Raw genomic sequence first — 116,777 nt, 5'->3', positions numbered from 1 at the left:
GCTCTGTGCTTTTGCTCGCATTATGCACTCTGCTTGGAATGCCCTGCCATTTCTTCCCTGCTGATCCTTAAAGCCCGGCTCAAAAGCTACCTCCTCGGTGAAGCCTTCCCAGACTCCCAAAGGAGACACACACTCCCGCTATTACTTCCCGCAGGCCCCCCTCCCGCGTTGCAAGTATGTTATGGAACTGATTCAACTTAACTCAATTTACTAAATTTCACTATTCTTTCCTGCTATCACTTCTCTTTGCTCGATTCTCTAGACAAGTGGTTCCAGATGTTGTATGCACAAAATATTTAGAGGAAAACCCAACATTGCCAATTTCTTATTTTGTCAAATGAAGACACTTTTAAAAACAACCCACTACTATTTATAAAAGGAAGCTTTCCTCCCCTCCTCCCCCACTCCTCTTCTCCTTTGGCACAAGAGACTGAATCCAGAGGTGCTTTACCATTGAGCTACATCTCCAATCCTTTTTTTTTTTTTGAGACAGAGTATCCCTAAGTTTCTGAGGGTCTCACTATATTGCAGAAGCTAGCCTCAAACTTGTGGTCCTCCTGACTCAGTTCTCTAGTTGTTGGGATGAAGGTGTGCTCCCAGCTAGCATTTATTTCCATATAAAATTATAAGACATAATATTATAAGGCATGTAATATAATAATAAAAATAATTAGTTACATTAAATATATTAGCTTTATGGAAAAATTCATTACATTGATCCTAGAGGGAAGTAAGGAACTAAAGTAGAAGGGGAAAGATGAAGGAACACAAGAGCAAGAAAAGAAAGAGGACAACATAAGGGAAAAACTGTCACACAAATAGGCACACTCTGTGCCTTGTCCTACCAATATAATATAATGAAAACAACTCCCCCAAACACTTCTAAAAATTTATATGTAGTCGTCCCTGGGTATCTGCAGAGTATTGATCCAGGACCCCCAAAGACAGGAAAATCCATGGATGCTCAAGTCCCTTGTATAAAATGGCAGAATATTGCCAGGAACACCTGTAATCCCAGAGGCTTGGGAGGCTGAGGCAGGAGGATTGCTAGTTCAAAGCCAGCCTCAGCAAAAGTGAGTTCCTAAGCAACTCGGTGAGATCCTGTTTTTTAATAAAATACAAAATAGGGCTGGGGATGTGGCTCAGTGATCCCTGAATGTAATTCCCACTACCAAAAATAAAATAAAATGGCAGAGGGGCTGGGGTTGCGGTTCAGTAGTAGAGCATTTTCCTGGAATGTGTGAGACACTGGATTCAATTCTCAGCACCACATCTAAATAAATAAATAAGGTCCATCAATGACTAAAAATAAAATAAAATGGCATAATATTTACATATAATTTGTGCACATCATCCTATATACTTTAAACAATCTCCAGATTACTTATCATAGTTGTTATACTGTATTATTTGGGGAATAATGATGAGAAAAACCTGTGTATGTTTGTACAGATACATTTTTGTTTTCAAATATCTTCTACTCACAGTGGTTGAATCCCAGGGTGAAGAACCAGCAGATATACTGTCTTGCTTCAGTTATTTGGTTACCTAACTGTGGAGCATGACCATTTTCTTTCATCTAGATTGCAGGTATGTTGTATTGGGAATGTGAATTTCAAAATCAATCATTCATTAACACCTCAGGATGCCAACCAATTTAAAACTTGTGGAAGTGAGGATGGTTAGGGTTTAACCTATGATTCTCAGTGTACCAATCCCCAGGGGTCTGGGGCTAGTGAAGCCAAATGGGTCATGGCTTATTCCCCAAAAACAAAGATATTCGATTGTCCAAATGGAACAAGAGTCAAGTGCTTCAGGATAACATTAGGTACTCAGGTAAGATGTTTGTACTGGGGATTGAACCTGGGGGCTCTACTACTAAGCTACATCCCCAGACTTTTTTATTTTTTTAATTTTTGAGACAAGGTCTTGCCAAGTTGCTCTGACTGGCTGGAAATTGCAATCCTTCTGCCTTAGCCTCCTGAGTCGCTGGGATTATGGGAGTGCACCACCATGCCCAGCAAATTATGTGTATTTTTTATACATACTCTGAGAGGTGGGTGCATCTCAGGCTGGAATCTAATGATAGTCTGCATATTTTCTACAAGCATGTTTTACTTCTGCATTTAATTTTAAGCATATTCAGGAGTATCTGGATGAGCACATGATAATTGCTACCACATAATTAGGATGTATTTGAGTCTGTTTTCACAATCAAATTCACACAAGGTAATACTACTTTGATTGCCATGAGCTAGTGAGAAAATAAATGAAGTGAACCTTATACTTCATGGATTGCTACATGAATGAATGTTTGCAGTAGTGTGAAAAAAGGAAAGGGAAAGTGGAATCCTCACAAAATCTCCTTACAAGCATGCTGAAGCCCAAGATCAACACTGGCCAGTCACTAGTATGTTAACACGACCCCCCATCGTGAGTGTGTGTGTGTGTGTGTGTGTGTGTGTGTAATACTGGGGATTGAACCCAGGGGTGCTTTACCACTTAACTACAACCACAATCCCTTTTATTCTTTATTTTGGGACAAGTTCTCACTAAGTTGCTGAGGCTGGCCTCAAACTTGTGATGCTCCTGCTTCAGCCTCCTGAGTAGCCAGGATTAAGGCATGCACCACCATGCTCACATTTCTAAGGGCAGTTTTGTTTCATAAAATATCGTATATCACAAAAAGGTGTATTAAGAATTGTAATGCAAATGATAATAATAATAACAACAACAACAACAATAATAATTAGAGCTCATGTAAAAAATAAATAAATAAAAATTTAAAAAACAATATTATCTTTTCTAAATAAGTTGTGTACACAATTTTTAAATTTACTTTGATATTAAATTTGTATAAGAGGCTAAGTGTAAAGCTACACAGTTTGGTTTTTAGTCCCTTCTGTGGTTATTCTTCAGCCTAAGGTGAGGGAGAGTCTGTTACTATATGAAGGTGTGATCATCCTTGTTTGAGGTGTCAAAATGGTATGTCAAGTTCCCATCTATAGTTGTTTCAACTTCTAGGTTTAAAATAATTTAAGATTAGTTTAAGTCTAATTATTATTGTCAGGTTTTCCTTCTCTTTCTACTGTATGATCATTTGCTGGGTACCTGACAGTTTAATGGCTGTAATGGGAGAGCACACATCTAGAATTGCAAAACAGACAGAAACTAAACAAACAAACAACCAAACAAAAACTGCACTATGGTCAGAATTTGAAATCCACTTCTCAGCCATGAGCCAAAATTACCCCTATTAAACCAAGGGAATAGATCTCATCCCCAATCTGAGGTCTATAGAACCAGCTATGAGGTCATTCTCCAAATCACCCAAGGTAAGGTGAGGTCTTCAGGAATGGAAGTACTACATTCTTCTATAAAACATCACACGTTCTCCCTTAGGAAGCTAATCTCCTATTCCTCAAGTAGCTCTATTCTGAACCACACCTTGTTCAATTTCATGAGCTTCTGGGGCAGAAGGTTCTATGGTCTTAGTGGCTGTATTAGTTTTCTGAGGTTACAATAAATACTTACCACAACTTGGTCATTTAAGACCATTGAAATTTATTCTTGCACAGTTCTGGAGGCTGAAAGTCTGAAATATGGACAGGCTGCCTGTTTTTCTAGGGGAGAAGTAATTCCTTGTCTCTTTCAGCTTCTAAGGGCTGCCTTGGCATTCTTGAACTTGTGACCTCATCATTTTACTCTGTGCCTTCATCATCCCTTCATCTTCTTCCTTTCGTACCTGTCAAATCTCCTTCTGCCTCATTTCTATAAGGACACTTGCCATTGGATTTAAGGCTCTGCCAAATAATTAAGGATAAAGTCCTCTTTTCCAAAATCTTTATCTAATATTTTTCTATCTACAATAATATTTGCAGATTCTAGGGACTGGACTGTAGAAATATCATTTGAGAGAGCCACCATTCAGCTCACTACAGAGACATTGTCAAAATTTTTGCTAGTCTCTGAACCACAGAACATAGGATTTGTTTTACTTTCTAGGCCCCTTGTAAAGCATGGAATTAAGAGGACTGAGGAAAGAAAAGATAAATCAAGAATTCTTCTAAAGTAATTAGGATTTCAATTCTCAAATCCTTCTTTTTTTTCTGTTTTGAGTTAAAATACCTACCAATTATTTTCCAAGAGGACAAGCCAATGGGCCAAAATATGTAATGTCAGAGAATTCCAATAATAAAGCCAATTCACAATGTCTTTGACAAAATATCTGTAAGGATAATAATTGAGCTCATTTCCAATGAAGACAATAAATGTTACATTTCATTTACAAACATGAATGGACACAATTTGTGAATGAAAACACTTAAGATATATCATATTAACAGAGACGCAATGTACACATTATGCCATGAATTACCAGACATACAGGGAAAACATATATTGAAAGAATATCATAAATACCAATTAAAGAAATTCGCAAATCTGGAGCAGTTCCAAAAAGTTTGTAGTTTAATGAAACTTCGCAGGTGAATCTGATGTTCATTCTTAACTTGAAAATTACTGTCCTAAAATATGCTTAGATTCAGCCTGTCATGGGGGTACACACCTGTAATCCCAGGGACTCTGAAGGCTGAGGCAGGGGAATGGCAACTTTGAGGCCAACAACAATTTAGCGAGATCCTGGCCTCAAAATAAAATATAAAAGAGCTGGGGATGCAGCACAGTGGTAAAGTTTCCCTGGGTTCAATCCCCAGCACCAAAAAGAAAAAAAAGGTGCTAGATTCAAATGAATAGGATGTTTGTGGCCAAGTAAACACTAATGGAAATGAGGACAGATAACATTCTGCTGCCTTTTCCTAATATCCTCAGGCAAAGCACCACCAGGACTCAGATAAATAGAAATATCATGGAGAACAAGGACAATGAGAAATCTCAGCTTACCTCCCACACATCATACAATTTCTGAAATGTTTATATTAATAGAATTTTCCCATACAAATTTGACCTGGGCAGAGCTGACCATCTCTTCTGACTTAACAACTTTTCCCGTGCAGTCATCAATGGCAACATCAAATAAACAATTGTTTCCAGCACCTCTCTTTTGATAAAGAAAAATAATAAATCTTTGATTTCCAAGGGCCTCTGAAAATCTCCAAGATAGTTTTAGTTGCAAAAAGTTATCTTGAAATTTATTTTGTTTCATTTTACATTTAGGATTCAATTTTAGGAAGAAAACGCTTGTGAGAAGATTTGAACATTGAAAGAGGATAGTTGGTGATGAGAAACAATAGTTGGGTACTCATTTGAAAGTACATAAGACATTTAAAAAATAAATACAGGTCACATTATTATCAAGAACCATAGCTCTTTTGTGAGAAAACTGTTTTCTTAAGTAATCAAGGACATAATAAAGTCAACATACATTACAGAAAATTATAGTGTAAAACACAGTCTCATTTCTATCCAGATTACATGGAATAGCTCCTCACAATATAAGTGAAGGAAATAAAAAATAAACAACTATGTGTCTAATACTATGCTAAATTTTGGAGATATATAGTAAATGTGACATAAGCTAAACCTCCCAGGATGTTACAATCTAGTTAGGGAAATAAGGTGGGAAAATGTGTTAGCGAGTGTGAATTATCTATTATATACCTTTTCTCCCTGTCCTAAATTACAAAATTCTCATTTTGTGGCATTGGCTAGGTACCCAGAATGAAAAATAAGCCTTAATTTTCAGGCTTCTTTTCACATAAGGGTGCACATTTTGACTAGATATAGACCAATGATATGTGGGTAGAACTTGTTAGGTGAGGCTTCTTAGAAGGTATCATATTAAATGTGTATGTGGATATGTGTGTGTGCTTGTGCATGCATGCTGAAGGAGGCTTGAGTGGTGGTGTTTAAGAGGCTGTTTAGCTGAAAGGACATTTCACATTCCTTCTTATCCATTCTTGCCTAGGGCTGGATCTACAGGAACCACATTGTTACATTGAGGAAAACTTGAAATGAGAAAGCAGGGTTTGAACTTGGAAAACATAACAGAAAAATGAAAGGCACAGCCACAACAATATTAAACTACCTTCCTTTGGATTTCTTTTATGTGCTAGAAACACATGGGTTTTGTCATGACAGTCAAATAGTTGCTGATACAAAATAGAATTACAATGCAGTGAGATATAAGGTCCAAAAAAGATGTACAAAGACATAGTGCACCTTTAAAGAAAAAATTAGTTCAGTTTGGGAGAAAGGATATTAGTGAGGGTTTTATGGGGAAAGACATTTGGTCTGGGCTTTTAGAATAGTAGCTGTTAAGTAGGCCAGGAAAGATGGGCATTTTAGATGAAACAATGTCACATTGAAATTCTACATCATTTCTGTGATGAAACTGGTGGACTCTGAGAGATTATGAACTTAGAAAATGTCATTGACAGGAAATGGACAATGTGATATTAACCATACACAATCACGGAAACCCTTAAGGGTTGATGGCAAACAGAATTTTGAGAAATACCAACCAATAAGACTGTTATAATAATATTTATATATTTGTCCTCATATAATTTTCATCTTATTTTTGAAAAGGAAATAAGATATATTGCCCTCTATAATTCTATCCATTCTAGTGCTTAAGTACATTAAAAATTTTAATGAATTGATTAATTCATCATTCTTTAATTGCTCTTACCAAACCTTCTTTGTTACAAATAAGTTAGGAAAGGCCAGGCATGGTAGCACAAACCTATAATCCCAGCGACTCTGGGGGCCAAGGCAGAAGGATCACAAGTTAAATGCCAGCCTCAGCAACTTAGCAAAAACCTCAGCAACTTGGTGAGACACTATCTCAAAATAAAAAAATAAAAAGGTCTGAGGCTGGGGGCTGGGGTGGTGGCTCAGTGATAGAGCACTTGTCTAACATGTGTGAGGCACTGGGTTCAATTCTCAGCCCCGCACATAAATAAATAAAAACAAAGTTCTATCAATAACAAACATAATAAATTTTAATTTAAAAAAGGGGGACAGGGGATGTAGTTCAATGGTAGAGTAACCTTGGGTTCAATCCCTAGTACCAAAAAAAAAAAAAAAAATTGGAAAGTCATATCTCCTCTTCAGTACACATGTGTGTTAAGCAATTAAGTACAGCATTTTTTTTCTTATGCCATAATGAAAATCTTGTATGAAATGGAAACACTGCACAATACTTATACACATGATATTTATTTTATTTAGAAAGGGCTTTTGAGAAACACCAACATTTCTTAATTGGTAGGGACTTTTAATGATATTTTATTCTTATGAAAATGTTTATTTCAGTTACCCAAATAAAAAATAATCAATACAAAGATTCTCCATAATCTGATTTTTGATCAATACATTTTGCTAGATAACAAGTTAAAAGGAATTAAAATATAATATATAAATAAATATACATAAGTAAAACTAATAAGAAGGAATTAATTATAAGAGATCATACCAAAAAGAATGTTTCCAAATATACCTAGAAATAGGTTTTACACTCGACCACTGAGCCACATCCCCAGCCCTATTTTGTATTTTATTTAGAGACAGAGTCTCACTGAGTCACTTAGCACCTCACTTTTACTGAGGCTGGCTTTGAAATTGCAATCCTCCTGCCTCAGCCTCCCAAGCCCCTGGGATTACAGGTGTTTTCGGATATGGCAGGATCCTTATTTAGGTGAAATTTATTTGATAGGATACTCACAATGAAAATTATCATTTTGGAAGACATGAATTGGAGTGAACATACTTTATACAAACCTATGAAAAACTGTGCTCTGTATGTGTAATAAAAATTATAATACATTCCGCTGTCATGTCTTTAAAAAAATCAATAAAAAAAAGAAAATTATTGTCTTGGCTTTTTTATTGTAAGCCAGAAAAATATGTTTAATTAACTGAAATTAATGTGGGTGGATATACAAGGGCCTATGTGATAGGATATATATGTTGGGGGGATAAATTGAATAAAATGACATATGTTATGAAATTTTTATCCTTGCAAATGTATATTTTAAAAATCTGGCTGTTTTCAACCTGCACTTTTTTTCAATCTGAACATTTCTCTTAACCACTATCTGTACACTTCTACAATATTTGGACTGATGTTTATAATGATGATCTGCTATAGTTCCTATATTATAGCACAATCTTTACATTACATTTTTATTATTTGAAAGCCGGTAATATGGTCTGTTTTTTAACACTTCTAGAATAACTAGAGCATTCTTATCAAGTAACCCACCTCAGGCACATTCTTTGACTATCTTCAATAATAGAGTTTACAGTTAACAAAAATAAAACATCCAACAGTTGATAAATAATTTTGAGGTTCATATTATTACAGCTAGAATGTGTATCACAAATAATCTTAATCTAACCAAATTTTTAACAAATGCTACATAGCTCTTTGTGTTAATTGTAAGAATTGCTACAAAGAATCATGAATACATATAACTTCATTTCTCATTTGATAGAATGTGATATGTTGGTATCAGCAAGACAGGAGATGTTAGGAATAGACTGAGACTCATTTATTTTTATGTATTTTAAAATTGTTTTTGTACCAGGTATTGGACCCAGTGGTGGGTCCAACTGAGCCACATCCCCAGCTCTTTTTATTTATTTTTTTTTTTATTTTTATTTTGAGACAGGGTCTCATTAAGTTTCTTAGGGCCTCACTAAATTGCTAAGGCTGACTTTGAACTTGCAATACTTCTGCCTCAACCTCCCCAGCCACTGAGATTACAGGTATGTGCCACTGTACCCAACAGAACCGAACCTCATCTTAATTTGAGTTAGTACTTATTGTAACAGTGGTCCACTTCACCTTTTGAATACAGCCCTCACTACACAATGGCTTATTTTAAAATGGACATGTTTTTCTTTTCCTCTTCTCTTTCTCTCCCTTCCTAACGTAGGGGCAGGGAACAGGATTACCTTTATATCCCATTCTAGGCCTAGTTATCTGTATTTGAGCACATACCCACCATAGGAACCAAGTAATTCAGACTGGTGGGGGGGTGCTGGCAGAGAATCTAAGGAATGGCTATCTCCAAAATTAACAAGCAATTCATAATCCCTCTGACAGGAACACCTGTTAGGGAGTCTTTGAATAGCTTCTTTAAAAGCCCCCGTTCCTCAGGATGGACAGAATCACGGTTTCTAGACAACAGTCCCCTGTGCTTCTCCTTTCCTAGCAAAGCAATAAACATTCTTTTTCCTTTTCCTCAAAACTGTGTCCTCCTTATTAAATTGGCATTGGGGACAAGGACAGAGCTTTTGGTAACATTATGTTCAACTTTGATTTGAGAAGCCCTGTCCAGTTGTACTTTAACTCATTCCTGACTTCCCCAGAGATGGGTACAGCCTGCTGCAGTTACACAAGGGGGACCCACAAAGGATCCTCTTTACATAGTCCTCTAACAAACATGAGATAAGCGTGAGTCTTAGACAGGGTTCCCTAGAAGCAGAGTCTGAAGGGGGCATGTTCTTAGGCAAGTAACTTATTGAGGGAGTGTTCCCAGGGTGTAGGGGAGTGAGAAAAGCAGGATAGAGAAGGGGAGAAAAACTAAGCCAGTTGGAAATCAGCTTTAGCATGATACCAAGGGGTGCTCTGGAATAGGATTTGCACCATAAAATTTATGAATCTTGAGGCATGGTGCCCTTGTACCCCAATCATCAGTCAATTACTGGCTGCAGGTTGCAGAATTGTACATGGAGTAGGGGATTATGTTGCAATCTTGCAGGCATGAAAGCTCTTTTATGGAGTGCCATTTTCCTCAGAAGGAACCAGCTGAAATTCACAGTTAACACCTGTAGCTTCTGGAGAATGGGCCTATTTGCCTTGGAAAAGGGGCTTGAACTGGTCACCAGTAGAGCAGTGTATGTACACTATAAAAATTGTGTCATAGATATTAGGATTCTAGATCAGCCTGTAAGAAATAAATAATTGAAACATATTGTAGAAATCACTGCAAACTCCTGAGACTTAAACCACATATGACAATGATTCTAAAGAGATGTTATGAGTACAAATAGAGATGCTAAGGACGCATCTTTTGTAACATTGGGTTTATCAACATCCTGTCTCCTCACCTATCCCTTATGCTAAGCTGGTGATGGATTCTGTGATGAGGCAAAATGTGCAGTGGTGAAATAATTGGGTTGGTTAGGGTAAAAGAAGCTGTAAGGGCACAATTTCTTGTTTGTGTCCAAGACCCACTCACAGATCTCACTACTGGCCCAGAGACCTCCTTGTCTGCTTGTCATTTCTCTGCTAACATTTTTCTTTTGCACTAGGATTTTTATTTTCTTGGCTTCTGGAACAAGATTTCTTCCCAAGCTGACATTTTTCAATAGTCGGACAGTTGGAAATAATGGAGAAAATTAAGCAAAAATCTTTCCATGATATCTCTGTCCTTTTCCTTTCTAAACTTAGCCACTTTTAAGTAGAAGGCAAGCTCAGACATGTGAGCTATTGTTGGATTCTGGGGGAAGAAAGACAAGATTATTCACCTGCAATTTAAAACTAGAGGCTTTCATGAAGTGCAGACAATAGGCTCTGAAATGCCAAGAGGCAGTGAAGAAGATCAGCAAGCTAGAAAAGTAGTACAAATATGCGAATGAGGCAGTGTGCTTCATTTATCTCAGCCAACTTGGAAGTTTATGTTTTTCCTCCCCAGTTCCATGACCATCACCAGTCCTTCCCTGAAAAAGTATAAGAACCACCATGGACTGCCTTAGGATAAATTGGGAAGTGAGAGTGGGTGGGTATAAACCAAGAATAACAAGGTCCTGGGTACTATAGACTCTGGGAGAATGAGGGAATTCCTGTTTTGTTTTGATCTGAGAAAGAAGGGATTTCCCTGTTCTCTCATGGCTCAGGCAGTAATATCTGACTCTAGAGACTAATATGGAAATTACTACTATTTGGCTGGAGTCCAAAGAGTATATTAAAGAGTCTCTTGGTACTCTCCTCAAATAACCAAAATCTTTTACAATACCCAAGCTTTACAGAATGGTGGGGTGAAGTGAGGATCTTATACTTTCATCCCCAGTGGCCTCAGTTAGAATAGGCAATATTGGGGCCTGTGTGGCACAATGAAAGCAGTAAGTGAGCTGGACATGACCACTGGGTTTGAGTCATCTCCTTTGCTGCCAGACATCAAGGAAGAGATAGTTCTGAAAAGACACAGTCTTCCTGACCTGAAAAGATTTTGAAGCAACTTGCAGGAGAAAAAAAAAATCACTTGAAAAGTATTTCTATCCTTTTTCTCAGTGATATTTGTCTTGGTGTTGTATGTTACTAGCTCTGTGACCACAGGCAAGTTATTATCTGCTACCACCTTATTGAGTTTTCTTATGTACTTAAAAAAAAAAAGCAAGAGGAGAGGAAAAGATAATAATTTAACTACCACCAAAGGGTTTATGAGGGTTAAACAACAACAAAATGGGGTGGCACTTAAAGTTCCTGATCCAATAGGTCCTCTAACTAGCTATTGTTATCATTTCTTATTTATTAGTCAGAAGGTCATAGGTGAAAAAATATTTCCACCAAACTCAATAATTATGATTTCTATTTCAATATACTGCTTAACTCTGTGCCAGGCAATGTTCTAGGTGCTTCTCACATGTGAACTTTTCATATTCTTACTACCATCCTAAGGATAGATACTGTTATACTAATCTTACAGATAAGGAAGCCAAGGAATAAGCATGCTTGAGTTATCTGCCGTAGATCCCATGGTTACAAAGTCTGTGCTTTTTATCTATGCAGAGTCAGGAATTAACCTAAAGGAGATGGGGAATAAGGGTAGAAAGTGTTACAGGCTCAAGGTGAACAGGTCAGAAACTACAAATTGAGAGTTTGGCTTGGTCCAGCAGTTTAAAGGTATTATCACAAACTGTTCACCTAACAAATAAATTAACTTGTATTTTAGAATGACTGATAAGCTTCTAAGTCCACCTATAAGCAAAATAGGACAATGTTCAATAGATGAATAAGAGGACAGGACTGGTCTTTTACCAGTTAAGTCACCTGGATCTCCCAACCAAGCAGTAGGTGTGCAAGGAGGAGTCCAACCACCAGCAAACCGGAGCGCGAAAGGGTTAATACCACGGCTGGGCGTGGGGAGGGCGGAGGCGAAGAGGATTGTGGGGACTCTGTTGTGTGTCACCAGCGGGCGCTTGAACAATACGGTGCATTTCTTTATAATGGCCGACCCTAAATGAGTGGTTGAGCGGCCGAACTGCCACTGCCATAGCTCCCTGAAGCCAGCCGAAGTTCAGGGGCCGTCAGCCAGGGAAAGCAGATAAGGCAGAGGTTTGTAGTACTTCTTACAGTCTGAGGGCTGGGCATGTCCTGCTTACCAGCTACGCAGACAGAGGGGAACGGAAGTGAAAGGACGTGAGGAGTGGGGGGAACTAACCCACAGACGGACTCTGCCGCGAGAATTGATGGCATAGTTGTAGGGTTAAGGGGACGTGTAACTGTGTGTGTTGACCTTGGGATGTTTAATGCTCTGGTTATTTTCAGTTGGGGACTGGCGGTATCCTTGGGGGAGGTGGCAAACTGTTGAAAGTGATAAATCTGGGCGAAAATGTATTATTGGCTTGGCATCAACACACCTGGGTCGAACTTCTAAAAGATGATTTTATTGGAGTGATCTAAACCTGTAGTTTCAGATGGTTACTAGTAGAATGATAGCTTTCTTTTCCAAATTACTGAATACAGTATCTGTTCTGTTCTGAGTACTGCACTAGAGTGTCTGGAGAAGGAATTAGGCTTTGTTCTCCACTTTTACATCTAAGCAGTTGCTAATTGCATTTGAACATAGGAAATTAAAATACAAGGGGACAGGTTTTACCTGCGGAGCCCACCAGACTCCCTTGGGCATGGCTTCTGCCTCACATGTGCTAGGCAATTGCTCTACCACTCCAACCCTTAATATACATATTTTAAGATAAAATAAGGGCAAAACTGTGTGCAGTTTTCTTCCAGGTACATTTCCTCCCTTTTTAGCACAGATGCAGCCACTTGGAGAGCTAAGAAGTACCTCAGCTCAAAAAGTTTATTCCTCCCGAGAGCACTTGCACATCACAATCCCAGCACCTTCCTGGGAAAATCGATACTACTTGAGAACAGGGTCTCTCTTTGCATGTGGAGCCTACTAGCTCTATGTAGGACTGCAGTAAAGGATTTACAGGCTTGCTGGCTTTAAAACACTTTTGTGCCACTTCTTTGTTTTCTAGCAAACTCAATTCATAGCAGAGAATTGTGCACCCACTAGAAACCCTAAGCAATCTTTTAATGCTTCTGAACCATCAAACCTGCTGCTTTGTTAACCAGAGAAACAGCTGTATAGCAGACAGTCCAGGTCAGTGGGTTCTCAAATGTTCCTGTGCATCAGAATCAGTTGGAGGGCTTATTAAAACAGAATTGCTGGGTTTCATGCAGAGTTGCTTTTTCAGTTGGTCTGGGGTGGGCCCCCAAATTAACATTTCTAGCAAGTCCCTGGAGATGCTAATACTATTGGCCTTGTGGCCACTGCTGGTCTAAACACAGCAGATCTAAGTAAATCTGAAAGGGCATTTTTATGTAGAGAAGGCCAGGCACACCCCCAGTTACATATATGAACTAAATCATAATGGATATGAAAATAGATTTTGTTTAGACACTGCACAGAAAATGTTTAATTTATTTACATTTGTATTTTAGTGTATGTTGACAAAACATCATTATATATATACATGGGATACAAAGTCTCTCTCTCCCCCCCACACACACAATGTGGAATGATTAAATTAAGCTAAGAAACATACCCATCACCTGAAATAACTTAATTTTTTGTGGTGTAAATATTTGAAACTTAGCAATTTTGAAATGCACAACATACCTTTTTTTTGGGGGGGGGTTACTGGGAATTGAAACCAGGGACACTTTACCACTGAGCTTTACCACTATCAGCCCCAGATAGGGTCTCACTAAGTTCTGAGGCTGGCCTCCAACTTGAAATCCTCCTGCCTCAGCCTCCTGAGTTCCTGGGAATACAGGCATGCACCACTACACCCAGCAAGAGAACTTAATTTTCTATTTCTATTATTAATTATAGTCGTCGTGCTATATAGTAGATCTCAAAAAACATTCCTCCTATCTATGTAAATTTATATACACCTTGATCAACATCTCCCCATTCTCTTCAGCCTCCAGCCTCTGATATCCACCACTGTACTCTCTACTATGAGTGTAATTGTTTTAAATTCCACACATATATGAGAATATGCAGTATTTGTCATTTTGTGCTTGGCTTATTTCACTTTATCCAGGTTTGTCCATGCTATTACAAATGATAGACTTTTCTTCTTTTTTAAGGTTGAAGAGTATTCTGTGAATATATATCACATTTTCTTTTACCATTCACCCTTTAATGGACAATTTTGTTGATTCCATAACTTAGCTATTGTGAATAATGCTGTAATTAATTTGAGAATGCAGGTCTCTCTTCAACATATTGATTCAAATCCTTTGCATATATACCCCAAAGTGGTATTGCTGGTAATTCTAAGTTTTTGAGGAACTGCCATACAATTTTCCATAATGCCTTACTAATTTACATTTCCACCAACAATGTACATGAGTCTTCTTTTCTCTACACTTGCTGGGGAATCAAACCCAGGACCCTGTGCTTGCTAGGCAAGTAGTCTAACACTGAGCTACATCTCCAGCCCCTCATCCTTTAAAAAAAATAGTTGTCAATGGACCTTTATTTTATTTATTTATATGCAGTGCTGAGAATCAAACCTAGTGTTTCACATGTGCTAGGCAAGCACTCTACCACTGAGGCACAACCCCAGCCCCACCCTCATCTTTTTTATGATAGCTATTTCAGCAGGTATGAGGTGATATATTATTGGGGCTTTATTGCATTTTTTAGTGATTAGTGGTGTTGAGCATTTTTTCATATGTTTGTTGGCCATTTGTAAGTCTTCCTTTCAAGGAATATTATTCAAGTTCTTTGTTTGTTTTTTTGGTACCAGGGATTGAACTTAGGGGCACTCGACCACTTAGCCATATCCCCAGCCCTATTTTGTATTTTAGAGACAGGGTCTTACTGAGTCGCTTAGTGCCTCACTTTTACTGAGGCTGGCTTTGAACTCACGATCCTCCTGCCTCAGTCTCCAGAGTTGCTGGAATTATAGGCATATACCACTGTGCCTGTCTCTTTGCTCATTTTTAAATTGTGTTATTTTCTTCTTATTGAGTTGAGTTTCTTATATATTTTGGATATTAACCCCTTATCAGATGTATGGCTTACAGATATATATTTCCTCCCATGCTGTAGGTTGTTTAAAATTTTTTGTAGTGATAGATGGACAGAATGCCTCCATTTTATTTGTTTTATTTTTATGTGGTTCAAAGAATTGAACCCAGTACCTCACATGTGCTAGACAAGTGCTCTGCCACTGAGCTACAGTCTCATCCCCTGTAGGTTGTTTCTTTACTGTTGAATGTTTTCTTTGCTGTGCAGAAGTATTTTAGTTTGATATAATCCCATTTGTCTATTTTTATTTTGGTACTGGGGATTAACCCAGGGACACTTTACCACTGAGCTGCATTCCCAGTCTGTTCTTTCTATCCATCTATCTATTTATTTATTTATTTTGGTATTGCAGATACTGGGACTGGTCAGATAGTGAATTTGAATGGCAGGTAGGTGTTTTGTCCCCATCCCCCCCTCCCTCTGTCCCCCTCCCCCTCCGCCCCCCCTTCATCCCCCCCTTCCCTCCATCCCCTCCCTTACTGAGGATTGAACCCAGGGACGGGCACTCAACCACTGAACCACATCCCCAGCCTTTTTTTTTTTTACTTTTTGAGACAGAGTCTTCCTAAGTTGCTCAGGGCCTTACTAAGTTGCTGAGACTGGCTTTGCTGGGATTGCAGGTGTGGGCCACTATACCCCTTCTGTGTTTGAGACAGGGTCTCCCTAAGTTGCTTAGAGCTGGCCTTGAACTTGGAGAATCCTCCTATTTCAGTGTCCTTAGTTACCTGGCTCATTTGTCTTATTGTTTTAATATTTATTTTTTAGTTATAGGTGGATACAATCTCTTTATTTTTTATTTATTGATTTTTTTGTGTGGTGCTGAGGATCAAACCCAGTGCTTCACACATGCCAGGTGAGCTCTCTACCTCTAAGCCACAACCCCAGCCCCCATTTGTCTATTTTTTTAAAAAGTTTTTTTTAGTTATACATGGACACAATATCTTTATTTATTTATTTATTTATTTTTATGTGGTGCTGAGGATCAAACCGAGGTCTCACACATGACAAGCGAGCGCTCTACTGCTGAGCCACAACCCCAGCCCCCGTTTGTCTATTTTTGTTTTTGTTGCCTGAACTTTTGAGATCAAATCCAAATAATCATTGCCCATATCAATGTCATGTAGTTTTTCTCCTGTCTTAGTTTGTCTACAAGTTTTACATTTTAGGTCTTATGTTTGTCTTTAATAGAATGGGTTTGTTTTGGTTGTTCATTTGTATATTTTGAATGGTCAAGCAAAGATTAACCAAACAAAACTGTTTTTCTTCAATTTTAGGTGTCATAGTGCTTTGTACCATGAAAATTAAAAAAAACACTAAGAAGATATTTTCTTTTAAAATTCTTTGCTGAGTTATATTCAGGTAAGTAGTTATTTATAGTGGAATTCACACCCCTATTTGTGTCAACAACAACAAAATATGGGTTGTTCCTAATTTCTGGTAATAAATTATGTTGAAGTTAAAAAATGCTGTGATGATCTAATTGTCAGAGAAAAATTAGCATAATGAGTCAGAATTGAGAAGGTATGGTAGGTAGTTTTTTTCTAACCCTCAATAAAATCTCTCCCTTCTCTGAAGAAGTAATCATTTTGTTTAATCTAGAGCTCAGAACCAGAAATCCTGTTGTGCTGGAGCTTAATTTGAAACTTTCTTTTAAAGGTTGACCCTAAACAGTCTCCTGGAGGGGTACAGTTCACAGTTACACGTGCCCTCCAAATCCTCCCAGGAGTCTGAAAATGACCAGGACACACTTTCAGAAGTTTCACTATTCATTCTAGACTCTAGTCAATGTTGCATCCCAGATCTCTCCCCAGACCAGTTATAAAACAACCTCAAACCAAACAACCAGGCACACATAAAATAACAACAGAAAAAGTCCAAACAAACCGGCCTAGTTCTATTCAGAGTCTTTGCAGAGGGCCAGCAAGTAGCTGGGCTGGCCAGTGCTCTGAATGTTTCAGAAATATCTTATCTGCTGTACGCACATCCTGAGGGAGTCAGCCGGACACAAACACACACAAAAAGCAACCAAACTTAAAAATTATCAAATTCATTCATGATTGCCAAACCTTATCCTTTTTGTTGTTTCACTGATTTCTCCCCTCCACATTAGTCCTCATATCTAATCTGCACATTGTCCTCCAGAGAGTACAATTCTCTTTTTTGTGTGTGTTTTTAAAATTTTTTATTCTGTTTAGTTATACATGACAGTAGAATGTATTTTAACATATACACTTGAAGTATAACTTCTTATTCTTGTGGTTGTACATATGGAGTTTTACTATATATATTCATATATAACATAGGAAAGTTATGTCCAATTCATTCTACTGAGAGAGTATAATTTTCGGTGAAATGTGAGAAGTTAAACCTATGTGAGGTTGAGCTCTTTAGCTTGATGTCCTAGATGATTCCTAGGTAGCAATGCTTTAATTTTTTATTTTTATTTTTTTAGTTGTAGATGGACACAATACCTTTATTTTGTTTTTTATTTTATGTGGTGCTGAGGATCAAACCCAGTGTTTCACACATTGCTAGGCAAGTGCTCTACCACTTAGCCACAACCCCAGCCCAACAATGCTTTAATTTTTTTGCATTAACATTCATATTTCTACTGCTGTCACCTCCTCCTCCTCCTAATGAGTTCTTGGTTTCTCTCATAGTCATTTTGCAAGGGAAAAACTCCCAGGGTTCCTGGGAATAGACAGGCTAAGGAGAATTTGGAGCCATGCATGTCAAAATAACTCTAGAACTGAAATTCAGATGAGTTTGTTTCCAATCCAAATTACCTAACTGCTATAGCTCGTTCTTTAAACACCTTTAAATTAACTGTATATGTTCACCCCTAAGGTAAGCTGAGGTTTCTGATCTGTCACTTAACTACCATGCTGTGGAAGACAGTGTTTTTTGAAAAATTTTTTTTTCATTTTTGTAGTGTTGGAGATTGGACCCAGGCTATTGCGCATACTAGGCAAGTACTCTAACACTGAGCCCATACCCCTTAGGCCACATGGTTTTTCTTTCTTTTTTAAAATATTTAGTTGTCAGTAGACCTTTATTTATTTGTACACGGTGCTGAGAATTGAACCTAGTGCCTCACACATGCTAGACAAGTGATCTACCACTGGACAACCACCCCAGCCCTACACATGGTTTTTCTGAGTATACAAGTCTTTGTATCAAGGGAGTGAGAACTGAAAAGGATAAGGGGAAAAGGGTGGGTAATTATAAGTAATGTCATATTTTGGGGTTAGGGATATAGCTTAGTTGGTAGAGTGCTTGCCTCGCATATACAAGGCCCTGGCTTCAATCCCCAGCACCACAAAAAAAGTCACATTTTTCCTTTGCAAAATGACTATGAGAGAAATCAAGAACTCATTAGGAGGAGGAGGAGATGACAGCAGTAGAAATATGTTCTGGACTCTGGTACCCACAGCTGATGAGCCAGTTGTCCTATTATACTTATTTCTTTTCCCATATCAGAGACTTAAATGTCCTCAATAGTCTGAAGCCAGGTTGCCCTTGGACTCTGTAGCCATGCTGGGGATAGGACAGCTATTGCCAATGTTATGAGGATAATCTTTCTGCACTTTATAAGGTGATAAGAAGGAAATCTGGGGTCCAGATTTTATATATATATATAATATACCTATATATACATACATACATATGCAAATGTGTGTGTGTATTCCTCTACCCCCCACCCGCCCCCAAGTTGAACCCAGGGGCACTTAACCACTGAGCTACAGTATCCTCAGACATTTTCAGTTTTTATTTTGAGACAGGGTCTTGCTAAGTTACTGAGGCTAGGCTAGAACTTGTGATCCTCCTGCCTCAGCCTCTTGAACCACTGGGATTTACATGTGCACCACCATGCATAAATATATTTTAACTATAGTTAAATGAATTTAACTGTAAGGGCATTTAAAAAGTTTCTGGTGGTCTAAGGAATTTATATAATTGTCTTCCAAAACCATAGTGAAAAAGAGTAAAATCCAATGTCTCACTGACTGTATGTTAGAGTTCAGAAGATCAGAAATAACCTTGGCCATAAACGTATTCTGTAAACTCCAGGGTCTTTAGAGAAGTTGTCAGTGAGTTCTAACCAAAGACCACTAAGACATGGTGGTTGAACAAATGGAGTTGATCACTGGATGTGTTGCATTGAAGCAGAATGCACACAATGGGGAACTGTAAGGCATCTGTTGGGGAGTCAAAAAGGATTTATAAGATTTGAACCTGTTAGGTGATTTGGGGGAGGATTTAAAGAAGTGAGGCTTTGCTCTAGGTTGGATTCAGTTAAGAAGGAATTTTGTGGATATCGTAATGAGTATTATCTAGGAGGATAGACTAGAAGTAGACTGGTGAGTAGCCATGGGCACTGTTTTAACCAGGACAGTAAGATGTTTGTTCATTTTTGTGATTTGGTAAAAGTTTGTGTTTTGTCTTGTCAGATATGATTATGCAGTGGTTTTCCTTTTTTTTTTTTTTTTGGTTATCCTGATCACATAGTAACCTTGTATAACACTGGAGGTCCAAGAAATTGTTTATGTTCATTAGGAGCCTTAGTTGTGAGGGTGCAGCCAGCTCATGTCAGTGGCTGCTTTTCTCCTTAGAATGATTACTGCTGTGTCCAGCAGCCTATAAGCGACCAAATCCTTCTCTCCTGAGAGCCACTGAGAGTGGAGAAATGGTCAGATGTGCTAAACGGGAAAGCTGAATATGGATAAAAGCCTCTGGGGCTGGGATTGTGGCTCAGCGGTAGAGTGCTTGCCTTGCATGTGTGAGGCCCTGGGTTCGATCCTCAGCACCACATAAAAATAAATAAATAAAAGTATTGTGTCCAACTACAACTAAAAAATAAATATTTTTTTTAAAAAGCATTTGGTTACCCTCGAATAGAGTTTAGGAACCTCATTTATAATAAGTCTCCTGAGTGGTTTCTCCTTGGGGAAAAAAAATGAGATCAGCATATACTTAAGCAAGAGAAGTACTTGGGAGGATGTGATAGGGTGTTATTTTTCAAAGATGTCCATACCACTTACTTCCCATCCCACTCTCCTCTGTAATGGGACCTTGCCACCCTTCCGTTGAGAAGCAGGGTCAAGTAACCCCTCAGCTTTGAATCCTGTCACACTTTGATTGTGTTAATCAATAGAATGGTGTGTGTGGGAGGGGGGCAGCAGACATGGTGGCACATGTCTATAATCCCAGTGTCTAGGGAGGCTGACGCAGGATAATGGCAAGTTCAGTGCCAGTTTCAGAAACTTAGTAATTTATGTCTGTGAATAAGACTGTATTATTATTGTAATTGTTTCTTTATTGGTTGTTCAAAACATTACAAAGCTCCTGACATATCATATTTCATACATTAGATTCAAGTGGGTTATGAACTCCCATTTTTACCCCAAATACAGATTGCAGAATCACATCGGTTACACATCCACATTTTTACATAATGCCCTATTAGTAACTGTTGTATTCTGCTACCTTTCTTATCCTATTATTGTAATTGTTTAGTCAGTACTCAAAGATATTGATGATAAATATATATATAAATATAACCTCATGGTTATAGGCCAGAGTAAAAAATATCTTATTCTTTCACTGTAAAAAAATTCATGTGAATTTCTATGGTTATGAAGTTTACATCTGTTTTTTCTTCTAAGAGTTTAATTTTTTATCTCTTACATTAATGCATTTGTTCCATTTTGAGGTAATAATTTTGGCTTATGATGTAAAGTAGGGGTCCAGTTTTTGTTTTTTTCAAGTGGATATCTAATTATCCTAGTAGCAGTTTTCACAACCCACTGTGATTGCAAGGCTTCTGATTTTCCATCCCAAAACATATTTTCCTTAAAATATATCCCCATGCTTATAGCTTTCTTATATTTCTTCCTTCCTACTTGCTGATTCTTTTTTCCCCTTCCTTATATTTATAATTTAAAACAACCTTTATGAAATTTTTGACTTTTGACAAATTACTCTTTTTTATCCAATAAGATGAAATACCTTTTTCTTTTAAAACAGATTTCCCCCAATAAAGAACAGCTTAAATTTTTTGTAATTTTTACTTATAGAAGTACATCAGTTAGAATTTTAACTTTTGTTAACCTTTTAGTGAAGACTCAGAAATAAAGCAATCATAAACTGTTTTTTCCATATACCAACAAAATTACAAAAATACATTCATTGAAAGACCCTAATATATAAACAAGTCTATGTGTATATGTATATATGTGTGCATGTTTTGTGAATTTAAGAATAGAATTTAAGAAGTTAAGAGTACTTGAATTTATGTTTAGCAGTAGGTGTTTTAGTATTCTAACTGAATAATGAATTGGATGTTAGACTGGGGATATGGCTTAGTGGTAGAGCACCTTTCTGGGCATGCCTGAGGCCCTGGGTTTGACCCCTAGTACCCCCCACACACAAAAAAATCAGATGTTTTCTCTAATAAATGTATTTATAAATATTTATCCCATTTATGTAAAATCTAATTTAACCCCGTCCCCCCCTCCTTTTGGTACTTGGGATTGAACTCAGGGGCACTCAACCACTGAGCCACATCCCCAGCCCTTTTTTTTTTTACTTTATTTAGAGACAGGGTCTCACTGAGTTGCTTAGGGCCTCACTAAGTTGCTGAGGCTGGCTTTGAACACACAATCCTCTTGCCTCAGCCTTCTGAGCTGCTGGGATTACAGGCTTGTGCCACTGCACCTGGCAAATTTACCCATTTTTAACAGCTCTTTTTAGATTACCTACGAAAACCAAGATATCAGACAATCATATTTAATATTTTTATGGGGCAATTATTTAATGATACAAGAAAACAGTATGTTATGAAATAAGCTGGTTATAAGTAGTGAGTAGAGGATGACTTCATGTTTTTGTTGCTGTTATTAGTTTTTATTTCCAAATATTTTGAAATTATTGTTTTTTGTTATTTTTAGATATACATGACAGTAGAGTGAATTTGATATATCATACATACATATAGTATAAATTCCATTTCCTGTGGTTGTACATGATGTGCAGTTACACTGGTTATGTATGCATATTTGGACATAGGAAAGTTGTCTGATTCATTCTGTTGTCTTTCCCATTCCCATCCCCCCTCCCTTCCCTTTTCTTATGCCTATGAAATTCTGTTCTCCTTACCCCTTATTGTATATTAGCATCCACATATTAGAGAGAACATTTGACCTTTGTTTTTTTGAGACTGGTTCATTTTGCTTAGCATGATATTTTCCAGTTCGATCCATTTACTGGCAAATGCCACTATTTCATTCTTCTTTATAGCTGAGTAATATTCCATTGTATGTGAGTATGTGTGTGTGTGTGTGTGTATGTGTATCACATTTTCTTTATCCATTCTTCTGTTGAAGGGCACCTAGGTTAGTTTCGTAGCTTAGCTATTGTGAATTGAGCTGCTATAAGCATTGATGTGGCTGTGTCACTATAGTATGCTGATTTTTAAGTTCTTTTGAGTTATTTATATATCCTGGAAATTAATGCTCTGAGGTGGCAAAGATTTTCTCCAATTCTGTAGGCTCTTTCTGCACATTCTTGATTGTTTTCTTTGCTGTGAAGAAGCTTTTTATTTTGATACCATCCCATTTATTGATTCTTGATTCTACTTCTTGCCCTTTTGGAATCTTGTTGAGGAATTCAGTTCCTAAGCTGACATGATGGTAGAGTTGGGCCTACATTTTCTTCTGGTAGGTGTAGGGATTTTGGTCTAATTGTTGAACCCACGATTGGAGACCACTGACTCCAATTTTAAACCAAATTAAAGCTTGCTGTACAAAAGAGATATTGTGTACAAAAGAGATCTAGCTGGCCAGCAGCTGTCTCACCCAAAGCCGGGCTAGAGAACAGCAGCCCAACTCTCCAGGAAAAAGTTTTTATAGTATAAAAAGTTACAAAGAGGGAACTTACAGCTAACGGGATTCTGGCAAGCATAATACAAAGACAGATAGCAGGTTAATTATCTACATGGCTTAACATTTCAAGGTAGGGAGTAAATTGAGATTCCAACATCAGAATTTCTGAGGGGCTGCTAAGGTTTTAGAGAGGGTTGTTATCTGGTCAAAGAGAGCCAAGCATGGGTGAGTTTAGAGCACAGGCAGGAATTCTAAACAAGATTAGTCCTCAGAGTATAGTCAGGCCAAATAGATATCTTAGTAAAACAGAAATGAACTTTTTATAACTTTGTGATGAGATGGCTCCCAATCTTAGGATAAAATTAGGTTGGGTTCAGCGCTAATGCCTAGATCCATTATGCACTTTTTGAGTTGAGTTTTGTGCAGAGTGAGAGATAGGGGTTTGATTTCATTTTACTACATATGGATTTCCAGTTTACCCAGCACCATTTGTTGAAGAGACTATCTTTTCTGTAATGTATGTTTATGATACCTTTGGGATGACTTCATAAATAAGATTATAAAAACCTAGAATGTTATATGCCAAAATTTCAGTATAATTACTTGTGTCCAGTGACTGACTAGTCTTCCCTTTGCTTTTGTATATTTTTGAAACACAATCATTTCTGAAACAAACAAACAAGTGATACCGAGGAGAGTAACAGTTATTAAATGTCAGGAGTTAGGAAACCAAGAAGCCAAGTCAGGTATCCCATAGTCAAGGTCTGAAACCCAGTAGGTTCAGTCAGGATGACAGTAGCCAAGCTTAGAAGTAAAACATTGTTCTTTCCTATTGGAATGGCATTTATCCAACTGTTTCCTTTACATTTTATATTTTCTGTGTAATTATATTTAATGAGACTCTTCAAATATTAAGTGGCATAACAGCAAAATGATGCTAGTGAAAACAGATATTTTGCTATTATAATCATGGTGGGGGGCTGGGGATGTGGCTCAAGCGGTAGCGCACTCGGCTGGCATGCGTGCGGCCGGGGTTCGATCCTCAGCACCACATACAAAGATGTTGTGTCCACCGAAAACTAAGAAATAAATATTAAAAAATTCTCTCTCTCTCTCTCTCTCTAAAAAAAAAAAAAAAATCATGGTGGGCAGGGCTGTTTGTGTTACAGATCTTTTAGCTCCACAGCAGGTAACACCTGCTGTTGTCATATGGTGGTGTTATCATTCAGCAGCAGACCTCTAGTGAGTTCTTCTAGGGTTCTTGTCTCGTGAACTTTGAAGAATGAAATCCATGAAAATTAAGATTTATTTGAGTGAGTAGAAAAGAAACAACTCAAGCTGTTCATGGTGGCCCGTGCCTGTAATCCTAGTGGCTAGGGAAGCTGAGGCAGGAGGATCTCGAGTTCAATGCCAGCCTCAGCAACTAATCAAGGCCCTGAGGTCCTAAGCAACTTAGTGAGACCCTGTTTCTAAATAAAACATAAAAAGGGCTGTGGATGTATCTTGGTGGTTAAGTGCCCTGGGTATATCCCTGGTACAAAAAAAAAAAAAAAAAAAAGATAAAACACAGATCTTACAGAGTGAGAAGGGTTCAGATAGAGGCTTGCTGCTCAAGTGCACTAATTTAGGGACTTATAGCTACTTGGTAGGGGTGTTGCTCAGTGTTTATGCTAATCAGATATAGAAAGAATGCTGGACTGAGGTTGTAGCTCAGTGGTAGGACACTTACCTAGCACTTGTGAGGCACTGAGTTCCATCCTCAGCACCACATATAAATAAATAAATAAATAAATAAATAAATAAATAAATAAAATTAAATAAAGGTATTGTGTCCCTCTACAAATAAATAAATTTTAAAAAAGAATGCTAAGGCTATTGGTCTTAACTGGTATGGTGATTAGGTATCTGGAAGGTGACTTGTTTGTTGGTGGGACCAATAACATTCTGATTGGTTCTGTCCTTTTTGCTGTTGAGTTTGAAATTCTCTGTAGTTTCTACTCAGGTCTGTGTGCCTTCTCTTTTCCTGCCCCTCTGGATCAAAGGGTTTTGTTGGTTGGCTGTTTGGAATGTTTTTACAGAGCAGTCCATTACTATACATCTACTTAGAGAAGCCTTTTAGGGACCCATTGTCTTAACTGCCTTCCTAGATCTTACTGTCTAATATTCTACCTATTCACTAGCAATATTGATTTTGAATAAATATAGTTAATATTTTTAGCCATTTTTCCCTTCAAAAAAACCTTAAAAGACACTGTACTTTAAACATCTTAGCAGAGACAAATACAATCCAAATTATCTACTAAGGCAAAAATGTGTTAATAATTTAAAAAAATACCTTTACTTTTGTCCTACTAACAAATTAAAATTGGCTAACTTCTCAAATATTTAAAGTCATGTGAACTGAGACCTTTGTATTTATGTCCTTTAAAAGTTTATGAGCAGCTGGGTATGGTGGTGCACATCTGTAATCCCAGGAGGCTGAAGCAGGAGGATCGCAATTTCAAAGCCAGCCTATGCAATTTAGCAAGGCCCTAAACAGCTTAGTGAGAATTTGTCTGTAAATAAAATATAAAAAAGTGCTCAGGATGTAGCTCAGTGGTTGAATGCTCCTGTGTTCAATTCCTAATACTTAAAAAAAAAATAAAAATTTATGAATATTTATTTATTAGCTAATTTGGTACCATGAGCATACAACACAATATACACATATATGCAAACATACATAAAAATGGAAAACAAAGATTTCATAGTTTTCATTTAGATTCATTATTTGCCAGTTTCTTAAAACTAATCTTTTGATATAATTACTATAATCCTAAGAAATCCTTAGTCTAAATCTGTAATTCCAGATTTAGATTTAACTTAGTTGAAACAAAGCAGAAAATATAAATCTCAGAGACACAAAACAGTCTAAACATCACTGAAAGGGGTAGAGGCAAAGGTCTGTTAAAAGAAAAAGGTTTAAAAATGAGGCATGCTATTCAGGCTTAAGTTAATAACCTCTACCAATATTTTAAGAGCTAAGCAGTAGCGGGAGAAACCTTTACAAATGGAAATTTCTTTTGTAAAGGGTTGGAAAAATCATATTTTAGTTGATAAGTCATTCTGTCATAGGAGAGTGGGGAGTGGGGAACTGAAGCTATAAACATTGGTTCTTGTGTTCTGACAAAAGAAAATTTAAAGTCAGATACTAAACGTCATGCAAGAGAATTTTATTATAAGTAAAGGTAAAGTGGAAGCAAAGTTAGAGTAGGGTGAAAGCAGATTAAGGCTTAAGCAGAGAGCACTCTTGAGAGAATGGGCCATTTCTGTTCAGAGAGCAATAAAGGAAACAGTGTTGTCTCCATATTTATTACTGTCTGGTGTTTACCAGGAGAACCAAGGTCCTCCTTCATGTCCGGTGGTGGAGTTTTGGGCCATAATTTGTTCTCTCCAGAACTATCATGGTGGCCATCCCATTGGGGGGGGGGGCTTCATCTACAAGTCAATCCTATGTTAATGTGGGGACTGGACTCAGTGGCCAAACAGATGTTACCTTAGAGGTCCTGAGTTAATAAAGAAACGTCACTTCTAGGATATATGGAGGCACCTATGGCCACAACTCCTAGCTTTACCCTGACCTCAGTGGACCCTGTAAAAGAGTTAGTTCCATTAATCCTTTCTTCTTGATGCATTTCCCCAATTAGCTTCTTTTGTTTCTATTTGCTTATTGTCAAGGTCTTTTGTACCAATGTTTTGCTACAGGTTATCTGCTACAAGTTTTCACTCAACTGTCTTGGCAGTAACTTAAAACTTTAAAAAATAACTTTTGGCCTTGCTATATACTAAAATGCTCATTACTTACTTACCACTACCTAACAATTCTGGTCTGACTTGGTTTTCAGTCAGAGTTAGCCCTTCAAAGAGTAGGGCATAAGGCACTTTCTATGCCCACCCACACTGGTAAAGCCTCTTTTGAGTTTCCAAAACTTTTTCTTCCTGCTTTAGTTTATCACAGGATTTAGTCATTTTAGAAAGAGCTTGCTTTAAAATTTAAAACATTTCCCATTGTATCAGAATTTAAAAAAGCTGGTCAGAAATTTATGTATGTTTTTTCCATTTGTCTTACCTGAGGACTCCAGATCAGCACACAAGAAAACCTATTTGGAAATATTAAATAGTCCACATCTATTAAGCAAGTGGAGACACCATAATCATCAAACATAAAACTAGTTGGAGTGCTAGATGGGAGATGGGGTTTTTCTCTAAACACTATCTCCTCCCTTGAATAGTGGCCGTGCCTCTTCTTATATTTTGGACTAAAAGGGACAAGGTTGCAATGATCAGAAGAAAGAAGCAAAAAAGCAAAAAGGCAGATTTACACAATGGGATTGCAGAAGAAAAGACCAAATGCTAGCAAATAGTGTTCTAACAAAGATTCTGAAATAAAGGATATCCAAATTAACCAGCTCAAAATAAAGACGAACCATCAACCAAACAATAAAATTCTAGTAGGGATTGTCAATACCAGCTATCAGATTTTTTTTTTTTTTTTTTGCTTTAATTCAGTCACCATGAATACAGACTAATAGCAGACTAACAAAAGAACACATGACACAATTATATTGAACTAGAATCCACCTTCAGGTACATATATATCATTTTTTTTCTTAGTTATAAGTTCATAGCTATAAATAGACAAAGCCAAAATTGTTCCTAGGGAGCACCTATACAAAATTAGTGCTTTCCATTCTTATGCAAATAACAAAATAGATTTCCTCAAACCACCCAGTTTTCTCTGTGTATCTTATGACCCTTCTTTGCTAATTGGCAGCACAAAGTTACAGAATCTGAACTTCCTTGTCACAAAAATGGGCAGAAGCCCAAATTGGTTCAAAAGAATCCAACTTGGCTCAAAAGAGCCCCAAACAACAAGGAAAAGGAAGGGCAAGGCCTGACATGCACTGCCAGGGAGAACTTGCCATAGGTCAGACTTTGGGGTCCATAGAGTCCCAAAAGTTCCATTTCTCTGTTTCACTAAATGATGGTAAAAAGCAGCTGATGCTGTCCCAAGGTGAAAATAAAGGGAGAGACCCTGAAAGGAATTTAATTTTGGCAGCTGCATGGCCCCCCTCTTTTTCTGCTCTCTTCATTTCAGGATTGGCCAGCTGTGAATGGCAAAGGCCCAAACAGTGATACCACCGTTACCATGACGTCCTTGCTTCCCTGAATGCTGAAGTGTAACGCCCTGAATGCTGAAGAATAACATCAGAGGCAAGTGTAGAGTGGAAACTAAAAGGCTTTATTAAAGGATACCAGAGGAAGAAGGGGACCTAAAAGGCCAAATCTGTGCAAAGGGGCTTCTCCCTTTTATATCTAAGATCTTCTTTTGTTCTTCTACATTCCTGTCCTTTATTTTTTGCTTATCTCCCTCTACCCTGCATGTGGTGGGGGATGCAGGTGGGAACCAAATGGTGAAAGACTGGTGGGTGATGGGGTGGGGGAGGGGGAGGAGTGATCTGGGCAGGAAGGGCCTAGGGTGATTTGATTAGCATCTCCCTGTCTTGCTGGGAGCTGTTTCATTTACAGTTCTTTGGGATTTGGGGGGGGGGGGGGGGGCTTGGAAACATTAACATTTTAGTCTCCCAGGTGCTGTTCTTGTTTCCCCCAGCTCAGCTCTACTCCATTTTCTTTGTTAGATATGATATTAGATCAGATTTACCTAACTACACTAACTACCTATCTTTAAATCTGGCTTCAACAGCATGTTTTCTCCTAGCACAGGTGGCCAAAGCTGTTAGTGGAGTCCTAGGACACAGGCCTGATTTCAGGGATCCAACAAATTGGGTCTGCTCACTTGCCCTAAAAGCCAAATAGGGAAGGGATAGGTGAAAACCTGAAAGAAAATTTAATCTGCGTAGCTACCCACAGGATTTTCACCATTACCCTTTCTGTTTGGTTTTTGTGGTGAGTGGCTGGACCTGATTTGTTGAATCCCTAGAGTCAGGCCTCGGGCCTTAGACTCATGTAACATTTTTATGACCTCCCAGCTGTCTGTTTTTGGTGAAATTTGACAAGTGACTCTGCTATTTTCGTAGGAGTGTTTTCCATTTTCTTTTATCTGAGTTGTTCCACATTGGATGGGATATGACGGGATAGTTTGAGTCAACATTAAGAAAACCTCTTTTTGAGCCTGTAATCCCAACAATTTAGGAGGCTGAGGCAGAAAGACCACAAGTTCAAGGTTAGCCTCAGCAACTTAGACCCTATGCAACCTAGTGAGACCTTATCTCAAAATAAAATAAGTCAAAAGATCTGGGGGTGCAGTTTAGTGGTTAAGTGCCCCTGGGTTCAATCCCCAATACAAAAAAAAAATCCTCTTTTGAGCCAATTTTAAGCAGCAGGTTTTTTGTAAAGATTAGCTCTTAGGCCAGAAAAGTACAAATTACTAATAAGAGCAAAGCGGTCCAGCCTATATAATAGATTTGAACTAATAAAGACAGTCTCTTTCATTCTGTCATCTTAAAGAAAAGCAACTTGTCTGTAAAAAGTAATCCTGTCAGATCTGCACTAGAGCACTGAGATAGGAATGAGGGGATAAAGGCAGAGATGAGGAATCTCAAAGGAAGCACCCATGAAACACTGAAATGCAGGAAGTGTCCATAAACAGGAAGTGTCCATAAACAGTGTCCATAATTAGTTCTAAGTGTACTTGGCTCATACCTTTGATGCATGCCCTTATCTGCAAAAAGTAACAGGGCAATGTACAAGTAGGGGAAACTGCTTAGCCCTACCCTGACTATACTTCTAGTCCAGCCCCTAACAATTATCCTTTTATAAATGTTAACACCCCACAACAACAGGTTGCTATTTCTCCCTCTGGAGATGACCCACATTCTCCCTTGAATGTCACCATTACCTTTTCTATTCGGTTTTTGTGGTGAGTGGCTGGACCTGATTTGTTGAATCCCCAGAGTCAGGCCTCAGGCCTTAGGCTCTGGTAACATTTTTATGACCTCCCAGCTATCTATGTTTTTGGTGGGATTTGACAAATAACTGTTATTTTTTCTCTCTGCTTTGCTTTTTACTCTCAAAATAGCCCACATTCTCCTTGAATGTGCCTCTGCTTTCCTAAATAAACCTCAGTTTATGTTCCTTTTTATTTTTTTTTTAGTTGTAGTAGGACACAATACCTTTTTTTTTTTAAATTTTTTATTGTGGGTTGTTCAAAACATTACAAATTTCTTGACATATCATATTCCACACTTTGATTCAAGTGGGTTATGAACTCCCACCTTCACCCCATACACAGATTGCAGAATCACATCAGTTACACATCCATTGATTTACATATTGCCATACTAGTGTCTGTTGTGCTCCACTGCCTTTCCCATCCTCCCCCTCCCCCCTCCCCACCTCTCCCCTCCCCTCCCCTCCTCTCTCTCTACCCCCTCCACTGTATAACCCTGAGGGTCTCCTTCCATTACCATGCAATTTCCCTTCTCTCTCCCTTTCCCTCCCACCTCTCATCCCTGTTAAATGTTAATCTTCTTCTCCTGCTCTTCCTCCCTACTCTGATCTTAGTTACTCTCCTTATATCAAAGAAGACATTTGGCATTTGTTTTTTAGGGATTGGCTAGCTTCACTTAGCATAATCTGCTCTAATGCCATCCATTTCCCTGTAAATTCTATGATTTTGTCATTTCTTAATGCAGAGTAATACTCCATTGTGTATAAATGCCACATATTTTTATCCATTCATCTATTGAAGGGCATCTAGGTTGGTTCCACAGTCTTGCTATTGTGAACTGTGCTGCTATGAACATCGATGTAGCAGTGTCCCTGTAGCATGCTCTTTTTAGGTCTTTAGGGAATAGACCAAGAAGGGGAATAGCTGGGTCAAATGGTGGCTCCATTCCCAGCTTTCCAAGAAATCTCCATACTGCTTTCCAAATTGGCTGCACCAATCTGCAGTCCCACCAGCAATGTACAAGTGTACCCTTTTCCCCACATCCTCGCCAGCACTTGTTGTTGTTTGACTTCATAATGGCTGCCAATCTTACTGGAGTGAGATGGTATCTTAGGGTGGTTTTGATTTGCATTTCTCTGACAGCTAGAGATGGTGAGCATTTTTTCATGTACTTGTTGATTGACTGTATGTCCTCCTCTGAGAAGTGTCTGTTCAGATCCTTGGCCCATTTGTTGATTGGGTTGTTTGTTCTCTTATTGTCTAATTTTTTGAGTTCTTTGTATACTCTGGATATTAGGGCTCTATCTGAAGTGTGAGGAGTAAAGATTTGTTCCCAGGGTGTAGGCTCCCTACTTACCTCTCTTATTGTTTCTTTTGCTGAGAAAAAACTTTTTAGTTTGAGTAAGTCCCATTTATTTATTCTAGTTATTAACTTTTGTGCTATGGGTGTCCTATTGAGGAATTTGGAGCCCGACCCCACAGTATGTAGATCGTAGCCAACTTTTTCTTCTATCAGACGGCGTGTCTCTGATTTGATATCAAGCTCCTTGATCCATTTTGAATTCACTTTTGTGCATGGCGAGAGAAAGGGATTCAGTTTCATTTTGTTGCATATGGATTTCCAGTTTTCCCAGCACCATTTGTTGAAGATGCTATCCTTCCTCCATTGCATGCTTTTAGCCCCTTTATCAAATATAAGATAGTTGTAGTTTTGTGGATTGGTTTCTGTGTCCTCTATTCTGTACCATTGGTCCACCCGCCTGTTTTGGTACCAGTACCATGCTGTTTTTGTTACTATTGCTCTGTAGTATAGTTTGAAGTCTGGTATCGCTATACCGCCTGATTCACACTTCCTGCTTAGCATTGTTTTTGCTATTCTGGGTCTTTTATTTTTCCATATGAATTTCATGATTGCTTTCTCTATTTCTACAAGAAATGCCGTTGGGATTTTGATTGGCATTGCATTAAACCTATAGAGAACTTTTGGTAATATCGCCATTTTGATGATGTTAGTTCTGCCTATCCATGAACAGGGTATATTTTTCCATCTTCTAAGATCTTCTTCTATTTCTCTCTTTAGGGTTCTGTAGTTTTCATTGTATAAGTCTTTCACCTCTTTTGTTAGTTTGATTCCCAAGTATTTTATTTTTTTTGAAGATATTGTGAATGGAGTGGTTGTCCTCATTTCCATTTCAGAGGATTTGTCGCTGATATGCAGGAATGCCTTTGATTTATGCGTGTTGATTTTATATCCTGCCACTTTGCTGAATTCATTTATTAGCTCTAAGAGTTTCTTTGTAGAGCCTTTTGGGTCTGCTAGGTATAGAATCATATCATCTGCAAATACTGATAATTTAAGTTCTTCTTTTCCTATTTTTATGCCTTTAATTTCTTTCGTCTAATTGCTCTGGCCAGTGTTTCGAGAACTATGTTGAACAGAAGTGGAGAGAGAGGGCATCCCTGTCTTGTTCCAGATTTTAGAGGGAATGCCTTCAGTTTTTCTCCATTCAGAATGATGCTAGCCTGAGGCTTAGCATAGATTGCTTTTACAATATTGAGGTATGTTCCTGTTATCCCTAGTTTTTCTAGAGTTTTGAACATAAAGGGATGCTGTACTTTGTTGAATGCTTTTTCCGCATCTATCGAGATGATCATATGGTTCTTATTTTTAAGTCTATTGATGTGGTGAATAACATTTATTGATTTCCGTATATTGAACCAGCCTTGCATCCCAGGGATGAATCCTACTTGATCATGGTGTACAATTTATTTGATATGTTTTTGTATCCGATTCGCCAGAATTTTATTGAGGATTTTTGCATCTAGGTTCATTAGAGATATTGGTCTGTAGTTTTCTTTCTTTGAAGTGTCTTTGTCTGGTTTAGGTATCAGGGTGATGTTGGCCTCATAGAATGAATTTGGAAGTTCTCCCTCCTTTTCTATTTCCTGAAGTAGCTTGAGAAGTATTGGTATTAGTTCTTCTTTAAAGGTTTTGTAAAATTCTGCTGTATACCCATCCGGTCCTGGGCTTTTCTTAGTTGGTAGTCTTTTTATGGTTTCTTCTATTTCCTCAATTGATATTGGTCTGTTTAGGTTTTCTATATCCTCCTGACTCAATCTGGGCAGATCATATGACTTAAGAAATTTATCTATGCCTTCACTATCTTCTAATTTATTGGAGTATAAGGATTCAAAATAGTTTTTGATTATCTTCTGTATTTCTGAAGTGTCTGTTGTGATATTGCCTTTTTCATCCCGTATGCTAGTAATTTGAGTTCTCTCTCTTCTTCTCTTCACTAGCATCGCTAAGGGTCTGTCGATTTTGTTTATTTTTTCAAAGAACCAACTTTTAGTTTTGTCAATTTTTTCAATTGTTTCTTTTGTTTCGATTTCATTAATTTCAGCTCTGATTTTAATTATTTCTTGCCTTCTACTTCTTTTGCTGTTGTTTTGCTCTTCTTTTTCAAGGATTTTGAGATGAAGTATGAGATCATTTATTTGTTGGTTTTTTCTTTTTTTAAGGAATGAACTCCAAGCAATGAATTTTCCTCTTAGAACTGCTTTCAATGTGTCCCATAGATTCCGATATGTTCTGTCTGTATTTTCATTTATCTCTAAGAATTTTTTAATTTCCTCCTTGATGTCTTCTATAACCCATTGATCATTCAGTAACCTATTGTTCATTCTCCAAGTGATGTATGCTTTTTCCTTCCTTCTTTTATCGTTGATTTTCAGTTTCATTCCATTATGACCAGATAAGATGCATGGTATTATCTCTACTCCTTTATATTGTCTAAGAGTTGCCCTGTGACATAATATATGATCTATTTTTGAGAAGGATCCATGTGCTGCTGAGAAAAAAGTGTAACTGCTTGATGTTGGGTGGTATACTCTATATATGTCAATTAGGTCTAGGTTATTAATAGTGTTATTGAGTTCTATAGTTTCCTTATTCAACTTTTGTTTGGAAGATCTGTCCAGTGGCGAGAGAGGTGTGTTGAAGTCTCCCATGATTATGGTATGGTGGTCTATTAGACTCTTGAACTTGAGAAGAGTTTGTTTGACGAACATAGCTGCACCATTGTTTGGGGCATAAATATTTATGATTGTTATGTCTTGTTGGTGTATGGTTCCCTTAAGCAGTATGTAGTGTCCCTCTTTATCCCTTTTGATTAACTTTGGCTTGAAATCTATTTTATTTGCTATGAGTATGGACACTCCTGCTTGTTTCCGAAGTCCATATGAGTGATATGATTTTTCCCAACCTTTCTCCTTCAGCCTATGTATGTCTTTTCCTATCAAATGCGTCTCCTGTAGGCAGCATATTGTTGGGTCTTGTTTTGTGATCCATTCTACTAGCCTGTGTCTCTTAATTGGTGAGTTTAAGCCATTAACATTTAGGGTTATTATTGAGATATGGGTTGTTCTTCCAGCCATATTTGTTTATTTCTGTTACTAAACATGGTTTGTTTTCCTCTTTGATTATTTCCCCCCCCCTTTACTGTCCTACTTCCCACTGTTGGTTTTCATTGTTATTTTCCATTTCCTCTTCCTGTAATGCTTTGGCGAGGATGTTTTGAAGAGATGGTTTTCTAGCTGTGAATTCTTTAAACTTTTGTTTATCGTGGAAGGTTTTAATTTCATCTTCCATCCTGAAGCTTAATTTCGCTGGATACACAATTCTTGGTTGGAACCCATTTTCTTTCAGTGTTTGAAATATGTTATTCCAGGATCTTCTAGCTTTCAGAGTCTGTGTTGAAAGATCAGCTGTTATCCTGATTGGCTTACCCCTAAATGTAATCTGCTTCCTTTCTCTTGTAGCTTTTAAAATTCTCTCCTTATTCTGTATGTTGGGCATCTTCATTATAATGTGTCTAGGTGTGGATCTCTTATGATTTTGCACATTCGGCGTCCTGTAGGCTTCTAGGATTTGGGATTCTGTCTCATTCTTCAAGTCTGGGAAGTTTTCTCGTATTATTTCATTGAATAGACTGCTCATTCCTTTGGTTTGGAGCTCTGTACCTTCCTGTATCCCAATGACTCTTAAGTTTGGTCTCTTAATGTTATCCCATATTTCTTGGATGTTCTGCTCATGATTTCTTAACAGTCTTGCTGAGCTGTCTATGTTCTTTTCCAGTTGAAATACTTTGTCTTCAGTGTCTGATGTTCTATCTTCTAAGTGTTCTACTCTGCTGGTAGTATTCTCCATTGAGTTTTTAAGTTGGTTTATTGCTTCCTGCATTTCTAGGATTTCTGTTTGTTTGTTTTTTATAACCTCTATCTCCCTGTATAGTTGATCCTTTGCTTCCTGGATTTGTTTGTGTAATTCATTGTCGAAGTGATCTTTCATTGTCTGATTTTGCTGTTTAATGTCTTCCTTGATACTCCAGATCATCTGAAGCATGTATATCCTGAATTCTTTATCTGACATTCCATCTGCTGCAGCTGTTACCTCTTCTAAAGTTGAGTTGACCTGCATTGCTTGTGGTCCTTTCTTTCCTTGTCTTTTCATACTGCTTGCGTATCTTTCCTGCAGGCGCGGGCGGCGGCTCTGCTCTCTCCTTATTCCAATTGGGGTGTCGTGGCTACCACGCCGGCAGGTCACTGGGCCTGTTCTGGGCGCTGGCGGCGGCTCTGTTCTGCCCCTACTCCAATTGGGGTGACGAGTGTACCACGCCGGCAGGCCACCGGGCCTGATCCGCCGGTCGGTTGCAGGTTTGCCTACCCTGCAGGCGCGGGCGGCGGCTCTACTCTGCCCCTACTCCAAATGGGGTGATGTGTCTGTCGTACCGGCAGGCCACTGGGCCTGTCCCGCTGGTCGGTCGCAGATCTGCCCACCTTTCGGGCACGGGTTGAGGCTCTGCTCTGCCCCTACTCCAATTGGGGTGTCGTGACTACCCCGCCTGCAGGACGCTGGGCCTGTTCCTGGCACGGGCGGCGACTCTGCTCTGCCCCTACTCCAATTAGGGTGGTGTGTGTACCACGCCGGCAGGCTCCTGGGCCTGATCCGCTGGTCTGTTGCAGGTCTGCCTACCTTGGAGGCGCGGGCGGCGGATCTGCCCTGCCCCTCCTACCACGCCTGCGGACCCCTGGGCCTGATCTGCAGGTTGGTCACAGGTCTGCTCACCCTGCGGGCATGGGTGGCGGTTCCGCTCCGCCCCCACTCCAATTGGGGTCACGTGACCACCACACCGGCAGGGCCTGATCCGGGCGTGGGAGAAGGATCTGCTCTGCCCCTACTCCAGTTGGGGTGACGTGTGTACCACACTGGCAGGCCACTGGGCCTGACCCGCCAGGCTGTCACAGGTCTGTTTACCTTGCAAGCGCGAACGGCGGCTCTGCCCTGCCCCTCCTACCACGCCCATGTACCACTGGGTCGCGGGTCTGCCCACCTTGCGGGTGCGGGTGGCGGCTCCGCTCCGCACCCCTCCAATTGGGGTCACGCGGTCACCACGCTGGCGAGCCGCTGGGCCTGCTCCGGGCGCTGGCGGCGGCCCGGCTCCTCCCCTCTGGCTCGACGACTAATTGAGGAGACTCGGGTGTCTGTGCCTCACCCCCCCTACCAGGAGACCAACTGTTTCTGTCACCGCTGGTATTGATGAAGTTCTCTCCTCCGCCGCTTTCTGATGACAGCAGATCTCTGCCATGTTTGTATCCTATGCTAATGGCAGCATTACGTTCCCCTTGCCGGGCAACCAAAGCAACGGGTGAGTCCTGACCGGCCCTCAGCAGGACCCGGACCGAGAAGCAGTTTCCGCGGGCTCCTAGCCCCGGGCCAGGGAAGTTCCGGGAGCCGGAACTCGGCCGCTCCGTGCTCGGTGTAAGCTCCTATAAGTGTAGGCTCCAAGAAGCAGTCCCCGCGGGCTCAGTTCCGGGAGCCGGAATTCGGCCGCTTAGTGCTTGGTGTATGTTCTGATAGGAGCAGGATCCAAGAAGTAGCCTCCGCAGGCTCCGCGGCCCTGGGCCAGGGCGGTTCCGGGATGGTACCGGGAGCCGGAACTCGGCCGCCCCGCGCTCGGTGTTCGCTCCGATAAGATCAGGTTCTAAGAAGCACCCAGGCACTGAACCCTAGCAATCTGTCTGCAAGCCGCAGGCGAATGGCAGCCTGAAATTACCTGTTCTATGGCTGAATGAGCTGCGGTCAGTCGAAAACAGGTATGATGACGTCAGCTTTCCAACATGGTGGCTGCTGGCCTCCTCTGTGGTCTGACCGGTGTGGAGAACCGAGATGGACCGCTTCCTTCCCCCGTCTCGAACCCAGAATTCAGCCCTGAGTACGGTGCTTGCACGGCTGGCAGAAACTGCAGCGCTGTATCCCTGCGTCGCTATCTCCTCGTTTCCCAGCGCGCGCTGCAGACTCTAGCCGCGGGGCGATTTGCTGAATAAGCAGTGTTACCCTCCGTGCGACAAACCTCTCGCGTTTGAGTCCCCATAGCCGATCCTCGTGCGATGGAAATCCTTCCTCCAGGTTCCGGAGCACCCCACTATTGCTGGAAATTCCTAACAAGATATCCTTTAGCCGTCCTGACTTGTCATATTCCCACACAGTGAAGCAGCACACGGGGGCAATGCACTCCCCTCGCCGCCATCTTCCCGGGTCGTTCAATATACTATTCACAATACCTTTATTTATTTATTTTTATGTGGTGCTGAGGATAGAACCCAGGGCCTCACACATGCTAGGCGAGCACTCTACCGCTGAGCCACAATCCCAGTCCCCTCAGTCTATGTTTCTGACTGGCACATGCTGAAATTTTTTTCCATCACATATGCCAAGAGGCTTGCTGGTCCTGAATCCAGTTCCTCCTCTGTGTGAATTCCTAGTGTTAGGGAACAGACAGATGTGAATGGTGGGAACACAAGGTTAAGAGAATAACTCTATAAAGTGGGCCCACTGTGCAGATACCTACATACTTTCTTTGCCAAAAAGCAATTTGCCTGCAGCCCTGCCTGCCCTAACTGGACAGGATATGTCACATTCTTACCAAACTACCTGTTATTTGCAAGGAAATGCAAGCAGGAAATAACATTGATAAGAGGGACCCAAGTTACTTTGAAGGGAGACACTTTTGTGACCCTTTTCACAGACCAGATCCTGGAACATAGGGATAATTTCTCCTGACCATAAAACCTATAAAATGATTAACAATTCAGTTAGAACCACTTAGCCAGGCCAAGGGTAACTTCAGTTTTCATAGCAATAGATACTGATGTCACCTGCTGTCAGCCAAGAGATGGACCTGGGTGGGACTCTCTGGAAACTTCTTTGGGGTCCCCAATAAAACTTGAATACAGGGACTGGGATTGTGGCTCAGTGGTAGAGCGCTTGCCTAGCACGGGCGGGACCCGGGTTCAATCCTCAGCACCACATAAAAATAAAGGCATTGTGTTGTGTCCATCTACACCTAAAAAATAAATATTAAAAAAAAATTCTCTCTCTCTCTCTCTCTCTCTTCTCTCTCTGTTAAAAAAAAAAATCTTGAATACAGGAGAGGCACATTGTCCCTCTCCTCTCTGAGAGGACCCACTGTCTCCCTTGAGAGTGTGCCCTTTCCCTTTTCCTGTCCTTTCAATAAACTCATTCCTGTTACTCAGAGTGACATGTCTGAAATCTTTATGACATGATCACAAGAATCAGGGTTTAAAGGGTGAGTTTTCACGCTGTCTCAGTTTCTTGAAAGTCCTCAATTCTGTAACAGTAAGACAACAACATGATCAACAGCATTTTATTTATTTATTCATTAATTAGCTCTAATTAGTTATACATGACAGTAGGAAGCTCTTCGATTCATTGTATACAAATGGAGCAGAATTTTGCACTTCTCTGGTTGTATATGAAGTAGAGTCACACCATTTGTACAGTCATACATGTACCTTGGAAAATGATGTGCGTCTCATTCCAGCATCTTTCCTACCCCCTTGTCCCCTCCCCCCTCCTCTTTGCCCCATCCAAAGTTCCTGCACTCATCCCATGCCCTTCCCCATTAAGGATTAGCATCCACTTATCCAAAAAAGCATTTGGCCCCTGGTTTTTTGGGATTGGTTTATTTCGCTTAGCATGATATTCTCCAACTTCATCCATTTACCTGCAAATGCCATAATTTTATTCTCTTTTAATGCTAAGTAATATTCCATTATGTATATGTACCACAGTTTCTTTATCTATTCATCTATTGAAGGGCATCTAGGTTGGTTCCACAGTTTAGCTATTGTGAATTGTGTTGCTATAAATATTGATGTCACTGTAGTATGCTGATTTTAAGTCCTTTGGGTACAAACCTAGGAGTGGGATAGCTCAGTAAAAATGGTGGTTCCATTCCAAGTTTTCTAGGAATCTCCATACTACTTTCAGATTGGTTGCACCAATTTGCAGTCCCACCAGCAATGTGTGCCTTTTCTCCTATATTCTCACCAACATTTATTGTTGCTTGTATTCTTGATAACAATAGCATTATATTTAACTGGCAGATTTTAAAGCTTTAGAGTTACAGACTAAAAGCAATTTTAGAACAAATGAAGATTTGAATAAATCTTAACTCTTGTAGGACTTAATCAGTAGAAAACAAATTCTCTCTCTGTTTTTTTTCTTTCTTTCTTTTTTTTTTTTTTTGGTAATAGAGATTGAACCCAGGGGCCCTTAACCACTAAGCCACATCCCCAGCCCTTTTTATATTTTATTTAGAGACAGGGTCTTGATGAGTTACTTAGGGCCTCACCGAGTTGCTGAGGCTGGCTTTGAACTTGCAGTCCTCCTGCCTCTTGAGCCACTGAGATTACAGGCGTGCATCACTGTGCCCCGCTTCCAAATTCTCTTGATAAGACAAACTGTTTTTTAAAAACATTTTTTTAGTTGTGGACAGGCACAATATCTTTATTTTATTTATTTATTTTTATATGGTGCTGAGGATTGAACCCAGGGCCTCAAACATGCCAGGCAAGCACTCTGCCACTAAGCCACTACTACAGTCCCCCCATTTAGCATTTTTTAAGAACACAGTGAAGCACCTTGCTTATTACAGAACAATAAAACCTACGCAGGGGCTGTGGTTGTGGCTCAGTGGTAGAACGCTCACCTAGCACATGTGAGGTACTGGGTTGGATCCTCAGCACCTCATAAAAATAAATAAATAAAGTTATTGTGTCCAACTACAACCAAAAAAATGTTTAAAAAAACCAGCCAGTTTGTGCAGAAAACATGAAACTATAAATGAAAATTACTGGAGTTGTTTTATAAGCAACATTGAATAGATAAAGTAGATAGTAAAAGAGAGGCAGGCAGGCAGGGCATTAAGCCCCATAACAGATTCTCTAAACGTGTAGGCTAATCCATGAAATTAACCTGTAGGAACACTGCAAGCATTCCAGTTGACCCATTTGTCCCAGAGTAGTGTAAAAAGACAAGTGGGATGGACCAGAATGAAGGTTACAGACTCAAGGCCTAAAAGGGCACAACTAATTAAAGGGTCATAAGCTGAACCAATAGGCATGGCACCTTTCCAATACCTGACAAGTATAGCTGCTGACCAGTAGCCTTGGCATTTTTCTAATAACCCCTGGACTAGTACACTTAAGTGGCAACCTGCTTTCTAGTCCCCTCTTGCCCAGCAAGAGCTCTGTTTCTTTTCTTCTTACTTGAACAAACGCAACTCTTTCACTTTCTCTTGTCCCTGGGTTTCATTCTTCAAATTCTCAGGACAAGAACCTGGAAAGAAGTCACTAGTGGGTGGATAAGGTCTGCTGCAGCACTAAGTGGGCATTTGCCTGCTATGGAGATATACAACACAGGTCCCACTCACTTCCAAAGAATCCAGTCCTGGTGACTGAGACCAGCTGCTAATGCTGGAGGGCATGCCCAGTTGTGAGGAGCTGCTGCTGCTGCGGAGGGCTGTAACTTCACCAGCAACTACAGAAGCAGAGGTGGAGAACCCAGTTTCAACATCATATCCTGTATATCATGTATTTTTTTTAACAAGGTAGTTGTGAAAATAAATTTAAAACAGACACACAAGTTTTTAACAAGTTTAGATTACTGAATGAATGTGTGAACAGACTAATAGTTAATTTCTGAAAGTACTTTTAGGAGTTATGAAATTAAAAACAAAATCTCCCTAATTTTAGCTCATTATAAAATGATATTTCAGAAGTAGAAACTGTATATAGCTTATTAGCATTTTAAATCATCTGTTATTTTCTTTGACTTATCTCTGGTTTGGAGCAAGGAAAGTATAGACTCACTGATGAATTTCTAATTTTTTTCTGTATTGAGGATTAAACCGAGAGACACTTCACCACTAAGCTACATTTGCCATCCCTTTTAACTTTTTTATTTTGATACAGGGTCTCACTTAGTTGCTTAGGGTCTTGTTAAGTTGCTGAGGCTGGCCTTGAATTTGAGATCCTCCTGCCTCAGACTCCCTAGTCACTGGGATTATAGGTGTGTACCACCATGTCTGGCAGGTCACTTGTGAATTTTTAAATCTATTGAACAATTCATATTTTAAACAAACCTTGAATATCATATATAAATATAAACATCATACACTAATTAAAAGAAAATGGAGGGCTGGGGTTGTGGCTCAGTGGTAGAGTACTTGCCTAGCATGTGTGAGGCACTGGGTTTGATTCTCAGCACCTCATATAAGTAAAATAAAGGTTCATCAACAACTAAAAATTTTTTAAATAAAAAAAGTAGATGGAATATTTTTCAGGTATGAAAAGCCTAAGAGTTTTCATCTCTGGATTGAGGTTTCCTTGTAAAAACAAAATAATTTGAAATGTCACCTTTTAGAAAATTTAAATTTATTTATTTATTTTTTTGGTACTGGGGATGAGCCCAGTGTGCTTAACCACTGAGCCACATCTCATCCCTTTTATATTTAGTTAGAGATAGGGTCTCCCTGAGTTGCATGGGGCCTTGCTAAGTTGCTGAGGTCAGCTTTGAATCCTTCTGCCTTCCAGCCACTGGGATTACAGGTGTGTGCTACACTCCCAGCTTAATTTATTCATTTTAATAGTTAGCTTTACTTACAGAAATCAAGCATAGTTAACGTTTAAATTATTCTTTGCCAAAAATGTCCTCAAAGGTTGCTATATAGAGAAAACAATGGACATTATATCTCAGTATCTAGAGACCAATATATTAATTGGTTAGCAGGCCAGAAAAATTAGTTACTAGATTTTAAAGACATTTTTATTATGAACAAATTTAAATAGTGTATTATAGATTTAAAGTCATGTGAATCAAAAGGCAATTGGACTAATTTTTTTATAAGTCAATTTAGTACCATGTAAGCAGACTATATATAAGCTATATATATATATATAAACATAGGTGTATACAAGAAAAAAATTAAAACCTAGAATTAACGTTTGCTAGTTTTATAAGCCAGACATTCCATGCTAGTTTTATAAGCCAGAAATTTGCATTTCCAAAGTTGAAACTAGGAAGAAATTTGCATCTTAAAGAATGAGGTTAGCAAACTTGAACGGGGAATTTGTTTGCCAAAGATAGAAATATTTCAGAGAAAATTAAAGGCCCTAATCAGACAAAACAAAATATATATAATTTAGCCAGATGCAATGGTGCATGACTGTAATTCTAGTGACAAGGTTGAGGCAGGAGGATCACAAGTTCAAGGCCAGTTTGGGCAACTTAGTGATATACTGTCTCAAAGTAAAAGACAAAGAGGGATGAACTGTGGATGTAGCTCAGTGGTAGAACACCCTGAGTTTAACCTCCAGTATTCCCCCTCCAAAATATATAGGCAAATAGGTTTTATATTCAAATATATCTTTGAAGAAAAATGGAAGAAACTTCATTCCATCTTTAAAATCCCTGACAATTAGCAAAATTTTTAAAGGAGAGGAGGCAAGGGAATTAGTGACAAAAGGACTGGAATTATACATATGTAGATGCAGGTAGGCCTGAATGGGTAATCTTTCCATCTTTGGGCTTGTCAGTTTGGGGGGTAGTGGTCACAGTCCCTCCAACCTCCCCTCTTAGCATGAGGAATGTGTTCCCAGTTTGGGTGAGGAGTGGCATCCAAATTTTATCTATTGCAATAATTAGAGCTGAAGGTGTAGCTCAGTGGTATCGTGCCATGCATAGCATGCATGGGGCCTTGGGCTCAATCCCCAGTATCAATAAATTTAAAAACTATTTTATAATGGGTGGAAAGGGGGATGTTTTAATTCTGTTTGCATGCTTAATTTTTTGTTTCTGTCCTCAATTCATTTTGTTTACCATTGTGTCTCCTGTCCCACAGTGTCTATCCTAAGTGTGGCATTTAGAGAATAAATTTGTTGGGTGAGTAAATGAATGAATCCTCACAGGTAAACAATTCTAACAGAGAGGGGCTATAATGGAGTTTGAGCATAAGGAACTTTGTAGGACATGAGGATTAACTTTGAGCAGTTCATAGAACATTTCACTGAGTGAAGCTGTTTCCTTTCAGAATTTTCTCTTTTTTTAAATATTTTATATTATTAGTTTTAGGTGGACACAATATCTTTATTTTTATTTTTATATGGTGCTGAGAATCGATTCCAGTGCCTCATGCATGCCAGGCGAGCGCGTATTCAATTGAGCCACATCCCCAGCCCCAGTTCCAGAACTTTCTAAGTGTATTCAAAGCCATCAGAGGGCACTGCATCTGGGAACGAAATAAAGTGATGCTAGATAGCCACCAGATGGCGATATTGCAGAGAGATTTGAGCAGCAGAGGAAATGGCCAGCCCTATTCCAGCTAAGAGCCCATATTTACTTCTAAATGAGTTTTTGTGTCCTGTCCACAAAAGTTAAAGCTGTGATTTCTTTTCTTTTGTTTTGCTAGTTTTGAAACACTTCAATTCCTGCCCAAGGCTGCTCTGGGAGACATCTGGTGTTCTAGTTGGTCAGTCATTACCAGCCAGAGAAGAGAAATGATGCCAAGTATTTTTCCAGTCCTTCAGATGCTGGAATTCTAATTCCCACTCCACTGATCTGCTGTCTCCCATGTAATGCCCTTATGTGGATGGATTTAAAGAGGTGAGGAGAGAAGCAAACTTGTAAACACACATGCGCGTGCATGTGTGTGTGTGTGTATACTAATGATTGTACCCGGAGCGCTCTCTATCACTAAGTTACATTCCCCAACCCTTTTTATTATTTTATTTTGATACGGGGTCTTGCTAAATTACTGAGGCTGGCCTTGAACTTGAAATCTTCCTGCCTCAGCCTCCTGAGTTGTTGGGGTTTCAGGTATGTGCCACTGTACCCAGATAAAACTGTTATTTTTTGAGACATCAGGTACTATAGTCAGACATTTTATATAATTATTTAATTGCCATGAAACCCTGAGAGATTAATTTTATCTTTCATTTTATACCTCAGCCTGCTTCAGCAATTAATAACAGGCATTATCAGTCCTCTTTCAGTTATACCCTCATCTGACAACACATATTATTTTCAGACAGCTCCCAGACAATCTCATCATATTATTTCATTTTGAAGTACTTTTTTGCTGGGCACAGTGGCACACACCAGTAATCCCAGCAGCACAGTCTGAGGCAGGAGGGTCACAAGTTTGAAGCCAGTCTCATTAACTTAGTGAGGTCCTAAGAAACTTGGTGAGACCCTGTCTCAAATAAAAAAATAAAAAGGGCTAGAGATGTAGCTCAGTGATGAAGCATCTCTGGGTTCAATCCCCAGTACACAACAAACAAAAAAACCTCCCAAAACTCAATAGCTCTAAAAGATAAACACTCTTTAACACAAGGCAATAACATTTTAACACTAAAAAACCCTACAGTAATTCCTTAACATCATCAAATATCTAGCCCTGTTAAATTTACCTGGTTTCTCATCTTTTAAAATTGCATGTATTTTATTCAAATCAGGATTCAGACAGGTTTATAAATTGCATTTATTTAATAGATGAGTTATGAGTCTTTTTATATAGAAGGAGACTGAAGATAAGAGAAGAGTATCTATTCAGAATTCAGATAAAATTCTCTTCTGAATTAAACCTAGTACTAGATGTTGGGGGTCACAAAGATTAGGAAGATATAGTCCCTAAGGAACTCAGTTGTGTGCTCCTATTAATGTTCTGTGAGTATATTTATCACAGGACTTATCACTTATGATTAGTATGCATTTATGTGTCTATCATTCCAGGTGGTAAGTCCACTAAGAGGTAGGGATGATTTCATGTTCAACATTGCAGTTTTTATACTTAGCATAGATCTTGGCATACAACAGGGGATGGAGTAATTTTGTCTAACTGGGAATCAATAAAGAGTTTCCAGCCAGGCACAGTGGCACACACCTGTTATCTCAGTGGCTTGGGAGGCTGAGGAAGGAGGATCATGAATTCAAAGCCAGCCTCAGCAATAGCGAGGTACTCAGCCACTCAGTGAGACTCTAAGTAAAATAAAAAATAGGGCTGGGGATGTGGCTCAGTGGTTCAGTGCCTCTAAGTTCAATCCTCAGTACTAAAAGAACAAACAAACAAACAAAAAAATAAAACCAAAAACAAAAAAACAGTTTCTAGCAGGGCAGTGACAATGTAAAGTTTTCACTAGTGGTAGATAAAAGGTTGTCAGTTGATTTCAAAGCATAATGACTGGAGACAGACTATTGCAGAGTCCGGGCTAGAAAGGATGAGAGTGAGTATGGAGAGAAGATGGATTGGAGAGTTACTGAGTATGTAAATGGTCAGGATTGGGTAATTTCTTACATGCAGAGAATGAAGAGTTTCAGGCTTGGGTGATGGTGGTGTCACCAACAAATTCAGAATGAAGAGGAAAAGCAGGTTTAAGATGCGGAAGATAAGTTCAGTTTGGGACATGCTGAGGTTAAGGTGACTGTTCAGGAGATGTCATCTATAGAGATGTTTGCAACCATCTGGGTGTGGTGGTATACACCTGTAATTCTAGCGGTTTAGGAGGCTGAGGTAGGAGAATCCCAAGTTCAAAGCCAACCTCCGCAACTTAGTGAGTCCCTAAGCAACTCAGTGAGACCCTGTCTCAAAATAAAAATATAAAAAAAGGTTATTTTAAGCCAAAACTCATGAGAGAGGTCAGGAGTAAAGAACTAGGAGTCATGAGCATATAGATAGAGCTTAAAAATGGATGCCATCACTCAGGGACGGGACATGCAGCAAAACAGGAAGTGGGTTTAGGATGGAACTCTGTGGAACCTTACAAGGAAATTGAAGAATGAGAAAGAAAAGGAATAGCAAGGGGAATTGGAAGAAGACCAAGAAAGTATGGTACCACGGCAGCCAAAGGAGTTCAGGAGGTGGGCAATGGGAGTAGTTAACACTTGAGAGGCAGTTAGGGAGGTGATGGCAGAGAATAGTTGAGTATGGCTGGGGTGTGGGGCATTGTAGAAGAGTGGCAGGAGGTTAGTTCAGAAAGGTCAGTTAAGCCTTTATCCAAAAGGGCCTTGGCCACTAGGTGAAGGGGTTAAGGCTTCCTTTTGTAGGTAAATGGGAGTCACTGAGGAGATTCAAGTAGGAGTGACCTCGTTAGATCGAGGTATTTTAGAAAAGTCAGGTTGAGGCAGCATTTAGAGGAATGGGACTGGGGGCAGGCCTCATTAAGGCAAAGTAGGAATAGGTTGTGGAGGAAGGGAGAGTTTCCCAAAATCTTTAGTAGATAAAATTTGCAGCCTCCCCAACCCAAAAAATAGCTAATGCTCACTGAGCCATGTTCTAGGTAGTATTCTAAGTACATACATCGATTATCTTGCTAAATCCTTACAACCAACCTGTGAGATAGATAAGTGTCATTAATGTCATTTTATGCACAATGAAACAGGAACATAGAGATAAAGAAATTTGGTGAACAGAGCTAGTAAGTGGCAGAGCATAAATTCAAACTCAAGTGGCTTGACTTTTTATTTTTTATTTTTTTGGTACTGGGGATTGAACTCAGGGGCACTCAATCACTAAGCCACATCTCCAGCCCTATTTTGTATTTTATTTAGAGGCAGGGTCTCACTGAATTGCTTAGCTCCTCACTTTTGCTGAGGCTGGCTTTGAACTTGCAATCCTCTTGCCTCAGCCTCTTGAGCCACTGGGATTACAGGCATGTGCTGCTGCACCCAGCTAAGTGGCTTGACTCTTAACCCATACTGTTTTTTTTTTAAATAATTTTTTTTAGTTATAGATGGACACAATATCTTTATTTATTTATTTTTATGTGGTGCTGAGGATCGGACCTAGGGCTTCCCACATGCTAGGCAAGTGCTCTACCACTGAGCTACAACCCCAGCTCTTAACCCTCACTCTTAACGTCCTTGTTGTGCCATGATTGGATGTGGGAAGTGTGGGGTTGTTAGTTCGGATTAGGTTGAGCTGTACGTTATCAGATAGCCAAAATAACGATGGGTTATGTATAATTGTAATGTACCAATAAAAATATGGAAATAAATATCTCAATGTAAAAGAAAATAAAAGAAAGAGTATAGGGGCTGGGGATGTGGCTCAAGCAGTAGTGTTCTTGCCTGGCATGTGTGTGGCCCGGGTTCAGCACCACATACAAACAAAGATGTTGTGTCTGCTGAAAACTAAAAAAATAAATAAAGATTTTTTTAAAAAAAGATTACAGATCAGGGCTGAGAATATAGCTTAGTCAGTAGAGTGCTTGTTTTTTTTTTTTTTTTTAAAAAGAAAGAGTATAGTATAATGCATTAAAAAACAACAACAACAACAACAAAATAGCCACTGGCTAAACTGGATAGAAATTCATTTCTCTTTCAAAGGGTTTAGTGTCCAATCTTCAGGGTATAAGATACAACTCCAATGAGCACATTCATGTTCCAAGCAGCAAAATGCTATGTTGCAGGGGTAAGGAGAGAACAGATATTAGGTGAAAGCTAGCAGTCTTTTCTATAAGGGAGATTCCAGGACTCTGACATTTGCATAGAGGATTGCATGTAGGATGGTATCATCCCCAATTTAAGTGGAGAATGCAGGGAACCTATTAGACCTTTATGTTTGTTTTCCTAGGGCCTTTGGCTTCACCTAGAAGCAAAAGCCTGTTTATTTGTATTATTTTGGTTTTTGGTGTACTGTCCCTTTCCTATCTAACCATGCAGTTCTAGTGAGATCTTCCAATCAGTACTCTGTCTCTCTGGCAAACAATTTGATTGATTGAGGTATGGCCATGTGATCCAGGCCAGGACAATCAGAATACTTCACTTTAATTACTTTTTTTGACTTAATTGAGGAAAAAATTGTGACATGACTGGAAAATGTGTGGCCAGAAACTGCTGATGGCCCCCCTTTTTTTTAATTACTTTTTTTTTTTTAGTTGTCGATGGACCTTTATTTAATTAATTAATTTATATGTGGTGCTGAGCTCAGAACCCAGTGCCTCACACATGCTAGGTGGGTGCTCTACCACTGAGCTATAACGCCAGCCCACAGCTGATGGCCCTTTTATGGTCAAAGGGAGAAAATCTGTCTAAAATAATGCCAAAGGCTGAATGTTTTTTTCTGATAAGTGGATGCTGTTCCATAATGGGGGGGGAGGGAAGAATGGAGGACCTTTGGATTGGGAAGAGGGGAGTGAGGGGAGGGGAGGAGATATGAAGGTAGGAAAGATGGTGGAATGAGACGGACTTTATTACCCTATATACATGCATGATTATAAGATTCGTGTTCAAGTTCCTAGTCTTACTTGTCTTTGATGCCCATATGCCCCTATGATTATGTGAGGCTTCTAATAGATTCCCTCTTTTGCCCAAGTTTAAGTAGCATTTCTGTTACTTGATATCATTGAAGTCTTGATAAAAACTGTTGTAAAAGGTAATTCTAAAATCAATGTAGATGTGTTTAGGATCCGTGTGTGTATTGGTGGGAGGTGAGATTATAGTAAATAGTAACCAGGAGCAGGGAGATAGTTTATGAGACTGTTTCAGTAATCTACCTGAAGGTAATAACAATCTGAGCTAAGGCACATCAGGGGGCCAGGCTTGCCATGACCCGTTTCTTATAAGCCTTGAGCCAGCTGCCCATATCTATGGGCTGGTCATCTTTATATGGTTGCAGTGTAACTAGTCACTATTTATTATGGGCATTTTCCCTATGTCCTTAGGCATAGTTATAATAGCTGCTTAAAATTCTTGTTTGTTAATTCTGAAAATGTTGGTCATCTTGGGGTCACTTTTTATTGATTGCCTTTCTTCTTCAGTATGGGTAATATATTCCTGTTTCCTATATATCCATTCATTTTGACTTGTCTCCTGAACATTGTAGAGGATGCAAATCTGTAATTCATTTTTTCCCTATGAAAAGTATTGATTTTTGTTTTTGTTTTAGCAGACAGTTAATATAACTCAAACTCCATACTCAGTCTCTCTTATGGTAGGCACCAACTGAAATACCTATTCAGTTCTTTGAAATTTACATGGACTGTTTGAAGATGGCCCCACACACTTATAATTCAGAGGTTTGTCAGACTTTGAGGCATTTTATATGCAGAATTTAGGGCTCTACCTATCAGGCTTGGTCCATTCTAGGATTTTACCCCCACTCTTTCCAGCTTCTGTAGAAACCCTGAGCTCTGTCCTCTGATTTTCAAGTTAGTAAGATTCAATTTCAGCCAGCCACCAGAGCACTGACTGGGGCCTACTCTGTGGCTAAAAGTCTTAAAAATGGGAAGCTCATCTAGATCTGATCCCATCTTTGAAGTGTTGATTTTCTTCCAGTTTCTGCCTACTTGTCAATATTTGCAGGCAGTTATTTTTTTTTAATATTTTGTCCAGGGTATATACTTGCTATATTTGAAGGAAGATGAACTTGATGAAAGCTACTTGGTCTTTTATTGGAAGCCAAAACCTGTCAAGTCACTACTATTATTTAACCTGTGGCATATATGGCAGGAGCACTCTAGTGCAGTAAGAATTTGTATGTAGGCTTTGGATGTTTGATCCAGAAGATATGACTTGATAAAGGAAGTCTTTACAATTAAGTAAGCTAAAGGTGATGACATTTTAGGATGACACGTTTGGAGGTATGAGGGGCTTGGTAATCTCCCACTTGGTCTACTGTGAACTTAAATAATGTCACCCTACACAGGTGGAATCCTACTGTCACCAACCTGAGTGCCTCTCCCATAAGGAGTTTCATTCATCAAACACCTCCTATCCTAGTATCTCTGGATCACCTCTGCTTTTTTTTTTTTTAAAAAAAAGCAATATTTGAACTTAATGTAGTAAACTATACTTTCTTTGCAGTTTATAGACCAGAACAACAGGCCAAGACCACTACCCAGTCCTCTGCCAGACCTACTGTGTGGGATGCACAGGGTAGATAAATTGACAAGTGTTTTACTGGGTTGGATGGTCAGGGATTAGTGACAAAGTATAGGCAGGGAAATAAAAGAGAGGAGTTAAGGACTAGCTTCAAATTTCTGCTTTTAGCATCTAGATGGGTGGTAAATAGAGGATAGAAAAGAAAGCAAGTTTAAGGGAGAAGGTGAATTCAGCTTTGGCCATGTTTGAAGTATCTGTGAGACAGTTAAGCAGAATATATATGAATCTGGAAGGCTGAAGAGACGTCTGAGAGGGTGATATATATTGAAGAATGACTGGCAGATAAGCATAGATGAAGCTACCTGTGTAAGTGATATAACTGGATAACATATACAGAATGGGAACTGATAACAAAGCCCAGTGGTAAAGCAGGGGATACTATAAGAAATTAGTCACTTTGAGAGACTGAGAAGCAGTCAGAAAAGGAAAGTCAAAACAGGAAATGTGGTATACAGAAGCCAGGGGAGATGAGTTTCAAGAAGGAGTTAGTGGCCAATAGAGTTCAATTCAGAGAAAAGCAAGGAAAGCAAGCACTAAAAAGCATCCATTGGATTTAGCATCTAAAAGATCTTCACCTCAGAGTTCACATTTGCAGTGGAGTGGCAGGGAGTGTGACCACATTGTAGTGGTTTGAGGAGTACATGGGGGTGGTAGATAACAGCATGTGGCTCTTATTAATCATCCTTTCCAGAAACCATTCCCCTGTGTAGTCCCCTACTCTTAAATCTGGTGTGCTCTGTGAAAATGTAAGGAAGTGATGCTGCTTAAATTCCAAGGGTAGGTTGTAAGAAGCCTTGAAACTTTTGCCTTGGCCTTTTGGAGCTCTGAACAACCACATAAGAAATCTGAGCACCTTGCTAAGGAGACCAAGTAAAGAAGCCCTGAGACAGCAACACAGCTAAGCCCAATTTCCAGATATCTCCACCAGGTGGCAGGCATAGGAATGAAGGAAGCCATCTGGGGCCCTCCAGACCAACCTGCCAATCAGCTGGATACCACTGACCCCATTAGATACCTCATAGGGTAGACTTGCCCACATTCCTCACACAGTCATGAATATAATTAAATAATTATTATTTAAGCCCTAAGTTTTGGGGCGATTTTTTTACACATGATGTAAAACCCGAAGATTGGGTGTTGAAGTAGTGAGACTGTTAGTGCATGTTATACCTTCAATAAGCTTGGAAAGAGAATGATCTAATGGCAGCTGGAAGGTCACAAGACTGAGGGAAGATTTTGATAAAAATGTTAGAGACTTGGGAATGTGCACAGGCTGATGGGGAAGAGCTATGAGAAAGAGAAAATTGAAAATGTAGAAGAGGGAGGAGGCAGCTGATGCATGAAGTTCTCAGAAGGGAAAGGATGTGATCCACACTCTGGTAGAGGGTCTGATCTTAGAAACCAGGATAGTAGGATACTTTAGCTTCTAAATTAGAAAGTATCTTCCCTCCTCTGGATATTTAAAAATGCCAACCTTTCAAACATATATAATTATATAAATGTTACATGTGTATGTATGTGTGTATGTGTTTATATATGTTTTACATGTATGTATAGGCTATATATATATAAAATATATGAAAATTTGTTGGAAAATGTTGTATTTACCAAGGATTTACTGACTTAACCCAGGCTAGAAAGTGACTGAATCTACACTCTTGAACTAAAATCTAAGTTATCTTTACTAAGGTCACATTAAGAACCATACTTCCACAGAGTGAGCTGGTCTGGGCTCAGTGGGCTCTCAAAATATTATAGGATTTAAATTCCATTGCCTCTTAGATAATTACCTAGAAATTCTTTCCAAGAAAAAGAGCTGTTGACCTCATACCTCTGCCTGTTGTTGTCCCACTTTCAGCAGGGACTATGTATTGGATTCATACCCCCAAGGAGGACTTGTGGTAGTTTGAGCTGGTGGTGGTTGACCCTCTGTACCATAAAGTCACTTTGGCTTCACCTTTCACAGTAGCAGACTTCCCTAAGGAAAAGCCCGATCAAGGCAAAGTGGAATAGTAATCCAATGGAAAAATAAACCACTTTTAAAAAACTTTCTCATTTTGGAAAAAATGCAAACATATACAAAATTAGACTAGAATAATGAACCCCCATATTCTAGCACCAATAATTAATGATTTCTGTTCATCCATAAAATGTCATACACACGCATGCGCGCGCGCACACACACGCGCGCGCACGTGTGGGTATGTGCAGTTGTAAGTTGTTTAAAGTAGTTGGTCCTTTTTATTCACAGATTTCATATTTGCAAGTTTACCTACTTGCTTAAACTTATCTTTAACCCCACAATCAGTACCTGAAGTACTTTCATGGTCATTCGTGGACCTGCACAGATTGGCCAAGCACTCAATGTTCTCAGTTGAGTTTAGATAAAATGACACACTGTCTTCTTGTTTTAGCTCTTATGCCATATCTTTTTCATAGTGTATCTAATGCCACATTTTATGCCTTTTGTTGATGATTTCACTGTTTAAAATGGCCCCTAATCATTACACTGATATGTTGTCTAGTGTTCCTAATTGCCAGAAGTGATGTGCCTTATGGAGAAAATATATGTATTAGATAAGCTTCATTTAGGCATGAGTTATAATACTTTTGGTTGTGAGTTCAATGTTAATGAATCAACAATATGGTACATCCAGAAAAAGGAAGAAGAAATTTGCCAGTTAATATGTGCGGCTTGGGGCCGGAGTTGTGGCTCACTGGTAGAGCACTTGGCTAGCATGTGTAAGGCAATGGATTCAATCCCCGGCATCACGTAAAAAATAAAGTAAATTAAAAATAAAATAAAATAAAGATATTGTGTTCATTTACAACTAAAATAAAATATGTGAGCCTTCTCTGGGAAGAGATAAGATACCATCTTTAGTGTGAGATGAAGCTGTGAAATAGATGGAAAAGCACCTAAATTAATGGGTTTATGAGATGACTGATTTTAAAAAGCAGAGTGGAGAGCACTGTTGTGTGGCTGAAAACTAAAGTCATTTATGGTCATGCTACCTGAGAGCAGGAAGAATTTAAACCCTTCTCGCCTCATGTTTTGTTGTAAAGAAATATCATATATAATTAATTCTTTTTAAATTTTCTTTCTTTCTTTATTTTTGCATTACAATTCTTAATACACCATTATATCATAATTTATTATATCTCTGATTATATATAAGGTATGTTGACACCAAATTCAATTCTTTAAAAATATAGATAATAAATAAGATATCTTTAAACAGAAACATATATAAAACTAATTCATGTATTGATCATTTGAAAGGAATGAGACCAGAGGTTCACAGGAAATGAACCTTGGAGTTCTACTGTGAATAGTAGTTCACTATTTGCTAATTAATTGTATAAGTTGACTTTATATAGCCTCACTACCACAAATAATAAGAATCATTTGTGTACACCCTGACATAGGTTGTATGTGTGTTTGGGAAGAGTTTAATCCAAACTGAAGATATGCTAACGTTTTATTTGTAAATATTTTAATGTCTCTCTAACCACAGTGGTTCTCCAAAGTGTGGTCTGAGTAACCCTGGAGACACCTGGGACCTTTTCAGGGTGTTTAGGAATTCGTCCTTTTTCTAACTGTATCTCCATGAATTTGGATTTTTTTCGTAAAATTCAACCAAAACAACATATTAGAACCTTAAATGCAGAAGCAAATATGAGAATCTAGCTGTCTTGTATTAATGCAGATATTAAAGTTATTTGCAAAAAATGTAAAGTGGTTCTTTTAATAAAATTTTATTTACACAAATTTGTAGTGGGTTCATTGTTATTTTTTCTATTTTTCTATTTTTTTCTTTTTGGTTCTGGGATCAAATGCAAGACCACACAAGTGCTCTACCACTGAGCAACACCCCAGTCACTATTGTTATTTTAAAGGGTTAGTAAACATTTTTACAATTTCAGTTTTTATTTCTAAAACATTATATTTCTATCTCCTACATGAACAAAAGCTATTTAGGATGTAAAATATTAATATTTTTATCATATGCATGTAACTTTATTTTAAAAATATAAATATAAAAATATAAATTAAAAAAATATTTTGTTTATTTAGTTGTAGTTGGACACAATACCTTTATTTTTATTTTTACGTGGTGCTGAGGATTGAACCCAGGGCCTCGCTCACACTAGGTGAGTGCTCTACTGCTGAGCCACAACTCCAGCCCAGGTCAGTATTTTAAAAAGAAACATTAGTGCACTTTCCTTCAGCATACCTATTTGCAAAACCTATCAAAAGGTGGAGGACTTTTTAAACTGCCTCACATATGCATGAATAGCAATTAACACAGTAAGAACAATTCTGGTTATGAAATGTACCAAGGTAAATTTCTGCGACTCTGGAATTTGAAATAGTTTTCTTTAAAAAATATTTTAAGGGGCTGGGGTTGTGGCTCAGGGGTAGAGTGCTTGCCTAGCATGCATGAGGCACTGGGTTTGATTCTCAGTTCCACATAAAAATAAATTAAAAAATAAAGGTATTGTGTACATTTACAACTTTAAAAATATTTTAAAAATATTTTAAAATAATTATAGACTCACAGGAAATTGCAAAAGTAGTATATAGAGACCCATGTACCTACCACCAAGCTCTCCCTCTTAGTGATATGTCATATAGCTAGCATAATCTCAAATTCAGGAAATTTGTAATGGTACAATAATATTAACTAGAATGTGGGCTTTATTCAGTTTTCATCATTTTTACATGTGTTCATGTACAAGTGGTTCTCTGTGGTTTTATCCCATGTATACACTTAGTGAATTGGGTGATCATCAGCACTGCCAAGATGTAAAACTCTTCAGTTGCCTCCTTTGTATTTTCCATTTATATTCATATCCATACTGCTTTACTTTTACACCTTATCAGTGATTGATCTGTTCTCAATCTCTAAATTTTTGTAATTTTGAGAATGTTATGCAAATGAAATCCTGTACTTTGGGGATTGACTTTTTTTTTCACTAAGTATAATGTTCTTGATGTCCATATGGGTTGTGATTGAAAGACTTATGGATTACCTGGTTTTGCTATTGTAAAGTTACCATGAACATTTACATACAGGTTTTTGTGTGAACATAAATTATCATTTCTCTTGGATAAATGCCCAAGAGTGACTTGTGGAGTTCTATGATAAGTACATGTTTAGTTACGCACATATCAGAATGAGCCTTGCCATTGTATATTCCTAAAAGCAATGTATGAAAAATTTCCATTGCTAGGCTGGGTGTGGTGGTGCACACTTGTATTACCAGTGACTTAGGAGGCTGAGGCAAGGAGATGGCAAGTTCGAGACCAGACTTGGAAACTTGGTGAGATCCTCAACAATTTAGTGAGACCCTGTCTCAAAAATAAAAAAAAAAAAAAGGCTGGGTACAGTGGCACATGCCCATAATCCTAGCAGCTCAGGAAGCTGAGGTAGGAGGATCACAAGTTCAAAGCCAGCCTCAGCAACTTAGCAAGGCCCTAAGCAATTCAGAACCTGTCGCTAAATAAAAATATAATACAAGACTTGGGGTGTGGCTCAGTGGTTAATCTCCCTTAAGTTCAATCCCTGGTACCAAAAAAAAAAAAAAAAAAAAGAAAGAAACAAAATTTAAAAATGACTGGGGATATAGCTCAGAAGTAAAGCACCCCTGGGTTCAATCCCCAAGTACCAATTAAAAAATTCAGTTGCTAACATTTATTATTACCATTATTTATATTATCCATTCTCATTGGTGTGGTTTTACTTTGCATTTCCCTAATGGCTAATGATGATGTACATATTTTCATGTTCTTCTTTGTCATCTATATATTCTCTTTTCTATCCATACCTTTTGCTTATTTTCCAAATGGATCTTTATTTTTAACTATAGGATTTTGAGAGTTCTTTATATATTCTGTATACCAATCCTTTGTTGTATATATAGTTTGCAAATATGTTCTTCCAATCTGTAGTTTGTATTTTCAACCTCTTAATAGGATCTTTTCAGCATAATAACTTTTAATTTTGTTAGTGTAATATGTAATTTTTCATGTTTTTATTGTTTCATGATTTTTATATTTAAGTCCACAGTCCACTTTGAGTTTATGTTTTTCAAACTATTAAAGAGATTTGTTTTTGAAATTTCTTTTAGTTGTTGATTGACCTTTTCTTCTTTAACAACAGAAATTTATTCTCTTGCATTTCTGTTTTTTTTATTTTTTATTTTTTATTTTTTTGGTTATAGATGGACACAATGCCTTTATTTATTTATATGTGGTGCTGAGGACTGAAGCCAGCACCTCACATGTGCAAGGTAAGTTCTCTACCACTGAGCCACAACCCAAGCCCTGCTTATTTATTTATTTATTTATTTGTAGTGCTGAGAATCGAACCCAGTGCCTCACATATGCTAGGCAAGTGCTCTACCACTGAGCTACAACCCCAGCCTCTTGATTTTATTTTCGTAGATGGTGTGAGGTTCAATTTTTTTCCTATGGATGAACATTTATTCCAACACCATTTTTTAAAAAATTCTATCCTTCTTCCATTGAAGTTTGTTACACCATTTGTAAAGTCAGTTGAGTGTACTTGTGATGGTCTGTTACTCATTTCCCTTGATCTGTATCTATCACTCCCCAAGGATCCTACTGTCTCAATTTACTGTATCCATCCAATATTTTAACTTGCAATAAAGATATTCCCCCAGTTTATTCTTCTCTTTAAAAGTTGTTTTAACTATTCTAGTTGCTTTACCTTTTCCTATAGGTTTTGTAAGCTTGCCTATATTAATGATAAATCTTGGTAATATTTGGATAATAATTATGTTAAATGTACAGATCACCTTGGGGGAAATTTACATCTTTACTATATTGAGTGTTCTATTCAATGAACACTGTATATTTTTATTTTTCTTTTTTTGTTCCAGGGATTGAACTCTGGGGCACACCCCCCCCCCTTTTTTGAGAGGGTCTCGCTAATTTGCTGGGGCTGGCTTTGAACTCATGATTCTTCTGCCTCAGCCTTCTGAGCTGCTGGGATTACAGGAGTGGGCCACCATGCCCAGCTATTTTTCCATTTTTAAAGAAATGTTTTTTCTTTCATCAACATTTTATAGAAAGGGATGTACTTATGACATGAGAGGACTGGTGAAGTCTCAGTGCTTCATCCCAGCAAGGAGCAGGCATGCTGCTTGCTGTGTGAATTCGGTAGCCTCAGTTTCCTCATTTGTGGTCACAGCTCCTTCATAATATCATTGTGAAGATTTAAAGAGACAGTGGAGGTCTGAGTCCTGCCTCTGTCTTCTTTACTTTCCTCCTTTTCACCCTTTGCTTTTTGGGCCTTTCGAGCCCTCGTCTGTGACCCCCATAGGCACTAATAGTGGGAATGTCTTCCAAGGGGTGTCATGAGGAATGAAGGTGAGAATTGACTGCCTGATAATATAGGGACATCTAGGCAGTGATTATTAGTAGTATTCTGCCTTTCTCTGAGAGAAACTTGATGGAAACCAAGAAGATAGCTCCAAGAGCCGGTAGCAAGATCTTGCTGTAGGTTTGGGACAATGGAGAAAGTTCATCATAGCACAACAGACAATAGGAAAGAAAATCTCCAAACCTTGTGACAGCTATGACCCAACTTTTACATAAAAAGAATTAAACTGTCTGTGTATAAAAGCATATTTAGAGGCATACACACCAAACTGGACTGCCAGGAGTTGAGGGACTTTTACATTTACTTTTTCCCCTTTTGTGCTTGAAAGCTATTTCTTTTTAACTGAGTTTGTGTTGTACTAAACAATATCAAAATAAATTATTTTTCTTTTTTTTAGAGAGAGGAGAGAGAGAGAGAGAGAGAGAGAGAGAGAGAGAGAGAATTTTTAAAATATTTATTTCTTTTAGTTATTGGTGGACACAACATCTTTCTTTGTATGTGGTGCTGAGGATCGAACCCGGGCCGCATGCATGCCAGGCGAGCGTGCTACCGCTTGAGCCACATCCCCAGCCCCATAAATTATTTTTCAAAGGCCAATCAGTTGAAAAAATTAACTAGTTAGCAAACTGTACACACACAAATATAGTGGGATAATTTCCCTTAAATTTCTCTTCCATTCAGCTGCCTGCCTGGCCTTTGTGCTTCTTCATCTCCTTGGCTCTCCAGCTTCCTATCCACCAAAGTTTCTGAGTTATCCTTGTGCAGGAGATTTGAGTTACCCTTTCCCTTAGACCTGGGTCATCTCACCTTGGTTCATGGAGCCTTAATCCCCTCCCCAAATAAGCAAGCATTCCACAGCTGTCTTTGTGACTGAAGACAGTTCCTTCTGTGAAAGGAATTACTTGGTTAGCTCATAAAGGGATTCCCCACCCCCAATGATGTTGGGGAGAGTAGTCTAAAGCTAGTGTCTTTAATGAATTCTGTGTGAAGAGGCTGGGAGGGAGGGTTTAGGTAATCCATTACATGGATGTTCAAAGTATTTGGAGAGAAGTGTTTGGTACAGTTATGATGACATTCCACAGCATGGCACTTGTAATGCACTAGGTACCCTTTTAAAGACTTTGCATATGTTCCTTCATTTAATCCTCACCTCAAACCTATGAGGTGCTTCCTGTTATTATTTCCTTTTTACTGATGAGGAAGTTGAAACACAGAGGTTAACTACCTTGCCCAAGTTCACACAACTAGTAGAGGCAGGATCCGGAGGCTGAGGAATGCTTAAGTCATGTTCCTCCTCTCTTTGTTCAATCATCCAGTCCTTCCACAGACAACCTGACTGGCAACCATTATACCAAGTGCAATATTCATATTGGAGTCAACATATTAATTTGAAGTTTTGAGCCAGTGCCAGGCTCCCAAAACCTGTCCTGGGGAATATAGCTTAATTGGTACAGTATAGCAAAATGTCCTGCTTGTTGAAACTAAATTTGTAGTTATCTTCTTTTTCATCAGTAAGTCATTGAGGGTTGTATCCCAGCAAAATAGGATATAAGGTCTCCAAACAAAAAGGGGATTATGGAGTTTCATTATAAAGAAAGTTGGATTAGTCTTTTAGTAGTTGGGTACCTGAAGATGTGGTATTCAGCCAGAGTAAACACACAGTGGTTTGGACTCTGGATGTGCAGGTTTGCAGAAGATGAAATTCTGTTGTTGGTCTTCAGCTGGAGAAGTATTTGCATCTGCTGAGAGGAAAAAGCATTGCTCTGATCGCTGATTGCTCCTGTTCTCAACCTGTACCAGGTTGAGAGAGCTCATTTCTGGTTTGGGGGCAAGCTTTTCCCAGTTCATTTGTTTTACTGCAGTTAGAACCTCCCATATTTTTACACTTCACAAATTATACCTGAAAATTTTTAAGTCACCACGGTAACTGTCTCTCCAGCATCATTCCCTGGACACTGAAGAATGAGGGAATTGACATATATCAACAGGGAGGGGGTGGGAGTTGTTTTATTATTGCTGCTCTCTCAAGCCAGTAGGAAAGTGCTCTAATACCTGTGATCAGGAGGATTAGTGATACCTCAAGTTAGGGATGTAAGAGGGTGGATCCTGCTATGCCATTTATTTCTAGTCTGTGCAAGAAGTTATTGTGGCTGGTACCAGTATGGTGGAAAAGGGCGATGGAAAATGGAGAATTGATGCAAGAAATAATGTGCCGGTAGAACAAAGGGACTTTCTGACATGGGAGATTCAGGAGAGTTTAGAAATAGTACCCAACTTAAGATTCAATTGAGGGCTGGGCTGTGGCTCAGTGGTAAAGCGCTCACCTACCATGCGTGAGGCACTGGGTTCGATCCTCAGCACCACATGAAAATAAAATGAAGATCTTGTATCCACCTATAATTAAAAAATAAATATTTTTTAAAAAGTTTCAATTGAGGATGGGGGTATAGCTCAGCAGTAGAGCATATAGTTAGTATTCTGAGTTGGATCCCCAGCATCAAGATTTGATTGAACAACTGGTGAATGATGAATCCATTCCACAAAAGAGAGGAAATTGAAGGAGGAGCAGGTTTTCCAGAATCCTTTTTTTTTTTTTACTCTTTTGGGTTTGAGTTGCCTACTATTTTAATTCCAATTGAAGATGTAAAGTAAACAAAGGGTTGTACGAGTATGGATTTCATAGAAGAGGTCAGGGTTGGACATGTAAATTTGAGAAATGGTATTAATTACCCTGAGAATTGATAATAAAACATGAAGAACTGAATGACAATGAAAATTCCATCTTTTTGTGTGTGTGTATGTGGTGCTGGGGATTGAATTCAGGGCCTTGTGCATCGGAGGAAAGCACTCTTCCAACTGAGCTATATCCCCAGCCCAAAAATTCTATCTTTGAGCCAGGCTTGTTGAATATAGTCAACCCAAGCAGTACTCAAAGGCAAATTTAAAGCCAAAGTACATATACTTCATATTATATGAAAAAAGACTGAAATACAATGAATGTGTAATGTAATTGATTAGGTAGGTAGAAGGGATGATATAATGAAGAGTAGAAATGAATGATAAAGAAATCAAAGAAGCAATAGAAAAATTAGTTAAACCAAAAGTAAATTCACACAGAAAACTAATAACCCTCTGAACAAACTGGCCTAGAATAGAGACAAATGTACAAATTAAAATTATTTGAGCCAGGTGCACTCCTGTAATCCCAGTAGCTTGGGAGGCTGAGGCAGGAGGATCACAAGTTCAAAGCTGGCTTCAGCAACTTAGTGAGATCCTCTCTCAAAATAAAAAAAAGGGGGGTGGGGTGGGATGTAGCTCAGTGGTTAAGTGCCCACGTTAAATCCCCAGTACTAAAAAAAATAAAAACTAAAAAAAAAAAATTGGAATGAGTGCTCAATGCCACTTAAAAGTGCCAATTAAAAAACGTGGAATAAAATGAAGAGCTATAGAGCCAGGTGTGGTGGCGCATGCCTGTAATCCTAGTGGCTTGGGAGATTCAGACAGGAGGATCGCAAGTTCAAAGCCAGCCTCAGCAATGGTGAGGCGCTTAGCAACTCAGTGAGACCCTATTTCTAAATAAAATACAAAATAGGGCTGGGGATGTGGTTCAGTGGTTGAGTACCCCTGAGTTCAATCCCTGGTACAAAAAAAAAAGGAAGCGCTATAACTATGGATACACTGTAGATAAGTTCTATGATTTGATATGATGTTTCATAATGACTTTAAATATTCCATTGAAGTGCAGAGGTTTATAGATGAAACAAGTTATTCAAAATGTGAATAATTACTGAAGCTGATTGATGGGTACATGGGGGAATCATTATACTGTTTTCTATGTGTTTAAAAATTTTTTCTATGTGTTTAAAATTTTCCATTAAAATCATTTTGAAAAGCCCTTCTAAATCATTTGAAAACTTAAGTAATGTCAGGAATTTCTTAGAGCTGAATCAACCTTTAAATATTAAGATCTTCAGTAGTTCAGAGTCAAAATATTATAGGCAATGTAAGAAATGAGGAAGGCCCTTGAACATGAGCCAGTGCTAGCAAAGTAGGTCCTGCTGAATAAGAGCCATCTCCCCTTCCACTCAGGTTTGTATGGAATATAGTCCTTGATCCAGCAACTCCACTTCTAGGAATGTACCCTCAGGAAATAATTGGTCATATGTGCACACCTATATATGAATAAGGATGTCCTAAGTGGATTCATAATAGTAAATCAATTGAAACAAGGCAATGATGAACACTAAGGGGGCTTAAGAAGTCATGGTGCTGTGGTTTAAATGTATCCCCCAAAATTTTGTGTGTTGTAAATTTAACCTTCAAATTCCTATGTCAATGGTATTTGGAGGTGGAGTCTTTGGGAGCTATGATATTATGATATATAATTTTTTCATTTTCATCCACAATTCCTGGTTCATAAACTCCCTCCTCAAAGCAGACCAAGAAAACTAGAATTTCTCTTTCTGAAGGTGTGTTATAAGTACTCTAATTTTCCTCTACCTTTCTGTCTTTGAAATGGCCATAAAGAAATTATTTGAACTACCCTTGTCCAATAGTAGATCATAAAAACTTCTTCATTGTGGAGGAGTCCTCCATACTCTAGAGGAAGGAATGCTGCCCAGGAATGGCCAACAACAATTCTGAAGCAGACAAGTCTTGTTACATTTCCCCCACTCAACCTGCTAGCATCAGATTTGTTCAAACACATTCCTACACAGTTATCGATGCTTTGGTCATTCCTATGCAATGAAGTATCTATAAAAACCCTAAAGAATAGAGCTTAGAAAGATTCCACATAGCTGAACACATGGAGTTTTCTGGTATGGAGGCTGGTATGCTTGGAAAGGATATGGAAATACTATACCCCTTCTCTCCCATGCTTCTTCCCAGTTGTATGCTTTGTTATATATATATATATATAATTTTTTTTTTTTACAAAAAAAACTGGTAAACATGTTTGCCTGAGTTCTGTGAGCTGCTCAAGCAAAATAATTAAACTAGAGGATGGAGTCATGGGAACCACACTTAATGTTCAATTGTTCAGAAGCACAGATTAAAACAACCTGAGACTTGTGACTAGAATCTAAAGTGTGTGGGCAGTCCTGTGGGATCTTACACTATCTCCAGGTAGATAGTGTCAGAACTGAATTAAATTAAAGGACACACAGCTGGTATTCATTGCAGAATTGCTTGCTTGCTGTTGGGGAGAAGCCCCCACTCATTTTGAGGTCATCAAAATCTTCTGTATTGATTGCTGTTGAGTGAGAACAGAGGAAAAATGCAATTTGTTTTTTCCAACACAGGAGGTAATTAGTATTCAAAGAGGTCATGTTGGTGGGACTGCCACGATGGCATTAGTAAGTTTATAAGAAGAAGAGAAACCGAAGCTAGCACACTTACTTTGTCTTATGTGATGTCCTCGGACACGTTTTGATGCAGCATGAAGGCCCTAACTAGATACCAATCAGATGCTGGTATCATGCACTTGGATTTCCCAGCTTCCAGAACCATGAGCCAAATAAACTTGTATTTTTATAATAAATTATCTGGTCTCAGTTATTTTGTTAATAGCAACAGAAAACAGACTGACACATGGTACTAAGCAAATAATTGGATATAGTACATTTATGAAAAATTTGTATACCTCAGACATCAATTTCCTCATTTTTCAGTGGAGAAAGCCAAAGGAGAAAAAAAAAAAGAAATTGTACTCTTTAGTTAGTTTTATGAAGCTAGCAAATACTTGATACCCAAATCAGACAAGGACATTATAAGAAAGGAAATGTTCAGGATGATTTTCTTATAAAAATTCTAAACAATATTAGCAGGTTGAATCCAGCAATCTATAATAATTGTAAAAATCAGGTCAAACTGGGTTTATCCGCAATGCCTGATTGGTTTATTATTAGAAAACCAAGCAATATAATTTAACATATTAACAGATAAAAGGAAAAATATGATTCTCTTAATAGATAACAGTAAATTTACAATAAGAATGGAAGGGCCATGCACTTTTGTGCTTGCTTGTAATCCCAGTGTCTCAGGAGGCTGAAGCAAGAGGGTGGTGAGTTCAAAGCCGGCCTCAGCAAAAGCAAGATGCTAAGCAACTCAGTGAGACCCTGCCTCTAAATAAAATTCAAACTAGGGCTGGGGATGTGGCTCAGTGGCCGAGTGCTCCTGAGTTCAAACCTTGGTACTCCCCACCGCCCCCCAAAAAAAGAATGGAAGGAAACATCTTCAGTCTGACAAATGGTATCTACCAGGAACTTGCAGCAAATGTCATTCTTAATGTGAATTGTTGAAAGTAGTTCCCTTGAGCTCAGGAAGAAGATAAAGCTATCCCCTCTTACCACTTCCACTTCTTGGTCTTAGCCAGTATAATAAGGCAAAAGAAGAAGAAGAATTTTAAATGGTTCATAAAAGAAGAAATAAAACTTATCATTTGCAGATGATTTGCTTTTGTCATGAGAAAATCCTAAGAAATTTAAAAATAATTTAGAATTATTAGGAGAGCTTAGAAAAATCCATGACATCAATATTGAAAGATCAATCATATTTCTGTATATAATCAAAAGCACTTAAAAATAAAATTAAAAAAAACATTTACAGTGGTATAAAAAATCAAGTACTTTTAACTAAATAAAAGATATGTAAAACCTTAAGGAAAAGTTATAAAGCTTTGTTGACAATGCCAAGTGTTTGTGATGATGTGGACCAACAGAAACTGAAACACTGATGTGTAGAGGTGGAAATTGGTACAACTTTGCTGTATAGCTTGGTAGTATCTTCTGAAGTTAAATCCATATACTATATAACCCAGTAAATCCTAGATATAAACTTTATATATGTACATGTGTACCAAGAGACATAAAAACATGTTCCTAGGAACATTTTTCATAATTGTCCCAAACTAGAAACAACCAAAATGTTCATCAACAGTACAATGGATAAATTCATTGAATGTAATGCAACACTGAAAATAGTAAACCAATACTATATACAAAAACTGAATTTCAAAAACATGAGTAGAAGTCCATTTTGATAATATTAATTCTGCATATCCAAGAAATGGCAGAATTTTCTTTTTAAATATGGAATGCTTCATGAATTTGTGTGTCATACTTGCACAGGGGCAAAATGGTAGAATTAATATTGTCAAGATAGCCATGCTACCAAAAGTGCTATACAGATTTAATGAAAATCCTATTAAAATTCCAATGACATTCTTTATAGATACAGAAAAAACAGTTGTGAAAAAAAAAGTTGGAAAAATAAGAGGCCCAGAATAGCCAAAACAATCCTTAATGAGAAAAGCGAGGCAAGAAGCATCACAATGCCAAACCTTAAATCATACTACAGAGTTATAGTAACAAAAACAGCATGGTATTGGCACCAAAACAGGCATAAAGAACTGCTGGAATAGAATAGAAGACACAGAGACAAACCCACATCAATACAGTGATATCATACTAGACAAAGGTGCCAAAAACATACACTGGAGAAAAACAAATAGTGCTTGGGAAAATGGAAATCCATATATAGTAGAATGAAATTTAATTCTTATCTCTCAACCCTGCACAAAAGTCAACTCAAAGTAGATCAAAGACCTAGATGTCAGATGAGAACCCTGCACCTACCAGAAGTAAATGTAGGCCCAACACTCCAACATGTTGGCTTGGGAACTGACTTCCTCAAGAAGACTCTCAAAGCAAGAAGTAAAATTTAGAAAAAAATAATAATAAATGGGATGGTATTACATCAAAAGAAAAGATTCTTCACAGCAAAGGAAACAATCAAGAGTGTGAAGAGAGAGCCTACAGAATGGGAGAAAATCTTTGCCAGCTGCATCCCAGATAGGGCATTAATATCCAGGATATAAAAAAAAAAAACTGAAAAAGCTTAATTCCATAAAAGCAAATAACACAATCAATAAATGGGCAAAGGAACTAAACACTTCTCAAAAGAAGAAATAAGAATGTTTTTGTTGAATTGTATTGTATTCAACAAGTTGAGTTGTATTCAACAAATATATGAAAAATCTTCAACATTAGAGAAATGCAAATTAAAACTGTTAGACCAGGACGCAAGAAAAGACCACTGACTCCAATTAAAATAAAATTAAAGCAAGCTTATTATTTCGACCGGCCGGGCTGCCTCTCCCTCCCAAAACGGCGGGAACAAGACAGCACCCCCGCTTTCCTGCAGCCCAGAATGTTACACAAAGGGGGGGCTACAGATAACAGAACTCTGACAAGCATCACACTAATGGTAGTTTACATTTTTTGCTGGCCCCAACATCAGAATTTATGAGGACCATTAGAGCCTCAGAGAGGGTCGTTGTCTGGCCAGGGAAGGCCAATATTTATGAGGTGTCACTAAGTTTCAGAGAGAGAGCTGCTATCTGGTCAGAGAGCCAGGCATGGGTGTGTTCAAGGCATGGGCAGGCATTCCAAGCAGGTTCAGAATTTGCAGTAATTTATAGTAAAGCCGAAATTATCTTTTCATGGTTTTGTGGCGAGATGCCCAATTTTAAGAAAAGATCAGGTTGGGTCTATCAAAAACTACACGAAGATTCCATCTCACACCCATCAGAAGAACAATTATTTGGAAAAATAAGAGGCCCAGAATAGCCAAAGCAATCCTTAGCGAGAAAAGCAAGCAGGAGGCATTACAATACCAAACCTTGATTGTTTCTTTTGCTGTGAAGAATCTTTTCTTTTGACGTAATACCATCCCATTTATTTATTTATTTTTTTAATTTTACTTCTTGTTTTGGAAGCCTTCTTGAGTAAGTCAGTCCCCAATTATTAAGAATGCCAGTAACAATAAATGTTGGTGAGAATGTATGGAAAAAGATGTGTGGAAAAATTTGCTGGTGGGTCTGCAAATTGGTGTAACCACTCTGGAAAGCAGTATGGAGATTCCTCACAAAACTAGGAATGGAACCACCATTTGACCCTGTTATCCCACTCCTTGGTATATATCCAAAGGATTAAAATCAGCATACTACAGTGATGCAGCCATATTAATGTTTATAACAGCACAGTTCACAATAGGTAACCCATGGAACCAGCCTAGGAGCTCTTCAACAGATGAGTAGACAAAGAAAATGGTTTATATGCACAATGGAATATTAGCCATAAAGAATGATTTTATGACATTTGCCAGCAAATGGATGGATGTGGAGACTATCATGCTAAGTGAAATAAGCCAATCCCCCCCCCCCAAAACAAAGGTTAAATGGTCTCTCTGATATGTAAATGCTAACACACAATAAGGGGAGGTGGAGGGGAAGAAGAGAAGTTCAGTGGATTAGGCAAAGGAGAATGAAGGAAAGGGAGGGGGAATAGGAAAAGGAAAGACAGTAGAATGAATCATAAATTTCCTATGTACACATATGAATATGCCATAGTAAATCTCAACATTGTGTACATCCATAAGATTGGGATCCTAATTAGAATAAGCTATAATCCATGTTTGTATAAAAATGTCAAAATAGACACTTCTGTCATATATAACTAAAAAGAATTTTAAAAAAAGTTTAACTCCTTTTGAAGGGAAAAAAGTAACAAAATGTCCTTTAAAAAAAAAAAAAACATGAAGGTAAATAAACCAGATACAGAAACATATAATAATTGTCATCCTATTTATAGCAAGTTCAAAACAAATGATAGTGTTTGGGGATCCATATTTAAAGCTATAAAGAAAAGCAAGCAATTAACAGCCAGAGCTGTCAAAAGTATAGTTTCCTTTAGAGAAGAGGAAAGAGACTGTGATTGGACAGGAGCCCACAGGGATTTCTGAAAGCACTCTATTTCTTGATCTTTGTGATGGTTTGCATGTAACTTTTAAGCCCTATATTTGCATTTTATGCACTTCACTCCCCTTTTAATGTTATTTATATTTTATGCCCCCCCCACCCGGCTGTTTTAAGACATGGAGATACTAGGATCAATCCCAGGGTTTATTGTGAGAATGAAATGAAGTATAAAACAATGTAGAGCTCTCAGAATATGCCTGGGACTTTATGAGACCTTAATAAATGTTATCTATCTAAGCACAAGTTTGATGTTGTTATTTTTTTTCTTATTTGTTGCTAACCCCACCTGCTTTTTCATATTTGTTGCCAACATTTCTCAGTTTGCTGTTTATATTTCATTTCTAGTAATGCTATCTTCCTAATTATCAGTCTTTCCCCTTGTACTCTTTTTTTAGAGACTATTATTAAAGTCATTTCTTTTTTTAAAATACCTTTATTTTTAAGTTTATTTTTATGTGGTGCTGAGGATCACACCCAGTGCCTCATATGTGCTAGGCAAGCACTCTACCACTGAGCTACAACCCCAGCCCTCCCTTTGTACTCTTTTAAATCTTTTAAAAATATTTTTTAGTTGTCTATGGACCTTTTATTTATTTATATGTGGTGCTGAGAATCGAGCCCAGTGCCTCATGTATGCTAGGCAAGTGTTCTACCACTGAGCTGTGACCCTGGCCCCCCTTGTACTCTTTATCATTTCTTCTAATCACAGAAAGTGCTGTCTAATCCAGAGATTTAATAAAAATATATTTTGTTGAAGTTTTAAAAGGGTTGCTTTTGAGCATTTGATTCTTTCATTCCTTTTATAACAAGCAAAATTTTATCTTCAGAATTTATTATTTTAACTGCACATATTTATGGGGTATATCTTGATAACAGGATTATTTAGCATTCCCATCTCCTGGAACATTTTTTTTACAATTTCAATCAACACATAATGTACATATTTTTAAGGTACAGTGTGACATTTAATTACATGTATATAATGTACATTGACCAATTGGACTAATTAATGTTAATTTTGTGTTTGGAGTCTTTGAACTCCTCTCTTCTAGTTCTTCATTAACTATATATAATAGGATATTGTGAATTGTAGTCAAACAATATGTTGCAAAACAATAGAACTTATTACTTCATTGTAATATTAAAGAAGAACTAGTATACAATGATATAAAGTCTACATTATTTCTCAATTTTATCTGGAGTTCATATTTAGTGTCATGGGAAAAATAAATTGACCTTTTTATTTTTCCAATTGGGTAATGAAGTTCTCCCCACCACTACATGAACAATTCATCACTCTCCCACTGACTTCTGCTGTTGTCTCCTCTTGCATATGTTAAATTCACAACCATTTGCACTAAAAGCATAAACCTGAAACTTGGTACTCTGAGTGTAATAATGCAACTCAGAAGTGGGCCGAGTATGGTTGCCAGGTAACAAGATGGATAGCTGCAATAAGGTGAGAAAGAGAAAGTAGAAAAAGCCTCTATCAAGAAAGTTTTCCTTAAAAACTCCATCCTTGTTTGTGGCACTTGTTGCTATGACATTTCTTTCATTATGTCTGCAGATCTTTAGTTTCCTCATGCATCATATGCATGTAATAACACATGGTGCTATGCAATGAAAACTAACCCAAATAGCAAAACACAGGCTTTGGGGTCAGTCAGTCCTGTGTCTCATCCCTGGCTCCGTCACTAAATACCTACATGACCCTAAGTAAGTTTCTTAACTTTCTATCTGTTTTCCTTATCTGAAATATGTGTCAATTAATAGCAATCAAATTAATAGTTAATTAGAAATTGCATCACCTTTTCATTTCTATTTCAAAATGCCTGAAGAAAACAAAAGGAAAGGTTTATTTTGGTTCACAGTTTCAGAGGTTTCAGTCCATGGCAACTTGGCCCCATTGCTTTTGGGTATGTGGTGAGACAGTATATTATGGTGGAGGAAAGTTTATTCACCCATCCTGGTCAGAAAGCAAAGAGAGAGAGAGAGAGAGAGAGAGAGGAAAGGGCTGGGATCCCAATATGCCCTTAATGGGCATGCTCTCAATGACCTAACTTCTACCACTAGGCCCCACATCCTAAAGATTCTACCACCTCCCCATAGTTCCACAGGCTAGAGACCAAACATTTAGCATATCAGACTTTGGGGGACACTTAAGATTTAAACCATACCATAAATGAAAAATAATACTAATTCCTGTCTTAATACATTTAAAGGGCTTAGCCTGGGGTACCTGGCACATAATAAACTTCCAGTAAATCACAGTTGTTATGATTTTAATTTTTGTTGCCCTTGTGTTAGGGTCAGGGAGATAAAGAAGATTCAACAAAGGAACTAGGCACCAAAGATCTGGGAGAGGGAAGCCATGAGAGTGGTGTCATGGAAACAAGGGAAAATAGTATCAAGAAGAAGGGAGATAATGCAAAACGAGGTCACTCAAAGGCTGGTTTCTCCTGACCGGATGAAAGAGCAATTTTTATCTTCACATTTTAATGACTAATGTGAATGAAGGGAGAAGGGAGGGGAAAAACTGATAATTTTAAATGAGGAGTATCAAACACAAAATTCTCTAAAAGTCTTCTTTCACTTAATTTCATTATTCAACCCAGGTCTTCCATATCCTCTTTAAAGAAGGTACATATTTCAGGGCTGGAGTTGTAGCTCAGTGGAAGAGTGCTTACCTAGCATGTGTGAGGCACTGGGTTCAATTCTCAGCACCACATATAATAAATAAAATGAAAGTCCATCAACAACTAAAAAATATTTTAAAAAAGAAGGTATGTATTTCTCACATTAAGGAAAAGTCAATGTCACACAAATTGAAAAAGGAAAGTATCAGTTTTGCATCATTTTTTAGTAAAATAAAAATTCAGAGTTTCAAGTTTACACAATAGAAGAAGATGGGGAGGGAATAAAGGGGGATAAATTCCAGAGCAGGTTTTCAAAGCAACAAGTCTATATGGAACCTCGAAGTTAAAACTCCAGAGAAAACAAGTGCCATAATAGGGATAGCATTTTTTTTTTTTCAACATGGCTTCTGAAATAAATTGTGGCAACATAAATGGTAAATCTGGGGAAATCATTCAATGGCATTTCTAAAGTAAAATTAAGAATTGGTGAGCAGGAAAATCAGGTAATGAAATGATTCTAATGATTTGGGATAGATGAACTATGGGTGGGTAGATATGGGAGGGGCTGGGGGGAAAATAAAGGGCTATAAAACTATAAGAGTATTGGGGCCCCTGTGGCTTTGAGGGCCTGAGTGAAGCTGCCTCCTGCCTGCATGTGGGGGAGGGGTCCCCTTTGGCTCTACAGAGAGGGAGATGGCTTCCAGAGGCCCAGAGGTGCCCCAGAGGAATTCATGGATTGGACCTTTTAAGCCATCGCCTCTGGTCAGACCTCAGCTAAGGGGTCAGAGGCAGAAAGGCCCTGCCAGTCTCCTTCTGGCCTTGAGGGTCAAGGAGGCTAAGGCTTAAGGCCAACATGGAATGCTGGGGGCAGGAGGGGGGTGATAGGCAGAGCACAGGAGGCAGAGCCTCCACCCCTCTACTAAGAGATGAGAGAGGGTCCAGGGGAGGGGGCAGTTGTAAGGTGAGATTGTGGGGGTAGAGGTGGAACAGGACAAGAGGCCAGGGAGAAGCAGAGCTGATGGGGCTGCTTCTGGAAGGAGAAGCAGTGCAGGGCAAGTTCTGGGTGTGGCAGCTCATGGAAGGCTGCATGGGTTTCTAGTAGCACCTGGCATCTCCTCCCTGGGGCCTCAGCCTGTACCTGCTTTGTCCCTACTGAGTGAGCCACAGCCTGCTGACTTATTTAGAGTCCCAGCACCTACCCTCTTCCCCTCCCCCCCACAGCCCAGGATCCTACCCTGCTTCCTGTTCCTGTCAATCTGGAGGTGAGTGCTGCTGCCTGGTCATCATGCCCTCCCCCTCCTCTTCCCTACCCAGATAGCTGGATGCTTCCTCTCCACAGCAGGCCAGCTCCCACTGCTGTCCACCCTTCTTCTCAGCCCTATTGAGACCAATTGCCTTCTGGATAAACTGCCTCAGGTCCTCATGTCAACATTCATTTCCCTCAGCTCCCTGTTTAAATGAAACCATCCCCCCATCAGTCTGGTCTTGCTCAGAATAGGGACTGATGTACCTACAAGGAACATGGATCCTCAGGGACAGAGGTCAGATGTCATCTTTCATCACTCTCCAATCTCAGGTCAAGATACAGGGCAGGGGCATGTGCTCTTTCCAAATATGAACAGGAATGGAGCCTTGGGAACAACTGTTTTTTATTCTTCACCCACATATTTAGATCTCAGGATACATTAGAGGACATTGGGACATTATTAACTAGTAGGTGCAGATGTTGGCTATATTACTGAGGAGAAAGGTCAGTTGGGATAAGATGCTCTTGGACAGATATTTAGTCAATTTCACTTTCCCTTCTTATCTGTAAATGAGATTGATTAAAAAAAAAACCCACCTCATTGTATGATATCCCACATATAGCTTCTATAATCGCTTTATTTTTCCTTTATCCTACTAAAAGTAACATCACACACAGATATTAAACGAGATGTGTGTGTGTGTATGTATATATATATATATATATATATATATATATATATACATACACACACACACACACATATTCGATTACATAGAAGTCCACAAGATATATTTTTGGTGAAAAAATACACAGTATAGAACAGCACTTACATTCGATCACTTTCATCTATACATATATCTATTTGGGCACACAGGTACAGGCAAATATCCAGAAAGACATTCATCAAAGGGCTGACAATGGTTATAACAGGGGTGAGATTTCCAGGTAATTTATACTTTCATTCTTGTATTTTTCTTTATTTTTGAAAGGTTTAAGATACTCTCCATAAACAGAATAAAATCTTCAAAGAAAGACACACAGAGAGAATAGGCCCTTAAGCGGGCTGAAGAGGGAGCAAGGACAGAGGTCAGGGCATCCTTCTCCACTGCACTGGTATTCACAATCTCATTTTATTCCCAAAGGAAAACTTCATTGTGGATTAATTCATGCAGGTAGAAGCACCCCACCCCCACCCCACCTGCAGTTTCCCAAGCATCAGACTCTGAATACAGTTAAGGGTTCATTTAGGGCTGGGTCTAGCACCATACTGTGGCTCAGAAGGATCCTTGTGTTCTCGAAAGACCTCCCTTGCCCTCTCCTCTGTATGTGTTAGCTCCTGCAGAGTGATGATCAGATTCTCAAAAACCTGGGCCTTGTTGCTTTCATTGACACAGGTTTCTTTTGAATGGCCCTCCTTACCACAATAGGAGCAGCGAATTATGTACTTGCGCTTCCTGATTCTACGAATATCCCCAGGACCATCATTCTTATTCCCAGAATGGCCACTGGTAGAAGGAGATTCAGGCCCATAATTACTGGGGGGATCAATGACCACAACTTGGTCCTGAGATCTGGCCCTGCCTCTGGGAGGGGTGCCTGAGGATGACAGTGGAGGGTCCCCAGACTCCACCAGGATCACATCCTCATCTGAGTCATCAAGGGTATCATCTATCTCTATCACGTTGCCATTGTAGTCTGCATTACTGATCTCTATTGGCTGAGGGCCCTGAAATGCCACAGGGCTAGCTGCCCTCTCCATTACTGGCTCAGATCTTTTGGGTCGCTTCCGTTTAATAAAAGCGTCATCCCAATCTTCTTCCTCCCTTATCATCCTGATTAACTCCAGGAAATTGGGAAGATGCTCCTGCTCATTTGCATACATCCTGAGAAGACCCTTAAGCCTGAAGCGCAGGTCTCTATTCAGCTCAGCCCCTGCCAGGAGCTGGCGCAGTCGAGTCTGGTTTGCATCTTTCTCAGCTAGGATGCCTGCCTGAATAGCATTCTGGAGCTGCACCTCCAGACGGATCACATAAAGGGAGGCTTTCTCCCCTTCCGCCTGCAGGGTGTTAAAAAAATTACCATGGGCGGTCACATTGCTCTGAGACTCCCCAAACACCAGTTTCATTGCTCGCAAAAAATCCGACACATTCAAGTTGGGGTTGGCAGCCTGGAGCAAACGCATGACCTCCCGGGCAGGGCCCCTAAGGGTTTTCATCAGGCGGTTGAGCTTTTGTTCTTCTGACATATTCCAATCTGGCAGGACCCCATTGACTTGGGTCAGCCAGTTTTCAAAGGTTTCTTCCCCCTGGGCTGGCACCACCCTCCCCGAGAACAACTTCATGTTTCTTTCTGCCATGCTGATCATTAAAGGACCGAGACTCTGCCCCAGAGACCTCAACATGGAATGGGCCCAAGGAGGTAAAGGCGCATTCTGCCGCCGGCTGTTACCCACATGTGTAATGATGTTAGCCATGACTCAAGGCGATAGGGTATCTTAGTGCAAGATGCTCAGGCTTTTCAAAAAGCCTAATTTGCAGGAATACCCAGAGCAAGTTTCCTGGACCGTGCCTTGTAGGGACTGTAAGAGGGAGAGAAAAAAAAAAGTCAATAAAGTTGCAGGGATCCCAGTCTGCTGTAGCATTCTTTAAGCTCTTGAATACCCTGCAGTAGGTTTTATCTGCCCATTGCCCTAAAAAATATCCTTCAGGAGATTCAAAATAACAAAATAACAAGGTGTCCCTGCGCTAGACTTTTTTTCAGTCATTATCTATATCCCTTCCCACCTGTCCTCCAGGACGGGCAGGAACTGTTGCTTAGAATTGTAGGTAAAAACCTTTGAATCCAATGTTGAGCTCTCAAAAATAGAGTGCAACGGTGTAAGTCTCACAGATTTATGATAATAAGTAAAATATCCATTGATCTGATGGTCTTAGATCTCAATCACACCCCTTTCTCAAAGTCTACCCTGTTTTGGATTCTTACGCGTGCTGGGAAATTAGTGCTTGCCTTTATTTCATGTCCGGCCTCTGCAACAGGTGTCTTCAATGAGAGAGCTTGTCTCCCTAGTATGGCCGATCTTTGTCCACAGGGGGTCGCAGATCCGGGTGCTCTGAGCTTGGAGACTGCGCCACTGCGAAGGGATTGGAAGGGTCAAAGACGTCAGAAGCAGCCTCACCCGTCATGCTGCTACCCGCCCCCACCTCCACTATCACCAGGCAGAAAATTCCTTCTCCTATCTTTTGAATACCCCCACCCCCATTATACCCCCGCCCCCCCGGGAAACCATAAGCCTACCAGTTCTGCAATCAGACGCACAGAATTCAAGTTCAAAATTGGCTTTGATGGACCGCTAAGGAGAAAGGGAATAGGAGTTAGATATCCCCACACCTCCGTATTTCATTTCAGGAAGAGATGAGATGCAAAGGGATTCAAAGACAGCTTGAGAATCCTCTTTCATGCCCCTTGCCACCTCCCTAAAAATACCCCCTCCCCAGCCCTGGCAAATCTTACCCAGTCGCATCCAGGTGAACCCCACCTCCTTCCTCAGTGCAGCCAGGTCACGGGAGTGCGCCTTCCCCTGCTTTGCAGATACTGATTCTCCTAAGCCGGTAGCCGCCCGGCTCAGAACCGGTGGGCCTTCACTCTCTATTCTCTGCGTCATGCGAATTCCGCATCCCCCCCCCCCCTCCTTTACCTTGGCTCCGCAGGTGGGCAACGGATGCTCTGGCGTCGCCTACAGTTCGGTTTCACCTTCCAGTCTCTGTGGCCCTGCAGGGGAAAAGGATGGCGCCTTCTCGGCTGCTAACGAACGCGGGCTGCCAGACTCTGCCAGCACCTCAGCAAGGCTGCCCAGAGAGGGGCTGCTGAGTCTAGGCAGCGCGGTTTCCAAGGCAGCCGCGGCTGCCCCCGCCCTCCGGCTCGGCCTGCCTGCCCAGCAGCGGCGGCTGCTTTTAGCCTCTGCCCATTGAGACAAAAGAGTGTGACGAGGGGCGGCGTGGCCAATCAGCGGGGCGCGGGGGCCGCCTCCCCGCAAAGCCAAGGGCCCTGATGCTCAAGCTAGCAAGGGGGGGAGCAGGCTGGCGGGGGCTGCGGCAGACAGGCGTGGGAGCCAGCGCGGCGTCAAGTGCAGCTCGGACCCACGGACCGGGCCCATTTACATTTCACTCGTGAGTTTGCTACTTCCTCTCACTTCCCTTCTTCCAATCCCCTTCCGCCTCGGCTGTCCTCTGCTCTTTGAGACTGGATGCTTTAAACACGAGGTGGGACAGAAAGCAAGTGAACAATGAGAGTTCCTCACCTTTGTATAGAGGGAAGGGGGTGGGTGGGAAGCATCTACTTTTTCCGCTTTCCATGTCCAAGTGCGCTCACACGGGCATCTCATTTATTCTTCACAGTCTCCTTGAGAAGGCGGTAGCAGTGTGCCCATTTAACAGAGAGGGCGACATAAACACCCAGGCAGTACGGTTAGAAGTGCAGAGCTAAAGCTGACACTCAAGTCGTCATATCTGACTTCAAAGGCAGTTCTTTGTAAACACTCCTTTCTGCCATCATATTAAGGGTTAGTTGTGAAAAGCCTAAGTGGGCACGAGAGGACCAATTTGGGCTGTATAGAATTAGCGAGCAAAGACTGTTATCTCCGTTTTACAGATGAGGAAATTGAACCAAAAGGAGCTTAAGCGTCTTGCCCTGTATCCTGCAGCAAATAAGTAGCAGTGTCCGATTTTGCACCCCAGTCCGTTGTTCTGTTGATGCCAGGTTTTTGCCCTGCTGTGCTGCCTGGAGAGCATTTTATGTAAGTAGTCTCAAACCATTTCAACAGCAACCTTGGTGTGATGGTGGTGCTGAGGGATGGGGTGAGGTGGGAATGGGGAAAACAAAAGAAGAGGAAGGCAATCTTTATGGTACCCATTGTACAGAAGAGGAAACTGATGCACTTTTCTTTTCCTTTTTTTTACACTAGATTTTACCCCACAACAAGCTGGCCAGTTTATACAAATAACATTATTTCTATAGCCCATTATGACCCCCAAAGGAGACAAGGCTCAGAGAGATGAAATAACTTGCCTAAAATTATCAGGTGAAGTCAAAATTTTGAATGAGTCTCTGAATACAGAATTCATGCTATTAACCAAAATGTGGGTAACCAGGCTGGCTGCCTCAGAGTCATCTTGGAGACCTTTGCAAGATGCAGATTCCTGGGCCATGTCTGGGGGTTTTTGTCAAGGACTAGAAGTAAGCAGTGTGATCTGTATTTTTAACCATTGCTGTAGTTGATTCTGAGGTGTAGACCACTGTTCTAAGTGCCACACCATGCCGTAGGTTGTAAGTAAATGGGCCTGTCATCAGTATATTTGTCCAGAGCATACCTGTCATGAAATGTTACTCCCGGGCAAAGGTTCCTTCCTAGGGTCCTTCCTGAAATTGTATGCAAAGAATTTGAACTCTGTGTGTTTTTCTAAGTCTACAGCTTTGTCAATGTTTGAATGGATCCATGGCCCCAAAACAGTTAAGAACCACTCTGCAACAGTCTTTCTTCATGACATCTTCCTCCTTCAACTCCTGCTTGAGGAAGAAGTGTGAGAAATGAAACACTATTTGACCTCACCCCCACACCACAGCTCTGTGCCGCTGATATAGCTCTTTCATTTCCTGGCTCAAGGATAGGTTGCTAGGTTGCCCTTCTGTGAGCTCTTCAGGAGACTTCTCCTTTGCTGGCTTTGGCATCACTGGCCCCAGAGAAGGAGCAGCTCCATGGAAACGGCATGCAGGGCTGTCCAGAGTGAATGGGCCATGAAGCCAGTGGGTAGAAAACCTGCTCCATTTTCTTTGACTTCTGGTTCTTAGAGAGCAGGTATTACTTCCCTTATGTAGCCTGTGACCAGGAGGCCTTGATGGGACTTGTTCTTGATTCCTGATGCTTGGAAATAAATGAGCAGTTTGATGGTGTTCAACCCTGTTTGGTTCTGCTTCAACCTATTGAGGTACTTCACCTGTTTCTTTCTGCCCTCTTATTTATAACCTTGTTATCTGGAATTTCTTGGAATAACCAATCCAGATTTGGAGGGGGGAAGCACCTTCCATTCCAGAATTGTGGCCTTCCTCTTGGGGATGGAACAGTGTTTTAGTGGTGGTAGAAGGTGGAAAGTGCTAGAGGCACAAAGAAGATGGATTGTGCATCTTGCACAGGCAGGGGTGAGGCTGGCAGTAGCAAATGGGTATCCTTCAGACTCTTGCTTCTGCTCCCAGTGCTATGATGTTTGACCCTGGCCTCTCAGCAGACTCATATTCTATGTTTTTATTGGCCTTATCTCTAAATTGTGTATATGCCGTTGGACCTGGTGAGGGTGGAAACAGATAGGACCAAGAATATATCTCAGTGTTCTGACAAAAATACTAAAGGCAAATGAATTGTGTAAAGGTATAGGATTGGGCCATTAGAGCAAAGTAAGGGTCTCTTTGAGCAGCCTTGGGAGCAACATTGCAAATTTGCAAGTCCACTCCAATTGGATACAAAGATTCCTTATCTCTGGCCTCATATGTGGGAGTGTGTTACAAATGATGGTTCTAATGAGACCACATTTTCCAGTTTCAACAAATAAGCCTTTTAAAAGCTTGAAGGTTAGGAGATAAAGCTCTCAGATGATACAATAATAGCAACTTTTGGCTGCCTGCCTCCTCCTTGCCAGGAACTTTTCATCTGTTATTTCATTTAAGTTTCTCAGCAACGTTTTTGAGACAGGTATTGTGATCCCATTTTGTAGAGTGGGAAACTGATTTTCAGGGAGGTTAAGTAACTTGTTTTAGGCCACACAACTTGAAAGTAGAGCTACTGGACTCTAGCCCAGGGCTGGCAGGGTCCAAAGCCCATGAAAACTCTACTGTCTTCCAAACAAGCAATTTAAAATGCATTCTGCAGAGCTGGTAGAGCACTTGCCTAGCATGTCTAAGGCCCTGGGTTGATCCCCAGTATTGTGGGGGAAAAAAACATTTGCAGATGACCCCTGCATACCACCAATGGCAGCCTTTGGAATCATTTAGTTGTAATCTTACCTTTTTGATATTATCTAATTTTTAAAAAAATGAGACTACTAACATCAGTTATGGAGCAACTTATATCCTCAGATGTTTTTGTTGTTGTTGTCTGGTACTGGGGATTGAAGCCAGGGGCGCTTAACCACTGAACCACATCCTCAGCCATTTTTAAAATTTTATCTAGAGACAGAGTCTCACTGAGTTGCTAAGGGCCTTGCTGAGAAGCTGAGGCTGGCTTTGAACTTGCAATCCTCCTGCTTCAGCCTCCCAGGCCACTGGGATTACAGGTGTGTGTCACTGCACCTGGCTCCCCAGTTTTATATGATTCAGAGGTGCTTAGCCACTGAGCCAATCCCCATCCACAGCCTTTTTTAATATTTTGAGGCAGGGTCTCACTTAGTTGCTTAGGGCCTTGCTAAATTGCTGAGGCTGGCTTTGAACTTGGAATTCTCCTGTCTCAGCCTCCTGAGCCATGATGGGATTACAGGCATGGGCCACTATGCCTGGCTCATGCAACTTTCTTAACAGTAGTTCATAAATAATGACACTAGGACTCGAGAAGGTTAGGAGGCTTGGCTAAGGTTATAAATTTAGGAAATGGCAGAGTGAAACTCAAACCCCAGGGCTGCCTGACTGCAAAGTCCATGTATGTTCCCTGCAACATGCTGCAGTGGGGAAAACAAATATGGCCGTCATTCCATATTGGCTCCTCTGTCAGCCACGGCTCTGTCTCCTTTCACTGTCTGCTGCCAGCCACAAGCATAACTCACACTTTTTTTTTTGGTACCAGGGATTGAACTCATGGGCACTCGCCCACTGAGCCATATCCTCAGCCCTATTTTGTATTTTATTTAGAGACAGGGTCTCACTGAGTTGCTTAGTGCTTTGCTTTTGCTGAAGCTGCCTTTGAACTCGTGATCCTCCTGCCTCAGCCTCACTAGCCGGTGGGATTACAGGTGTGCACCACCGTGCCCGGCTCCACTCATACTTTTAAGTCTGTGCTTTAGGCCTCTTCCTCAGCCTAGACACTTGCCCTCAATCTTCTACCTAGCAAAAGCCTACTCACTGTATAAGGATTGAAATCAGATGCCTTTCCTCAGAGAAATATTTTGTTAACACATATTAATTGTACATATTCATGAAATTCAGTGTGATGTTTCCATATATACATACAGCATAAACTGATCATATCCACCCACCCTTCTTCCACCTTCCTCTCACCCTCCCATCCTCCCCAACCTCTAGTAATCACTATTCTACATTCAAATTGACATTTTTAGTTTCTACATATGAGAGAGAACATGCAGTACTTCTCTTTCTGTATCTGGCTAATTTCATATAATATCCTCCAGTTTCATCCATTTTGCTAAAAATGACAGGATTTCATTGTTCTTTATGGCTGAATAATATTTCATTGTGTATATACCATATTTCTTTATCCTTTTATGTATTGATGGGGAGCTAGGGTAATTCCCTGTCTTGGCTACTGTGAAGAGTGCTGCAATAAACATGGGCATGAAGTACTTCATTGGAATGCTGATTTCATTCGCTTTGGATATATACCCAGGAGTAGATAGCTGGATCATATGGTAGTGTTATTTTTAGTTTTCTGAGGAACCTCCATATTTTCCATAGTAGCTGTACTCATTTATGTTCCCACCAGCTTTGAGTGTCCCCTATCCTGAGTGGAACACATTGTTCTTGTCTTTCTGCTTCGACTTTGATTAGTGTCTTATTTTGTCTTCCAGTAAAGTTGAGCTCATTGTTGAGCTGTCTCACCCACTGAATTTTCAAGGCCTTGAGAGCAGGCACCCAGTCCTATTCATCTCTAGCTATGCAGTAATTTAATGGCTTAGAAGATGATCAATACATGTTTGTAAGGTGTTCAAAGGACTGGCTAAGGATGCCCCAAATGAATGGACAAATGTTGAGCTGGATCTGGGGATGGTCACACTGGATACCCATTTGCACTAGACTGGTAAGAGGAGTCTGGACTACCCTGGGGTCATCTGACTGTGTTGTACACATAGGAGGCAGATCATAGGGTTCAGGTGATAACTGCTCATGCCCGACTCCAGGCCCATTCTTTACTTTGGAATTCATGTTAAAGGGACAGACTCTCCTGGATCACTTATGGTGCATGTCTGCATTCATGGAAGAAAGGCCTTTCCTGGCTCCCATATGAACATGAGGTTTGTTCCACCATGCTTCTTGTTCTGGTTATGGCTGGCTTGACAGTGTCCTGTAGGAGCAAATGCTCTGTGGAGACAGAGGGTAAGGTTGGGAAGCATCTTTTTAAAATATATTTTTTGTTGAAGCCACCAAGTCATGGATTCTCAGCCACTTGATCTCTTTTTGTTATTGTTTTTTTTTTTTTTAAAGGGGAGGGGAGTTAATCCTTTCCCTAGGCATGGGTTTCACATCATAATGTTCTTATAATTTCATTTTATTATAAAGTCTGTTTTTTTTAAAAAAGAGAGAGAGAGAGAGATTTTTTTAATATTTATTTTTTAGTTTTCAGCGGTTTTTGTTTGTATGTGGTGCTGAGGATCGAACCCGGGCCGCACACATGCCAGGTTGAGCACGCTACCGCTTGAGCCACATCACCAGCCCTATTTTTGTTATTGTTGTTGTTGATGGATCTTTATTTTATTTGCTTATTTATATGTGGTGCTGGGAATCGAACGCAGTGCCTCCTGCATACAAGACAAGCACTCTATTGCTGAGCTACATCTCCAGCCCCGCCCCTCAATCTCTTATATTTTTGATCTTTGAAGCCACCTTTGTGGTAAGTCTTATGGCCATCATTTTGTAGCTGAAGAATATGAGACTGAATGAAGCTAGTGTCTTGCCCAACGTTACACAGCTAAGCAAATAATGAAGACAGGATTCAGTCTCAGATCAGTAGGTCCCCAAAGCATCTTTTTTTTTTTTTTTAATGGTTGAAGACTTCCGGTTTATTTATTTAATTTTTTTTTTGAATTTTTAAATTTATTTTTTAGTTTTCGGCAGACACAACATTTTTGTTTGTATGTGGTGCTGAGGATCGAACCCAGGCCGTACACATGGCAGGCAAGCGCGCAACCGCTTGAGCCACTTCCCCAGCCCCTCCCCAAAGCATCTTAAAAGAAAAATACACAGAAGAAATGTGGGCTTCCTTTCCCCTATAAAATAGAATTATATTTATAAAATGATGAATTGGATATTTAAGGTAAGTTGTTTCTAAATTATTGTTTATCTTTAATCTCTCAAAAACATTTGCATAAATGACAGAAGGAAGGGGTAGAAAAATATAATTCCTCTACAACTATTGGACTGAATTTCTCAATATTTACCCCCTATAAATTACGCAGTTATAGGGATACCTACAGAACATTTTGCCCTGTCTCCTCATTTTATAACCAAGGTGTCATGAATTTCTAAAGGTCATATTAAAAAGTTGATAATAGAACTGGTGCTTAGAAACCAGTCTGCCAAATCCTAGCCATTTTATTTTATTTATTTATTTTAAATTTTTTTTAGTTGTAGATGGACAAAATATTTTTATTTTATTTTTTTATGTGGTGCTGAGGATCGAACCCAGTGCCTCACACATGCCAGGCAAGCATTCAACCACTGAGATACAGCCCCAGCCCAAATCCTAGCCATTTTATATCTGCTAAATCAGCCTGCCTCATAGAGTCAGTGAACCCAGATTTATAAAAAGGTGGGGAGAAAGTAAAATATTACTGCACTCTGAACTAGAAGAGGAGACAAACATTTTGCTCACCACCTGTCTTTACTTAGGTATACAAAAGACTTGCGAAACAAGACCTTTGATAGAAGAATTTACTGTTGGGGCCCTTGTGGCTTTGGGGGCCTGAGTGGAGCTGCCTCCTGCCTGCATGTGGGGGAGGGGTCCCCTTTGGCTCTACAGAGAGGGAGATGGCTTCCAGAGGCCCAGAGGTGCCCCAGAGGAATTCATGGATTGGACCTTTTAAGCCATCGCCTCTGGTCAGACCTCAGCTAAGGGGTCAGAGGCAGAAAGGCCCTGCCAGTCTCCTTCTGGCCTTGAGGGTCAAGGAGGCTACGGCTTAAGGCCAACATGCTGGGGGCAGGAGGGGGGTGATAGGCAGAGCACAGGAGGCAGAGCCTCCACCCCTCTACTAAGAGATGAGAGAGGGTCCAGGGGAGGGGGCAGTTGTAAGGTGAGATTGTGGGGGTAGAGGTGGAACAGGACAAGAGGCCAGGGAGAAGCAGAGCTGATGGGGCTGCTTCTGGAAGGAGAAGCAGTGCAGGGCAAGTTCTGGGTGTGGCAGCTCATGGAAGGCTGCATGGGTTTCTAGTAGCACCTGGCATCTCCTCCCTGGGGCCTCAGCCTGTACCTGCTTTGTCCCTACTGAGTGAGCCACAGCCTGCTGACTTATTTAGAGTCCCAGCACCTACCCTCTTCCCCTCCCCCCCACAGCCCAGGATCCTACCCTGCTTCCTGTTCCTGTCAATCTGGAGGTGAGTGCTGCTGCCTGGTCATCATGCCCCCCCCCTTCCCTACCCAGATAATTGTATGCTTCCTCTCCACAGCAGGCCAGCTCCCGCTGCTGTCCATCCTTCTCAGCGGTGTGCCTTCTGGACAAACTGCCTCAGGTTTGCACTGAGCATTCATTTCTTTTTGCTTACTGTATTTATTTTCTTCCTCCCCCCCATTTTTCTTCCTCCCTCCCTTCTTACCCCCACCATTTTTTTGAAACAGGTTTTTACTACATCACCCAGTCTAGTTTCCAGCTCATAGGCTCAAAGGTAGTCTCCTGCCTCAGCTTCCCAAGTATCTGGGATCACAGTCATAAACCACCATAGCTGGCTCTCATTTATTTTTTTTAAGTATTTTTTAATTGTAGGTGGACACAATATTTTTATTTTATTTATTTATTTTTATGTGGTGCTGAGGATCGAGCCCAGTGCCTCACATGTACTAGGTGAGCACTCTACCACTGAGCCACAACCACAGCCTCTCTCATTTCCTTTTGATCCCAAAGTTCTACCATTGTCCTCGTTCCCAAGTTGGTTCTCATAATACTCCACCTGCTTCCAAACCTTTTAACAGTTTAATAGTTTACATTACCTTTTCTTTCTAGAACTGTGATTCTGAAACCCAGGGCTGTTTTGTATCCCTGGGGACTACGGGTCATGTCTAGAGAAATTTTCAATTGTCACATTGGGTGGGTCTTTATTGGTATGCAGTGAGTAGAAGCCAGGCATGCCACTAAACGTCCTATCTTGCACAAGACTAGAACTGATAATAAATATCCTGCTCACAATGTCAATGGTGTCAAAGTTGTGAAACACTGCTTTATTATTTAGGTACTCCTCTTTTTTTTAAAAAAAAATGTAGTTATAGATGGACAGCATGCCATTAGTTTATTTGTTTCATTTTCTTGTGGTGCTGAGGATTGAACCCAGTGCCTCACACATGCTAGGCAAGTGCTCTGCCACTGAGCCACAACCCCAGCCCCATAGGTACTCTTGTTAAATGTTAAACTTGGAATTTGCCAGGTGCTGAACTTCTTGTCATTGTACTCCAAGGGGCAGCTGCTTTTTCCTTCTCTCAACTGGGAGAGGGGACCATGCATTGCTTTAAGACAGCTACAATTTAGGCAGAAATCTATAGGGGGTGAAGAAATTCTCCCCTCCCCATATTTACTACCAACTTTTACTTATTTATTTATTTAGGTACTGGGGATTAAATCCAGAGGCACTTAACCATTGAGCCACATCCCCAGGCCCTTTTAAAAAAATATTTATTTTTTAGTTATAGTGGACACAATATCTTTATTTTATATTTATGTGGCATTGAGGATCGAGCCCAGGGCCCTCGCACGTGCTAGGCGAGTGCTCTACCTCTGAGCCACAACGGCCACCCCACCCCAGCCCTTTTTTATATCTTATTTTGAGACAATATCTTGCCAAGTTGCTTAGGGCCTTTCTAAGTTGCTGAGGCTGTCTTTGAAATTGCAATCCTTCTACCTTAGCCTACTGAGGATTACAGGCATACCCCACTGTGCCTGGAACTACCAACTTTTTTAGAGGAAGTGTTGCACCACATCTTTTGAACACCTTTTTTTTGGTACTAGGGATTGAACACAGGGATGCTTAACCACTGAGCTACATCCCATCCCCTTTTAAAAAGTATTTTATTTAGAGACAGGGTCTCAATGAGTTGCTTAGGGCCTTGCTAAGTTGCTGAGGCTGGCCTTGAATTCATGATCCTCCTGCCTCAGCCTCCCGAGCCGCTGGGATTACAGGCATGCACCACCTCGCCCCACCTCTGAACGCCTTTTTAAAGAAAATTTGAGGGGACCTAATGAGTGTAGTTTAGTGGTAGAACACTTTACCTAGCATGTAGGAGGCCCTGGGTTCAATCCCTAGTGTTACACACACACATACAATGTTTTCGGAAAGAAAATAGTAACAGTCTAGTAGTAGTTAATAAAATGCAAAGTTTTATTCAGTGAAAGTTGAATGCAGTAGGTTTTAGAGCCCTCTCTCTTCAGTTTTCATGATTTTAATTTGTAATCCTTTAAATATTGGAATATTTGCTTGCTGAGAGCCACGGCCGAGTCTGTATGGCCCCTGGCATTTTGCCAACAGTATTGATTGACAGGCGAGGCATTACTATCCGCCTCTGCCGCAACTTTTGAGTTCTCGCACTATTTTGGAGTTCTCGTGGGGATTTCCGGGGATTCCCCGAGAGTTCCCATTGGTTGGGGAAGTGCAGGAGGAGGGATTTCCGGGAGAGATATTTCCGGCTGGGGGTTCCTGGACAAGCCTCGTGGCGTTTGGGAGGATTCCCCGGGAGCTGTGTGAAGTGTTTTCCTGCAGTTTAAAAATAAAGTTTGTTCCTGCTTCAGTGGCTCGTGATTTGTGCCCAGCCAGACTGCGGCATTTGCTGTGTCCAAAAAATATTCTAGATGTGACTATGAAAAACTAACTATCTTGGGCTTGGGTTGTCGTGCAGTAGTAGAGCGCTTGCCTAATGTGTGAGGCTTTGGGTTCAATCCTCAGCACCACATAAATATAAATAAATAAATAAAATAAAGGTATTGTGCCCATCTACAACTAAAAAGAAAATGAAAAAAAAAAACCTTAACTATATTTTAATTTAAGGCTGGTGAATTCTTAATTTGTTAAGGGTATGCCTGTTTCTCAGAAACTGGCCCAAAGTGTTGCTTATTTACGTAGACTTGAGTTTCTTGGGGCTCCGTTTCTAACCAAGCAATGATAATGCTGACTAACATATTTAAATTGTCAATCTAACTCTCCTCACCTTTGCCAGTTTCTTCCAGCTGCAACCAGTTGTCTTCAGCATGGGGGAGCAGAACCACTCTGCTGGAAAAGAGCTTCAGCACAGGACACGAACAGAGGCTCCAGCAAAGAAAAACTGGCACCCCCAAGCCTACACTCTTGGGGCCATTTCCAACTTTATGTCTACTTTTCTGACCTTTCCTATCTATAAGGTGGTATTCCGGCAGCAGATCCATGCTATGGCAGTGTCAGAGGCTGTGAGACAGCTTTGGCATGAAGGTCCTCAGTACTTCTACAGGGGAATCTACCCTCCTCTTCTCTCCAAGACATTGCAAGGGACTCTGCTATTCGGGACTTACGATAGCCTGCTGTGCTCTCTTTCCCCTGATGGGCCACATTCCCTGGGACACCGATGGACTGCAGGACTCATGTCTGGGGTGGTGGAGGCTGTGGCACTCAGCCCCTTTGAAAGAGTTCAAAATGTCCTCCAGGATGGTCGCAAGCAAGCTCGCTTCCCCAGCACCTTCAGCATTCTCAAGGAATTCAACTCTTATGGGCTGTGGGGGCGGCTGTCACTGGGCTATTATCGGGGTTTCTGGCCTGTCCTTGTCAGGAATAGCCTGGGGAGTGCTCTCTATTTCTCTTTCAAGGATCCTATCCAGGATGGCTTGGCAGAGCAAGGCCTGCCCCATTGGGTTCCTGCACTGGTGTCTGGTAGTGTCAATGGAACAATCACCTGTCTAGTTCTGTATCCTCTGATTGTGCTGGTTGCCAATATGCAGTCCCATATTGGCTGGCAGAGAATGCCAAGCCTGTGGGCTTCTGCCCAGGATGTGTGGGACACTCGGGGTCGAAAGGTACTCCTGATCTACCGAGGAGGTTCCCTGGTTATCCTAAGGTCCAGCGTGACGTGGGGCCTCACTACTGCTATCCACGACTTCCTGCAGAGGAAGTCTCACTCCAGGAAAGAGCTGAAAGACTGACTAGCTGCAGGAAGTGTGGCCATGGCATCTTTGTTCTTCTCAATCTTCCATGGTTGCTCCTATCTAACTTACTTCTTTGGCTTGGTTACCTAATGCAGCCATTTTTTAGCATCTGTCATTGCAGAAGTTCCCAACTACTAGCCTGTTGGGAACAGACAAAGCCCAACAGGAACTTTTGGTCAGAAAGAGAAAGTCCCTCCAGTCTATCCACAGCTTCAGGAGCCTCAGAGCCAGAAGGCCTTTAAATAACTTGTAACCTAGATTAAATGTCATTCTTTTAAGGGATTCCTTAATAAGAAGACAGTTCAGCAGATGAATTGACTCAGGCTTTCTGAGTTCTGGGACCACTCCAGGTGTCCTCCAGACCAAATTGAGATCTCCAATTTCAAAGAACTATTCTTGACATTGAAGATGGAGATTCCATGAACCTTCTCAGATTGTCACATTCACTGCCTCTACCCCAATCACTAACCCTTCTTCAGGCTACAGGGCCTAGTTTCAGGGTAGCAGCTGTGGCTGGAAATCTTAAATTTGGTTCGCTTCATCTCATCAGGTGCCACAAGATCTGGTGGGGCCAAAAATGTAAGTGTGAAGAAATTTGGTTCCTGATGGAAATAATATAAGACTTTGAAAGATGAGATTTAATTACATGCAAAATAGAAAAAAATACAATATGTTGCTTGGTGTTACCTGCTGGGACATTTTTGATATCAAGGTAACATGGCCTAGAAACTACTTGAGTTTCCCTAAGAAATCTGGAAGTGAAATCACCATATCTCTTCACAAATAATTATGTGTTTTGTTGATGTGGATAGTTACTATGACATAAAGATCAGAAATTTTAGTCCTGTCATTCAGAGACATTAAAAATATGGTCTCCCTATAACTTAAACATTAACACACTGCTCCCACTTATGTGGACCCCATAAGCCAGCCAAAATGAATTATTGTTTCCTTCCCAAACATGCCATGAACTTAACCCATGGTCATACTTTGGCCCATGCTATTCCCTCTTTGCCTGCAGTTCTTCTTTTGGCCAGTCTGCCAAAATCCTTCTAGTTCTTCAAAGCCCAGCTCAGATACACCTTCTGTATGGAGCGTCTTCTCCATTTCCCCTACCTGAATGTGACATTAGTATCTTATGATGCCCCTTTCCAACAGCACATCAATGTGGCACTATTTCCATAATGTCACTGATTTGGCTTCGTGTTCTTGGTGTTCTTCAATACCTCCTACTAGACTGTAAAACTTCTTGAAAGCAGGGATTCTTGTATATGAATTTTTAAATCCTCCATTGTGCCTAGGTGCTCAATAATGTTGGTGAATTATTGAATCGATTATCAAGCTGTGATATGGTCTATATCCTCAGGGTGCTGTCCCTTGTACATGAAGATAATGTTACTTACTCATTGTCAGCAAGATACATCCCTTTTGGGGTGTGTTTTGTTTTCTTTTAATAGTGGATTTAGTTTTGTGCTAATGATAATGATTTCAACAATGATGATAATAATAATAATAATAACACAAATGATGATGATAATAATTATAACAATAAATGACTTTCAATGGGAACACAAGGATGAGTTTGTGTTTTTTTGTTTTTTTGGGTTTTTTTTTGGTGGTGCCGGGGATTGAACCCAGAACCTTGTGCATGTAAGGCAAGCACTCTACCACGTGGGCCATATCCCCAGCCCCTGAGTTTGTATTGTTGATGGCATATTTTTTATTAAGACCCCTTTAGCAACTGAAGAAGAACAGAATCACATTGCATAGCTATCCCATTCATTTCCACTGTGGAATTTTGAGTATTTCCAAGATGGCATGTGTTGTAATTCTTCCTTTATATTTTGATAATGCCCTCCACTTGCACTTCCTTGCCGACCTAAATGTGTCCTTTAAATAACTGGATTATAGATCTAGCAATGACAATTCTCCATTGAATGTGATAAAAATTAAAGACACAGTTATTGACCATATAGTATTAGCATTTGCCACTGAGGTCAATAGGACATGGATGTCCAGAAGGGCTGCAGGTGAGCTTCCACATCTGCAGAACTGGATGCGTTGGAGTAATGCTGTTGGCCCTCTCTGCCTTCAGGTTCCACATTCTTCATTCAATTAATTATGGATAGAAAATATTTGGAAAGAAATTACATCTGTACTGAACATGGACAGCCTGTTTTCTTGCCACTGTTCATTAAATATAGTATAAACACCATTTACATAGAATTTACCTTGTATTAGGGATTACAAATAATCTGGAGATGATTTAAAGTATAGGATGGGAAGTTATATGCAACTGTGCCATTTTTTTTAATAAGGGACTTGGGTGTCTGTGGATTTTGGTATCCATGGGGAGTCCTGGAACCAATCCCCTCTGGTCATGGATGCATGACTGTACTTGTGGATTCAAGGATATAGAACACATAGTTGGTACAAGGTAAGGAAACAGAACAGCAGCTAGTTATGTTTTAAGGCTCTCAGAAGAAAAATAATGTTTAAAAAATTTGTAACAACTTATGGCTTTAGTTTTTTTCAATATTTTTTTAGTTGTAGATGGACAAATACCTTTATTTTGTTTATTTATTTTTATGTGGTGCTGAGGATCGAACCCAGGACCCCACATGTGCTAAGCAAGCGCTCTACCACTAAGCCACAACCTCAGCCCCTATGGCTTTATTTTTTAAGCTAAAAAGAAGAGGGATAAACTGCCACTACTCCCCATTTTTATTTAAGAGATGCACCAATTGCCAAGTACATTGTTAATTTCCACTTATGTCACTGTCAGTTAATGTCCCTTTCATTATTTTAACTTCTCTTTTACAAATAATTTTGAACATATAAAAACATTGCAAACATAAAGCATAAAGAATCTCCATATGCTTTTCACTCACATTCGCCTATTATTAAAAATTTTACCAAATTTTCTATATCATTTAATTGTGCATTGTCTGTACAGGCACAATGTATTTTTTTCCTGAACTGAGAGCTGCATATATTAATTTCTATATTTAATAGTTGTAGATTCCAATCTTTAAAAAAGACTGTTTTATCTCTATGATAATGGCATAGAGCTGGGGGTGTAGTTCAGTGGTAGAGCAATTGCCTAGCATACACAAAGACCTGGCTTCAATCCTCAACACTGCAAAAATAAATAAGAAAATAAAGATATTACAAAATATAAAGTGAAAACTCACATGACGTATTTTAAAGCTAAATTAGTGGTCTTAATTGTTTGAATTTATAATTTCACAACATTTACATTATGTATGTTGAAACTTGAATTAAATGCAACTATTAAACATGGATTTGCAACTAAAGCATGTTATAATTTAAATAATTTTTACAAATTGGTTCATATAAATACTTAGGCAATACTGTACAATTATAGAGACCTATCAACTTTTCCCATTTCAATCTTCTGAGTCAAGTTTAAGAGTATAATGGCTTTTTTAGTAATTACATATGTCATTAATATTTGGTTTTGTTATTTTAATGTAATTATATTTTCTGATATTTAAAAAAATTACTTTTAAGATGAGATCAATAAAATAAGGAGATAGTAAATGCTATATCTGTTTAAAGATTTATAAAATGTAGAGTTTACCACTAAAGGTACTTGACATAAAAAACTGGAAGATAAAGAATAATACACCGTTGTACAATTCCTGTATGAGCTCTCTATATTTTTGTCTAAATATAAAGTACATCTGCTTTACTGAGCTAAAGATAAAATAATATGTAATATATTATGAAAATTATAATTATATAGTTTATTTAGAGTTAATTTTGCTTTTTAAATATTTGTAAACCTTAAGTAGCATTATAATTTAAGTATTTGGATCAAGTACTTATAATGTGGTATATTAGAGTTAATAAAATGACGTTATGGGCTGGGGCTGGGGCTCAGCAGTAGAGCGCGTGCCTAGCACATGTTGAGGCCCTGGGTTCAATCCTCAGCACCACATAAAATAAATAAAATAAAGGTATTGTGTCCAACAAAAACTAAAAAATATTTTTAAAATGACGTTTTGTGAGAGAAAAAGTATAATAAATGGAAAAACTTTCATTAGAATACTTCATTTCCCTATTATATTTACTTTCCAATGTCTCTGTTTCTTTTATGCCATCTTCCTTTCTTCAAATCTTTTAAAGCTTCCTCCCCCAATATCCAACTTGGTGATCTTGCTTTCTATTTCATTAAGAGAAGCATTAAGGGCTGGGATTTTGACTCAATGGCAGAGTGCTTGCCTAGCATGTATGAGGCACAGGGTTCAATTCTCACCACTGCGTATCAATAAATAAAATAAAGGTCTATTTATAACTAAGAGAGAGAGAGAGAGAGAGAGAGAGAGAGAGAGAGAGAGAGAGAGAGAGAGAGAGAGAGAGAAAGCATTAAGCTGGGTGGGGTTATGATCACCTGTAATTCCAGCAGTTCAGGAGGCTGAACAAAGAGGATCACAAGTTAAAAGCCTGTCTCAGCAACTTAGTGAGACCCTAAGCAAATTAGTGAGAACTTCTCTCAAAATAAAAAATAAAAAAGGGCTGGAGATGTGGCTCAGTATCAGTGTCCCTGGGTTTAATCCCTGGTTCCAGAGGGAGGGACAGGGGGGACGGGGAGAGAGAGGGAGAAAGAGAGACGTGGGGGAGGAAGAACACATTCAGAAGAGAACTGCTATTTAAAAGAATATTCATAAAGCTATCACCCATGTAATAACATCCAGGACAAGAAATAGAACACCTAACCTCCTACACACCACCACTAATAAATTCCTTCTTCCATCTTAGTGGTAACCCCTATTCTCATATTTGTGACACTTGTTTCTTTACTTTTGTCTATAGGTTTACCTTCCTTATTATTATCCTTAAACAACATTTTTTTTATGGTGCTGGGGATTGAACCAAGGGCCTTGTGCATGTGAAGCAAACACTCTACCAACTGAGCTCTATCCCCAGCCCCAACAACAAATTTGTTTTACTTATGCTTAAAATTTATGTACTTTGTAAACGTGAAACTGTGAATATCTTCTTTCACTCCACATTGTTGTGAGACTCATTCATGTTGCAGATAGCTGTAGTTGGTTCATTTTTAATGTTGGGCAGTATACCATTGGATGAATATACTTTGAACCTTGAGGGACATTCTGGTTGTTTCCAGTTTTTGACTGTTAGAAAACAGAGCTACAATAAATATTCTTGGATGTGTGCATAAACATGGGTGTTTGTAGCTCATTTTCCTAAGAATGGAATTATTGGTTTATGGAACATGGATACTTTCAACTTCTCTAGATGATGTCTATCTTTTCCTAATGGTGTGTCCTAATTTACAGCCTTATCATCTGTTTAGGATTCCTATTGCTCCACCTGCTGGCCAAAACTTGGCATTAACAGATTTAATTTTTGCCTATGCAGTGGCGGGTAAAATGGCATCTCATAATTAGATTTCCCTGATTACTAATAATGGTGAGCATCTATCATATGCCTATTGAACATTAAGACTTCCTCTTTCTTGGAAGAAATAATTGAATTATGTATTCAAGACATTTGAATATTTTTTTTTATGTTGGGTTCTGTGCCTTTTCAAATTAATTTGTGTTACTTGTTCTAACTTCAGTCCTGTGTCCTTTATACGTGTTGCATAGATACCCCACTTAGTTACTTATTTTTTTCATTTCCTTATTGGCTTCCTTTGATAATCAGAAGTTCTAATTATAATATAGCCAAAGTTATCAATTTTTTTAAATGATAAGCACTTTGTGGTTTTTTCAAAGAAATTATTTTCTAGTCCAATATCATATATTCCCTTATATTAACATTCATACTTTTTATAATTTTGCCTTTTACATTTAGGTCTTCAGTACACTTGGTATTGATATTGTGTAAAATGTGAGAATAGAGGTCCAATTTCATCCCCTCCTTCTTATATCCAATTGTTCCAATATCATCTGCTAAAAAGGCTTTCCTTCCCAATTCATTTATAATGCCAACCATGTGAAGTATATATTTGGGGGGTTATTGCCTAATTACTGTAGCTTTAAAATAAGTTTTGATGTCTAATAGGGAAAGTCTTCCCACCTCAATCTTTTAAAAAAATTTTTTTGTAGTTGTAGCATGCCTTTATTTTATTTGTTTATTTTTATGTGGTGCTAACAATTGAACCCAGTGCCACACGCATGCTAGGCAAGCGCTCTGGCACTGAGCTACAGCCCCAGACCCCCACCTCAATCTTTTTTCAAGAGTTTCATAACTTTCTTATAAATAGCTACAAAAATAAATACAAGGTTTATTTTGTATAAAACTTAATGTTGAGATTTTAATTTCAGCAAAAGTAACTATTGAATTTTACTGTAAAAAATAATGTTTTATTCTAATTTTAATGTTTCTCAAAGTTTTATAATATTCCTTCATAGTGCTTAACATATTCTCTGTTGGATTTTTTTTTTCCAGTGCTGAGGATTGACCTTCAGGCCTTGAGCATGCAAAGTAAGCACTCTACCACTAAGCTATATTTTCAGTCCCTGTTGGATTTTATTAGTTGCTTATTTTTTTAATAAATTACTGACAATAAAGAGGATTCTCATGAATAGGATTATAATGGGCTTCTTGTAGGTAATGCTATTATGCTTTGGTCCAAGAAAAAATAATTTTTAAAATTGAATTTCAAAATTTTGAAATTTTTGAATTTTTTAATTTGAATGTCATATTTTTTAATTTGAATGTATAAGAAATGACCTCCCCTATCAGTTCTCCATCTGCACCAGCCTAGATCACCCTCTGAGATCCAACTCAAATGTTACTTATTGTATGAAATCTTCCAGAATACTGCAAGTCACAATAATTTGCCTCTACTCACATTGTCCTTTATTCATATATCTATTATAGTGCAGTTTACTGCTTTCTGAATATTTTGTGGCTGTGTATATCTTCTTCATGTTTTCTAAAATCCCCAAAGATAGGCACCTATTTTATTTGTGGTTGTACACATCTCATTCCTTATTTAAGAACAGATTATATAGTAGATGCTCAATAAATGTTAAAGTACATGTTTCACTGGAAGAATACAGACATGAATAAAGCATGGTTTCTGTTCTTGAGAGAAGCCAATAACATATTGAGGGAAAAATACAGTATACTATATGAGAAGCTATACTAGTGACATAGAAAAAGCATATGGAATTCAAAAATACAACAGAAAAAATGACCCATTCATGGTAGTACAAAAGTATATAGGATATCTATGAATAATAACTAACAAAGATGAACAAGCATTATGCAGAAAATCATAAAATTGTGCTAAAGGAAAAATAATATATATATATATATATATATATATATATATATATATATATATATATATATATATATTTGTCAAGAACTGTACAGGGTCTGGGATTTTACCCCATGTACAAGCTAACACATTTGCCTGCCATAGTTTCATGTACTTTATCAGAAGACATAGGAGTTTTGAGTGAAGGACAAAGAATTTTATTACTCACAGAAACAGGAGTAGCTGTAGATTCATGTTGGTTTGTACTTGTCCCCTATGCCTTCCAAGCTACACAAGTGCAATGTGAAGGAGAAATGACAGATGGCTGCACCCACAGTGCATTGCATTAAAGGAAAGGAACAGTAATTTGAAGGATCCAGTGCTTTCATAGAATAGAGAAACAAGTCTGCTCCTTGTCTGGGGAGTGATGTTTCCTCATCCCTCAGGGTTAGCCATTGCAAACATGACCTTGAGAAAAGACCAAGTTATTAGAGCCCAACATTTTTGGCATACTCAGCAAGAACATAAAGGATACTCAGGGCCCAAGGAGGGTTGTCTTTTCCAACAATACTCCATTATGAATTGGATATATGATATGGAAAGACTTTGTGTCAGTAAGATGGCATTTCTCAAATTAATCCTTAAGTCCAATACTATTCCAATTGACACATTAACAGGTTCATTTTTTGATGGAATTTAAGAAATGATTACAAAATTGAAAAAGGTATAATATATAGGAAATTGGTATATGAAAGATGGCATTGCAAAGAAATGGAGAAAGGATAAGTAATTTGATACCTGTGATTAGGCCAATTGGTTTGCCTTATAGACAGAATCTAGATTCGTGCCTTATACAATAAAGTCTAGATGTAAGCAACAATCAAAATGTCAAAATCAATAAAAAAATCAGAATGCCCTTAGAGAATAATTTTCTGAATAAACACCCCAAATACAAATTTTTGAAGGAAAAGAATAATATATTTCATTCCAGAAACATTGTATAATAAAATACATGAGAAATAAAAAAAAAACAATTAATAATTAGTATAAGCTTTATAGAAAACAAGTTACCATATCTTTTAAACCTAAATATATGATTCCTTATGACCAGTAACTCTATTCTTATGTATACAACCAAGAAAAAAATGTACATATTTATACTCATAACAAAACTATATGTAGTAGCCCTAAAGTGGAAATAAATAGGGATGGGGATTTGTATTCATAACACATTGAAATGCAGTACACAAAGGAGAACAAACTAATGACAAATACACATGAACACATAGATGAATTTACAAACCTAAAGTTGAATGTTGAGTAAAAGAAGACACACACACACACACACACACACACAAAGAAAGTGTTTATTTAAAGCATAAAGGAGGTAAACTAATTGTCAGGAGAGTGGCTATCATCTTTGCCCACAGTGGTGATTGGAAGGTTTCACAAGAGAGATTTCCCGAGAGCTGATCATGTTACATGTCCTGATCTCGGGACTGGTTAAATGGGTTTCATCACTTTGTGAACATTCATCAAGATGCACACCTAAGCCCAGTACAGTGGTGCCTACCTGTAATTCCAGCAACATGGGAGGCTGACAAGGGAGGATCACAAGTTCAAAGCCAACCTCAGCAACTTAGTGAGACTCTATCTCAAAATAAAAAATAAAAAAGGTCTGGGAATGTGGCTCAATTCCCAGGACAAAAAAAAAAAAAAAAAAAAAAAAAGATGCACATATAAGATATGTTCATTTTTTTGTGTATGTATATAATACATGAATAAAATATTTGGAAACCCATGTCATAGAATACTCCTAACACATGGCTCTTGAAGCAGTTGTGTGCATCCCAAAAGTTATTTTTCTCAGACAAGTTTATTCTGGTTATACTAGTTATAAACCAACAGAATATAATGCAAAAAAGAACCAGCGAGAGATTGAGAATTTTTTTTTTGTAAAATATATTACTGAGCTACAGCCCCAGACCCCCACCTCAATCTTTATTGTTATTAATTCTAACCACTAGTTAGAATACAGAATATATAAAGAGCCCATAAAAAGCAATACTAAAAAGACAAACAACTTTAAAAAGTGGGCGGAGGATATTTAAAAAGGTACTTCACAGAAGAAGAAATACATATGACCAGGAAACTTATAAAAAGTTGCTCATCCTTATAAAATAATCTGGGAAATGCAGGTTCAAACACTAGAGAAATGAACTGGAAGGGTATACATCACATTCAGGATAGGACTACCTCTAAAATGGGGAAGGTTGAATGGAAAAGGGACAAAGGTCAAGGAAACTTAGATTTTTTTTCATTATTTGCAAAAAAGAAAGTAAAATTAAATATACCTAAGTATTAACAACATGGAGGGTCAGAGTTGTGGTTCAGTGGTAGAGCACTTGCCTAGCATGTGTGAGGCATTGGGTTAGAGTCTTAGCACCACATAAAAAAATAAACAAAATAAAGATATTGTGTCTATCTACAGCTAAAAATATTTTTAAAAATATTAACATTGAAATCTGAGTGGTAGAAACACTGGTATTTATCATTTTTAATGCCTGGAACATTGTAGGTATTCAATGATGAGTTCAATTTGTTCAATCTTTTGAACAAATGTGCCTTTCAATTTTAAGCAATTCTTTAAAACTATACAAAACTGAAATTGACACAAAGTGCCTCAAAAGCATAGAAAACAGTATGGAGTGAGGTGGGGAAGTCTGGAGAAATCCCTGTAAATAGTGATTTCTGACCTGTGTAGCTTTATATTATCATACATGAGCCATATAGAAAACATATGGTGCAAGCTATATATAGTTTTACTTTAATTTTACCTTAACACTCTAAGGTTCTGGGTGAGTTCCCAGAAAATGACCTTGAACTTGAAGTCCTTTCAAGTAACTATCAGATTCTTACTTTTCTCCTCCAATAGACACTGGGTGGTGCTGCTGTCCAAAAATTAAGCTCTTCATGGATTTATTACTTCAATCTACAGACATGTCTTTATCCAGTTTTTCCTGTGGGCCGAGCAAAGTGCTAGGGATTGGGGATATAAAGATGGACAGTCCCAGTAGAGTCTCCTGCAATTATTCTAAACTGACTGCTATCGTGTTCAGTGGTAGAGAAAGTGAAAAAAAAAAATGTGGCTTTTACATAGGAGGGCACCATTGTCACAGAAACGTCTAGCCATAGGAGTGAATGACCCTGAACCATCCACCTTCACCATGAGCAGCCCTACTACAGACCAAGGATCAGAACAGACCTCCCAGAGCACCTCTTCCAAGTTACTGTTGGACCATCACAGCGAATTTCCGCTCCACGGACTATAAAACGCCAAGAGAGCCTAAGCACTGCTCATTCAGCTGGAATCTCAAAAGTTCCAGACATTCAAATCTAACTGGGCTTGACGTCTGCTTACTCTAGAGGACCCTGCTACCGCGGAGGAGTACGGGTATTTGCGACAAAAGGACTGTGGACCTTCAGGACTAAAGCAGTGGGAGTGGGGAGTTGTGTCCTCCCTAAAATTAATCCTGGAGCAGGGCCTGCTGTGACGTCATCAAGTTTTGCGGCCAGGGATTAAGTATATTGTAGAGCGAAGATGGTGGACGCAGGCCTGCTGGGCTAAAGCAGAGGCAGGGCGGGAGGCGATGCCAGGACCCCTCATCCAATCAGAGGGCTGGGGCGGGATATGGGGGCGGTGCCTGCTACCGACGTTTAAGTGCCTGGTTCTGCGCGGGAACGCCAACCTGCTCCAGAGTGAACACGGCGGCAGTTAACCGACGGCTCTACGCTAGACTCAAGGCTTCAGGTGAGGACTTGTGGTCTCATCCGAATCGGAGGACTACGGGTATGGGAGGGCTCAGGGCGTCCGTCGCGCCCTCAGGAGCCGAGGAGGCGGGGGGTTGGGCTGGCGTTTAGCGTCTGTGCCGCTGGAGGAGTCCGCGCCTTTGTCTTCCTGCAGCACCACCTTCTTTGCGAGATGGTTAGCCCTCCTGGGGATCGGTTTCTGGAAGGCCCAGGGGGATGAACCACCAGTCACCTACCCACTGCAGCGGCAGTTCTGGAGACTGCGAGGACGAGGAGTTTAGGGACCATCCGGAATGGGTCTTCTGGGGCAGGCCCCTTATACCCTTTCCTCTCAGTGACCATTCAGCAGGGCGCCAGACATTGACAATATTTTAAAATGTTCACAAACCTTTCCTGGCAAATGGTTCCTGACAAACTCGCCAATAAGCCCCGCCCTTCCTTTATTGTTATTAATAATAATTTTGTTAATTCCGGTTTTCATAGCTTTCAGATTGGTGTTGGATGGCTCGGCAAGAGGGCCTTAACTGGAGACTTCTAGCTGTGTGTGTGTGTGTGTGTGTGTGTGTGTGTGTGTGGTGTGGGGCTCTTCATTCTGTTCTGGGCACTAGAACGTGTCTTTCCTCACCAGGGTGGGGCCAGGCACATACAGGAGAGCTCTCTTCCGGTTTGTGGAGTCTCCTATTGTCTCTCCTGGACAAATGCAGGATGTTCAGCGGGCACCTCTGAGCCTCATCTTCTTGCTTCTCCCTTTGCAGAGAAAATAGGGTGAAATAAGAATCAATTCTGTTTGCTTTACCCCATTCTGATGACCTCAATCTGATTCTAATTGGCTGTTCCTTATAGCATTTTCCAAACTAGTGCCACAAGACCTGTGATTAGTTCTGACCAGATTAAATCCTTCCCTTTCTTATTGTAGCTCTTTAATATACTGTCTTTGGACATTTAAAATGGAAAGAAATTAGTACAATTTTGTGTGTTACCTTTTTTTGTATGATGTGTCCCTCATCTCCCAGGGAAAATGCCAGAAAAAAGAGAACTTGAATAGAAGGCAAAAACGCTCAAATAGTGCTTGCTCCTGTTTCAGAATCATTAACTAGTCAAATCTAATTTTTCTTTTATTTTTTTTTTTGTCTTCTAAACCTACCTGTTTGTGTGCTTCTATCACCTCCATTTTACCTTTGCTGTGATTTGAAAAAGAGTCAGACATATTGGCTCTGCATATCTAGAGCATCTTGGTTTCTACTGCATCTTCATCCACTATCACTTACTGCCTACCAGAAATGGGCTAATGACACAGAATTGAAAGCATTCTAATAAAAGTGTGACCTTTCTAAGCTCTTTTTCTGTTGAATATCAGCACATAAAATATACATTGATATTAAATTAAATGAGGACATTTTTTACTGTTACTCCTTAGTCTGAACATAGTTCTGCCAATTTATTTAATTTTTTTTAGTCTTTCTTTTAGTCAAGATGAGTGATAAACCAGACTTGTCTGAAGTGGAGAAGTTTGACAAATCAAAACTGAAGAAAACTAATACTGAAGAAAAAAATACTCTTCCCTCAAAGGAAAGTAAGTAATGAGGGATTTTTAATTGACATGCCAACAAGGGTGGAAGTTGTTCAGTAAATAAACCCATATTCTAGTAAATTTTGCCACAAAATGGGCAGTAATTAGAGTATCATTGTATTTAAAGCAACAGTTAAAAATGTCAATAGTTGACTTTGTTATTGGGGTTATGTAAATGGTTCTCATATGATAGGCCTTAGTAGTATGTGGGAATAAAAAACTAGTTTTTTTGGGGAAAATTACTAATAACCACATTAAATCCAATCTTAGAATATTGGACTAAACACTGCATTTAGAAATTTCAGTCTGTGATCTCACCCCTAAAGAACCATGCACAGTCTGCAGTTTTGACCTTCTCTACCTGATGATAATAGGGAAGAACATGTATAGACCTTGGATATACTTAAGATTCCCAGACTTCAAGGGATCAGTTTTACCCTCTAGAGTTACAGCCTTCTGAAGAAATTCCAAACATATTTACAAATGCTCTGGGACACTTTTGTCATGTCAGCATTTTTTGGGAATTTCAAAAAATATCTGGAAATATAATTTCCTTATTGTATAGTGATTAAAAATGTGGATGAAAATGCTTTGTTTTCTCTTCAGTCTCAAATAATCTATGGAAAATGGCAATAGAATAAATAATAAATACTCTCAAATGAAAAAAAAAGCCCACAGTTGATGTAGATTCTAATGTATGTTCAGGTGGTTAAAAAGCATGCACATACTCATACTATGAGGATTTGTGCTTAGTGCTTTGGCATCCTAAATTTAAAGTGTGTATGGCAGGCTTAAGTGACTTAGTAAAGAACTCAGTGTGTGTGTGAGTGTGTGTGGGGGTGCTGTGGATTGAACCCAGGGACTCCTGCATATTGGGTAAGCACTCTGCCACTGAGCTGTACCCCCTACCCAGTAGCAAAGTGTTTTTCTGGAAGGTACTGAGCTTAATCTTAGGAAAACACTCTCTTAATGATTTTTTGTTGCTTTTTTTCCCCTTCTTAGCTATCCAGCAGGAGAAAGAGTGTGTCCAAACATCATAAAATGGGGATCTCCTCCAAAGAGCAAATTTCAACATTGATGGAGAGTCTTGGTTTTAGTAAACCCATGTATTCGTAGAAATGTTAGGCATCTATGGCTTCTCACCTGTACTTTGTGGCTAAGAGGTCAACACTAGTCAATGTTCCCTTAAATTTATTTTTAAACTTCTCCTTGGTACATAAATAAATTCCAAATGAAAGATGCTGTCAATAGTCTCACCATTGATGATCTTTGTGTGTGTAGTCTTTGTAAACCCCATAAGGCAAGCCAATTATAACTTAGAATGGGTACCTCCATTGCTTCTTAATATTCATGAAGTTACATACTTTTGCAGCTTCTCACAGTTTTCATTTCTGTACCAATAAAATAATAAACACAGTCACTGTTTTCCTGTGGTTCATTCTTGGTGTTCTTATAAGGAATGAAGTTAATTGAGGGTACTCTTTGAAACTAAGCAAAGTCCTTGAAGGGAAATCTCTTTAGCAGCTTATGTGTAAGAGAAATGCTCCTCCCCACCCCCATCCAGGTCTGGTCGGTCCTGACTTGGGGATACTAGATGCTTTCCCCTTAGAGTTAGAATCATAGGTAATGTTGGAAGAAGAGGTCATGTGGACTAAACTTCTTATCTCAGAATGAAGAATGGAAACATGAGGTCTGAAGATAAGAAATCTGTTCAAGATGAGTAAGGGCTGGGATTCATGCTAACCCTCTTGTTTTCTGGAAAGTATTTTTCAACTTAATGGGAGGGAACACTCAAGGCTGGGGTTGAATGGGGAAGGAGATAGTTGCTAACTTACACCATACTAAGCATATCAAGATATTCCACTGAGTGTAAACTCAGATGTTTAATATCACTAATGGCCTGTGGCACTGAAACTCTGGCCTGGTCCTTTTATTTTGGCACAAGGGGTGCTTAATCACTGAGTCACATCCTCAGCCCTTTTTATATTTTGAGACAGGGTCTCCCTAAGTTTTTTAGGGAGACCTTGTCTCAAAATTGCTGAGTCTGACTTTGAACTTGTGATCCTCTGGCCTCAGCCTCCCAAGTGCTGGGATTACAGGTATGCTCTACCATGCTTGGCCTCTGGTCTGGTTCTTGTACTGAACAGAATTTACTGTCTTATGAAGTGAGCATTTTTGGTTGTTATGGTCAATGTAAGTACTACTGACTGAATTGTGATTTGCAAATTCATATGTTGAAGTCCTAACACCCAATGTGGCTGTGTATCTGGTAATAGAGTTTTTAAGAAGTAATTAAAGTTAAATCAGCCCATAAAGGTTGGACTAATAGGACTGTGGGCCTTACAATAAGAGGAAAAGAGAATGAAATTCTTTCTATTATGAGAAGACACAATGAGAAAATGGCCATCTACAAACCAGGAAAAGTACCTTCACCAGAATCTGACCATGCTGGACCTTGACCTGGGACTTCTAACATCTGGAACAGTGAGAAAATAAATTTCTGGTGTTTAAGCCACCAAGTCCATGGTATTTTGTTATGGCAGCCTGAGGTGATTAATATAATAAGGAATACATATAAATGCATGTGTCTCAATCCCTGCTTTTAAATGATACTTTTATCACTTTAAATTTATAAAACCAATCATCTACAGTCCCACCAATTAGAAATGTTAATCATCCAGTATAACCATCCAGAATGTTATCTGTTAATATATATCATCCCTTAAAAAGGGATTATACCCCAATATCTATTTTTGACCTGAAGTATTATCTTCTTTCCTCTTTTCTAAGGACTCACACCCTTAAATAATCACTGTAGTTAAGCAGAATGGAAGCTATTTTTTCTGGTATGGTATGAACTTCCCATATGCAAAATAGTACATGGGTCAACTTTGATCAAGTGCCAATGAGATAACACAATCACAGGGCTTTTTAGTAAGAAGATTTGAACCTTGTAAGTAAACATGTTAGTCTCTAATACATTTGTCCAGTAGAGTCACTTAATCCCTTGTAGTGATATGCTGCTTGCACTGTGCCCAAAGCTGCCTCCCTGTAACTTCTATTCAATACTCCTAAACTATGCACCAGAGGCTCATACAGCAGAGTTAATCTGAAGTTAGCTGTTGTGTGCCTGCCCCTGTACCTCCAAGTCTTCTCCATCTGACACTTCACAGATCCTTTGGCCCAAGTTACACTGACAGGGGACATTCTGGTTCCACATAGGCACAAACTTGTTCATCATTAGATCTCTGGATCCTGACTCTGTTATCCAATACATTTGTTCTCCTTTCAGTGGTGCCATTTGCAAAGATATTATTCATCCTTGATAGATTCAGAAACCTCTCTATTTGCACACTAACACAGCTCAAAGGAAGGCAAGCTGGGATTAGACAGGAACTCCTAGTGTTAAGTTGCTTCTGGTAGCCATCCTTTTCAGTCAAGTATTGGTTCCATCCTGGGTAGTTTAAGTGCTAAACAGAGTGGGAATAGATAAGTGGTGCATGGCAGGAGGTGAATGACATGTAGTTGCTAAGTAAATATTATTAAAGAATGGAGGTGGGAAAAACAATTTCTTAAATACATAATGTGGGGCACTCTTCTAGTTATTAGTTTCAGTTGCCTTACCAATAGTGGGAGGATTTTCCCCCCAATATGCAGGGATTGTGATTTAGGGCCAAAAATCTCTTTTTTTTTTTTTTTCAAAACTGACAGCACTAAGGCCTGTTGTAGCAGAAAAAGGAAAAGGAAAAAGGCTGAATTTAAATGGTTTTCTTCTCATACACATTCATATCCTTTAAAAAATACTGGTCAGTGTCTTTAAACACTTATCCTGTCATTGCACATAAGTAGATGTGACCTTAATTATTAAAAACAAAAAGGTCATATAATAATGCTATTTTTAATTTTTTGAGAAACTATCTACTAAGTAATATTCTATTACAGATATTTCTTGCTTTTTTAATTTTATTTTTTGGGAAGATAAGCTTTTCATACTCCGGAAAATAAGCTTTATTATATGTCTCTGCCATCTCAATTTCCTCTTTCTACTGTCTTCCATGTATATATTTTTTAATATCTTTATTTTTATTTATTTTTACGTGGTGCTGAGGATCAAACTGAGGGCCTCATGCATGCGAAGCAAGCACTCTCCACTGAGCTTCAACCCCAGCCCCATTTCAAGTTTTGGTTAAATTATTATTCTGTGTCTACATTTCTATGACTGTACAGGCATTGTTATTAAATTTCCTTTCCTGTAGAGTATTTTGTTTTTCCTAGAGTTGATTGTGCTATTTTTGATGCCCTTACATTTTTTTAAAATAAAATACCTTTATTTTATTTATTTTATGTGGTGCTGAGGATTGAACCCAGGGCCTCGCGTGTGCCAGGCGAGTGCTCTACTGCTGAGCCACAACCCCAGCCCTTGATGCCCTTGCATTTTAAAAATGCATTTAACATTAATTTATAGCCAGATTTACTTATTTAAAAGTTACCCTCAGTGTGGTCAAGCACATCAGGCAGCCTATTAGTTATACTTCTTCCTTGGAGACATCCTCTGCCCTCTTATATAATCTTTTTTGCTTCTTTGTTGACCTTCTACTGAGCTAATCTTTAGGAACTTACTTGCCTTTTCCTGCTTGTTTTCTTCATTTCTTTCCTGTGCTGTGTTTCCTATTTCCTGGATCCTATGTCTGAACTTTTCTCCAGTCTGGTGACTACTGGCTGCTCATTTATCTTTTTAAAATTTATTCCCATTAGTTATACATGACAGCAGAATGCATTTCAACTCATTGTACACAAATATAGTACAAACCTACAATACTCAAGAGGTGAAAGCAGCCCAAATGGCCATCAACAAATGAATGATAAAGAAATTCTAATCTATACACGTAGTAAAATATTATGTAGCCTTAAAAAGAAGCAAATCCTGTCACATGCTACAAATGTGGATGAAATTTAGAACATTATGCTAAGTGAGAAAAGCCAGTCATAAAAAGACAAATACTATATGATTTCCCTTACATGAGGTATCTAAAATAGTCGAACTCATGGAAACATAAAGGAAAATTATGGTCTCCAGGAACGGGGGAGAGAGAGAAATGGAGAGTTGTTCAGTTGATAGAGTTTCAGTTTTGCAAAATGAAAAAGTTCCAAAGATCTGTTACCCCCCAATACCCCCCAAACAAAAAAACCAAAAGAGGTGAAATGTCAAACATAATAAAATATTCCCTATTAATTTATTTGTCTATTCAACTAAGATCTGAGAATTACTGTGCTCACAATTTTCTACATGATCTAGTTACCCTGAGAAATGTGGAGTAGTAAGTTGGAACACATCTCAGGGTTTAAGGGATGCTATTAAGAAATTCAAAAGGATAACAGGTGAAATCAGGGCATAGGGAAAATTCCTGGGAATACAAAAAGAAATAAATAGCCACTGTTCAAGATTCTGCACCTACCACCCAATTTAACACTCTCATTCTTCCCTTATGAAATGATAAAAGAGGAAGACTGTTATATTGGGTGACAAATCAGGGCCAATCACATTTTGTAGGGAGCATTGTTTTGAAGGAGGTGTTTTCATCATTCCAAATTACTACAGTGGGTTATTTTTTTTTCAGACACATGATTGAAAGTGAAAAAAAAAAAAAACAAGATCATCAAACAACTTGGTAAAAAGAATGGAAGATTTACCCTAGTTCTCATAATTGGTCAGCATAATTTTCTTACTATGATGCTAGAGAGAGAAGACATGTACACTCATATCTTTGGATTCATATCCTTAAATTGCTGTGATTAAAAGCAAACAACAACAGGGACTAGGGTTGTGGCTCAGTGATAGAGTGCTCGCCTAGCACATGTGAGGCCCTGGGCTCGATCCTCAGCACCACATAAAAATAAATAAATAAAGTTATGTGTCCAACTACAACTAGAAAATAAATATTTTTTTAAAAAAGCAAACAATGACAAAATAGCAGACCAAACAACAAAAACAAAATATCAATTTCCTCCAAAATCTCCAGGGCTGAACACCCAGGAAAGCACTTTGTGGTTTAGCTTAGATTACCTGCTCACACTTTGAGCCAGTGAAAAATAATTTTGAGTAGCTCTCATTGAATGCTTCCATTATTCCAGTAATGCATAGTTATAGATAATAAAGTTTTAAATTAGCAAAAAGAGATTATAGACTAGTGATATAGTTTGGATATGTGATCCTGTTAGTGATTGAATATGAAATGTACCCCAAAGGCTCAGGTATTGGAGACTTGGACCACAGTGCAGCAAGGCTCAGAGGTGGAGCTGTTGGGTAGTGGTTGGATGGTGAAAGCTCTGATTTCAACAATAGATTAACCCATTGGTGGATTCATAATTGAACAGAATTTTGGGAGGTAGTGTGACCAAATTGGAGGAAGTAGGTCACTTGGGGCATCCAAGAATATAAGAATAGTATGTCTTATCCCCAAATCCTCTTTATTCACTCTGCTTCTCATTCACCTGAGGTAAGAAGTTCTGTTCTGCTACATCTTTTTTTTTTATTGGTTGTTCAAAACATTACAAAGCTCTTGACATATCATATTTCATACATTAGATTCAAGTGGGTTATGAACTCCCATTTTTACCCCAAATACAGATTGCAGAATCACATCGGTTACACATCCACAATTTTACATATTGCCATATTAGTAACTGTTGTATTCTGCTACCTTTCCTATCCTCTACTATCCCCCCTCCCCTCCCCTCCCATCTTCTCTCTCTACCCCATCTACTGTAATTCATTTCTCTCCTTGTATTTTTCCCATTCCCCTCACAACCTCTTATATGTAATTTTGTATAACAATGAGGGTCTCCTTCCATTTCCATGCAATTTCCCTTCTCTCTCCCTTTCCCTCCCACCTCATGTCTCTGTTTAATGTTAATCTTTTCCTCCTGCTCTTCCTCCCTGCTCTGTTCTTAGTTGCTCTCATTATATCAAAGAAGACATTTGGCATTTGTTTTTTAGGGATTGGCTAGCATCTCTTAGCATAATCTGCTCTAATGCCATCCATTTCCCTGCAAATTCTATGATTTTGTCATTTTTTAGTGCTGCGTAATACTCCATGGTGTATAAATGCCACATTTTTTTTTTTATCCATTCATCTATTGAAGGGCATCTGGGTTGGTTCCACAGTCTAGCAATTGTGAATTGTGCTGCTATGAACATCGATGTACCAGTATCCCTGTAGTACGCTCTTTTAAGGTCTTCAGGGAATAGTCCAAGAAGGGCAATAGCTGGGTCAAATGGTGGTTCCATTCCCAGCTTTCCCAGGAATCTCCATACTGCTTTCCAGATTGGCCGCACCAGTTTGCAGTCCCACCAGCAATGTACAAGAGTACCCTTTTCCCCACATCCTCTCCAGCACTTGTTGTTGTCTGACTTCATAATGGCTGCCAATCTTACTGGAGTGAGATGGTATCTTAGGGTGGTTTTGATTTTCATTTCTCTGACTGCTAGAGATGGTGAGCATTTTTTCATGTACTTGTTGATTGATTGTATGTCCTCCTCTGAGAAGTGTCTGTTCAGGTCTTTGGCCCATTTGTTGATTGGGTTATTTGTTATCTTATTGTTTAATTTTTTGAGTTCTTTGTATACTCTGGACATTAGGGCTCTATCTGAAGTGTGAGGAGTAAAAATTTGTTCCCAGGATGTAGGCTCCCTATTTACCTCTCTTATTGTGTCTCTTACTGAGAAAAAACTTTTTAGTTTGAGTAAGTCCCATTTGTTGATTCTAGTTATTAACTCTTGTGCTATGGGTGTCCTATTGAGGAATTTGGAGCCCGACCCCACAATATGTAGATCGGAGCCAACTTTTTCTTCTATCAGGCGCAGAGTCTCTGATTTGATATCAAGCTCTTTGATTCATTTTGAGTTAACTTTTGTGCATGGTGAGAGAAAGGAATTCAGTTTCATTTTGTTGCATATGGATTTCCAGTTTTCCCAGCACCATTTGTTGAAGATGCTATCCTTCCTCCATTGCATGCTTTTAGCCCCTTTATCAAATATAAGAAAGTTGTAATTTTTTGGATTGGTCTCTGTGTCCTCTATTCTGTACCATTGTTCCACCCGCCTGTTTTGGTACCAGTACCATGCTGTTTTTGTTACTCTTGCTCTGTAGTATAGTTTGAAGTCTGGTATCGCTATACTGCCTGATTCACCTTTCCTGCTTAGAATTGTTTTTGCTATTCTGGGTCTTTTATTTTTCCATATGAATTTCATGATTGCTTTATCTATTTCTACAAGAAATGCCTTTGGGATTTTGATTGGCATTGCATTAAACCTATAGAGAACTTTGCGTAATATCACCATTTTGATGATGTTAGTTCTTCCTATCCATGAACAGGGTATATTTTTCCATCTTCTAAGGTCTTCTTCTATTTCTCTCTTTAAGATTCTGTAGTTTTTATTGTATAAATCTTTCACCTCTTTTGTTAGGTTGATTCCCAAGTATTTTTTTTTTTTGAGGATATTGTGAATGGGGTGGTTGTCCTCATTTCCATTTCAGAAGATTTGTTGCTGATATACAGGAATGTCTTTGATTTATGTGTGTTGATTTTATATCCTGCCACTTTGCTGAATTCATTTATTAGTTCTAGTAGTTTCTTTGTAGACCCTTTTGGGTCTGTTAGATATAGTATCATATCATCCACAAATAGTGATAATTTAAGTTCTTCTTTTCCTATTTTTATGCCTTTAATTTCTTTTGTCTGTCTAATTGCTCTGGCTAGTATTTCCAGAACTAAATTGAATAGAAGTGGTGAGAGAGGGCATCCCTGTCTTGTTCCAGATTTTAGAGGGAATGCCTTCAGTTTTTCTCCATTCAGAATGATGTTAGCCTGAGGCTTAGCATATATAGCTTTTACAATGTTGAGGTAAGTTCCTGTTATCCCTAGTTTTTCTAGTGTTTTGAACATAAAGGGATGCTGTACTTTGTTGAATGCTTTTTCTGCATCTATTGAGATGATCATGTGGTTCTTATGATTAAGTCTATTGATGGGGTGAATTACATTTATTGATTTCCATATATTGAACCAGCCTTGCATCCCAGGGATGAATCCTACTTGATCATGGTGCACAATTCTTTTTGATATGCTTTTGTATTCGATTCACCAGGATTTTATTGAGGATTTTTGCATCTAAGTTCATTAGAGATATTGGTCTGTAGTTTTCTTTCTTTGAAGTGTCTTTGTCTGGTTTTGGGATCAGGGTGATGTTGGCCTCATAGAATGAATTTGGAATAGCTCCTTCTTTTTCTATTTCTTGAAATAACTTGAAAACTATTGGTATTAATTTTTCTTTGAAGGTTTTGTAAAACTCCGCTGTATATCCATCCGGTCCAGGGCTTTTCTTGGTTGGTAGTCTTTTGATGGCTTCTTCTATTTCCTCCTTTGTTATTGGTCTGTTTAAATTGTGTGTATCTTCCTGACTCAATGTGGGAAAATCATATGACTTAAGAAATTTATCAATATCTTCACTATCTTCTATTTTATTGGAATATAGGGTTTCAAAATAATTTCTAATTATCTTCTGTTTTTCTGTAGTGTCTGTTGTGATATTGCCTTTTTCATCCCGTATGTTAGTAATTTGAGTTCTCTCTCTTCTTCTCTTTGTTAGCATGGCTAAGGGTCTGTCGATCTTATTTATTTTTTCGAAGAACCAACTTTTAGTTTTATCAATTTTTTCAATGTTTTTTTTGGTTTCAATTTTGTTGATTTCTGCTCTGATTTTAATTATTTCTTGATTTCTACTACATTTGCTGTTGTTTTGCTCTTCCTTTTCTAGGGTTTTGAGATGAAGTGTGAGTTCATTTATTTGTTGGTTTTTTCTTTTTTTGAGGAATGAACTCCAGGCAATGAATTTCCCTCTTAAAACTGCTTTCATTTCATTTATAGTTCCAATATCTCTCCTTTGTGTTGGGAGACAATGTTTAGAGATGTTGGATTTAATTGTGATTTGAGGTAAATTCATTAGTTTCATTAAAGGCCTACAGATTTTGATGGCATATAGAGAATTGAGGTTTGAATTTAGGATTTTATGTTAAGGTCGAGTGATTTGATGGTATGGAGGTTAGTATATGTTAGCTTCTTTGGGGGGTTGCTCAAATGCAGGCGGATATTAACAAGAGAATAGACAGGAGTACTTGGGGGTAGTTAAGGGCTTAGGCGGACTATAGACCGATTCATAGTAATCATCTATTTGCATTTAGTAAGTTATACGTAATCTGGGTGGTCATGCTTAAGAGGAAAGACGGGGAAAAGGTAAGGAAGCAAACCAAGAAAGAGAGAGGGAGAGAAGTAAGAAAGAGAAAAGAATAGAAAAGAAAAAGAAATGATAAAAAATAATAAAATGCAGTAAAATAAAATTACAATTAAAAATAATAATTAAAACATTAAAATTAAAAAATTTAAAAAAGAAAGAAAAAAAAAGGCACTGTTAGGCTTCTATTTTCATCGCTTCCAGTAGGTGGTGCTGTGCCTTCCGGGCCAAGATTTTGCCCTCTGGCTGTAGGATACAATCCGTGTGAGGCCGCTCCCCCCCCCCCCCAAACCTGTTAGCTTAGGTTTATTCCTGGTCTCTAGTCTCCAAGCTTCTCCTGCCAGACAGGCCTTCCCCAGTGTGATACCTCTCCGCAGCTCAAGCTACACTCTGGGCCTGCAGTTTCCTGGATGTGGAGCAAGGCTACTGGGAACCGGCCCCTTATTGTTTTGATTCCCTCTGATAGCCACTCCTCTGAGAGTTGGCGAGACAGGTTTCGTTTTTGCCGCTGGTGGGAGGGGGGAGTTGGAGGTCAGGTGCCTTTACCTTTCCCCACGCCTCTATTCACGCTCACTCTGTTAATCACGCCCCCGGAAAGCCGGGAGAGATTTTATGCGATTTCCTCGTTGTATGGGAGATGGGCTAAATGACACACACCTGTTCTATCGCTGAACTTGCTGCGATCTGTCGGAAACTGGCGATGGTGACATCAGCTCTCCAATATGGTGGCCGCTGGCTTCCTCGGTGGGCTGTCCAGTGTGGAGGACAGAACTGGACTGCTTCCTTCCCCCGTCTCAAACCCAGAACTCAGCCTGGAGCACAGTGGGGGCACAGCCGGCAGGAGCCCACAGAATCTGCAGCACCGTTCCTCTGCGTTGCTGGCATGCCATTTTTCGGCACACCGCAGTCCCTAGCAGTGGGGCGGGCCACTGATCAATCAGCCTGAATCTCCGGGCACACGGTTCACTCGTGATTGAGCCCCAGTAACCGATCCTCGGGTGATGGAAATCCTTCCTCTAGGTTTCGGTGCACCCCAATTTTGCTGGAAATTCCTAACAATATAGCTTTTGGCTGTTCTAACTCGTTATTCACCTGCACAGTGATGCGGTACATGGGGGTGATGCACTCTATTCCCCGCCATCTTCTTAATTCTGTAGGAATATGTTTCTTAACTCATGAGGATCACCTCGCTTGGTTGTCTGCACCTTGACTGCCATGCTGTGCTCGGAAGCCGGGTCTGCTACATCTTTCTGCCATGATGTTCTGACTTACCTCAGGACCAAAGAAATGAATCCAGGGATTATGGACTGAAACTTCTGAATCCATGAGCCAAAAATAAATCTTTCCTCTTTTAAGTTCATTTTCATTAGGTATTTTGTCATAGCAACAGAAAGCTGACTAACACAGCCCTCCAAGGTCCCATGTGTTAAAGGCTAGTCACCAGCTTGTGGAATTATTTGGAGGTAACAGACCCTTTAGGAAGTGGAGCCTAGTGGAAGAAAGTTATGTCATTGAGGACATGCACTTGAAGGAGATATTGTAAGACATCCTCTCCTCTTCCCTCCCCTCCCCTCCCCTCTCCTCTCCTCCTTTCTTCTCTCTCTGCCTCTCTCTTTCTTTTGATTCCTGGTCTTTAGGAGATAAGCAATTTATTTTGCCATGTGCTCCTAACATGTGTGTGGCCTTACCAAAGGCCCAAAAACAGTAGGGACTAGAGACCATGGACTGAAAACTCAGAAACCTTGAGCCAAAATAAACATTTCCTCCTTATAAATTGTTTATCTGAGGAATTTTGTTATAGTGATGGAGAGCTGATTAACAAACAGAACAGGAAAATAATAGAATCAGCTAAGTCTGAATGAAGTAGAATAGTTACTCCAGTTTGAAAAAGCTTCAAAAAGAGTACTTACACATTTTTTTCATTTCTCTTTCATTTTTTTTTCTTTTTTTATGGTCTGGTACTTAAAAACAGGGCCTGATGCAGGCTAGGCAGGTGCTCTACCATTGAGCCATATCTTCAGATCCATTATTTTATTCATATAGCTATTTCTCCACTGTGTTTGGTCCTTGGTTATATAGTTAAATAAATTTTGGGGGGAGTACAAGAGTTTGAACTAAGGGGCACTCAACCACTGAGCCATAACCCAAGCCCTAGTTTGTATTTTATTTAGAGACCAAGTTGCTTACTAATTTGCTTTTGCTGAGGCTATTTTTGAACTCGAAATCCTCTTGCCTCAGCCTCCTGAGTAACTGGGAATACAGTCATGCACCACTGTGCTGGCTACTTAAATGAATTTTATAATAGGGATTATGTTAAAAAATGTAGATTGGGGTATGATGGTTCCATTAATAATGTTTTCCCTGGTTTCTAATTGTTATTTATGGCAGTAATTTATTCCCTTATTTTGTTTTGTTTAATGTTATATGGTACCATATTTGATTGCTATATTTCAAGAAAGATTTTTGTATCCTTGCTTAAAAATGAGCTGCTCAGAATTTCTTAGCATGCTTCTTTCAACAGGTTTTCTCATCACATTGTATTTTGTATGAAAAAAAGATTTTCATCCCTTCATATTCTAGACTTATTATTTGATTCTTATAGGTCTGACAAGGAAACACTGTGGGAATCCTGGCCATTTTGTGTGACATCTCATGAGGGATCTCTATTTCTTCAAGTCTTCTTAATCCTTGACTCCATCTTTGGTTCAATTTCTGTGATATGTTTTACTTCCATCTATTTAAGAAATGGTGTTGAATGTATTATCATAGATACTTGACGGATATCTTTCAAATTAAAACTGTTTTCCATTCACTTTATTCCCTTTCTTTCCCTAAAGAGGTTTCTTAGAGAAATTAGGTTAACAGGAATTGCCTGGAATAATTATCATTCTCTCATGCTAAGATTTAGAATATTTTTACAACCTAAATATTGTTAAGAAACAAATTTACAATTGGTAGATGTTTAAGAAAAAATATAAAATTTGTATATGTGTACCCATTTCTCCTTGTGTTCTGGGTTTGGAGACGGTGGTTTTCCTGTTTCTAATTTTTCTGATTCTCTGAAGGGTTTGGTCAAATCTGAAGACAGAGGGTATGAGGGAATTTGGGTTAAAACCAGGTTGGGTTAATCTAGGAAACCAAAAACATTCTGATTTGAAGGAATAATAAACCAAACTTGCCTAACATTTCTTTATAGGGAAAAGGGACTTGGATTGCAGATGACAGAAGGTTGTCTAGGTAATGGTGAGGCACATATGGATGTGCTTCAGCAATGGAGCAAGTAGGTAGCAAAACTGTAGTGGTGAATAATAGACCTGAGTTACTGAGATTAGACTACCTTTCTCTCTCTCTGATGGTTTATTACAGAAATGGTGTCATATTGAATTTCAGTCAGGAACCTTTGTCTTTCTTCACCAATGAAAGTATGCGGAGGTATTTAATTATTAGGATTAAGGATTGTTAAAAGTACAATTTGGGCCAGGCATGTTGGTGAAGGCCTATGATCACAGCAGCTAGGAAGGCAGAAGCAGGAGGATTGCAAGTTGAAGGCCAGTTTCAACAATTGAGAGGCTCCAAGCAACTTAGGGAAACCAAGCATTAAAATAAAAAATAAAAAAGAGCTGTGAGTGGCTCAGTGGTTAAGTAGCCCTGAGTTTAACCTGTAGTACCAAAACGATGATGATGATGATGATGATGATAATACAAATTGGACTTGGAAAATTGATGGAACTTGTACATATGTACACATAGCCTTCTTATCTTCTTGTTCACCATTTGGAAACTGGGGTTTTGCCATTTCTCCTTTTCCCAGTTCACTGAGGGTTTGATGGGAACGAGAGGCATGAGAGGGACAGTCAGGCCCCTTGGCTTCCAGGAACACTCAGCTGGCCCGGTCAGGGAACTGCTGCTCAAGCCAGAGTGGCTCCTCTCAGGACAAAGATATTTTCTGCTTTGACAAAGCAATAGCCCAGATGTAGCCTATTGGCACATCTCTGAGACCATGCACTAGGGATATTGGCGATAGACTATCTCATTTCGGTAACCGTCTTTTCAAAATGCTCGTAGTGTGCCAGGAGTCACCAGATATGGTCCGATGACCATTTGCCCCCTGTGTCACCTTCCTAACGCTCTGGTAGAGGCAACAGTTGGGTTCTGGAATGACATTCTCTGTGATTGGTCAAGCAGGAGGACCATCAACCATCCACTCCCATTGGTCGGGAGGATGCCACTCAAGAGGATGGTCGAATCACATTGTGCCACGTCCCATACTGACAGGGTCCTTGGGTTGTGGGCCATCCAATGAGACGTCGAGTTGGCCTGTGACGCAACAAATGGCCCCTGGCAACTGGCATTGTTAATTGTCCTCCCCAAGTGTCAGAAGGTGCCCAGGTGATGGCTGAATCAGCCTGTGACACTTCTCCTGCCCCAGGGTTGGAAAGTGCCGAGGCGATGGCTGAAGAAGCTTGTGACAGGTGTCCTCCCCCAGTGTCAGAAGGTGCCAAGGCGATGGTGGAAAAAGACTGCGACGGGTCTCCTGCCCTGATGTCGGAAGGTGCCAAGGCAATGCCTAAAGAAGCTGGGGACATGTCTCCTGCCCCAGTGTCAGAAGGTCCCAAGACGATGGCTAAAGAAGCGGGTGACATGTGCCCTCCCCAAGAGTTGAAAGATGCCAAGGCTATGGCTAAAGAAGGGGGTGACATGTGTCCTCCCCCAGTGTCTGAAAGTCCCAGGGCAGTGGCTGAAGAAGGGGGTGACGTGTGTCCTCCCCTAGTGTCCGAAGGTGCCAAGGCAGTAGCTGAAGAAGTTTGTGACATGTGTCCGCCCCCAGTGTCAGATGGTACCAGGGGGGTGGCTGAAGAAAGGGGTGACATGTGTCGTCCCCCAGTGTTGGAAGGTACCAGGGTGGTGACTGAAGAAGGGGGTGACATGTGTCCTCCCTCGGTGTCCGAAGGTGCCAAGGAGATGGCTGAACAAGCTTGTGACCAGTCTTCTGAGGAGTCCCTCAATCCCCAAGAGCCTCAGGATGCCAGCCTGACCACCCCGCAGAAGGTGAAGAAGGTGAAGAATCCGAGGCGCGGCAGCCACTCCCAGCACAGGGACATTTTGGCCATCTATTTCCCCAGGGTGCTGAAGCACATTCATTCGGGCCTCATCCTCTCCCGGTCAACCGTGAGCATCCTGGACTCTTTCGTCAAGGACATGTTCCAGCGCATCACCAACGAGGCCGGCAGCCTGGCCGGCCAGAACCATCGCTCCACCATCACCTCCAGAGACATCCAGACAGCCGTGCGCCTCCTGCTGCCCGGGGAGATCAGCAAGCACGCGGTGTATGAGGCCACCAGGGCCCTCAGCCACTCACATCCCCGCCAGTGAGCCGACTCTGGGCACCCTCAGCAGCCAACCCCAAAGGCTCTTTTCAGAGCCATCACTGGGCCCAAAATACCTTTAGTGCTGTCAGTACTGCACAGCTCATGTCTGGGGGTGGGGAAGGGGGTGCCCCGCCCAACTCCAAGCATTATTTAATAAATGAAAAAATTGCCACCTCTAATTCAGGTGTGGTTTCAGTTACTCCAAGGAACACAGCAGGTTTCTTTTCATGGTTCTGCAGTTAATCATTTCGTTTAATGGTGATTTCTGACAGGTATATTCCTAGGTCACCCTTCCCAAGGTTAAATCAGGTCACCTCATTTTTGTAAGGGAGGAATTGACATTTTTCACTCTTATTCTCCAAGAAGCGTGTGGCAGACTTATCCAGAGGTACTTTTTGTGTGATATGGCAGAAAATATATAATCAGACACATCTCAAAGATTTTAACATTCATTAACTATAGTAATGAAGATACAGTGCACAAGGAGTGAAGCCAAAATTTCAAGAAGTAATTCATTTTTCCAACTCCCCAGAGCCTGAAATTAATAATCGAACTCTTTGAGAGTTTTCTAAGTTTTAAGCCAAAACCCTTCATGCTGTGCAATTATGCATGGATGATGGGACCACAGCCCAAGTCCTTGTGTAGGCTGGCTAAGTCAGAGGCCTGAAGAGTCTGAGTCCCAGGCATAGGCCCACAGTGTGGATAGGTTGCTGGGCTAAAGCAGTAAGATCCTCTGTGTGAAATTCATCTTGGGGTTGGAGGAGAGACACGTTGTGATTCCTTTTGTTGCCAAGGACTGTTGGCTTGCTTGTTTTCTTTCTCTTTCTTTCTTTCTACTTTTTTCTTTTTTTTTAGTTGTAGATGGACACAATATCTTTATTTTGTTTATTAAGTTGTTTTTTTTTTTTTTTTTTTTTTTAATTTAATGTGGTGCTGTGGATCGAAACTAGTGCCTTATGCATGCTAAGCAAGTACTCTACCACTGGGCCACAACCCCAGCCCTGGCTCACATGTTTTTTAAAGTGATGATTTGAAAATACAAATCCAGAGCTGTGAGAGGGACACGTTTCTTATCCCTTTCATCAAATGAAGAGGAGGAAGGTGACTCATTAAGAAGACTAGGATTACTTTTTTTTCCTCACATCATTTCAGTGATAATATTCATGCTAATATCTCCCAATTGTATTATAAATAAGTCGTCTCATCAGGGCTAGTACTTATTATTGCTCTGGAAATTGGAACCAACTCATGACAACGTTTGAAAAAAAAGGGCTTGCGGCACAAGGAAACTACTGTGAAATCAACTGCCCGTAACTCATGGATGGTTGTACACAGCTGGAATAAAACTTTAGGTGCCAAGGGAGCCATATTCCTTTTCCTGTGGACCAATAAGAACATACCCATTTCCCCAAGCCACTAAATTTATCATAGCAGTTGGTACTGCTTCAAAATGCCAGTGTTTTTCATTAGAAATATTATTCCAAGTTATTTCATGCATACCAAACTCATACTTATCTTTGTAAAAGAAGTAATATTAAGAAATTATATCCATTCAATTATTTTTGTTTTGTAAATGCAGAAATCCAATAGCATTAGTAAAACAACAAAAAATGGGTCTGTGGAT

At 39.4% G+C, this 116,777-nt stretch overlaps 3 protein-coding genes and 1 long non-coding RNA gene across 6 annotated transcripts; 3 read left to right on the top strand and 1 right to left on the bottom strand.

Annotated features, from left to right (window-relative positions):
• Positions 1 to 12,150: 12,150 nt before the first annotated feature.
• On the top strand, positions 12,151 to 60,615 carry LOC114089551 (uncharacterized). Of its 2 annotated transcripts, XR_011705580.1 has the most exons (7): positions 12,151 to 12,307; positions 15,658 to 15,694; positions 16,580 to 16,664; positions 28,326 to 28,441; positions 43,403 to 43,443; positions 43,970 to 44,163; positions 56,668 to 60,615. It is a non-coding gene; the product is annotated as an uncharacterized lncRNA (long non-coding RNA). The 2 variants fall into 2 exon arrangements; XR_004618702.2 differs by lacking the exon at positions 43,403 to 43,443.
• Positions 60,616 to 72,305: 11,690 nt separating this feature from the next.
• On the bottom strand, positions 72,306 to 75,363 carry Zcchc18 (zinc finger CCHC-type containing 18). The gene is made up of 4 exons (XM_071606355.1): positions 75,067 to 75,363; positions 74,851 to 74,905; positions 74,563 to 74,686; positions 72,306 to 74,134 (listed from the first exon to the last, which is right to left on the bottom strand). The coding sequence occupies exon 4, from the start codon at positions 74,027 to 74,029 to the stop codon at positions 72,797 to 72,799; it is 1,233 nt and encodes a 410-aa protein (XP_071462456.1). The 5' UTR covers positions 74,030 to 74,134; positions 74,563 to 74,686; positions 74,851 to 74,905; positions 75,067 to 75,363; the 3' UTR covers positions 72,306 to 72,796.
• Positions 75,364 to 75,644: 281 nt separating this feature from the next.
• Slc25a53 (solute carrier family 25 member 53) lies at positions 75,645 to 88,414 on the top strand. The gene is made up of 4 exons (XM_071606356.1): positions 75,645 to 75,722; positions 76,204 to 76,348; positions 83,149 to 83,211; positions 85,898 to 88,414. Exons 2-4 carry the CDS (start codon positions 76,305 to 76,307, stop codon positions 86,847 to 86,849), a joined length of 1,059 nt encoding a protein of 352 aa, XP_071462457.1. The 5' UTR covers positions 75,645 to 75,722; positions 76,204 to 76,304; the 3' UTR covers positions 86,850 to 88,414.
• A 9,398-nt stretch (positions 88,415 to 97,812) lies between these two features.
• On the top strand, positions 97,813 to 100,912 carry Tmsb15c (thymosin beta 15C). 2 transcript variants are annotated; one of them, XM_027932793.2, is made up of 3 exons: positions 97,813 to 97,927; positions 99,395 to 99,499; positions 100,499 to 100,912. In XM_027932793.2, exons 2-3 carry the CDS (start codon positions 99,400 to 99,402, stop codon positions 100,534 to 100,536), a joined length of 138 nt encoding a protein of 45 aa, XP_027788594.1. In that variant the 5' UTR covers positions 97,813 to 97,927; positions 99,395 to 99,399; the 3' UTR covers positions 100,537 to 100,912. The 2 variants fall into 2 exon arrangements, with proteins under 2 accessions (XP_027788594.1, XP_027788589.1); XM_027932788.2 differs by having other exon boundaries at positions 97,816 to 97,927; positions 99,383 to 99,499.
• Positions 100,913 to 116,777: the final 15,865 nt, after the last annotated feature.

The sequence above is a fragment of the Marmota flaviventris genome, chromosome X (genome assembly GCF_047511675.1).
Source record: "Marmota flaviventris isolate mMarFla1 chromosome X, mMarFla1.hap1, whole genome shotgun sequence".
NCBI classification, from domain to species: domain Eukaryota; kingdom Metazoa; phylum Chordata; class Mammalia; order Rodentia; family Sciuridae; genus Marmota; species Marmota flaviventris.
The sequence above is the reverse complement of the archived record's forward strand: the minus strand, read 5'-3'. Positions and strand labels throughout refer to the sequence as shown.

Excerpts from the sequence above, each read along its gene's own strand:
- Zcchc18 (XM_071606355.1), bottom strand. The coding sequence starts at position 74,029 with ATGGCTAACATCATTACACATGTGGGTAACAGCCGGCGGCAGAATGCG.
- Slc25a53 (XM_071606356.1), top strand. The coding sequence starts at position 76,305 with ATGCCAGGTTTTTGCCCTGCTGTGCTGCCTGGAGAGCATTTTAT. Across the intron at positions 76,349-83,148 it reads CTGCCTGGAGAGCATTTTAT|CAGGCCAGCTCCCGCTGCTG; the intron begins GTAAGTAGTCTC and ends TCCTCTCCACAG. Across the intron at positions 83,212-85,897 it reads TTCTGGACAAACTGCCTCAG|TTTCTTCCAGCTGCAACCAG; the intron begins GTTTGCACTGAG and ends CACCTTTGCCAG.
- Tmsb15c (XM_027932793.2), top strand. The coding sequence starts at position 99,400 with ATGAGTGATAAACCAGACTTGTCTGAAGTGGAGAAGTTTGACAAATCA. Across the intron at positions 99,500-100,498 it reads TACTCTTCCCTCAAAGGAAA|CTATCCAGCAGGAGAAAGAG; the intron begins GTAAGTAATGAG and ends TCCCCTTCTTAG.